Source organism: Pipra filicauda, unplaced genomic scaffold, assembly GCF_003945595.2.
Source record: "Pipra filicauda isolate LSUMZ 115617 unplaced genomic scaffold, ASM394559v2 scaffold242_size1167801_pilon, whole genome shotgun sequence".
Classification (NCBI taxonomy): domain Eukaryota; kingdom Metazoa; phylum Chordata; class Aves; order Passeriformes; family Pipridae; genus Pipra; species Pipra filicauda.
This window is the reverse complement of record NW_024104357.1, coordinates 74158-218336: the sequence shown is the minus strand read 5'-3', so window position 1 is coordinate 218336 and position 144179 is coordinate 74158. Positions and strand designations below refer to the sequence as shown.

General features: G+C 41.4%; 1 protein-coding gene across 3 annotated transcripts; it reads left to right on the top strand.

Moving 5' to 3' along the window:
* The first annotated feature begins 29017 nt into the window (after positions 1 to 29017).
* TBL1XR1 (TBL1X receptor 1) lies at positions 29018 to 139381 on the top strand. Of its 3 annotated transcripts, none has more exons than XM_027724606.2 (17): positions 29018 to 29209; positions 77203 to 77267; positions 100564 to 100631; positions 117432 to 117534; positions 119723 to 119868; positions 121339 to 121558; positions 123544 to 123676; positions 123883 to 124024; positions 124318 to 124381; positions 124483 to 124580; positions 126303 to 126363; positions 127556 to 127677; positions 128138 to 128212; positions 130627 to 130754; positions 130932 to 131097; positions 131926 to 132027; positions 134036 to 139381. In XM_027724606.2, the coding sequence occupies exons 4-17, from the start codon at positions 117477 to 117479 to the stop codon at positions 134060 to 134062; spliced, it is 1542 nt and encodes a 513-aa protein (XP_027580407.1). In that variant the 5' UTR covers positions 29018 to 29209; positions 77203 to 77267; positions 100564 to 100631; positions 117432 to 117476; the 3' UTR covers positions 134063 to 139381. The 3 variants fall into 3 exon arrangements, with proteins under 3 accessions (XP_027580407.1, XP_027580402.1, XP_027580406.1); XM_027724601.2 differs by having other exon boundaries at positions 123529 to 123676; XM_027724605.2 differs by lacking the exon at positions 100564 to 100631 and having other exon boundaries at positions 123529 to 123676.
* The last annotated feature ends 4798 nt before the right edge of the window (positions 139382 to 144179 follow it).

Below are 144179 nucleotides of genomic sequence, written 5' to 3'. Positions count from 1 at the left end.
CTCATTGCCATCTGCTCTGAGCTCCACCACTGTGTGCCCAGAGTGTCCCTGTGCATTGCAGGGTCAGTGGGCAGGGTCAGGGGCCTTTCCATATGCCCATGGGAACCTGCAGTACCTTCAGTCCATGCCCTGTTTTAAGGCAGTTGGTATTTGAGGCATGTAGGGGTGCAGGAGCTGCACCTTTGTTGCTTGCAGCCCCCTCCCTAGGCAGGAGTGCTCGAATGGGCACCGTGCAGGGACTCTCTTTACAAGGGGAACTGAGCATGTTTTGCTGAACGTGTTTTGTTTTGCATTAGGCTTATAATTCTAGGGCTAATGTTTGGTTTGGAAGCTCAAAGCCCTGCTCGAGCCCAGCTCTAGAGCAGGCAGTGGTGTAATAGCCATTTAATTCCCCTGCACTGTAATCTGATGGTGGGATGTGCTCCCAGGCTGCTTTTAGGTCTGACTGGGGAAGGAAATCAATCACAGAGCGCAGGTTACAAGGAAAGCGCTGTTGGTGTCAATTACCTAAACTCTGTGAACGTAACTCTTCTAATTTCCTGTTAAATCAGTAATGTTACCAATCTCAGCCTATTATTTTAATTAGGACTGTGACTGCAGTTGCTAGGAGCCGAGGGAGCGCAGACAAATGCGAATGTGTAATTAGTCCCACAAACGAGTGGCAAGTTGAATGTGTCAACATCATGGATAGTTACAACGTGGGGTGCAGCGGGAGGCCAAGTGATTTGGGCCAGATTCTGATCTCACTGGCCTCAGTGCCAGCCCAGGAGGCTCCGCTGAGGTCAGTGCTACCCTGGACCTGAGCTGGGCTGAGGGAATCTGGATCTGGCCCCCTGGTCATCACAGCTTCTTGGATCTTCACCCTGGGTTATTTTTAAAATGTCTGATGTCCCATCTTGTTTGATTAATTTATTTTTTTCTTGCTATAACGCCTCCTCAGAGCCAGTTACCCTGTAGTGAACGCTGCAGTCAGGTTAGCTGAACGTGGGTGTTCCCAGCGCCAGTCAGCACCAGATTCCAGCCTTCCCCAGGGACCGGCGCTCCTAGGGTGGATATGGAAATGCTTGGCTCCCTCCTCTCCCTTCCTAACTGTGAAAGAAACCTCTCAGCTTCTGTCACATCTGACTGCCTCATGCATCCCAAAAACAGCCGCGCATTGACAAGGGAGACAGGCGTACCGACAGCAGAGCAGCGTTAGCTACCAACCTCGCCGAAAAATACAGAATCCCTGCCTAAATATAGAGCTGAACGGGGAGGGAAAACAGTGGGGCATTGCAGATCCATCAAAATTAAGAATGAAAACCTGAAGCTGCTGCTCATTGACGACCCCCGGCTGCTCACAGCAAGCGCCGTGTGCCCAGAGGTCCAGCCTGCCGCTGGTATCCAACGTGGAATGGCACAGGAGAGGGAACACTGCTTTTATTAGCACTTGGCCATCAGTCAGCGGTCCACGCTCCACAAATAAACGAACGGGCTGGGTGCATGTCATCCCAGTTCACGTGTTACAGAAATAACACTGGACTGGAACCAGAGTTAACACAGCTGAGGTTTGGGATGCGGCTGATTGGAGAGAGGGCAGATGGCAGAGCCTGGTTGGGCTATATCTGCTCTTGGAGGCAAACCTGATTTACAGCTCAATCCATCTTCTACACTCTAATTTCCCTGCTTTAGTAGGTCACTCTCCTGCTTCACATGGTACTTCTTTTGGAACAAATTGACTAGGAAAAAGTCAAGGGCTTAGTGTATATTGGATGGACTGATTCAGTCACCTTTCCAGGACAGAAACAGTATGGAAATAGTACGAAAAGAGCAAGTACCTTGAGGGTTTTGTGTGAAGGTTATTCCCAGGGGACCTGAGGACCATGCAGTGATACTGTGGCAACATGACCATTGCACTGCATGTCCTGGTACCTCATCTGGGGCTGGTTGTGGCTTCATGCTCTCACTCATGGGTTGCTTGGGCTGGGTCGGGTTTTTCCTCCTCTCTTGTGACATTTAAACAAAGGCCTGGCACTGTTATTGGATGCATCCTCAGTGATGGAGCCTCTGCCACTGCCCTGCAACAGCCGCTGTGATGTTGCAGGAGGTGCCTGACCCGAGCCGTTGTTTGCTTCCCGCTTAGTTTCCTTTAGTCCCGCAGGAAACCGCTTTAACCAAAACCACATTGCATGTGTGTTATATAACAATAACCCGTTGTTACTGTCACCAGTGGGTTTTCAGGCCCTATCCCAACACACATGTGCCCTTGTAGCAGAAAAGCCCACCTGGCTGAGCTAGGACCACGGGAAGGAGCCGAGGCTCACCAGTCCTGCTGGTCAGGTCCATCCCAGAGAGAGCCCTGGACTGGGTGGCTGTCACTTCAGGCCTCTGAGTTGCTGCAAGTCAATATACTCATCCAAAGAGCCCAGGGGCTGGTAGAGCTCTCTGTTGCCTCCACACACCTTGAGATGCCTGTTTTGTGCAGAAAATTTGTGGAGACTCACCATCCCCATACCCTTCTGGCCTGAAAGCAGAATGGGCACTGCAGGAGCCACAGCTGGTGGGATGCTGCAGCTCCCCACGTGCTCTGTTGATCCTTCACTCCAGCTTTCTGCAGGAAAGGAGGTGTAAACTACCTGTACTGTCCTTGCTCCAGGCTGGCCAGGCAGCCCTCTGAGGTGAACCCTCTGATTAAAGTCTGTGTGATGTCATGGATGTGCAAAGATACCCTTAGCTGCAAGATTGTGCAACTGGCTTGTAATGTGCATGTTAATAAGGCTATTAAGGTTTACAAATATTCTGCTCTTCCTTACAGTTTATAATTTAATTAATTGCCAATTAATTGTCTTATTTTCCCCCCGTGATTGATGTCAGTGAGTGGGATTAGGCAGCATCAGATGACAGAGGAAGGAGGAATGAATGCAGCATTCTATGATGGTATGAGAGGAGATGTTTTTATGGACAAATCCTTTCTGACATGGATGAATACCTCAATGAGATATCACAGAGTATCAGCTCAATGCATATTGTAATGGGATCATTAGCGAAGGTACCAGCTGTGTGAGGTTTGTATTCACAAGCCACAAGTAAGTAACGGGGAAATATTGGCTCCTTGGAAATGTTTGCCCAGCATAAATCTTTCCTTTTTTGAGAGAGCTGGTGCTCAGTTTATATAAACTGGGAAACAATTCTCTAAGACTTTTGGGACTGAAGTAGCTTCACCCCCTTCCTTTGGTGAAGGAACAGAATTTAAACGCAGCCCTATTCAGCAGTATTTTTCCAGGGAGCAAAAGTAACAAGGAGGGTCTTCCATCAGTGTATGTGAGCCAGGCAATGGCTCCATTCCTAAAACAAGAGGCATCGTTATTTCTAAGCAGGGAAGGTGGGATGGCTGAGCAGATGCTGTATCTTCTTTTCTCCCAGGATTCTGAGTCTCTCACCAGGCTTGTTCACACTCTGCCCACTCCCAAATGCCTGTTTGATGGACAGGTCTGTGCATCATGGGCATCCAGATGTGCTGGGAATATCATTCCCTCAAGATGCTGTTGTGGCTGTGGACAGGAGCAACTTGTAGCCACGTTGGCTGAGCGGGTCACTGAGCTCAGGTCAGCTCTCAAACCTGGGGTATGAACTCAGAGATGCTGCAGGAGGAACTTCAGAGCTTTTGCCTTCCCTGAGTCATTCTGGGTGACCAAAGGCAGCCAGCTCTGCGTGGGAATGGTTTGCTGTTAGCTCCCAGAGCCTGCAGTGGTGCCAAGCAAGGGGATCTGGGGTAAACAAAAACTCAGTCTTCTGCGACTTTTGACTGGACTTTGATCGCATTTCAGTGGAATAACCCTGGAGTGATTCCAGTGGCTTTGGTGTGAGCAGGATCAGACTGTGAAACTGGGCTGCACAGCAAACAGCCTGAGTGTTCCTGCTGGTGTGGTTGAACCCCTGCTTAAATTGTCACGAACTAATGGGCCATTTCTGAGGCTGTGATGGGAACGTGGAGCCAGCCAAACCCCATCTGTCTCTTTTAATTCATTCCTTCCATTTTGAGGACTTAGCCTTTAGAAACAGCTATCTGTGATTACATAAAAGAGATTAGCCAACATTTCTGCATAAATCAAGGCCAGTGCAAGATGTTTCCTAAGTGTGTTGCGAAACCCAGGGCTGGTGGAGGACAAGTTCCTCCTGCAGCGAGTCTCCCCACACCCAGCATGGCCGGTGGTGCAGGGGCTCGGTGGGATCAAGGGCAAAACCTTCCTGCTTCTCAAAATGGCCTTTCAGACAAAAAAAAACCTCTCGAAGAAAAGATGTGCGTGGTGGGGCATGGTCTGCCCCACGGCTGTCTGGTGTGGGTTTTTTCACAAAAGCAAATTTTCTATCCAAGATACATGATGGAAACAATGAAAGAAAGGAAAGGGCTGGAGAACCTCGTTGTAAACCAGATCTCCATGTGTGAATTCAAATCAATCTTGCTGCTGAAGGAAGAGCCAAACCAGAATGTGTTACATTCACTCTTTTAGCACAGTTGCTAAGAAAATATCTTGATGTGAACACTGTTGGATGACTCAACAACTCTTTTTTGTTGTTGTCGTTTCTTTTTTCATTTTGAGGCAATTTCATCATTTTTCCTCTCTTTGTTGCTCTGTTAACACGCAGGGTGAGGTTGTCCCAAGGTCAGGGAGTTGGAATTTCCCTTCCAGTGTTGTCTTACTTCTCTCCTTTTTTTCTTGCTTTTTCTGCTGCAGGTCAGAGCAGATCTATAAGGAGGTTGTTGGGGGGAAGGCTCAGCCCTTCTCACCCATTCGATCTGCTCTGGGTAGTGCCAGTCTCCTGATGGAAGAGCACCTGACTCGGCACTGTCCTTCCACCCCATCATCAATATGTCTGCATCCCAGCTTCCCTCATGAGCTTTTAAGCCAGAAATACCAAAAGCAGCCTCAAGTTTTTAATTTCTTCATTTTTGAGGAACTGAACTTGAGGCAGTGCAGCTGAGTTTCAATAGGGCCAAACACCAGTAGCTCCCATTAGCGGCTGAGCACTGATTGCTGCTTAAAATCAGGGTGGGGTGTCTTTAATGGTATTTATTGTTTAGAGAATTGTGCTTTGAACCTGAGCAAGACCTAGGAGAAATCAAAGAAAGGGGGATTCGCACTTTTATTTTCAGGTGGGAAACTGAAAAAACGTGAAATTTAAGTTCTGCCATTTAAATGTATGTTGGCTCCTCATGATGAAACCAACTCCTCAAAGGCATTTAGTAATATTTTTTTAAAAAGCATAAAGGTGCTTATTTCCTATTGAAATGTGCAGGAAACATATGCCCAGGAATAAATCTGAAAACGAAGGTGGTTATCTTTCTTCATCCTTTGATCTCTAACATCTTTCAAAATCTGGCCTCCAAGTGATGTGCCCAAGGATGCACGAAATCAAGCACTGAATCTTTATCTCCTGCACTTGTGCGTCTCTGCACTACAATTCACAATGCAAATACATTCCTCCTCGGGTCTAGTCCTGGCTAAGGAAGTCAAAAAGACTAATCCCAGAAATAAGGGTTGTGGACAGGCATTCACAATTGCCGTGCACAGGCACTCTCCTCATTTCCTCCCATCCAGGTTGCAGCTGCGTTTGGCCCGTGATTCTCCCCAGATGTGTGATGAACTGAAAGATCTATCCCAGTACTTGACCTACAGGGAGGACCATGGAGCCAGTCAATTCTAAACCAACAGCCACAGAGAATCCGAGACCTTTTCATGCTGGAAATACTGCAGTGAGGAAGGAGAGTGCCTGCAGACACCACCCGCCTCTGTAGTGAAGGGAAATCTGAAGTTTCCCCTCTGCTTTTTCGTGCACAACAGCATCTGTACGCCTCATTTCCATCTTCACAGCTCCTGTAATTTACATAATGAACATTTGCAAAGCCTGAGATCTGGGTTCACTTTGTACCACATTTACTGTAGATGACCTTCAACATGCCATCAGAAAAGTTTCCAAGGCAATTTTCCCTAAGGATATGAATGCGAAACCTAAGATCGTCAGGAAAGGAGAAAAAGGAAATAAAAGTAGATTTCTGAGATATCTGTCATTCAAAGATATATTTTCTCTTCCACAGCAGAACAAAAATATTTGACTTTAAAAAAGAAAGGAGTTTTGGCTTTAACAACTTGCTTCTTTAAAGCAAGTGTTTGTATCAGGTCCCTCAAGAAAGTGACTTTAATTAGGTTTGCCTTCCTAGATCTGCAGAAAGAATTTCCTTGATAAAAATGCATTTGAAAAAATGTTAAGTAGAGTGGAGGAAAAAAACCCAGAGAGGCAATTTTATTTGCATTCCTGCATAAGCAATGGCTGTAAAATGAGTTTATCCACCTTGGTCCCCTAATCAGGTAATTAATCTGAAAAAAAGTCTGGTGACAGATAACTGGCAATCTAGCAGAGATTCAGGATTGAGGAGGAATCCTGACCTCAAGGGATGGGAATAGGACATAAGAATGAGAACAAGCAGCTGAAGCCACTTATGGCTTCTCTGAAGGTGTCAGCTGCAGCTCTGATTGTGCCTCCTGATAGCGCTCCAGCAATCACAAGGTGATAAAGCAGGAACTGACCCATTTTTGCCTATCCTCAATGAACTGTCCTCTTCAGCCCTCTTTCAGGTGTCAGCAGAGCTCATCTGACAGAGTCCTCAGAAGCTGCATCTCCAATATTACATTGGAATTTATGTTATACTTACGTGGGCAGAAGGAGGCAAACTCCTCTAGGTGTTGCTTGGGTTCTGGATAACCACAACTCAGGGATCATCTCTCATCTGAGGGGGTGCCTGTGAGTTTGCTTTTTGTTTGCTGTTTGGGCTATCACACTGCTTACTGCTCACAGAAGCAGTGGAGGATGCTTTGAAAGAAGAGATGTTTTGTAATTGACTCAGGACTCCTGTCTGTACAGAAAATGCATGGAAAGCTGAAATACAGAGACTTATTCTGGAGATGAAGAAAGGTGCTCATGTCAGCTGTCAAAAGACACTTCAGACAGAATGAATCACAAACCCACCATGCTGGAAATGCTAAAGTAGATAAACGTGACACTGTTCCTGTTGCTGTAGGCCAGGCATGTATGAAGTGTTGCTTTACATAATAAGCTTGAGAAGGCAAGCAAGCTTTTCAGATTCCTTTGTGCTTTGAAAATAGTGCCCTGTGTGCCTCTTAGGGCAGGTAGGTGTGTTTGCACACTGTCAGGTAATTACAGTGTGACTGGTATTAGCTTGTATCTTCCTACCTCTCCTGTGTTGCCAGTGGTTTATCCATATATCCTGTGTGATTGGTGCTACTGTTATAAGGCCACCATATAGGTGAAAACTGGAATCTGGATGAATCTCCACCAGCTTGTTTCTTTTAGTGTGGTCTGGCTCTTGGACTCCAGTCATGATCTTGGCCTGCAGACAGATAATTCAGTATTTGGAAGACAGGCTGCATGTTGCAAACTTTCCACCTTGGGACCAAAAGGGAAAGGGGGGGCGGGTTGAAGGGAGAAGAGGAATGCTGCTGTCCAAGGGGCCCTGGGAAGGACCTCCTGTCCTCAGTGGCTGCTGTGTCTGGCACAGCAAACAGGACTGTAAGAGGAGCATGTGCGTGTTGGATGAGGTGTCCAGTATAACATTACCCTGAGCCAAACAGGGGATCTCTGCAGCTCCCCTAACCCATTGTCCTAAAATGACACGAATCTACTAAAGTCACAGCTCAAGGCTGCTGGACCTTCCTTTTGGACTAGGGGTGGGGCTTTTGCTTTTAGCTATAAAAAGAGGCCCTGCTTTTTTTAAGCACATGCTGGAGTTGCGAACAAATGGTTAATGTAGCTGCAAGGCAGCCAGAGAAGCTGTTCCCTGGGCTTAGGAATGTTTCCTCCTTTCAGCCTGCCTTTTTTCTTTCTTTCTTATTTTTTTTTTATGGTGCCATATAGTGTTTAATAATTCAATACATACATAATCCAAAATAAACACACTAATTAACCTTTGTTTTGAGAAATTTAATTAGTTAATGCTTAGTCTCTGTTCAGATTCCAAACAGTTTGGAGTGGGAAAGGTGCCATGGGGAAAGCATGGCAAAATATGTTTAATGCCGAGCACCTTCAATTATTTAAACAGTAACGTGGGCTGGACCAATTAAAAAAAAGAAGTTGTTATACAGGCATGTACACGCTGAAATATCTTCATGCAGTGTTCCCAAACTTCAGCCGTGCTGCAGAATATGTGGTAAAATACATCTACACATAAAGCAACTGTATGGAGGAGAGAGTCTGGTGGCTGTGTGGTGATTCAGCTGCTTCCTGAACCCCAGAACCTCCCTGGTTGCTGAGCCCCAGGCTCAGGGTGCAGGAGGGGGGAGGGAGGTACTAAAGCTGTTGTGGTGGTGACTGCCTGCCCTGCCTGGGGGAAGCTGGAGGGCAAATCCTGCCCTGTGTCCCAAATAGATGATGAATTTTTGGAAAGGTCAAATGCTGTGCTCTGACTCACCAGTACAAGTCATCTATGGCCCAAATGCCTTCAAAGTATGTTATTGTAGGATAATAATTTTAGCCAAATACTCAAGCTTTAATATTCTTCCCAGCTGAACTGTAAATAAAATTATTTCCTAAGAGCACTTATTTGAGCTTGATTATTAAATACATTGCCAAAATCTGGTCGGTTAATATACTGCCTGCTACTTGAGCTGAAGTATCTGAAAGACAAAGAACGAAGTAAACGAAAAGGAAATCAACATTTTGCTAAATTGCATGTTTTTAAAAATCCTATAATTGAGGCTGCTACTTCATTTCCATTTGTAAAACAGATTGAGTTTCCCTTCCATCTACTAATGGATCTGGTTTATCTCTGATACTAATTGCAGCATTTGCATGGTTTGCACAGGCTGCCGGTGACAGGACTTTGGATAGGGAAAGTCAAACTGCTCCTGCTGAGTTCTGGGCTGTCACCGAGGAGTGATACCTGGCACTGAGCTCTGCTGAACTTCAAGACCTTGTTCTTTCTCCTATGGCTCCAAAGTCTGGGTCAATCAACCAAGATAAACTTGTTAATTCGTTGTCAGGATTATGTGCCTCAGGTCTCACTTGAGAAGCAGTGGGAAGGCTCAAGTGATAATAAAGCAACACCAGACAGTCTGGATGTTTAATTAAACTTGCCCGTGCTCTCTCTGACCTAGTGACTGGGCTGGAAATGTCACCAGAACAAAGGTTGCTCATCAGGTTTGCACATGGGCTTTCCTGCTGCACAGGGAAGTGGGGAGATGTGGGGCTTTGCAGCTCATTTCTCATTCTTTCAGGTTATCCTTGGGAAGGAAATTGTGCTCCAAAGGTCTGGGCGAAAAGAAAACAAGTTTGAGTTTCTTTAGATGAACGAGCCTTTTCTTGGAACCTGCTCTATCTAATCTGTTTGCACACACCTGAATTAAGCAATTCTGGGCACTGGGTCTGGTGAAAACATGCTTGGCTCTTAGCAGCTGCTCAGGAGCTCAAGTATACACTTTTTATTGCTGGGGGTGAGGAGGAAAAGCAGATTTTCAGAGGATTATACCCAGAAATGTAAGGTGGAGACCTCTGTTTTCCCCTACCCCGTGGTTTCTGCAGCCTGGACACTTTTCCTGGTATCCCTGTACACAGATCCATGATAAAAGCCTCCATGATGTGTTCCAGCCTCTAACATCAACATCCACACCAGCAGAAGCGAGCCGAGGATTCACCCTTCGCTTTTCCCCATTTAATTTCCTATTTACAAACAGAGGTTTTTACTTTTTTTTTATTTTATTTTTTTAAGTCACCCTTGAAAGCCATCAGGTTCCCAGGGAGCTCAGCGTGGCAGAGGGAGCCCTGGCTACAGAGTGGCCTTTGTGGAGCAGGTCCGTGGGCTCTGTGCCACCGGCGCCGCGGGGGAGAGGTTGTAATAACGACACCAGCGCCGACCAGATGTCTTGGAGAGGATTTGGTTTCAAGACGCACGGCTGCTAGTCCAGGAGAACGTGTAGGGGGGTTCTGCTCTAATATACATAATTTGTTTAAAAAGTTTGCAGGTGTTAGAATTTTTATTGAAGGCAGGGAGCTGAGAAATCACATCCAGTTGGTGAGGTAATGCTTGCTCTACCCGGGGAGCGCGAGCAATCTGCATTAAATAAAGGGCAGCTGTGTTGCCAGCAGAATTTTATATATATGAAAACTAATCTGAGCCATACCAAGCCAGACCTCTGCTCCTGCAAATCCTGAGAGAGAATGAGAAAATCCCCTGATTGCTCCCAGGTTTCCTCCAAAAGCTGGTGGGGACTTGCACCTCCAGTGTGGGAGTCCCTGTCCTGGCTGGCACTGCTCCATGGTCTGCACCCCGACAGCTGTGGGGATGAGCTGGGTGGGATCAGGGGTGCTGCTGTGATGGAGCCATCCCTGCAGCTCATCACAGGCTTTAGAGGAGAGAGAACAGCTGCTTCCTCTGTCATCGCCCAACTAATGCCTGTGACGTGCAGCCCCACAGGGCCCAGGTAGAGCGGGGTCCTCGCTTCTGCTCCAGCTGCAGGGCTTTGCTCTCCTAAGCCAGAGAAAAAGAAGGACAGCACACACCAGCAGTGGTTCCCATAGAGCTATTCAAGGGTTTTGGTTTTCTGTTTCCTCTTCTTCTGGACTCAGTTCTGCTATATGTTGAAGCCCCAGCAGAGGTTTGAGATTTTTTTTTTTTTTTTTTTTATAGACAGGTTGTAATGTCAGGATATGAGGTTGAAAGGGCAGGTCTGAGTCAAATCTCAGATGAATTCTGAGCATTTCCTTTCTACGTGGATGAGATCCAAGAATTTATCTCAGTTCAATAAACCCCACTTATTTCTGATGCTCATTCAAACAGACTTTGAATCCCTTGCTCCCACAGACCAGGACTGGTGATTTGGGTTCTGCACAGCTCTTTCCAGAGAGCTCAGGACATGTGGAGCCAGCAGGGGAGATATTTGGGGTGACAGCTGAAGTGGGCTTCTTAATTTTTATGTATATTATAGATATTAGAGATTATATATATATATATAATGCCTGTCAGGATATAGCCTGTAAGACTCAGGTAGCATCCTTTCAAGTGCTGCCTGCACCCAGTGCCTGGGGAAGAGGGACCTGGCAGACAGGAGTCCTGCTCTAGGGGTGGGGGCACAGGCTTTGTCCTTAGCACAGCCCCTCCAGGAATATTGCACATTACCCCCACACAGATGTTACATAAACAGGACTAAAATTAGAGCAAATGATACTTCACAGGCGGAACATCATCCCCAGGGGCTCTCAAGGTTTCTACCAGCTGGGACTAAGGCACAGCCGTGGTGTGGGGCTCTGATGCTGGAGCCCCACACATCCCACCATGCTGCCCCCAATCTCCTCTGCATCCCTGGGCCTGGGCTGAGTGAGTCCCACAGGATCTTTTGGCTGCCTGAAGTAAATTTTCTCTTATTTCCCTCCAGGCTCTCTCTTTTCCCCTGCTGCTGAATTTCGCTCAGCATAATGATTTCGAGGGCACCATTTTCAATTTCCTCTACGGAGCCAAAATTAATGCTGAGTTTATGCCACAGTGTAGCAGCGCTTTAAGCATCCACCAACAGTGTGCATATTTCACTATAATGTAATGGCTCCTAAACCCAAATACTGCTTAAACCACCACTGTACTCCACTGTAAATATCAGTGATGCTTTCCTGAACCATGGTGCCAGCAATGATGAGTCTGTTGGTGCTGCTGATGTGCCCGTTAACATCCCCCCAGGATTTTATTACCACCAGGAGCATAAGCATGTGCAGGTGCTGAGGTTGTGGTCAGATGCTGCTGTGGGGTAGGGAGAGGTGCTGATCCTCACCTTTCTCCTCCTCTTTTCAGCCCTGTCTGCATAGGGAAGCCCCTCTCCTCTTCCTTCCATCACTTCTCTCTCATCACAGCTCTAGGCAAGGGTTAGATCCAAGCAAGAAAGTTCAGGTCTATTTTCCTTGGTCCCCAAGCCTTGTGGGCAAATTATTGAGATGAAAGTTTTTAGTTGAGTTATGACTTCATTTTATACCCTTCTGTTCACACCTCACCCCTTACAAGAGAGGTGGCCACAGGGGGTTTTTTTTAAGTAATACATATAGGTGGGAGGACAGAGGGAAATCTGTCAAAAAAACGGGTTATAAGTGATTGCCAGGCTATGGATTGACCACGTCCACTGCCTTGGGCCGGTGATTTTGACTCTGTTTAGAGAGGAGCAGGGGGGGGTTATAAGAACCCGCGTGTGCAAAAGTACACAAGCCATTAATTATGGCGACCGCCCCGCGATACGATCTCACAAGAGCTAATGGAGCATGAGAAACCTGTGGAAAATGTTAGTGAGGGCTGTCAGGATGTTTGTCTTACGAGCTGCTCTGGATGATCTCATCTCTCCCAACGTTTCGGAGGGCGAGGGGTGTGCCGGGTCAGCGGGAGCCGCGGGAAGGAGGGCGATGGGGTGGGGGCACGGGGTCTGCACAGGCAGAGAGAGGGACACTTGCTGCTTTCTGCTGCTGGAGATGAAAAATAGGGATGGATAGGGTATGGCTTGAGGGCGTTTGGAAAGCATCTTTTCTTTCTGCTCCTCTGAAACAGCTTAAATAAAATGTCACTGGGCGATGCAGGGCCTGGGGAGCAGCTCAGAGGGGGCAGCACTGGAGCCCCTGGTGAGGGGCCGCAGGGGCAGGAGGGATGCAGCCAGGCTGGGGAGTGATGTGTTGCTGAGTGCAGGGCAAGAACCCTTTCTCAGGGGAATTCCTTCTGCTCCCATGCCTTCTCCCCACTGTGGCTCGCAGAGACCATGCCCAGAGGACCAAGTGATGACAAACAGGCCAAAAATGGTGGCGTGGCAATGTCAGAGCCAGAGGTCAGCTCGCTGTCCTGATTTATAAGAGATCTTTCCCGCTGCATCCCAGGGCTGCCTTGGCTTTTCATTCATGCAGGCGATGACGAAGGGCCGTGCTTAAGCAGCATGACCGTGCTGGCACGGGCAGCTTTTAGGAGCAGGAAACCGCTCCCTTTATCCTCGCTTGATCTTTCGGAGTGAAATATGTGCAGTGCCCTTGTCAGCAGTAAGAGCCTCCTAAGGAAAGAAAGAAAGGTTAGCAAGCAGAAACAGATGTTTACCTTTAACTTCTCGCTTTGTGTGGACTGGGGAGGCGGGGGGAGGGAGATTTGCAGTGCAGGAGAAAATGCTCTCTGAAAGCCTGAGAAAGTCATGTCAGATCAAATCTGCCTTTCCCTTGATTTTGCTGTGGTTTTTATTTGGCCCAGCATTCTTTCTTTCTTATTATTATTATTTAAACACTCCATTCTCTTAAGGGAAACATAATTGCTTTTTCTTTCGTCTGCCTGAGCCTCTCAATATGATTAAGATATAGAAACCAAATGCCTGGACATGAGGATGATCTAATAGGCACCGACCAGCCCGAGTCACTGTGGCCCAGTTTAAAAACATGGCACTTTTCCAGGATCTATTTGTTTCTCTTAATACGGTGATTTGTTTTTCTATATTGCTCTCTATAATTATCACTGTGTTGTGTATTCACTGGCTCTAAGCTCAGTGTAATGTAAATCTGGAATTAGTCTATTGAAGTCAGTGTCAGATACATTTCCTTTAACATCTAAACTAGGTCTTAGAGTCATTTATCCTACTGTAGCTCCAAACTAACTCCACCGAAATAAATACAGCTTCTCTCTCAGCAGTGTTTCCCAAAAAGCCCTCACCACAGTCCCTGCCTACACTTTCCACCCTTGTGCTAAACCTTAGGCTGGGGGTTGGAAAAAAATTTCCACTAGAGGAGGTGGTTCAGATTAGGTATTAGAAACATTTTTTCACTATAATAGCGGTCAGATATTGGAATAAATTGTCCAGGGAGGTGGTGCAGTCACTGTCTCTGGAACTGTTCAAGAGACGTCTGGATGTGGCACTTGGGATATGGTTTAGGGGTGATTAGGGTGGTCTGGGTTAATGGTTGGACTAAACGATCTTAAAAGTCTATTCCAACCTTGATGATTCTGTGATTTTGTGAAGATTGTGCCTTCACATCAAACCTTTCTTTAACCCCCCACTGAAATCTGACTGTGTTTTCCTTGCTGGAGGACAAAGGACAGCTGGTTCAGAGCCAGAGCCTCCCCCTGCACTGCTGGCAATGCAGGTTGCTGTTCCTTCACCACTTTAGTTCAGCCTCCCTCCAAAGCATTTTTGGGTAATCATGGGCTCAGGCTGCTGTTAAATGTGGTGCTTGAACCTTTTGTCTTTCCCTGGGCTGCCAGGGCTGGAAACGGCTTTTACAGGTCTATGTAAAACTTTGGCTGCTTTGTCGCCACAGATAACATGTGCCCATTTGGGGCTGAATTGGGGTCCAATATTTATCCTTCCCAAGATTTTTTTCAGTAGTCCAGGGGGAGAGTGGTGAGGCCCTGGCACGGGCTGCCCAGAGAAGGTGTGGCTGCCCCATCCCTGGAGATGTCCAAGGCCACATTGGACGGAGCTTTGAGCAACCTGGTCTAGTGGAAGGTGTCCCTGCCCATGGCAAGGGGGGTTGGATCTAGATGATCTTAAAGGTGCTTTGATGATCTTAGAGGTCTTTTACAACCTAAATGATTCTATGATTCTATATACGTGGAAATTATCAGTGAAAACAGTCAGGGTTGCTGTGCTGCACACAGTGACCACGGGGCTGACCTCCTTGAGTAGGTGGACAGCTGGTCCCTGATGTCCCCTGGAAATAGTCATGTGTTCTTCTATGAATTCTGATAGACATTGCTTTAAAATAAAAAAATGTAGCTTTTCAATCTCTTCCAATTTTAGATTCAGGTAATCTGGAGAAATCCTGATATATCTGAGAGTTTGGGTTTTTTTCCTCTCACAGATGAAGGCTGGGGACATCAATAGGCGCCCAAAACACGCCTCATGCTTCCCAGTGTTTTCCCTAATTTTTTTCTCCAGTCACTGCACAATAAATGCACTTCACAGCCCTGTGCTGCTGCTTGATAACACAGCTGGAGAGAAGCTATTTTCTGATTTTCAGATATCGTGGTTTATCTCTAATGCTGGTTTTCACTGGCAGTTTAAGAAGTTCTTAGAAAACTCCTCAACTTCCCCCTTAGCGCTGAGATGGTAAGAGACAGATAAAACTTGTCGTTTAATAATAACCACCAAAAAATGTAGAGGTTTTTTAGATGTAAACTCAGGGGCTATTATTTGTTTTTTTGGAGATGGCACATGGCTCACCCCTACCCTGAGGAGAAACAGAAATTATTAAACATCCTTTCTACTGGACTTAAAAACAAACAAACAAGCAATCCCAAACAACAAAACCAACCAACCAAACAAATAAAAGCAGAACAAAACAAACCGACCCAAAAGCCAAAGAATGTAGTTTTTACTGAAAAGCTGAAACTTGAAGATTTGGGGTCAAAAAACTTTCAACTCAAGGCTTAAAGTTCTGATTGGGAGATTTTCTTGCTGGGTAGTTTTGTTGGCCAAGACAAAGGTCCTGTGTCACCTGGGGATGCTCTTTCAAATGGGAATTAAGATGTTCCCGGTCATGGTGATGAGGTTGGGTCTGGGAGCTCTCCCCATGAGGAAAAAGGAAGCATTTTTTTTAGGAAAAGAATTGCTATTTCCATTGATCAGCAGGCCTGTCTCTAAAGATTTCTGTTACAAACCTACCTTCTTTCCAGAAAACATTGTTCCTCCTGGCTACAGGCATCACTTCAGAGAACAGAGACCTCCTGGTCCTTCCCTAAACATCCCCCAAAACAGCAATATGTAACCAGCTCCTGCTCCCTGTTAAAATTCAAACCACAGCCTTCCTCACCACTCCTTTTCTCAGATGGTATTTAAACCTGTCAGCAGTCACAACTGGTGTCATGCAATCCTTGTAACCAGTGCAAAAGTTGCACCCTGGCTTCTAAAAACAGAAGAAGGAAGAGGATGGCTAAGAATGGGCATAAATACACCAAAATGCCCATGTACTGCTTTCCCTGCTGCTGGTCTGACAGCGTTTCCACTGCTCCTCCCCTTGGAAAGCAAAATAAACACGGGCAGCAGTGAGTAATAATGTGTAATAAGCAGGGATGAGAAATACATGTATCAGCGGTCAAATGACATGGGCAGCGTGTCACCCCTGTCCCCACAACATGTTTGATGGCAGCTAAGTGTTGTTATGGGTAAGGAGAGGGTGCTGGAAAGTGCTGAGAAGCTGGAGTGCATTCCTGTAGAGCAGCTGGAGGGGATCCCTAAAGGGATCGTCACGGGGCCCCTGGAGGGATTCATAGAATCATTAAGGTGGGAAAAGACTTCTAAGATCATCAAGTCCAACCATCAGCGCATCACCACCACCTTTTTCACCACTAAAACATGTCCTCAAGTGCTATATCCATGTTTTTACTTCCAGGGATGGTTACACCACAGCTTCCCCAGGCAGTCTGTTCCAATGCTTGTCAACTCTTTCTGTGAAGAAATTTTTCCTAATATCTAATCTAAATCACCCTGAATTTTGTCACCTATTGGCTCTGGCATTTCAATGCTGGGCTCATCACATCCCAATAGGCTTGGGATGAGCACTTGTGTGCTTGCCAACATTGCCTGCCAGGCAGTGTGCTCATGTGCCCCCCCAAGAATGGCCAAAGCTGGAAAATCTGGTAGCTCTCAGGCAGATACCTTGTATAAATGGAGATTTCTTCCATATGCAGTCCAGGTATAGGGTACCTGGGCATGTTCCTGGGTGAGCACAGCACAGCCAGCAGCAGCTGTGTGTCTGCACACACAGCCCACGCTGGCCAGCACACAGCCATGCACTGATACTGCCTTGAGTCCTGAGCACACATGTGAGCCATTCCAATTGCTTTCATCTGGTATGGCCCAAAACGTGGCCACGGGTAAGCAGAGACCTGTTGTTGTTTGTCTAAGGTACAAAGGGGGCTAAGACTCTTCTCTCGGGCTGCTTCCGTTTCCCTGTGATTAACATATTCAGGTCTGTAGTTGTTTGTTTTTATAAACTCCACAAACAAAAACTTGATGTTTTGGTACCAAGCTCAAATATGGGAACAATTTGGTTCCCAGCGCCAGCATTTCTGATGCAAGAACTGAAAGGCGTCCAGAAATGCCGTGTTTTCACTGAATAGTCTTTGGTCCCAAGATATAGCATTTTTAAAGCATTACAGAAGCAAAAACAATCCCAGTGCCTTGAAAGCTTTTTACACTGACTCTGCTTCATGGAAACACTGACTCAGGGCCAAATGGCTGATTGTGTCGTGTGATGTAAGAAGGAGTTAGAAAGCTTAGCAGGGCATTAGAATAATGCAGTGTGTGTGTGTGTCTGCGTGCAGTGAAGGGGGGACATGGCATTTATTAGAAAGCTTTAAATCTTTTGCAGCTCTGTGTTAGTCACTTGCAAAACAGTCACAGATCCAGTTGAAAGCGATGGGAATGCGATGTCTGACAGGCTCTAAGCTGCTGAGCTGAGTTCCCGGTCGAGATCTTTTCAGTTCATTTAGAGGCTGCAAAATCTTCCTTGCTGGGGTGGGGGAGAAGCAAACACTGCTGCTGTGCAGCCAAGGGAGAAAAGGACTTTGTTATACTTCTGGAAGGGGAATGAAGGATGTAGCAATGTTCAGGGGTGCCAAATTCTGTCTTGGTTTCTGCTGTCACACTGAACTAAGGGTGGAGATTTGGGGATGGTGCAAATCTCCCCAGATGCAGAGGCTGGCAAAGGGAGGGATGCGATGCAAGGGGAGTTCCAGCTCTGCTCCTTCCCTGCTCCATGCTGGTGGGAAAGATTTTATCATTTGCTTTATCTTGTTGTCCTGCCAGGGAGAGAAGCCATTCATTGCAAACATGAACTCTGAGATGAGTAAAAATCAGAGATGACCCAAGTGCCTGGAGGCATAAAACCAGCTACTGAATTGTTCAGCTTGTTTAATGAAGTGGAGCAGCACAAAGACACAGTTCACATATAGATTTATATATACAACACTGGCACTCAAACAATTTATGGAGCACACTGCAAATTTAAGATTGCGAAGCCTGGCTGCTGTCAGCTGTTAGAAGGAGATTTGGAATGGAAAGTCCTATCAGAAAAGCTGCCCTTGCTGTAGTGCTGTGATGGCAGAACATGAAGGATCTGGGGATATGCCAACTCACAGCTGCTGTGGGAGGTCAGTGGAGCTGCTGCTTAAACCTCAGGTCTGGCTACAGTGAAGTGCCACTTGCTGTTGTCACCTTGCCCTTGAGCAGTGACTCCCTGCAGAGCCACAGGTAAGTCTGCACCTGCAGCACCAACAGAGCTACAAGGCAGGTCTGCTGCAGTTCACTCCTATTTTCTAAATATTTGCATTCTACACACACACGCATATAGCCATGCCACAGCCATCCATGCCATCTCTTCCTTTGCAACCACCTCAGTTCCCAGCAGCACGGTTGTGAGTGGGCAGTCAGCTGCCCTCGCTGCCCTGGGTGTCTTCACTGTCCTCTCTGCCCTCACTGCCCTCTCTGCCCTCACCCTCCTCCCACTCTGCCCCTGGCACAGCCCCACGGTCTCCCCTGCCCCCTGGGCATCTGTACTCATCCCCACACCGTATGTGCTGCCAGCCTGTTCCCGGCGTGGAGGGTGAGTAAGGCTGTCTCATCGCACTGCTCCCACCTCCAGTGAGTCATCGGCCAGGAGGAGATGCAAGCGCTGAACTACATTCTATGCCTGTATCTGAAACACCGGGTTTGAATGATGGTGCAGGTCATTAGATCCCTAATTTCCTCTTTAATGGATTTTCTAATGCATTTGATGAATAAAGAGATGCTCAATAGTAAATAGAAATACCATTTGCAATCTTGGACGTGAAATAGGGCCGTAATGTTGCCATTATTTATGTTTACCCAAGCCCTGTGGACCTCAGTGAGGTGGAACAGTGTGAATGCTGAAAGGACGGGGGCTGGAAGCGCACGGCAGTGTCAGGCCGGGCCACTGCCAAAGGAACAACTTGAGTGTGCCGGCGATTTTCGGAACATGAATGATCCCATTGACTCCTGATAGCCTGCGGATACGACCTGGGCTGAATGGGCCTTGTGTTTGCAGGGAAAGATGGCCCAGAAGGACCTGAGAATGACTCCAAGCAAACGTTGCTAAATGTCACTTTGTATGCGCATTGTCTGTCCCAGACCCTGAGCTGGGACATCGGGAGGGGTCCTGGGTGCCAGCCTGGGGCTGTGCTGGGGAGGAGGTGGTGTGAGAAGGGTCCTGCCTGCAGCCTGACCAGCTCTGTGGGCTGGACTGAGCCCCTCGAGGGGCTCATGCTCACTGCACGGGGGCTGCCATCCCTCCACAGCCTCCTGCCCGGGTGGGAGCTCTCTGCCCTGCTGGGTACAGCAACTTGAGCCCCTTGTTTCAGAAGTACCACGTTGGTGCACAGTAATGTGATTATACATTCACATCCACTTGTGTAAAGCTGCCAGCATCCTCAGCGAATATTTTCATACCTCCAGTTTCTAAATGGCATCTCTGCTAACAGCCATGTATCATCATTACCAGCAAAGCTTTGGAGGATGCATGAGCAAAGTGTGATATTACTTAAACCTCTCCAAGTACTGTCTGATAATTAATCAGGCGTGGGTTGGTTATGTTTTCACCTTACTCGGTGGAGAATAATGCAATGTAACGAGGCAGGATTTTAGTTAAAATTCTCTGGTGAGCTGATCCCCCCAGGGCAAGACAGCTGTCTCCCTGTGTGTATATGAGGACACCATGGACCAGAAGGCTTGTCCAATCTTTTCCTTCCTGCTGAAGTGTCAGCATCAGATAGTGCTGGGTCAGTGCCAGAGGTGAGAACCCAGCCTAGAGGAAGCAAGAGTCTCATCCAAAACTGGAGACCACCAGCCCTTGCTGGCCCAGATATCATTTGATTTTTGGGGTCTCATAGTGCAGCTGTTTTTGCTACAGTGTTCTCTCCAGTAGTGCCATTATGTATTAATAAGGGACAGAGCTGGCAGCAGGAAAGGGCAGCAGAAGTACACATTTGTCTTGCTGTCCAGTAAGCCACATAACAAATAGTGATGCCAAGTGTAATCCTGCTTCAGTTAAAACTGTTGCTTTGATTTGTCATCATTCATTGTTTGCAGTAAAGCTGCTTAATGACAGGATGTGGGAAATGAAAAGTTTTTTATGTCCTCGTAGACTTTTTAAAACAAAAATTCCTGAACGATGAAGGGGAAGAAGGTACTTGCACAGGAACCCTGGCCAGGGTGAACCTTCCCCAGCCAGGCTCAGGAGATGGAGGTTTTGCTCTCAGCTTCAAAAATAACCTGCTGTGTAAATCCAGGCAGTATCCAAGCAGTCCCTCTGCTTGTTCTGCTTACATTACACATCTGGCGCAGATGCTCCTGCCCGGTGCCTTGCAGAACAGGATCTGCATTTTATGGGAAGAAATGAAAAGATAAATCCCATGGACCTGTGTGGGGCCACTTCTTTGCAAAATGCCTCATGGCCAATTAAGTTAACAAATGTTAGATTTTGAACCTAAATATAGGGGAACAGAGGCAATTATCCACATGGACCATGAGCAAGTGGATGAAATCTGAGGTGGACAAGTGCTTGAAGAGGAGACTTCATTAGGCAAGTGAGGAAAGGCACAACCCCAACTCTGCCAAAAAACTGAGGTGCATGGGGTGCCTTTTTCATTTTTAGGTGCATTTTAATAATGATCTTAATTTTCATACAGGCCACAGTGGGGCTCCACCCCTTCTCGTGCTATTCACATCTAGTTGATGGAGCAGAATTACCAGTGTGTGTGTGATTCTTTGCTCCCAGTGGGAACTCTTCTTCGTGGGTGCACTTACATCAGGTAAGCAAATAGGGAACCTGATGGGTTTGGTGGGAGATGCATTTCTTCGGGGCTTTAGACTTGTTTCTGGCAGGTACAGCCCTCAAAGAACCACCAAAGGCTGGGATGTGGCCAACGAGTCTGCCTAACTGCTAGCCCATCCCCTGCTTGACTCTGCCTCTAGAAATATTCTCTCTCCTCTTCTGTGTATATTTATTAAGCTATGTCCTGAACTATGTGAAATCAGTGTGGAATTTGCCTGAGGTTTCTCTCTGCTGGCCCAGGGCTTCTCAGCAGTGTATGCAAAATTAAAGGACGTGCTGGGATTGGGATGAAACCATTCCTGCTTACTGGAGAGGGAGAAAGAAAGGAGTCAGGGAGCTGTGCTTTCTGCCCTCGGTGCTGCAGGAGGGTTGGGTGGGCTTCCTGCATACTTGGGATTTTCCATGTTTTACAATCTCAGATAAGTGTCACCTTTGTTTTTTAGGATTATTTGAGATATTCTTACAATAATCTATTACCAGTAGATCACTAATATGCTCATCACCACTCTCTAGGTCCAAAAGTTGGTTTTTCTGTGGCTTTTTTTTTTTTTTTTCATCCCTTGAAAATTTCTATTTCCAACCATCCTACTGTTATCTCACTTTTGCTATTTTAAGTTCTGTGGCACAAAAAGGCTGACTCACAGAAAACCGTGTTGTAGGAAATATTGGCTCAGCTGAGGAAATAATTCTCAGTTCATTCTTCCACTGTGAGATTTGGGGATTTTTTCTGTCCCTTTTTTTTTTCTCTGTGTGTGTGTTTTTCGGTCTCATGTTATGGCACACATCTAGCACCGTGAAAGATGGAGAGCTGTTTCTAATACACTGCTCTACCCAGTCAAATCTCTCTTTCTCTATATACCCTGAAGTGTTTTATGTACCTGCTCGGAATGTTACAAAGGATGCTTGCACAGCTCACAAAATTTGGTCTCATTTTGGAAATGTTTTGTGGAAATATGCTGCTTAATCTGCTGCAGCCAGTCACAGTTACTGTCGTGGCGGTGCATGTCGGAGGGGGTGAAGATTACAGCCAGCTTGGGGAAGTTTGATACGTTATCAGAGGTCCTCAAGAATAAAACTGAAAGAAGTGGATGTTCAAAGAAATGTAGAAAATCGACAAAAAAAAAAAAAAAGGGGGAAATACGGGAGGCCCCGGGGAAGTCATCCTTCTGGCTGGACTTGTGCTGCTCCTTCTGAGTACCTGCAGTCACCCTCTCACTAAGGGATTGTGTGGAATAAATCCTGGGCGTGCTTTAATTGAGTGCTAAGCACATAAGCAATGTGCAGTGAAAGACAAGGCTGGAGATCCAGGATGAAATCCTTGCCCAGCGGGGTGGGGAAACAAAAACAACCCAACAACTGCAAAACCTCTATTGACTTCAAGGGCTTTAATCACCGGAGCAAGTTGTCTAATAACACACTGCAGGGTGTGCTTTGGCACTGCCATCTACTTCGTTCGTTTTATGCTTAATATGCCAGAAAACAACGTTTAACATCTTGTATAAATGGATATAGCATATCTGTCTGCAGGAAATCAGATGATGCAAATAATATAAGAAACAAAACCAGGGTCTTTCGAGTGTACCTACTTATGTTTTTTTCTACACCTTTTTGACACCATCATTAGCAAAACCTAATTAGAAGGTGGTTTTCAACAACTGCTGTCCTCAAGACATAAAGTATACCCCTCAAATAAATAATATTATCATCATCTTTTAAAATACTCCATAAACACTAATTTACCCTCCCAATTTACTTGTGAGATAGATAATTATGTGTTAACAATAATATAATCACCATTAGTAGCTGTGTTAGTCCTCTCTTTTTATAGATGGAAGCTCATGCCCTGATAATAAACAGCTTGCTGAAGGCCACATGAGGAGTCTTTCAGGACTCTGATTATGGAGCAAATCAGTCCTGGCTCTGTCCTCCCCTCACATAAAAAACGAAACAATGTCAGTATAATGAAAAAGAAAGCAGGATTTAACATGGGCAAGAAAGAGAAATCTTCTTCAGGTTGGCTGGATTCTTGAACTGACAGGAAATATTAAATTAGTATGTGACAGAAATCAAGGTAAATAATAAATATTATACCTTTTGTACTTGTGCCTTTATTTACTCTGCAGTAATTATACCGAGTAATGTAGATTATATTATGAATCACTATGACGCTTACAAGACTGAATTTTTTTGCAACCACATCCTGGCCCTGTGAGATAATCTGTTTGATCTCCTACGAGGGCCAGATATGTCTTGCTTGAAACTTCAGAGGTGTGTGAGAGCAGCTGGTACACACCCTTTTTCGTAACCATGTTAAAATAAAACAGGTTTGGATTTGCTCAGCCACTGTAGGATGTAACATCTGAGTTACAACCCTGCTGTGAAGGGAGCTTTGCCATAACCACAGAGTTAACAGGGACCCCTTCAGTATTTCTGTTTGAGAAGTAACGTTTTCTTTCCATCTTAATGTGGATATTTTCATATGCAATTAAAAAAAAAGAAAAAAAAAAGAAAAAAATTAAAACAATCATTAGTGATTAAAGCCAAAACATAAATGTGTTCCTATGCCTCCAACAACCCCAGTTCATGCTAAAGCTACAGTGCTGCACCTGTGATAACTAAACCTGCTGAGGTCAGTCAGTGCCACTTTCCGGAGTCAGGTCTGTGTCAGCATCTTTCTGTGTTGTTCGCTCATTTTTCTCCCCTTCTTGTGTGAAATATCCACCAATCCTCCTGGGGCCGGATTCTGGGTAGCAAGGGATGATATTCAGCTTTTATTTCGTTCTCCCTCTTGTGCCAGGACCCACTGTGGGAGGGACAGTGGCATCCTTTGCCCTCAGTATCAGCCCTCTGTGGGCAGAGAGGCCCTGGGACAGCAGCAACAAACCCACTGGTTTTCTTCTCCAAAAAAAAAAGAGGACAATGTGCCCAGGTGGGAGCAGCTGCTTCCCTGCAGGAAGCCAATGTGCAGGAGCCCTCGCTTGAAGGGGCTCAAGCAGCAGGCATCTCTTCTCTGTTTCTTCCACTTTTCCTTTAAAAATCCTTTCCTCTGGCACTGATCCAGAAGCTCTCCTTGGTACAACACACACATTTGTGTTCCTCTTAAAAAGCCTTCAGGGAATGCTGGGCCTCTGGGTGGGAGGTCAGCAGTAATAACACAGTAAGGCCAGTGGCTCGGTTTGGTAAGTATCCCCACCCCCTCTGTTTTTGGGGGCCTGCTGGTAGCTTTTAAAATTAGAAATGTGAAATTGGCCCTGTGTAGAAGGGCCAAGGCGAGCAGCCCGTGCCCTGTTGGAGCTCTGTACACCAGGGAGACGCTGACAGGTTCTCGTGCCTCAACACCAATGTAGGCAAAACGTGCTCTGAGCAGCATAACTTGTGTCCTGAAACTTCTGAAAGAGCCACTTCATGGCTTTGGATCACACAGTCCATCAACTGCCTATGAATGAGGGACTATTCACCTGGTCATGCTGTGCCTCTGCTCTTGCTGTTTATTCTGGGAAGCAGAAGCCTCTGAGATCGATCTGGTAAGTGTATCAATGAGATGATTGTTTTGAGATTGACTCCTCCCTGCCTTATGGAGTTCTACAACTTTATCTCTGTGTGTATACTTTAAAGCATCTGATAAAAACTAGTGCTACAGGTATGCTAATGACTAATGTTAGACATTTTTTACCATATATGTCCACTGTTCAGTTACTGATGAATTTGTACACTAAGTTATGGGCAGAAAATGCTCCATACTCAGAAAGAAGCCTTTTTCCAGCATGTCATCTTCTGTAGTCATTGTCAGCAGACTCAAAAAGAATAAAACCAGTGCTTTCAAATTGGTGAAACCTCCATTTCCTTTCTCAGCACAATACAAAGACAAATAGTTTATAGGTGTGGGTTGTTTTTGGTTTGGTGTTTGGTTGGTTTTTTTTTTAAGTTGATATCTGCCTCATATTAAGGGAAAAAATAAAGTCTTAGAGTATGAAGGCCACCAGCCCTAACTGTTCAGTGCTTCCTGCTTGCAGCCACAGGGAAGTCACGGTGGAATTGTTAGGGTGTGTGTGTACCTGTTCATTAGGATTAAAGTGCCCTTGTGGTATATGTTAATCCACTTTGGGATGCAAACTGAGGAAAGCATCTTTGCGGGGAACTGGACCGTCCATTTCGGGGAGCCCGATTCCAGCACCCAAGTCCCTCCTCCACCCTGCCAAGCCCGGGAGCTCCCCCGTGGGAGCCTGATGGTTCTTCTATTTAAGTCAACAGGGTTTAAGTCCCGCTGGTTTAAATATCAGGTTTAACTGGGGCTTGCCTGCATATCAAAGGCACTATGGTAATTTTTACAAGGGAAAGTGTTGAGGGAAAGTGTTTGCCTAGTGCTGTCCAGGCTCCTCCCCGCTGTCCCTGTTGCTCAACACGGTGCTGAGTCACTGCCCTTTCTCACCCAGTAAGCGCCTGCACTTTCTTGGTGCTGTGTTTGTGTAGGATGGGGTCATGCATGCCCAACCTGGGGGAGTCCTCTGCATAAACAAGAGCTAAAAATGAACAAAGAGCCTTCCTGCCTCGCTGGTATTTATTTACGCACTGCCGTGCGTGGCAAGTTCCATTCTGGCACCTGGATTACGTGTGGACTGGGCTTGAACTTTCCTGGAGTCAGTCATACACTTCCCGCTGATGTACTGGTGCCTCACTGGACCTTCAGTCTCGCCTCGATCTGCAGAAGATTTATGGAAGGATATTATATAGATTTAACACAATACCATGGGTTTTATTATTTGCTGGAAAATGTTAATAAACCCCAAGTATTACAGATGCATTTTAATCCCTGAAGTGATTTTTGAGTAGAATGCATGAATTATTAATTGTTGTTATTGTTATTATCGCAGTGCATACCTACCTCACAGGGCATTGTGAGGATTAATTAATTCTTGTAAAGATGTAAAAGGCCATATAGGTGTCAAGGGTTATGACTAAAGTGCTTTGAAAATGGAAACCATTCTGTGAGTGCCAAGTATTATTATTTATGGAGTCCAGGCAATGTGCTTGGTGCTGTGCAAACACTGGGCCAGTTATTGCAAATATTTGCTTATATGTGCTTGGTAGGCTGAGCACTCCCTGTTACAAGTAATTTCAGCTATTTTAAGGATGTGTCTTAAAAATATGGCTGTGAGAAGACTTGCCAGTCTCTGGGATGCCATGGGCCATGAACAGCTGGGCCACTGAAGTGCTTTGGAGGCATGCTTTTATTCAAACACAGGTATGAACCAAGACCTCAGAACCGCTCCAGTTACACATCCAAAAGTCAGAGCTTTGCCCCATCTTTCCCATTACTCTGGGAAAGGAAACATAACAACAGTCATTGTTTTAGAGTGCCTCTCCCAGCTAAAGGCAAAGCCGACTGCTCAAGCTCAGCTTGCTCACCAAACAATCTGCTGTAAACCACAACCTGCTCAACTGCCCTGTGTTACCCAACATCCGTTCTTGGAAACCTCTGAGAGCGAGAATCTCCCTCCCAGACGCTCTGGAAGTGGCCTCTGGTAGCTCTGAGCCCAGCTACGCATTTGGGCAACAAGAACTACAAAGTCTAAAGCTCATCGTGGAGAGCAAAAGGCCTTTGTGCAGTCCTGTGGGGTACTTGCCTTCGTGAAGAAAGGGAAACCAGAACAAAACCGATGGGGTACAATTACTAAAGCATCAATCTGCCAGAGCGCACTTTGTAGATCCTGCAGAGCAGAACGTCTCCTCGGGTAATTGCCCAGCCGAGCACGTCAGCAGGTTAAAAACGAGAGCCTGGCACCCCGGAGCCGTGACTGAACATTTGGAGAACGCCAGACCACGGAAACCTCCAGCCAGATGACTTCAGTTCAGCACGTTGCCTGTCGCTGCTCGGCAGATGGATGGGAAGTCGGCGTTTGTAGTTCCTGAGGGCCAAACAACGCACACTCCAGGGATTTTCCCTCCCCCGTTTCTCACACAAGCTTTCTGAACGTTACACCTCTCATTCCCGTTTCATGGACTTTTCTCACAGCTCCTCCCATATCCTTCTTTAGGCCCCTGGTGTCCCCCACTCCCCTAGAAGAGCTCCTTTTCCTTTTGCCTTAGGCTACGTGTGTATTCCCATTCCCCTTCCTCCACTCACTGTTTTTGCTTATCTTCTTTCAGTAAATCAGAGCATCAAGGAGGTTAAACTCCTTTAGAAGCATGGTCAGATCTGAGATAATAATGCAGAAACTAGAGTGCTAAGAGTTTCTCTGCACTTTTTTTTGCCCCATTTAAATTTCCCAACTTTCAGCAAAGTGGTCAAATTTTGGAATTGGACTGGTTGCTGTCTTCAAAAATTATCACCTCTTACATACCTAAAACAGATAACCTACACACCATTACTGAGAAGAGAAAGTTGCCCACTTGGGCCATCAAAACCATTGCAGAAATAAATATTGGACATCAAGGGATTTGCAATTAAAAATATGCTTCCTGACTTCCTAGAGAGATTTTGGTTTTCTCATGTAACTCTGGCCTCTTCAAACAAATGGTCTGAAGGCCCAGGGTTTTCTCAGAATTGTATGATTTTGCAATGCAAAAAAAAAAATCTGTTTTCTCAGAGTATTTTAATATTTTTCTTCATAAAAGAAGGAAAAATGCATGGGCTTGACCCTGAGGGAAATGAGCACTGTGAGGTGATCCTACACCCAGACACCTACCCATCCAAGGCTTTGTGGAGTGGTTGGGTCCCATCTGTTTTTGAGAGGATGCTCAGGTAGGTAAAATCTGCCTATGGTATGTCCCAGGTGTTAGGCTGAAAGAAAAATCCACTCTTAACTCCAGAACTGCTGCCTTACGACCATAATTCTCCAGCAATGCCGAGCAATATCCATTAAAAAAAAAAAAAAAGGAAAAGCAGCACTGAATTCGTGGCCCATCTCTTTATCCTCTTTTGCCAGCAGTGAAATCAAACTCTGCAGAACTGTGGTGATGTGGAGGCCCTGTTTGAGCAGCACCAGACCTGGGATAGGGCCCATGGCGAGCCTTTGGAATGAGCAGGGATAACACTGGATGTTTCTATCAGATCCGTGCATGGTTTGTGGTCATCGTGACTCTGCACGGTGCCAGTGATCGGACATGAGAGTGCTGGACCATCGCCCAAGAGTGTGAAATGCTGTTGCAAAACCATTTTAAGATGGAAAGGGCTGCCTGGTCACGAATGTGGTTTTGATTAACAAAGCTCGCTTTCAAAAACTAACAATGCAGATGGCAAACAGCATTTCAATTCTAAAAACGAGCAGAACCCAGGTAGGACACTACACTGCTGCAGTGGAGGATTATTTTCATTAAATGAAATTAGAGGGCAGAGGCGGTAGCGGGGCTGGATCCCGGTGCCAGGTGCCATCGCCAACCGCGACGGGCTGAGAGAGAAGGAAAAAACCACCATGTTACATCCTGCATTTACATAAGCGCTGTTGGCAGCGCAGTTTAATGGCTTTCCTAGAAAAGCTCCACGGCCCGGGGCCTGCCATGCCCGGGCGGCCTCCCCTTCCCCTCCCATCCCATTCCCCGCAGCCGCTTCCCCGGGAGCAGCAGCGGCGGCGAAGGGCGGGCGGGCGGGAGGCAGGGAAAGGGATCCGGGAGCGGGTCCCCCGCCCCGACCCCCGCGCTGCCAGGGCGGCGGGGTTGTGCGGCCGGGCCGGCCCGCTCCTCCTCGCCTTGGCCTCGCCTCCCGGCTCCGCTCCTTCCCTTCCTCCCTTCCTTCCTTCCCTCCCTTCCTCCCCTTTCCCTTCCCTTCCCGTCCCTTCCCCGGCGCCCATTTCGGCGCGGCCGGGCACCCGGAGTGTCTGCGGGCCGCCGGCTGCTCCGCGCCGCTTGGCTCCTTCCCCCAGTAACAGCTCCCACATTCCGCCCCGATCCCTCCTCAATCTCAATCACACACACACACATATTACTTTTTTTTTTTCTCCCCTCCTTCCTCGGGACTTAATCTCCAGCCCCCCCTCGCCCTCCCCACCCTCCCCTCCCCCGGCCCCTGGCTCGGATATAATTGAATATCACAGCGCTACGCGCTGGGTATTTTTTTTCCTTCCTCCTCCTGTGTGTGTGTGTGTGTGGTGGTTTTGTTGTTTTTGGGTTTGTTTTTTTTTTCCCCCTTTCCTGGTATTTTTTTTCTCCTCCTCCTCTCGGTGTGGACACCTTAAAAATACATATATATAGATATTTATATATATATATATTATCGACACTTATACGCGTGTACACACACACACACACACACGCAGGGATGTGCGCGTATAATATACACGCGGCGGTATAAAACACACGGGAGGAGGAGAGACAATCCAGGGTGAATTCCTCGTGCCTCCGTTCCCTGTGAAAGGGGGGAGCAGCCGCTCGCAAGGTAAGGACCGGGGGGCTCCGAGCCCCGGGGGCGGGAGGGGGCCGGGGATGGGGATGGGGGGGCGGCCGCCCTGTTTGTGCCGGTGGAGGCGGGAGGGGGATGGGACCAGAACGCCCCTGTGACCCCCCGTCTTTGATTAATATGTGCATATATACACGTATATGTGTGTATAATATCTATATATTTACCCCCCTCCCCTCCCCCACTCCGCGCCGCTGGCTTCCCCTCCCCCACCCGCCTTCATTTTTTTTTTTTTTTTTTTTAAGAAAAAAGGGTTTAACGGAGCGGGGGATGGGGTGGATGGGGGGGACACCGGACTCGGCAGCGAATGGCACACGGGAGCCATGGCGAGAGGCCTATTTTTAGCCTGATTTGTGTGGAAGAGCGGCTTCCCCTCCCCCCCTTCCCGCATATTTACTTATGGGGGGGGAGGGGAAAGGGGGGAGGGGAGGCCCTGCCCCTCCCCCACTGCTCGGAGTTCTCCCCCATCCCGACCCGGCCATTCCTTGGAAGGGGATACACACCCCTCCCCCAACTCCCCCCCGGGCCATTCCCGGTGTTTCTTCCCCCGCCGCGAGCCAAGTTATTGATCAGTTTTCCTGCGAAGTTCGGGGCGGAACATGCAATAACCCGCGGTCGCAGCGAGCGGGCCCAGTTTGGGGCATAAAATAAGCTTTTTTCCCCACTTCACAGCGTCTTTCTGTTCCCGGGTTTATCCCCGTCTGAAACCCTGGTATAAATTGTGTGTTGCATCAATTAGACGGGCTCACACGTTGATGCAATGTGTACATTTTCTTGGTGGAGGATATAAGCCCTGTAATATGTGTCTTATTATTGTTGTACCCTCGAAAGGGTTAAAATCTGTCGTGTTGTTCCAGGTGAATTTAATCTTTCATCACCGAATTTCCTTTTAAGGCAGCTTGACAGAATAAAAGTCTCCCCTCGCTTGTCTTTATCCCCAGAACAGCAAAACTTTGTGCTTTATGGCAGGGGCTGGTTGCTGCAGATGACACGTGAGTCTGGAGGAAAGTTTGGTTTGTAGGTCGCTGTGTAGGAAAGTGAAGTTTGCTGGTGAAGTTTTTACTACTCTCCAGTGTGCTCAACTTCCTCGTTTTCCTGTCTGTGTAAATCAAATTCCTAACTGATTTATGGGGGGAGGGGATCACAAAACATACTCCTTATTGTTAAGGCATGGGAGGCATGATCAGGAGAACCAAGTCTTTGTTGCGTAAAAAAAAAAAAGGAGTATTCTATTCTGGGCTTGTCTGACTTGCTTTGCTGTCCTGTGGTACAAAAATAAATGTCTGAGCATGTTGAATGTATTAACTGAGGTTCTTTGGTGTTGGTGGTCTCTACCCTTTGGGTGTTGGGAGTTGTGCCCCTTTGGCAGAGCGGGCACAGTTTTGCAAAACTGAACTTTAGGGTTTGAGTTGTACCTGAGCTTTTGGGCAGTTTGGGGCCCTCTTCTTGCTCTGAGCAGCCTGAAGGCTGACGTGTGTGAGGCTCATTCTGGGTTTTGGGCCTTCCTTTGGACACGTGTTAGCAGGGTTTTTGGAATATATTTCAAATGAGGACTGAACCTCCAAACTCTTGTGTGTGCCCCCGTATTTAAGCAAGTGGACATGTGGTTGGGCATGTGAAAGGCTTTTTTTCCCCATATTCATAGAAGAAAGGGGTCCACGCTGGTGATGGTGCTTAGGGCACAGGTGGTGCCCAGTACATGATCATGACAAGCTTTCTGTGGTTTCTTGTAGTGATTTTTTCTTTTTTTCCTCTTTGCTTTTGGCTGAGGTCTAATGGAACAGCAGCATACTGTAGTATTTGCCTAAGATCAACTCAGCTTGTACACTGTTGTTGCCTTAAGTTTTCTTAAGGGAAGGTGAATTTGTCTTCTGGTGCTGTGTCTTGGGAACTTGGTGGCCTGCCTCCTAAACTGTTATTGGGAACACCTGGAAAACACTTGGTTCTCACTCTGTGAGGAAAGGGGTAGGAAATGTAATGTATATGTATGAAAAGAGTTGGGGTTTGGCTTTTGGGCTTTATGTTTATTTTTAAGATTGTTCAAGAGTTTATTTATTTATTTTTGTTTGTTTGAATATGTGCAGCCATACGCGTGAAGAACGCAATAATTACAGGAGATTGTGTTGCTCAAGCTTTTTTCCCCCTCTTCAAACAGGTAGTTAAGATTTTTTTTTTCCTGTGAATTTTTTTTTAATATGAATACTTCTTTCAGTTTTACTCTATATATGGTAATTATTGATGTTTGTGTAATGCTTTGAAGTTGTAAGGCAGGGTATAAGCGCTAAGTACCCAACAGCAATACTTCATAGTCATTTTCCCATCATGAAAGAGTTTGATGCTAAAAAGTGCTACAGCCTTAAGCATAAAGAGGCTCTGGATAGATTAGGGGAAATGGTCAAAATTGCTGATTAATGTTGTTTTCAGATAATAGTTTTTAGTTAGGAAGAACAGATCTGAATGATGTAAAGCAAACTGAGTTATTTTACCTAACTTGATTTTGGTCTGGAATTTAATTGAACGTGGACTTCACGTTTGAGTTGGAATGTGTTTGCTGTTATAAGTTTTGTAGTGGCAGTAAAGACCCACATCCTACAAGGATGTAATCGTGCAGAAGTCAGGAAGTCCTGTAAAAAACACAACTTTGTGAACATCAGTGGTCTCGTTCGGCTGAATAAGCTCTGCAGCTGTCTGTGAAGTTGCTCCCAGAAGTTGGGTGTGTTTTGTATTAGTGGTGGGCAGTAGGATGTGAATCTTTCATTATACTGATGCTGTTTTGGTATCACAGGGCTGTTAAGGGTTTTCGAGAAGGCTGAAGTAGTGATATGTGTGATACCTTTCCATTACTAATCCTGTTCCACTGCACATTGGGAGTCCCAAGAAGTAGCCAACCCCCTCCAGTTTTGGCTTGCTTTGCCTGTCTCTTCCATCCCCCCAGTCCCACAGCCACTGGGGATTGTGGTGCCTGTGTGAATTCTGACACCTTACTGGCAAGGACACTGTGCCGGCAAATGGAGAAGAGGCAGACACAAACCGCCCGCCAGCCGTTCCCCTTCTGAACGGGGATAGGGAGGTCATGAAGTGGTCTGGTCCCTGCTTTGGAGAGGAGGGCAAGGGCAGGGTGTGCTGCTGTGTCCATACTGCAATATTGTGATACTGAAATGTATCGTGCCAAAGTGTGACTCATTCACAGTCTAATTCGTGTTGTTTATATGGAGTGGTGTGATACCGTTCTGTGTGCTGACCATCCTCCCTGTGCGTGCACACAGAGTTTAGGGTGTAATAATGGCTGTATTTAATGCCCTAAACATCAGCTCATGCAAGTAGCTGCAGGTTGGGAGAGAAGTGAAAGTGTGTGTGCGTGCACACTGTAATTATGCATGTTTGGCTCCTACAAAAAGTAACTGCTGTGAGAATATACTCATTGCGTGCTCATTTTTAAATACAAATTTAAGTGTTTGTGTTAGGTGGAGAGGTGTCAGTAGTTTCCCATTAGGAACTATGATTGACAGCTCTTTTCAGTGTTTGAATTTCACTGCAGCATTAATGTAGTAGCTTCAAATTAACAGGTGATGAAGAAACCATTTCTATGTTCCTGCTATTGCTTTGGCTAACCCATTCCCAAATATGTGCAGTTTTCTAAGTGCTGCAGTATGAAATTAGATGGTCTTAATTTCTATAAAGTAACTTAGTAACAAGAGTGACTTTACTAGAAAAAGGTTCATCCAGTGATCCTGAGCAGAGTAGATGGAGACTGCTTTATTCGTCTCATAATTGGTTTCCTCCGAGATAAAGTATGACAATGAAATGAGGAATAAGAAATATCTTTTGATATGAAATTGTAGGGGAATACATTGGCTTTCTTTTAATTTTGCAAAATTGAATTAACTAACTGGAGGTAAGAAGCAGTGAAGATGAGGCAGCATAGCTGTCACTTTGGGAGGGTTGATTGCTTGAGTGAAAAGGTTCGGAAGTCTGGTCTGGAAATCACACTGCCAGTTTGTATGAAAACTGTGAACAACTTCTCCTCCTTAGGGTTTCATCTTGTGATGTCAAATCCAGAAAGGGAAGGCCCTTTTCTTCTTTCTTGTAATGAAAACAAGGCTGAACTTGTTGATACAAAATGCCCTGGAGTCTCAATGGCCTTGTTTGAGCTCACATTGAATTTTCCTTTGGTTCTGAAGGATCTATAGAGTCATAACTCAGCTTACACTCTGAAACCCTGATCTTTAATACTTTACCACGTAGCTTTCTGTGACATCCTTTGGACTTTCCTTTTTACATGGTTAAGGAGCCTTAAAAAAAAAAAAATCATTCCTTGATAAGAAATAGGCGGTCATTCCAAGCTGGAGGTTATTTAACTGCAGGGATAAGTGCACACACTGGTCAGGTGTGAAGGATTTTGTTGTCTTGGCTAGCCAAGGAGTGAAATGCTGGTGCTGCACCTCACCCTTGCTCGCTTTCTTTCTTGGATGGGCTGATTGCAGGGAAGACTTCTGAGTGTATTTCCTTACCTGTAGAAATAGTTATCCAAAGGTTTGGGGAATTGGTGTAGCTCTCTGAAAAACCTACTGAAAGAAGCTCCAAAGCGATGGGGAGGAATGTTACGGAATTGTCTTGGCCAATGTATGTGACCTCATTCAAAGAGTCCCTTTTTGGTCTTTGTATGTACGTGTATGTGGCCTTACTCAGTGCTACGAGGAGATACTGAGGTCCTTCTCAATATGTCAGTTTGAACACCAGAAGCAACATCCCTGGGTGTGCTATTAGACTAACACATCATTTTTTCAGGATGAGTAATGCAAGCAGGTTGGGTGTCAACCTGGTTACGTGGTTCAGTGCCTGCCCGTGGCCCTTCGTGGTGCTCTGTGTGCCGTGCTGGGCTCCAGGAGCTGAGCGTTCCAGAGTGCAGTGGGAGTGGGGATCAGTCCCCTGGATTTGTGCTGCAGTTCTGTTTGGTGCAAACATGACTCCTCTGAAGAGTATAAACTGGCATCTGCATCTGTAAAGTAAGATATTAATAGTCTTATTTTCTAAGATGCTGAGTCCCCGCAGTTGCATGTGAAGTTGACAGTCTCTGTGTGTGCTTAGCATTTCTAAAAATCAACTCTTGTGTGTGGTTTGCTGGCTTTTGCAAACTCCCGTGAGGGTGTAGTTTCTGTTCCTGGGAGCAGTATTAGTAAAAGACTATGTTGTGTACTCTGACTTGTGTTTATTGTTGTAATTCTGAAGTCTCCATGTTGCAAAGGAGCAATCTTGTTTACTAGTAATGTCTAGCAGTAAAAAATCAGAATCATCCAGAGAAAAAACAGTTGTGTGGTTTTTCTGTTTTTCTTTTATGATCCGAGGCTCAGTTCAATCTCTGTTCAATGTCAGTGTACTACAGACACACTCTCTACAACCGTGTGCCATATGCAGACACTCTGAGTGTCATTTCAGATTGCTGGAGGTGCATTACTGCAAGTTTTAGGTGGTGTGGTGTTAGTAGTAGGCCTTCCCTTCCCCCAGTTTTGCCAGCCTGGCAAGGCAGACAAACAGCAGGAGCACCCTGCAGCTAATGCTGGTGCTCCTTTTAACCCGTTGTGGGTTTGGGGAATGATTCAGTCACTTCCCCAGCTGCACGCAGAGCTCCCTCCGAACCCCACTGACGTCAGGCCGATGGTAGATTTTTATGAATTGGGACTGTGAAAGTGCCTGTGGAAACTTTCCTGCTCTGTACACAGCTACGTGCCTGCTGGTGGAGACCAGAGAACGCACAGAAAAGATCTCTCTGCAGCCTATTCCTGGAGCATTTTTCCAAGGTTATGAGTTAAGGGTCAAATATTTACTGTTTGTGAAAATGTAGTGCTAAATATTGTGCCCAGTGCCAAAACCACAGAAATTGTCAAGGTCTAGAGCCCTAAATAGAACCAGTCCTAAAAGTTGCATCCATTTGACATTAACAATGTTAAAAGTTCAGGCTCTTCACAGGGGTGGCCTATCGCCGGCAAACTGAGCAGGGAATTCGCTGCATGGTGAGCACACACGAGGTGGATTTCAGTCCCCTGACGGTTCCCTAAAAGTACCAGGCAAAGAAGAAGCAGTTTGATTTCCTGGAAGAAGTTGCCCAGGCTGGCCGAGGAGAGGAATAATAAGTTTCATAGCTCTTTTGTGGTTTTTGGACAGACTGATTCACGCTCGATTGTCAGCAAGACTTCTGAAAATACGTTTTTGCTTTGTAAAAATAGTAATAAAAAGATTCAGTTATTTTTCATTTATTATTGATGTTGGCGTAACTTAGAGTCCTCTTGGACAAATGAGCATTTTTGCCATTAATTTGAGCACTTGGGAGAGTGTTAAATGTGGCTGAAAATCTTGCCTTAAAATACCAATTGCTCTTAACAGACATGAGTGAGTTGTTGCCCCTCCCCCCTGCTTCCTGGTCTCTCCAGCTCAAAGAAATCATGAGGACTTTTCCCCTTTTAGGTTATATTTAAATTTGTGGGGAAAGAAATAGTTTTGATATTGCATAGACCTATGGGGGAAACAACAAGAGATCTGGGTCAAAAAAGTAGGACGTGCAAGATTTAGAAGCTGTTGAAGTGTATTTATTTGTCCTATATTAGGTTAAAGGAAATATTGGTGCTCTCAGTTTGGCAACGTGTCCTTCAGTCTGCGGTGTGCTGTAAAGGGAAGACAACTGTTAAACAGTGAATCACCACTAATTTTTGTATGGATGTCCACATTCTTCTCTAGTGCAGAAATTTTTGCCTGGATATTAACACAAACACGCATTCCTAAATAAATACTCTTGGAGATAAATTTTAATTAGGAAGTGCTTTGTAAAAATACAGATTTTTGCCATGATGATATTTGTGAATCTGTAACGTATTTACTTAGGGGTTAGGTTTGTTCAGATATAATACTTTTTAGTGTACTTTGAAAGCAACGTTAGCACAGATGTGGATGGAAGAAAATGAGGGACCAGTGTTGCCAAAACCATCTATTAATGCTGACGTCAAATAAATGGTGCTAGAAATGGCTAATGCAGAGGATCTGGGGTTTAGAGAAGTAGGGTCCATACTCGCTGAACAACATGAATATTTTGCTGGTTCAGACCCGGGACCTGATTTTTCACTTTATTTCAAATGCACAACTAAATTTCACGATCTGGTGTCTTGTTTAGGTTGTAAGTATCTAGCACTGGGATGGATGAAAAAAAGTCAGGAATAAGAAACTTCAGTATGTTGAATTGCAATAAAACTTGAACAAAAATACAATGAAACAGCCTAGTAGGCAGTTTTGGTGAGCTTGATCTGATAGCAGGAATGGATATCTAAATGTAGCTGATTAATAGAAACCAACTTTTTTTTTTTTTTAACAGCTTTTGCCATTTTAGTAAATGTTTGTCACAATTATTTGAATTGTGAGAAAATTGCTTTGTATTACTGTGACTGTCTTCCAGGGCAGATTGTGGAGGGCCTTGGATTACATTAGAAATATCAATGTGTTTATGTTACAGTTGGCAAAGTCCATGTTAGTTGGGTCTTCTGCTGTCTACACGTGCAAGGTTATTTTGATATGGATTAGTTATTCCTAGTTCATCAAGGCCCTTTGTAAGATTCTTCCTTACAGTGCATTTCGTGCACAGTAAATACATTAGTAATTAAGTTCTAAGAGTCTGTTCCATTCAAACAAAACACCCCCTTGGTCGTTGGGTCATCCCGTTAAGGTGCCTGGGCACCACAGCACTCCCAGGGGTATTATTATTCCAATAGAATTTTTGGGCATTGCTTTTGCCTTAGAAATTAACTTAGAAATTGCTCTCTGTGTGGTTCTGGGGGCTGGCTGTGAAAGCACCAAACTCAATATTCCTGTCAGTCTCCTCTTGTTGTCCCAGTGCTTGGGACATAGCTTGGGTCCCATGTTGGAGAGATGGTGGCTGCTTGTATGTACTGGGGCACTTTGGACTTTTAGAGACCCTGTGTGTATTGACAGAACTGGTAAGAAGAATTTAAAAAAAAAAAATATGAAGGATAAAGGGGTGGAAACTTTCAGAGGTAGCCAGGGAAAACACTTTTGTTGTGTTTTGACTCGCTTTTTGATGCTATGGATGATTTCACACATGAGGCTCGGAGGTTATGTGAAATGCAGTGACAGACTCCAGCTAAGAGTACATCCCCTACGTAGGCTGAGGTTCTCTGTTGTGCCAGCAGCAAGGCTTGTGTACGTTGGACATTGCTGCAGAGCTCCAGAAAGCTCCACTGATGGTGTTAGAATATGTAAAATCTAATTTGCCTGCTCGATGTGCCTCCTGCTTTCCCAGCCGTGGTTTGTAACTACCTGCTTGCGGAACGGAGTTTTTTCAAGGTGAAAGGAAAGAAATGTGCTGGTTTTAAAAACACACGTTCAGAGATCAGGTTAGTCAGATTTCATTTACATTAATGTTCCCGTAAATGCTGTAAATTTGGAACTGCAGTGTACTTCCATGTGCCTCTTGCTACCTAGTTTTATTTGTTAATCTGGTGCTATTGGGCCTACTGCTGTTCTGTGTGATTAAAATAACCCCCCAAACTTCCCCCTTCATAATAAAAGACAAGTGGTGCAAGATTGTACTGCTTTTTTTTCTTTTTGACACTTACCCTTTCAAGGGTCAGAGTGGCTGTGCCTGCTCCTCTTCTTGGCTCTGCTTCCTTGTCCATGATGTAGAGTGAATATGGCAAATTAATGTTGTGTACCAGGGTGTTTTGTGTCCATCCTGACAGTTTCCATCACTTTATTCTTACCCCATGCTGAGGCTTTATTTGAGTTTTCTAATCTTTCCCCAGTTGTTTTTTTTTCCTGGACTTTCTCTCTCCTCTTTGTCATTTTGGACTTTTCTTTTGTGTTCTCCCCATCTGTTCTTGTCAGTCCTTTAAATTGGTGCCTTTTTGTTTCTGTTCTCTGGGTTTTCTCTGCTTTCTTCCCATTTCTCCTAGCGTTAGTTAAGTTTATGTGTAGGGCTTGATCCCAGGTAGGTAGCCCTCTTGAACCAGAGGGGTTGGAAGGGTTTGGATGGTGCTGCTGAGGAAGTCTCATTTTGCGGGTTGGCAGCGAGCGGAGGTGAGCGAGGGCTCTGCCTGTGGGCAGATGGGTGGCTGGGACAGGCACACAGGAAACAGAGAGGACAAATTTTGGCAGTGCTTTATTTGATAAAAATAATCTTGGCTTTAGGCATAAAGCATTGATCCAACTCTTGATGAAGTCAGAGGGAGGCTTTGGAGGGAGTTGGTGTGCATTTAGTGCAAACGCGAAAAGCTGAGGAAGCCTGAGCGAAAACCTCAGCGCAAGGTGAGGTTGGCTTAAGGCTTTTCAAAATAAGGGGTTTTGTGCTTTCCACTGACGTTGTGACTTAAAATTAGCAAAAACAAAGTCAGTCATCCCGAAATCAGTGGCAGCCTTATCTTATTGTTTTTGTTGTGGGTAGTGTTGACAAGTCACATGCCCCATTGTTCTGGGTGAACAAACACCGCTTTGAGGCTGCGAGCTGCGACGTGCGCACAGGCGCCTCCGTCCTGCCCGGCACGGATGAGTGTGTGCAAGTGTGACTTTGGAGTGGAAAGGCTGTCTTAAAGACTTCACGTCTAGAGACTGCTGTAATATACGAAATTACCTCTTGCTTGGTATCTAAGCAGCATTTTTATTTGGTGTCTTGTCGCCCCGAACCTAAGAAAATAAGCGCAAGTGTTAAAGAGTTATAAACTCTCTCTTGCCTTGTTGTCCAGAGAAACCTATGGATAGCAGGCTTGTGTTCTGGCTCGGAAGCGCGGATGTGCTTGGGACAGAGAGAGCGCAAGATGTTCTTTCTCAAAAGTCAGGAAAAGATTTTTGCTTGGAAGTGTTTCAGGTGTAGGTCCTTTACCTCAAAGCTGTTGACACTCAAGACGATAATAGTGAACCTCATCTCTTCTGAGGTCACAGTTTTGTGGATCACCTCTAAATTACTCTTGCCATGTATAAATCCCTGTAATCAGGATATGTGTAATGTAACTAAGATGGATGCAATAGAGGCTGGCTGCAGGAACAGACTTGGCACTTGGAGGCTGTGGATGTAGTCATCCAGCCGTATCTGGGGGAGAATTCCGTTGAAATTGCTGTGAGTTTCGCTTAAGGAAGAGCAGAAAGATTACTCTTCCCTGCCTACAGTGATTTCTATTATGTTGTTTTGTTTAGTACATCTTAATAATGCCAGTGTAGTAGCTCATTGTCTGGTCCAGTATTTTTGATTTGTAGAATAAGTTGGGTTGTTTTTTTTCTCTTTTTTTCAGCTCGTAGTCTTGCTTTTTCCTCTTTGGAAACCCGTGCTTGCGGTGTGTTTTATACCTAAACAAGAGCATTCAAATGGTCCTGAATTGTTAGAGTTCCATAGCAGGTATTATCAAGATACTTTCATATGTAATGTCACGAAAGGTGGTAGAAACTTTCAGGCTGGTAGAAACTGTCGTAGCTTGATAGAGGCAATTATGGAATTACTTTCTGGTTATAAAGTATTTCTCTGCATTTTCAGAGGCCTCTCTAGCTTTGTGGTGGATTCCCAAGGACACACCTCCAGTCCCCACACCCAAAATTTTGCTTTTCTGAGTTGACCTAATATACGTGTATGTAACAGATAACTATGTTTACTTTAGTTTGCATCACTGAAGATTTTCTGTCCTCATAATGATTAGGACAGAAAGCTGGTGTCAGGATTATCTGCTATTTCTGCCACTGTGTGACCTTAGCAAATGGATTAACAAATTTACCCATGCACCAGTGATTTAATTCTTAACAGGAGCATTTTCAGACCTGTTCAGTGCCCTGAGACCTTCTGGTGAAAGGCTGCATGGCAGTGTAAAGTGGCTCTTGTTTCATTTTTCGTCCTCTGCTTCCTTGGAGTTTTCAATTTAGGCAAGTGCTCCGTTCCTTGTTTTTGTGTGTGTCTTTTAGTTTTGTCTTATGTTAGACAAAACATGGTTCTTTGCATTGGAAATATTTTCCGATAGTGCCAGTACATGTTGAAATCAAGCTACTTGGTTCATAAAGTGGAGCGTATTTGTGTCCTTAATAACGTGGGAATGCCGCTTTATATGAAGTTTTAAGACGCCTGGTGGCTCTTTGGGGATGAGGAAAGGCTGAATTTTCATGGTGGAACTACTTGAGGAATGGGTTTTGGAGCATAGCTACCCAAGCAGCCACTAAACTCAGCAGTGGGGCTGGGAAGGGAGGTGGTGGGACCCTTAAGCTGACCCTGTTGTTGATGGAGCAGAGATGCAAAAAAGTTTGTCGTCTCCTCTGCTGTGCTGATAAAGAGGCTTATTGCTCCTAAAAACATCATCTCTGTAAGGATGTGTTAAAGCCAACAGCTATTTTGGGAGCGGGATGTGTGTATTAAAATCCAGATAGTTTTGCTGAACCAGTTTGCAGCATGACCTCACAAACTGCTGCGTTTTTACTGTAAAGGTGTTGGTAAACTTTAGCTTAACCAGAGGTGTGAACGGTGAGGGTGGGCCGTGAACTTCTTATCTCAGCTTTGTTATCAGGCAGAATCTTCCCAGGCTGCAGTGGGGTGGCTGATAGCTCAGCCCAGTCTGACACCAGCCAGCAGGACCGCATGACTCAAACCGTCTGGGCTGCTTGGGTTTGCCCGTGTATAAAATAAAAATAAATGGTGACACGGTCTTTTTCACGTGCTCACAATTTCATTTGGGCAAGTCTTTCTTTATAACTTCCTAAATGATTCTTGTTTATAAGTTTATAGTTATATTGCTTAAATGCACAAGCTAGTATAAAAATCTTTTTTTATGCCCTTTACTGGGAGCCAGTGGTGTTTTCCTTGTCTGAGGGCATTGATTTCAGGTGAGTGTCAGTATTGGTGTCTCCTAAAACACACTTGAGTCTTGGCTGTCACAGCTGTGCTTGTGACACTGATGAGCACATATTCCCTGCTGTTGTTTGGCTGTTTTTCACCTGCTGCAAAATGAAATTTTTGGGAGTGTTTTAATTTTTGAGAATCTCTTCAGTTTGTGAATAGTACTTTGGGTTTTCCTATTGTAAATTGTAATTTTGTATGGTGATTTTTCTTTTTTTCACCATATTCTACTCTGAGAAGTATCCTCTGGTTAATTTGAAAAGAAAGTCCTGCCAGCACTTTAATAAATCCCTTAAACTTTACAAAAATGTATTTACGCTTGCTGGCAGCATGGCTTGAAGTTAAAAGTGGGAATTTACAGTATGTTCACATTTTTGTTTGGAATGACTCCAGAAGGAAAGTGTTTAATTCCTCTTTAGTGTAATATATATCTATATATCAGCAGATATAGCTGTTGGTTTAGTCAAGCCCTAATTGTTTAAAAATTATCACTTTTAAGTGTGATCCTTATGTATATTTAGAAGAGCTGATTGAAGCCCTTTCTTAGTTGAACCATTTTCTTGTGTTCTGAGGCAGTTTATGTGTTCTTTGTAAGAAATGTATTATCACACCATGGAAGTCAATTCAGGTTCTCTGGAAATGATCCAACCTTCAGGAAAGAAAAATATTAGTGCGCATGTTGAGGGAAAGGGTTTCCCTTTATTTCAGAATTTGCTTGTCATGTGTAGCAAATAAGCCATTTTCAGATGCATTAAGGCTCTGTGAAACTAATTTTCAGGGCTGACAGTTTTCTAGTCCCGGGTTAAACAAAAAGATTTAAATTTAATGTTTCCAATTTTTTTGTTTTGTTTTAAATAGCAAGGGATATGTACAATTGCTCAGTTATAATTTGAGTGCCGTGCATGTTTCAGGAGAACAGAAAAATGAACTGCTTGAAATTATGATGACGATGGGATAGCATTTTTTAGCCAGTCATTTGTCTCAGTGTCTAAAATTTTTTGTTGCCAGTTTAAATGTTGGAATTTACGGAAGTAGCCTTTGCTTGGAAGCCTTAAATATTTGCAATGTGTTGTTTATTTGGTTTATGAAGTCTTGTGCTGTTTGAACGCTGGTTTTTGTTTTAACTATGAGTTTTGGCAAAGCACATTCTAGCCTATGTCAGTCATAAACAAACCAGAGGCCACTAATGTTTTAGTCCTGCGGCTGTATCAAAGTGTATGAGGTTAAAATTAAAGCTGGGTGGGCACATGCATCTTAGACCTGTGCTCCACTGAGACCTTCAAGATGCTCATGTAAAAATTCCGTGCCTTCTGTCATTAAAGCAGTGACTATCTCAAGTTTTTATGACTTCAATCTTCTAATTGAGGAGGGGTTTGCAGGTTTGTAGGCCTGGTTTGTGATGAAGACCAGCACTGCACATACAAACCTGTCTCGAGTTGGGTGCCCGCTCTCCAGAGCGAGTGGAGGTTCAGTGATTTTTGCAGGATTTAGTGTGCTTCCCTGGGGAGGGCAGGGATTTGGCAGCAGGCTGCCCTTCGGTAGCTGTGTGCTCTTCAAAGTTACGCAAGCTGGGCCATTTAGCAATCGGTTTCTGAAGGCTGCAGACAGTCTACAGAAGGGTGGAGATGTGGTGCAGCCAAGAGGAGCCCCACAATCAAGGACTCTTCCCTCAAGGCTGCTCAAAGGCTTGTGCTGAGGCGCCCAGGGAAGTGGGCGCTGGGTCAGGGTGTCACCCCAAAGGACAGTCCAGATGGCCTCTGTCTGGAGCCTTTCCCTAAACAGAAGGGGTAACTACGCTGTGCTTGAGCACAGCCCTTCTCCAGGAAAGTGCCACCCTCCTGTGCCCGGTTGGGACCTGCCCTTTGTTCCCTCCTCTCCTCTGATTTAGCTACCAAACCGATGGCATTTTTCCTGCACCTGTCCAGGGCACTTCTCTCAGTGTTGCTTCTGAAACAAATGCCGTCTTTGCCCCCTCGTCATTGCAGTCATAGAGCTGCAGTTTAGAAATTTATTTTTTTTTTAATATTTGCACATATTTCAGTTTATTTTTCTCAGGCTTTTAACATCTTAGTGACTCAAAACCTGAACTGGCTTTGTTTGGAACTGTTTCTTCCTCAGGCAGAAATCAGACCCGAAGTGTATTTTTCTGAAGTTTCTGAAGCAAAAGCTCTGTGGTAGCATTTCTGAGTTGTTGAGATTAGCTCTGAATTTCCAGATAATGTAATTTTCTTTTTTAAAAGAGCTCCCCTCCCCCCTCCCCGGCAAGCCCTAAAGTATTCTTTGTGTGAATATACTATACGATCTCTAATTATATGATCACATACCATTCCACAAATAGTGCAATACAATAGCATAGAATTATTCCTAGGATCTTGTAGAGGTCTATTCACCAGACTACCTTAAACCCTGAGCTTGCAATTTGTTTTGTGTAAATCGACTCCTTCGCCTCCCAGAAGCCGTGTTTACTGTAGCTCTGCCTTAAAGCCCAGGTTCAGAGCTTGTTATGGAATCAGGGTTTGGGATGTCAGCCTTGAAAGTTGCCATTTAGCTGCTCTTACACAGCATATGCATATTAAGTAGGGTAGCAGAATAACAGTGAAATTGCTCACCTAGGTCTGCAGATGAATTACCATAATTAACTGCTTCTTCCCATGAATTGCACCTAACGAGGGCTGTGCTGTTGGCTGAAAATAAATTGCATAATGCATTGCTGTTGACTAAATTATTTACATACCTCAGAGAGGAGATGGTATAAAAAGGCTGCAGAATAAGTGCTGGACCATTATGAAAAAGAAATGGGGGGGAGGGAATCACAGCTAGAACATGGTGTAGCCTGCCTTCTCCCGGGTCACTGAGGAGCTCTGTGTCCTGTTTGCAATACAGTGTGTGCCTCCATGGTTACATATTTATCACATTGCATTGCATAATGTATGTGTGGAGAAAGCAGAGTTAGGTCTGTGCACACAGCCTTGGGTCTGCTCTTAAGAAGAATGTGTCTATGTGCTTATAAATTGCTAAAAATGACTTTTCTTCCCCCCTCCCCCATGTAACTGGTCCCAAAATATACGAAGTCAAAAGCAGAATGTGGCTTAATAAAATCAATTATAAACCAAGCTGAACAATTTTTGAAATGCTTGCTGTTCTATGTTTATTTGTGAAGCGTCTTTTGTGTGCCTGTTGTGAGGTGGTTCAGCATTTGTGGGCTATATTCACGGCCTGTTTTTTCTTAGCTTCCTGTTTAGCCAAGAAGTGTTTTAAAAGAGCTGTATTTTCATCTACTGTCCTATTTTTGTGTTGTGGAATCCTCTGCAGCCCTATTTGTTGATACTTATTAGAAAAGATGGTTTTGCTGTATAGAGATTACTTACACTAGTTTACCAGAGGAGTCAGACAATAAATATATGTGTGAGCTGCTCCACACACGAGCAGTGGCAACACCAAATAACTGCAATAATAAATGTGAGCTCAAACAGAGGTGGCGATTTGTGTTAAGAATTTCCCAAAGTGAGGCTTGTCAAAGCTTGTGTTTTCCACAGGCTAAAACTGGTCTGGAATCGTAGATCTTGACTGCTGCATTTTTGGGGGTTTTCTTTTTTCTGGGGACTTTGTTTTGGGCCTAATCTTGTCAGTCGTTGACAAAACTTGAAGATACTTTTTGTTCCTGTGTGTAGGGGTGTCCATCCCTGTGCCCCCGTCACAGAGGTGGTGGTGGTGGTGGTGGTTTGGGATGGACAAGGAAGCTGCAAGTGAGGTCATGGCCCTCACAGAAACTCACTTGTTTACGTGATCACTTCTGGTTATGATCCCAGTGGAAATGTGGTTGCAGAGGGGAAAAGCTTTGTGAAAACAACTAAGCTTGGGAAATTGGATCACATTTGTTTTTTTATAAGTAGGCCAAAACATTTCGTGATAAGGCTGGTATTGAGTAGGCTCCCTTCTCTTGCCAGACTAGCTGGAATAGCTCAGCTGTTGCGATAACAGCAACAAGAAAAATGAGTCAGTTGTTTTCTTTACCTGTTAAAAATTTTTCTTGAAAAGCTTTATTTCCTGTTTGACAACATGTGCTTGAAGTTTGGCAAAGTCGTGACCTTTGTGTCAGCAAGGGATATTTTTGGGTTTGTTTTGGGTTTCTTTTGTTGCCTTTTTTTTTTATGTTGGTGGGGATATTCTGTAGAACATAAATCTGACATTTTGCATTTCTAATATAATAGGCTGTTCAGGCGAGTGAACCACTTACTGTGGAGAGGTTGTATGTAATATTATTAATAAGCCTTAAGTGAATAAATAGTATTATTTGGTATGCAAGCAAAAGGGTAAAGATAGCAGAATAATCTTTGAAACAAAATGCATTAATGTTCATCCAACACTTGTGACATACCTAACAAATTATGACAAAACATTTTTAACGAATGTTTTTCTCCAGAATTTCAGAATATTTTCACTTCGTTGCACAATGTACTTTGTAGTGATGGGTGACTAACAGTGGTGTAAATACATCCTCTGCAAAAAAGTACCACAGAGGGAAAAATTTGGGTCTGTATGTGTTGTTTGGTTTTTTTTCTTTTTACATATTATTTTGTCTGCCTTATTTATGTTTTTAGAGAGGGACCTAAATTTAATTTACAGTAACAAATTGGAGTTTTCCATGTAAAAGTTGTGAGATTGCAGTGTTTCTGGCTGGTACAGTCCTTCACGTACGTGGCAAACCCTGAAGGCGCTGCTGAAGGACAGAGCCTTTCCTGCTGTCCTTCTCCTGTTGGTGTTTGTCACTGAACTTCCGAGCTGTTATTTTGGAGAGAGGGATGATCAGAAAGGACAGCAGAAACCTTGGAAATGCTCTGCCAGAATCTGAAATCTGAACTGGGGTGTTGTGAATGCATATTTCCTTTTTGAGGACTGGAAGAAGAGTCCAGGGCCTTAAGAGCATAGAGGAGGGAGAGCAGTGGCAGTAATTGTGTTTCTTGCTCTTCTCTTTTGAGCACCGATTACCCGAAGGCATAAGTTCAGTGCGCTGCTTTAGCTTGGTAGGAACCTCACCAGCTTCCTGGTCCTGTCTGTTAGCAATGAACTGTGTGAGGATCACGAGTGTTACAGGATACTGCCACCTGACGTGGCACTGCGTGTTGCCTGTGGGACAGGGATCCATCATTCTGGGCACACCACGGGGCTTAGTTGTGTTTGTGTGTGGTTAGAACTGCAGTGACAAAATGCTGCAGTAGGGAATGGATGCTCAGAGATGAAAGTGTGCATGGTGGTGTAACGTCCAGGAAGAGGAAATGGTCACTTTAGTACCTGTGGCACCACTGTCTTCAAATTCGTTTGGCTTTTTGGTTTGTTGGGTGAAGTTTTTTGTGTGTTACAGAAAGGTTGCAGAGGGAATAAATGAAAAAAATTAGTGCAAAGCCTTGGGGCAGTGAGAACCTGTTATGAAGTATGAGTAGAAAGGGCAGGACTTTACCCTTAGGGTATAACTATGGATATGGAACAGTTGTAAATTTGCAGGTGAGAAAATATTCTACTTTGCATCAGGCTTTCCAAGTCCCAATTGAGCACGGATAGAATTTGTCTTGGCTAACATCTGTTCCTTTCTGGAGTAATTGGCTTTAGAGGAAGGCATGAAACTTTAATATGATTTCTATTTAGCTCAATCTATCTCTTTCTTTGTATTTTCAAAACATATTTTATTTTATTAGATTCAAAAATACAGGTTACCTATGCAAACTGCTGGCTCCTTACATAAGTAATCATATGATAAATACAATTAGATTGAACTTCAGCAATATTGAAGCCACTTCCATAGGAAGTTGGCTGACTGCCCAGGCATCTGACGTCATTCTAGGAACCACACACTCGGTCTTGGACAAATGTCTTTGGCACAGTCCTGTGAAAGTCACTGGGGTTGGGATCTGGGTGGAAATAAGCTCTGAAGTCTCAGTGTTTTATGCCTGATGCCATCTCCCTCCCATCAGATACTCAGAGGCTGGCAGGAAGGTATCTGTACTGTCCGCAGGCGCGGGGAGGAGGAGCTCCAATCCTCCTCGGCCATTAAACGTTCCTTCATATACAGCGACGAGTTTCCACTCAGCCTTCCAGACTCCTGCGATGTGGTGTAATAATGTGGGATGAGGACTCAGTTGTGACCAACGTAATTCTTGATAAACAGAGACGAGGAATGATGTCTCATTAAAAAATGTAGTGTGGCAATAGGAAAATCATGTTTATTACCAGTTCTAGAGTTGTATAAATAGAGATGGGAGACATCTGCTGAGCGTTGCTGCAGAAGAAATACTGAAATCACATTTACTCAAGTTAATACATCCCAGAGCTAGGAAGGAAAGTGGTAGAGCAAGGGGTAGAAGCAGGGCAAATGAAATGAGCAGTGGCAATGGAATGATGGGAGAGTTTTTGAATATATTTTCGTGAGAAGGTAGCTGTATATAGTTGAATATAACAATATTCAGTGTTGTAGGATTTTATCTCCTCATACTTGTTGAAAGGGCAAGACAGACTAAATATGACTATGGAACTCCTTGCATCAGGCCATTAATTACACTTTTATTTAGGTAATGAGTGTGTATTGGACTGGTGGAAGTGAGAACTGCATCTGTAGAGCAAGTGTTGTTCCAGCAGTGGGGAGCTACCTGTACTCTAGGGACAGTTATAAGGGGATTCCCAAATCATGGAAGGTTTTTGTCTTCTTTTACACACCTGCAGGATTTGGTCTTGAAAGACTGTTAATGCTTATTGTAGAGTGAGAGTTGGGTTTTTTGGTGGCCTTTTATTTTGACTTTTTTTTTTTTAGCAGTGAATGCATCTCAATAAAATTCTGAAAAAGAGAAAAAAACCACTGTTTTTGTGTAATGCAGTTCTAAGCTACTAAGGAACAGAGTTGTAGTCTAGATTTAATTTCAAAAGTAAAAGTAATTTATTGCCTGTTACACATGAGCAAAGAAAATCCCAATATGTTGAAGAATGTTTTGAAACTACTTTCACTGGAAAATGTACACAGAAATCTCTCAGAATTGGTCACTGGCTACCTAAACAAGGTAATTGTGTCCCCTGTGTGACCAAGTTCTTGCAGGATCACTGGTTTTACCTACTGGAGCAAGAATAAAATAGAAGATGAGAGTGCCACATAGTGTAGTTCCACAAACAGATGCTGGTATTTCTCTTTTTAATAACAAAGGGGGTCGAAATAAGGAGAAATGTAGAAATTACATCAGGCATTTTTCAGGGTGGTTTGATAGAGCCCTGGTGGTTTGATCACTGTTTTATTTTGTTTTGGGGTTTTTTTGTTGCTTGTTTTTTGGTTAGGTGGACCTAGCATTTTCTTTGGCAGTTTCACATGTCTTGTTCTCAGTCTATACTGCTCAATGTTTATCTGCCACATTTGTCTCTGGAAATTTGCAAGTTATTCTGTTGACTAGCACTTCTCTTTCATCTCCTGAATTTATATTCAGGATTTTTTGTTTGTTTAGCAAAAACCCATAAAATAATGCTGTGCTGTTTTCCACTCCTCTTTATTGCCTGAGCAAAATTGGTTCTGATGGCAGCAATGTTACCTCAACAGCTGTCCCTTCCCCCTCTTGTGTTGGCTTTCCTCAATAAAAACACATTGTTCATCCATTTCCAGTTAACAAACACCTCCCTGAACCCATTCAGCTTTATCCAAGTGTGACACCAACCCACATTCTCTGTGGAGCATCCACCAATTTATACATTCCGACCCTATTGTTAGTATGATGATTTTCTTTAAGGTTATTTTTAGAAATTTTTATAATAAAAATCAATTGGGAACAGCTCAGGAGGAGCAGGGCAATACTTTTTTTGATCACTGAATCATTCTAGTTTGAACCTTTTTTTTTTTTTTCAGAGATGCATTTTTTTGCAATGTGTATTTTGAGGTAGAAAAATTGTAACATTTTGAATGTTGTCCAAACAGACCCAAAAACTCAGTGACTTTCTGACTGCAGGCTGGATGGATATGCTTTCATGTTCTGTGGACACCCATGTGTGTAAATGAAACAGTTGCATTTTGTTTAATTTGAATGGTGGAAATTATTGTAGTATTTAGTGAACCAGTAGGATTACTGTAGTAGGGTGGCATGGGAAGACTGAGGGACTTCATTATTTATGGGGCAGTTTTTATTTTGTGGTTCATTATATTGACTCAAAAATTAACTCATTGTGAGATTCCTATAAAATTGCTCTCTATGAAACGGTATTTTTTTTGCCTTTTAATAGGCAAACCCCAACTCCTATGATAGGCATGAAAATAATTGAAATAAATTATATGCAAATAATTATTTAAATGCAATTGAAATGCCTGGACCCCCATCAGTCTCCCTAAGTGAAGTCCTTGTAATGGTGTTTTTCAGCTGCATTTGCCTGTGTCCTCCTCTCAGGTTGTTCCATGTGAAGTTTAACAGGAACTTGGGTCAACTGGAGCAACTCTTTGCATTAGAAACGTGACCTGGATTGTCTTTCTGGTAATGCCATGGTGAGGATTTTAGGAACACCTAGACAATACTGTTCTCGTTGCTGCCTGGATTTAAGGCCTCAGAGGGTTTAAGTCTGTAATTCTGCTGGGGTCAGAAAGGTGATGGACTCCTTGTCCGTGTCAGGCCTCTCCACTCCCTGTGCTCAGTGAGGAGGACGCCAAAATCAGTGTTGAGGTGGGGTTTGAGTTACACACTGAACTCTCACTGGGGTTTTGATACACAGAGAAGTAAGGAAAGCTCTTTAGGATCCTTGTTGAGGTGAGATATTAAGCTATAACAGGATCTGTGCCTTTCTCGGGTGTCTCCAGGTCCAGTTTCCTCGCAACGCTATGTTTTCAGAAGCTCAAAATAATGCCTTGTTCTCTACTGATATTAATCATCTTGCATGCATTGAAATGTGGATCTGACTGTGACCCAGAACAATTCAAAATCAGACTTCACGTCTTACGAAAATAAGTGGCTCCCAGAGGAGAAAGGACTTCTGTTTTCACTTATCGCTTGTGATGCTGAGCTGTACTTCATAGCTTGAGACGTCCCATCTTGCACTGACTTCCTCCGTGTCCCAGTTCATGCTGACAATGAGATTGGCTTTGATCCCAGCCTTTACTGGGAGAAAATCTTGTAATGGTTTAGGTGGCCTGGGGACAGATCTGATAAGAGACGATTTCTGATGTTTCATCAGTGGGTCAGGCAGGAATTGACAGAAATACAACTGGTGTACATTTGAAGCATGGAGAGGGAAGGTATCATTGAAGGGAAGACAGCTCATGGGAAGAATTGAATTGGCTTTGGGAACAGCCCTGGAGCGGGAAACTATTGAAGTAAAGGCTGTGAAGATTGATCTTTTGGGGGTTATAGCTGGAGGGTATGTGAAACATTTTGCTTTTATTAAAATAAATTGTATTTGAGTGTTTTCTTACTGATACCTTATCTCTGCACCACAATTGAAGGAAGTTACTTTTTGTCCTCTTGGATTGCAGTGGGTGTGTCTGTTTTTAGCCAGTTTCGGGGGTTTTTAGTTGGAAGGAATGGTCTAGGATGGTTACTTAAGTAACAGGTTTCAAATTGGGAATGGAAAGTTAGATTTTTAGCGCTGTGTGTGTTCACAGTGGACTCATCTGAGAACAACATTTAATGATTTCATTGAAAACTGTCAAGAACTGCAGGAATATTTGCTTAAATTAATTCACCTCATTAATTTCTAGATGACACTGGGTAGCATGGGTGTGCTGGCTACCCTGTAGTTCCACCTTGAGGCATGGACAAGTGGATTTTTGAAGCGTGATCTTCTCTGTCAGAGGCTGTGTGTAAGACTGGTTGCCCATTTGTCAGAATTTTAGACAGTTTGTGAGACAAAGTTGCTCTTGTAGAGGGGCCTGTTTCTGAAATATGTTCTGGAGACAGTAAGTTGTGGTGGCAATTTTTGTTTGTATTTTGAGGGCTTTCTCATTGTCCTCATCCTTGTTGAGATGGACAAAATGGTTACACTTTAAGGCAAAAAATGTAATCCTTTTTGATAGCTAATGCATTGCATTATTCAACAGCAGCCTCCAACAGTTAAATGTAGTATTGACAGTCGCAGTACCACCCTTCAATATACTGAAGATTAAAATACGCGTGTGTGTTTGTGGGAGAGCATTTCTGGTGCTTTGTATTTGATATATCGTTGCCTATTTGTCATTATCTGTCTAGTTTCAGACCTACCCACATCACACCCGTGATTCTGCAGAGAACATGTGGTCAGAGTTATACTTCTGTGCAAAGGCAAGCGGTTTTTGGTGCTCTTCCCCTAAAAAGTGTGAAACAAGCTGCATGGAAGTTGGAGCAGATTCAGAGCCTGCAGTTTGATCTTGTGTTATCCTGGTTACCTGCTATGGCAGTTTGGCCTCCCCTTCATTAGAGCCTTCCTCTATTTTATTCTTTCATTTAGGAAATTTGGGGTTTGATGACACTACTGAAAGCAAAATCTCAGGAGACCATGCTGACTGGCTGCAGTTATTTGAGGAAAACTCAGAATGAAATTTACCTTCTTTTCTCAGCAAGCAAGAACACAAGAATTAATACAGATTAAGACCAGATTCCTCCTCCTTTATTGTCATCTTGTTAATTGTAACTTTCAGTTATGGCTTGGGGGGGAGAGGGTGTGTCAGTTTACCCAATGAATTAAGAGGAGTAGCGGGTAGAGAATGTGGTAATGAGGAGAGACAATGAATCTTTGAGTAGTTCAGTCCAGCACATTAAGTGATGTGTTTGTATGGAGGGGATTGAATTAGTTTTCCTTGCTTGTGACTTTTTTTTTTTTTTTTGGAGTGTCTTGTGCTGCACTTTGTGGTTGGATTTGGGGCAGGATGTGTTCTTGATCAGTGATGACTTTCCGTTGCACTTTACTGGGCTGTGTGTTCCTGGAAATTATGAGCTTTGAGTGGCACTGGGGGATTCTGGCATTTTTTTGTTGTCCCAAGTGACATCTGTAGACAGCTGTATGGTTTCAGAGGGCAAAGCAGGTATCTAAGAACCCCAAATCTCTACATGACACTTGAGGCTTCCAACAACAGTTGCCCTTAGTACATGTCATGTCATGGCCAGTCTTCGCGAACGAAGATTTGGGAAAGGTCTCTACCCACGTTTGTTACAAGCGCGCTGGTGATACAGGGCTTTGCAAATGTGGGTAAGGCCTCCAGGTTTATCTATTCACACTTCCTTGAAAAGTTTCCTTATTAACTCTAATGGCAAGTTAAACCCAAGCTCATCCCTTAGTACATGGCCAAATGGAAAATGGCAATCCCATCTGCATTCTCTGTCCTGTTTTCAGTCTGATATGGAGACATAGAAAAGTTACCTAAACTACCTTAGGTCAGAGCTCCCATGTTCACGCTAATAGGTGTGTTATTTTGTATTTGTGCTTTTTGACTGTCTTGTTTCCAGGAAATCAGCGAGGGCATGATGTGACGGACACAATGCCTTTGGAGGAGCCGTAGTGTCTGATCAAACCTGGCGTGTGCCAGATCACAGCTACTCCTTCTGGCCTTTTTTTGTGCAAATTCAACCTGGTAACATAGTTTTGTACCAGTTTCTCTCTTGTGTGGCGATTTGTTTTGGTGTTCCATGTTCTGCTGAAAGAGCCCTTGACCTGTTTCAGCTGGAGTCCTTGGTGTGGTTGCAGAGAGAGGGGGGGAAAGGTTCACATTTGTGGCAAAAAAAGCCCCAAACCCTTGCAGTACAAGGAACAGTATTTGCCATTGTAAAAATTTCAGGTTACTGCAGTGCAAAATGTGAGGAGAAACGATCTCTGGTAACCAGTTCTGCAATAAGCCTTATTTCTCCAGTATCTTTCTCTAGCCTTTCAGTCTTCAGGCATGGAAGGAAAAAGCATGTTGAAGTTTGTCCTTGCAGTACCACCACGGTAGTCCAATCTACTGCTGTGGGTTTGTGTGGTTCATGAGGGTGCTGGGTGAGGTGTGTTTTATGGCCACAACCATGGGTGTTGTACACTAGGTACAGTTCCTCTATGTTCTTACCATGCTGGTACTCCATGGTCCCGGGCTCTAAAACTCCAGGCTCCTGAGAATTTATCTGGTGTCCTCTGAAACTTCCAACAGCTGAAACAACTTCCATCAAACTTGAGGATAAGTGAGAGGGAGTTTGCTTAATAAAGAAATAAATTCCGCAATGTCTTCTGGATGTGAACTTCTCACATAGGAGTGTGCAGTTCAGGTAATTTTAAAGAAATGAAAGTTATTTTATTTGAGTGGCAGACTCTTACATCTCCATATGATTTCCTCATTGGATCCCCTGTTGGCAATTCACAATCTGTCCTTCAGGCTTGCACGTACTGGGCAAGTGTTCACTGCATTTTCTCCTCCTAACTACCACAGGTGCTTATTTGCTCCTCTCTGGCCTGTGGCACTTACAGGTTTGCCTCTGGAGTGAGGAAATGAGGAGTCATTAAACTAGAGGAAACTCGAAAATAGCTTGCTTCAGGCACCTTATTGCGAGGTTGTTTAGTGTTATACTTTTTTTTGAATAGCAGAACAAAGCCACAACAGTTCAAATGTTTTAAAAGCCTTTTCTTCACTGCTGTGACTTGTTTATTTCTTTTTGCAATTTCTTTTTGCTCCCCTCATGTTATATTATGCAATTTTTGGGCTGCTACCTTACCACAGCTACTGCTTTAGTGAAGATGAAAATAGTAACCTGAGTAATACCTTATGCCAGGGATGGCACTGACACGTTCACAGGGAGCAGTTTGTTACCAGTGGTGTCTGCAGGGCTGTTCTTGCCTGCTGATGGCATGGCTGGGAAGCAAACTCTGTCCGGTTAAGGAGCAGGGAGAGCCAAACACCCTGTGCCTGGTGAGCAGCTCTTGGCATCGTGGGAGCTTGAGGTGATTCCCACATGGTGATGTTTGGTGATGTTGGAGGTGAGGAGCAATTGATTGTGAGGGGGAATCTGACTGCTTGGGGCTTGAAGGCTTGGCCTGGGAGGGAGAAAAAACGTGTCACCACCTTAGGGGGAAAAAAAAGCCAGGAGGTATCGGGCATTTGGGGTGGCAAAATCTGAGAACAAAGGAAATGGCAGCAAAGGCTTGGGAGAAAAAATGGCTGGAAAGTGTCAAGGCAGTAGACAGAGGTGGCAGAGGGTGAGTAGCTGGCAGAGGAGAAACTTGTTTCAAAATGACTGGGACCATTTGGTTTGTGTTAACACGTTCGACTTCACAGTTTGGGAGGAGTGCAAATAAACTAGGTCATCTCATGCAAGCCTTGTTAAAAGAAACGTGAAAAAATGTCTAAGTGTAGTAAGAGAAACTATGGGAGACATCAAAGATAAAATTGTTTGAATGGTTTTATAATTTTTAAAATGATTATTTTTATTGGATGTGTAATGTTAACTTAGTGAGGCAGCATAGATTTTATTTTCCCTACTGTTATAGTTAATGATTATCTTGCTTCTTTTGGAGGCTGAAAAATAACAGTGGTCGAGTGTGGCTGGGGCTTTGGAAATATCTGTAACTCAATAGGCAGTGGTTCTGTAAACAGATGCGAGACATCTTGGAGAAGGACATAAAATTATTTAACCATCAAGCAGTGAAACTATAGAACCTTTCAGTGTGTTCACCCAAGTTCTTACAGGTTCTCCCTCAAAGGAAATAAAACCACTGCTAGAGAATCTCATTAACTTATGTCTCAGTCAGCTTCAAATATGTACCAAAAATGCATTTCCTGACTTAAAAATATGAATTTATTAGGACACTACTGCTGTGCTGTGGGTATCATGGGGAAGTTAACTCATCTAGTGAATTAATGGAGGCATGTGTGTTGAACTTCCTTACGCAGCCATTCCCTTTTGCTGCCTATGGCAGGAACTGATCACTTTTTTCCTGCTGTTGCAGAATAAGGAATTGGACCAGAGGCAGATTAGGCTCTAACAACAGTTCTGTTAGAGCTGCTACCCGAGTGCAGGGGAACCAGATCTGTGGCTTCCCTGCAGGTTTGTGGTTCGTCACAGCCACCTCGTCATCCTCAGTAAAGTTCAGCCCTTGAGAGGAAATCTAATTCATTTTTCACAGTAGTGATATCAGGTGTGGAGGCTGAATAACCAGAGCAGCCGGGAAAGGATTTGGTAATCCTCAGTATCCCTTGCTGTCCTTTCCCTTCTGGTGCCATGGGTGATAGGGAACATCTCTCTTTTCCTGGCAGCAGAGATTAGTAGTGCTGACAACTTTCTTTGTACACTGGACTCAGCATCGAATGTCCTTGAGGTAGAACAATTCCAGAAGCCTGTCCTGCTAATGAGAAAACAAACTGATTTCTTTTTAAGTCTTTGCTGGAAACTTAGTGAAGTGTCTGCTCAGGTTCACAAGTCAGAATCAGCAGTGGAAAAGTTTCATTAAAGTTTCATTAAACAGTCGAGTAGTCTCCAGTTTGTGTGTCAGGAACTCATTAACAGCTGAGGGAGGTGTTGGGAGAGGTTTGTAAATTGGGGAGCACTGTGGTGAAGGTAATCAGGGAGCGATTGTTGTCACTCTAACGCAAAGGCTAAAGGCATCAAATGAAACTAAAAAGTGATATCCAAAATAAACAACAGTTAGGTAGTTTTTTCCTAGAATATTCCTACAGAATTCTTTGCCTCAGAACACGGTAATGCTAAAAGTTTGTGTGACTTCAGAAAGCCATTGTATATTCATGGAATAAAAAATCACCTGGAGCTATTGAGCACAGTTTTTGAGCTAACATGGGAAAGGAGACTTCTGAAAAGGGTTTGAAAGGAGACTTGTGAATTTGGGAGCAGCTCTCATAATGAGCACTGTGTGAGAAAGCATGCTGATGCTCATCAGAAAATACATCAAGTGCATCATTAGCCATTTGGAGGGAGCTGAAGTTGGCTCTTTGGTACCAAATCAGTGATAAGCAAAGTGCAAAGGCCCTTCTTGGCTATTTAGAGAAGCCTGGTAAGTGTGATGTGTTCGAAGGTGAAGCTGGGTAGGGAGTACAAAGAGATGTGGCAAGACAAAAGCCAGTCATCTCTTCAGAAGGATTTTAAGTGGTTATGAGTGGGGCAAACTTGCTTTTTCCAGGACCAGCACAAGGTCAGGTGGGAGGTAATGAAAAACTTCAGTTGGATGGATGGATGGAATAGGCCATGTTTTACAAGTGCTAGGCAGAAAAAATTGCAAAATTTAGATATAACCTAATTAAATCTATAGTCTATAGAAAGATGGAGGCATATAGACCTGTAAAAAAGTATGGTTTTTATTGAGCAGCACTTTGCATCTTGTATATGTATGTACTTGAGTGTTTTGAAGATGTATAGTCACAGTCTCTAAGCCTACAGAAACACTTTAAAAATAAGAATACCTTTGTTTTTTATTGCTGTTTACTCAAAGTATAAGGAGCCCTGGAATGTACACTGAGACTTGCAGAGTAAAATGATCTTGCTTTTCTTTGTGATTATTTATGGAGTAGATGCACTGATTGCAGAGGCTTAGTTAAAGGATTCTTTGAAGAGCAGTGGAAATAGAATGATGGTGTATGTCAGCCTTCCAGCTAATATTCAGACTGTATGCTTTAATTAATCCTTTTTTCTTCCAAAGTGATCATTACATGAGACTGTGGTTACTCTAATGCAAAGACTAAAGGCACCACATGAAAATAGAAAGTGATGTCCAAAATAAACAGGTATTTTTTTCCTAGAATATTCCTGGAATCTGCCAAGTATTGCTCAGATATGTCATATGGCCTTTTTTTTTAACCTTAATTTGTGAATGTTATGACATTTTTTTCGTTTTCTTACTGTGGGAAGAAGTTTTTACTAAGAAGATATTTAGCTAAAGAGAGGAACTTTGCAGGTATTTCAAAATTCTATGAGCACTATAAACATCATCCTGCCAAATTAAATCTGCTTTAACCCTCAGAATGTGGTTAAAGAAATTCCTTTTAACAACTGTGAACTTGATTCTTTTTATCTACATAAATGTTCAATTAGAAGCCTTGTGCTCATAAAATTAAAATACGCCACTTAGTTCAGCCTCCTTGAGTGGTTGAATGTTACATCTCTGAATATTAGCGAAGTGGGATGGGTTGGAGACGGTGCTGCTGTACAAGCTTGGGGAGACAGTCATGTTAAAGTTTCTTGCCTCTTTTTCTTCTCCCCCATATGCTCACAGTTTAACCTCCAGCTTTCCTCTCTGTGCAGCTGCTGTTCTTTTTCCTGGAAAAAGATAACTTCGAGGGAACATTAGTTACAGTGTGGGTGCACGTGCTTAGCAACCCCGGTGTCTAGGGGAAATGAAGCTGGGCTCTGTATGCCCCCAGCATGCTTTGTTTCAAAAATGTGCTTCTGTATAAAATATTTAAAAGTGTTTGTGCGAATATACATACATATCAAATATAGTGTTTATATGAACATGCCTCTTGGATAGATTTGCTTTGGTTTAGGTTAGAAATAGCAATTATGTGCTCACAAATTGCCTATTACATATGCCCAGTATACAGTTTTTTCCAGTAAATTTGTAACAGTTTGCTCAGTTCCAAGCCCCTGTGAGCATGCGCTGCCTCTCTAACTCGTCTTGGCTTTTGCGTGCGGAAACAAATTAATTTGGCTTTGCGTGTTAAGTGCTGTATTAATGAAAACTCAAATAGTCACATATATTTATGGGACTTTGCAGTTGCCTGACTTTTAAGATGCTTGATAACGAATTAGAATTAAATACAAACTCAAGGAGCTCCTTTGGCAAATAAGCAAAGATGCTCATTGCACTCATCATGCGGTGCTTTTTCATGCACATAGTATTTACTTTAGCAGCATGCACTGTAGAATGTGCCCCTTAAAGTGCCAATTGTGGCTTAATTATAGACACAGGAATCACAATTTTAAGTTGTTTTGCTGAAGGCTCTGCACTGGCTCTCTCTGAAGACAAAGTGCACATTTTGGGAACAAAAAAATCCACAACCAGCAGTACCTGCTGGATATGGAGGTGGGCTACTTTGTTTTGTAAAAGAACAGCCAAAATCGTGTTATTAAGGTTTCAAAGTCGTCAAATATTCCAAAGGCAGTGAATAGACAGAATTAACCATTATAGGACCAAGACATTTAGCAAATACACACCACCACTGACTGGTGCTCAACCCGCAGGCTCTTCTCAACAGAACGGTTCTCTGGCCATGGGTCCCAGCCTGGGGTTATGCAAGGGCTCTTCCCTCCCTGGAGCAACACTCTGTGCTTGTCCTTGTGGAATTGCAGTGGGTTCCTGGTCCCTCTGGATGGCAGCCCTGCCTCCAAGGAGCTGCCTGCAAGGGGGTGCTGGTTGCCCCCAAGCTGGGTGTTACCTACACGCTTGATGAGAGTGTTCTCTAAGTCACTGATAGAGACGCTGGATAGGTCAGGTCCCAGGAGAGATGGTTGCAGTATCCCATATGTTACTGGCCTCAAGTTCACAGAATCAGAGTGAACAAAATCACGGAGTCATAGAATGGATTGAGTCGGAAGGGACCTCAAAGATCACTTCATTCCAGGGACACCTTTCACTAGACCAGGTTACTCAGAGCCCTGTCCAACCTGGCCTTGAACATTTCCAGGGATGAGGCAGCCACAGCTTCTCTGAACAACCTGCTCTGATGTCTGACCACCCTCACAGTAAAGAATTTCTTCCTCATATCTAATCTAAACTGGCTTTCTGTCAGTTTAAAGCCGTTCCCATTGTCCTGTACAAAATTCCTCTCTGGCTTTCTTGTAGGCTCCCTTTAGGTACTGGAAGGTACTTTAAGGTCTCCCTGAAGCCTTTTCTTCTTCAGGCTGAAAAACCCCAACTCTCTCAGCCTGTCTTCATAGCTGAGGTGTCCAGCCCTCTGAGCATCTTTGTGGCCTCCTCTCAGTAGCTGAAGAACCCATTAACCGCTGCCTGTGGAGCCCAAGCATCCAACCATGTTTCCACCCATCTGGTGGTGTTTCATCCAGTTGGCAACGTCCCAGGTTGGATATGTGGATATGGCATCAGGCAGTGTCAAGCCTTGCTAAGGTTGGGGTAATAGCCTCTACTGCTCTCCCTTTTTGTTTAAAGGTAGCAGAAAATCTGCCTTTCTGCAGCCATTGAGGACCCCTCAGTCTCCACGTGCTTTCTGACGTGACAGTGGCCTTGCCGTGACCTTGGCTCTCTGCACCCTTGGACACGGCCCATCTGGTCCCGTGGGTCAGGTTGTATCAAATAATCCCTGATATGAGCCTCAGCCTTATCTCCCATCTGCTGTCACTAAATCATCCACCTCCTTCAGCAACGGGCCTGCTTTTCCCCTGTTTAGCCTTTTACTATTATTTGCAGCGTTAAACGTCAGACTGTTTTCTAAGCGTTTTGACAAAATGTTGATTTGGAAAGTTATGATTTATCAGTGAAATGCAATGCAGTGTGTGTGCTACACCCCAATTATGTGTGCATTAAGTGTTCCCATAAGAAGTCTAAACTGAATTTTGCAAATTTTTATTTAATTATAGACTTACATTTCGGGATGTATTAGGCCACCCACTGCGTGTGAGGGCGTTCTAGATTGCTCCCAAAGAGCTACTGGTTGCTTCGGGAAAACTTAGTTCTTGTCATCAACCTGATGAAGTTTACAGGAAATTTTCCTACAAAAATGACAGCAACAGCTCTACTCTGACTTCTCTATCTTACCTGATAATTTAATTTTAAAAACATGAAGTCTAGTATTTGAAATAACTTCTTGTTAGTGACAATATAAATATTTTTCATTTTTATTCAATATTTAAAGCAGGTGCTGTGACTGTTTGTTTGTGTATGAATGTGTGCACTTGTACACTGCGTAGAAAAATACTCAGCATTTATGTCTGCTGCATTCATTTAGTGTTCTCAAAAAACTCATCGTATGTCTAGCCAAAACAGCATTTTACTGTAAACCTAATGCAGTGTGCTCATTTGTATGGGTTGCTGCAACTGGAATTTTTCAAATGCATAATGTGGTGGTCATGATAATGTGTTTACAGAGTGTAAAATTTGAGCTTGAATTATGATGGCTAAAATAATTGATCATCAGGATTTGTGCTTTGCGTAAGAAGAGTTCAAGAAAGCTGAATATTAAATAAACAGCATGTTGGATGAACAGCATTTGTCTTTACTCACAACTCATCAAAGAAACAAAAACTAAGAGAAGAGCATGTATTCTTATTGCCAATTACTGTCCAAGGAGGATAATGATACAATCTTTATGACCTGCTAGAACTGTATGCTTAAAATAAATTTCCCATTATATTCCTCTCAGTGTTAAAATACAGTCTTTCTACCAGCAGATAAGTTGTGCTAAAAATAAAACCAGAAAGGTCTCTCATACGTGGTTTCTGGTTATTAAATAATGTGCAGTCTCTACATTCCCTTCCCAGCAGGCTCTTCTGGTTTCTCCAAAGGCTTTGGGAGCTCCTGCAGGAACTCAAGGAGCTGGTAGATGCAGGGGGTAAATGAACAAAATTGAAGCCCTCTCCTTAGAACTTCTCACCTGTTTTGGATCATATTGCAAATGAGTAGAAATGTATAGAATTTCTGTTTGTTTTAAAGCAATATTTACACTGTATCTCTGACATCTACAGTAGAGCACTCAGACATCCAATGTGATCTTCCCTTTGTGGGAATTTTATGTTCTGTGAGTAAAATTGTTAGAGAAATGGTTAGGATTTAGAGGTACAGATTTAATTTATAGGAGTCAATAGTGCATTCAGTATGTTTGATCAACCTGTAATCTGGGAATGTAATCTTTTAGAGAAGCAGCCGAAGGGCTCTGTAGCGTGGGTGGGCCAGGGAGAAGGACGGAATAAACAGCTCTGGTCGGAGTGGAAAAGCACAGAGAGCCTCATGTCTTGTTTTGATGTGGTGCGTTTTCTGCTCCGAATAAAGAAATAATGCTGTCTCGGGGCCGGAGCCATCGACAGTGCAGTCGGTGGAAATCTTTTAGAAATGATGCATTAGTCTCACAGAGATGTTTACACCCCCGTGCCTTTGTTTTCCTGGAACACTGTGGTCTGGAAGTGTGGGAGCGATGCAGCTGCTGCAGAGCCAACAGGTTGCAGGGCTTTGGATGTGGCAGCAAAGACAGGGAATGTGTCTATCATGGCATAGGCAGGAGGAATACAGGACATACACACCCTCCACCTCCCCTCTTTTTTTTTTTTATTCCCTTTGGCAGTTCTACCATCTCTAGTACATCTCTGTTTGTATGCTAAAATGATCAAATCAGTAGTGATCACTTTCTTGGGGTTTTTATAGTTTTTCTTGTTTCTTTTCCGTAAGGAGTCCTTCAGGGCTTCTAAAGATCTCATTTCTATTCTTGTGATAGCAGGTGCCTTTGATAATCTGTTTTTCTCTAGTCTTGATTATTCTTTTTCTGTGTTGTTTGTTTCTTCCTTTTGGCAATTACATCCTCAATTTTGGATTATTTTAGATTTCTATTGCTAAAATCAAAACATAATCAAAACAGTAACCATCTTTCTGCATTTGCTGATTTATTTTTTTGGGCTGTGAGCCCCCTGCCCCTTTGGCATCCTAGTTGTCTGCATATGGTAATTTATATTGTCTCTTAGCTGCAAGATATTTTTTGTTCAGCAGATTATTCGTGTTTGTTTGCAGTCGATCATTTTTGTTTAATAGCATCTTCTATTCCATGGCACAGCAGTGTCCTAAGAGAAAAGGATTTTCTCCCAGTGCTCTAATGAGTTGTTTTCTTAGCTCTCCCAAATGGTGTCCCATTCTTAGAAACAGTCCAGTAAGTGTCCTTGTGGTGTGGATGTACATCAGGGTTTGGCAGATTCATTCTGCCTTGTTTGGAAATTTCTCAGGCACTGAACTGAATAAAACTGAATCCGACAGCAAGTTGATGGAGCCAGAGTGGCAATTAGATGCCAGTCCCGGCCTGCTGGATCCTTCTGTGCACACTCTGCTCAGGGACTCCAGTGACTGAGCTCAGATGCTTCACAGAAGGAATGACTCGGCAGAACACGAATCCCCAGTGTCTCCAGGAATGATCTGAAATGAGATTTCTGGTGCTATGATCTAAAGTTTTTTTTTTTTTTTTACAATTTCTCTAAGTGAAATCCATCCAAAACTAGCAAAAAGGGTTGTATTTGCTGACCAAAGGGTGCTCCCCTCCTCCTTTGGCGTCTCCAACCAGTGATACTCAATGTAAAGGGAATTTTCAGAAAGCTCTTTAAAAATTAATAAGATTGGGGGGTGAAAAAGTCCAGAGATAAAGCTTTAGAAATCACATTCCTTTAATAAAAGTTTTTCTTGAAATGAGAATAACCTGAATACCAGCTAGAAACCAATTTTTGTCATATATTCTTTTTACCACATTCTCTCTTTGAAGATATGGGAGGTTTAGAAATTCTTGATTTATAACCTGTTTTGCTTGTTATATGAAGATCTGTTTGATTTATGTCAGTGTTTGCTACTATACAATTTAACATATTTTTAAAAAAAATAAAATTATTGATTTCTGCACCTTAGATTCTTATTTGTTGTATTGATCTTTCAGGGCCTTTAATGCTTTTGAAGTGTGTAAGACAGTGAAATATAAATTCAGAAGGGGTTTTCTGAGGTTTCTTTTTTTATAATGTGTATATTTTATATTATTATTGATTCCTCATTTGCCACTGTACAAATGGGAACAACTTTATTATTCTCCTGACATTGCTTGTAGTTAAAATCAGCCCTCTTGTTCCAGTCACTGGTGTTTCTTACTGATGTTCCAGAAGGGATAGAGAGGAGGAACTGCAAAAAAGACTTAGTTGTCCATGAGCTGAGATTTTCTGATCTCCAAAGTGAACTTCTGGGGAACCCTTGCCTGCAGAAGAAAGAGCAAGTGTGGCACTGCTGCGTGTGAATTACAGAAGTGAAGTGCAAAAAGCTTAGTTTTGATTACATAGTGAATACAAAAATAATTGCAGGCACAGTAAGATATGTGACTTTCTGTGGCAACTGCCCTCTTATTCTCTCCCTGTTTCTCAGGGTAGTTACTTGAAGATTACTATATTCTGGATACACTTTTGTAGTTTATTTAAGTGTTTGCTGGTTTACAATTAAGTGATAAAGCTAAACTTAAAAACCCCTCACAAACAAACAAACAAAAAACCACCAAAGCAATCCAGAACAGAGTAGTTAAATTTTCTTATTTGTTTGTTTGGTGCTTGCTGTTTTACCTCTGAAGGAGCACCAGCAACCTCAGGATGTATGTCCTGCTAGGGTTTTCCTTGGATCTGTTGCCTACCTTTGCTACCCTATTCAAAATCTTTTTCTTTTGAAAGTATTGAACTGCTCTTTGAATATCAAGGCTGATTTTAGATGTTTCTTTAAGGAGGTCTTTCAAGCTTTAATTTACACCTTTGACTACTTAATACCAGAAGAAATGTCTGCAAGGCCCAGGGTGGATCAAAGTGAAGACGATTTAATCAACAGGCAGAAGCCCTTGTTTGAAGTAATTGATTGTAATTTTGTTTTGGATTTAGAGAAATCAAACTTTGTCGAGAAAATAACTGTGCTGCAATCTATTAAAATGTTTGATTTGCTACTAGGATTGAGTTGTTGTAGTAAAAATGGTATTTATTTTGCTAATTAGTCTGATTTACTGCTTTGCTCCGCTTTTGTTAAAGTGCATAACCTTCATTTATACAGATTATTTAAATTTTTATGACTTTTTATGAAGTTGCAAGTTGATGAATAGCATGTTCCTTATTTATTGTGTCAAGCTGCATTTAGATGAATGCATGTATCTATTGCACAACATCTTCACTTGCTTTTCCTCTTGCAGTGTACTGGATAAAGAGGGGCTATTTACGTAGACTGTGCATTTAAAACTAGGAAAAACTACTACTATTTTAAAAGTAGTGAAACAAACTGATTTTGTTCTTCAGCATTTTGGAATTAGTAGGGGTTTGTCATCTTACAGATGGCAGATAAATTTCTTATCCTTGAATATCCAGACTACATACAAGGCAGTGAAGTTAGTTGAATGCAAACTAGTTGAGGTATTAAAATTAATTTATATGCCACTGTGAAAGCTGACCACTTAACGGTTTTAAAACATGCTCTTTGTGAACACTGTCTGTGATTTCCAGCAGTTCCATCGGTGGTTTAGCTTTCTTCAAAATTTAATGTACTGCTTGAATATTTCATTTATCTGAAACTATTCTAGTGGTTTAAGTCAGATTTTGGTATAGTTTGCCAAGGTTTTAAATTTAATTACAAATTAAAATTTAAGCTCAGTCTCGACACAAGGTATAGCCATAGAAAACACCCTGGCCCTGAGGTGCTGTTCCTGCTGCTGGGGCTCCGCTGTGCCCAGCTTGGGGGTCAAGGCAGTGCCATCCCAGGCAGTGCAGAGCACATGGAGCAGTGTTTCCCTGAGTGCACTGGCTCTGTGTGTGGATTTGGTTGGTTTGAAACACCAGGTTCAACTTCTTACTTGTCAGAGATGCAAGAGAGATGCTTGTGAATTAGTTTTGCTGCTTGGCTCTGGCCACCCGCTACTCTGTGGAAAGTGGAAGTAGCTGGGTGTGATTTCCTGTAACTTGGTGTTGTATCCCTGAGTTTTGAAGGCTTTCCTATGCTTCAAGGATCTCCTGTGTGGCTCAGTGCAGCCTTTCCTTTACAGAAACGTGTACCAGAGCACCCACACCTTCTCCATCTGACTCAGCTGTTGTGGGGCATCAGTGAGACCCCTGGATTTCTCTTTTTCATATCTCGCTGATATCAACCAATGTCTTTTTATCTCAACCTTAAAATTATATTATCCAAGACAAACTGTGTAATTGTAAAAGCTTTGGTTTTATTGAGGAAATAATAATGCACATGCCAAAGATGTTGCAGTGGGTTCTGTTGCCAGAACACTGACAAATTTCAGTTAAAGAGTAACAAAAGACTTTTTTTTTTATTATTTTTTTTATAGAAATTTTTTGCAAAGGTTAAAAAACCCCAAAATAAACGCTTTTAAAAAGAACAAACAAATGCTTCTGTGGTATTCCCTCTTCTTTTCTGCTGCCCTCATGCCATGATTGCCTGGTGAGGCAGTGGCACTGGGCTGGAGATGCAGCCTGTGCTGGAACTGGAGATCCTGCTGCCAGTTCTCTTCAGGCACCGTCATTTAGTTTTGTTTTATTCTAGTTGGTTAAAAGAATAAGCAGTGTGGTTTCAAATTTACTATGTGGTATCTGTAGGGGTTTGTATTTCAATCTTTGATAATTCTAATCGTATTTAATATTGATATCATGGAAGTGTCTTTGTTCCTTACCAGAATTTTTAAGTTTGCCATGCCTCAGGTCTGGCTTTTTGGGTCCTTCTGGCCATGAGTAACTCAGCTACTCATCTTGGGCAGTGCCCATAGCTTTTCTTTGCAAGAGGGTGTTGGAGATGCTCCTGTACGTGTCCAGGCTGTGAGCAACCGCAAGTCCATCTGAATCCTGATAATTTCACTCAGATTATAGGGCAGTAGCAAGGCCAGCGGTCTATTGGGAGGCTGAGGAAATGTCTGTCCTTTAAACTAGATTTTATATCATCGTTAATTCATAGTTACCAGTGAGAAATGATTAATCTAAAAGAGAAAAATAACCCCCCAGGAGGGTTTGGGTGGAGTGCCTCAGATAGGACTGCTGAAATGACCTCACCAGGTCAAGTCTTCTCGTGACTAAGGATGAGCAGACTATTTGGATCCTCAGTAGTATCTTTTTGGTTTGTTAATCAAAAGAAATGCAAATGTTGGCTTTAATGTTTTTGCAAGTACACCTCTCTCTCTAAAATGTGCCACGTGAGAGGTTTTTACGTGGAGAGTTCCACGTGAAGTCACATTGCCCCCTTGGCAGTGTCCTTACGTACAAGCAAAAGTGAAAAGCTGTTTCATTGCACCACATTGCTGGAATCCAGGGCTGTTTCCTTACCTTACCCTTTATGGCTCTCCCAGCATGTGCTGGGACAGTGGAATTTCACGCAGTGATGGGAGGCTTCATAGATCCCTGTCACTCGCGTTACTAACACTTCACACTATTGTTACTTCTCTGGCATGAAACATTTGCACTTCCCCGTGGCTGAATACCTTCACCCACACTCATCTTTGCCCTGTGAGCCCATGGGTGGTCTCTGGCTGGTCCATGGAGCCAGTATCTTCAAAATTTGGTAAGAGTGCTTGGCAAGTGTCGTTTTGAGGACTGGCAATTGTCCAAGTCACTTAAGAATTTTGTAGTAAAGTCGTTACATGCTGAAGTAATAAAAATTAACTTCATGTGTAGACTAAAATAAATGAACGTAGTTTCAAATCCATTTTTACGGCTTTATAGGAGGATATTATTAGGAACAACAAGATAAAACTAGTAAAGTTTTCTGAATCATTGCATTAACAAATTATTTAGGTAAAAATGCCCCAAGGAAATTATCTTAACTTGATAAAAGAACAAATAGTGCTAATTGCTCTTAAACTTAGAGTGTTTAGTCTGCAAATGTTGCTAGCAAAACTGCATCCTTTTTGTTTTTGTGGGAGAGGGCCAGTCAGTGTGTCTGTGGTGAGCACACCCAACCTGCTACAACAGTCCAGAAGGGTCAAATGGGACTTCTCTAGAAGGATGTCTAAAGCAGTGAAGTAGCAATATTCCTAGGAAAATATGGCAAGTGGATTTATTTCGGGGTAAAGCTGGCATGAAAAAAAAAAAAGTTAAATGGGTTAGAAGTGCTGGTGTTTGAGACATTTTTGTAATTCCAAGATTTTACTTGTTCCTTAGGCAGTGATAAGAATGATAAGGCACAAGAAAAAGTCTGATAAATGATTGCAGCTGTAGAGTGTCATACAACAAAATATATATATATATATAGAACCTTGTTTTTATCTGATCTGGTACACAGTCTCTTCTGAAGCACAGCAGCTTGTAAACTTGGGTTGTTATTACTTGTGGCTGATGGAAGATGCATCATTATCGGGCTGCCAAGTTCTGTGCATTTATTACACTGTGCTGTATAGGTTCTGTGTATCTGTTAGTTCTAAATACATCATATTGTTCCATTTTAACATTTTTAAACATTCTGCCGCTGACTTGGAAAAGTGTGGTAAAAAAGCATTGTCAAAAAAACAGGGAAGAAAAGTCCTTGACTAGGCGTGACTAAGATAATACCTACAGTGTTCTGTTTGGAGATGAACCAGACCCTGATATTTGACGTCTCTGACACTGAGGGGAAATACTTTTGCCAGATGGAGTATTTTTGACAAATGTGTTTGATACTCCTCACCCCAGCATTCGCCAGTTGTTTCCTTGGTTAACCAGTGTGTGTTAGCATGACCACAAAAGAAAACAGCAAAATCTACAGGCCTTCATTTTGTTCTCCATCGGTGAAAATAACTAAATATCTGTAGGTTCAAACTGAAAACAGAGGTGTAGCCTTTTTTAATTTTATTTTTAAAATTCATAAACATTCATCACTTTTATTTGTAGAAGTGAAAGCTGGGCTAGTTTGTGGATGCTTATTGAAGCTGTATCAGAGCAGCAGAAACCACTCATGGAGCAAGTAATTTCAGTGATGGTAGCTATCTGGCATATCTTAAAATTAAGCTGTGGCTAAATTTTCTATCTTTCACAAGCTGAAAAATTAAGGAAGTTTTCCTTCTCAAAGACCAAGACCAGAGGACTTGAGTTTGTTACTTTCTCCAATCAGTCTAGTAGATCACATTGATAAATGTGAGTTGACTTAAAAAAAAAAAGAAAAGCCCCAAACCCACCGGTTTCATGAACCCTGACAGCAGTTACAAAGAATTCTGCAGGCGGCTGCAGAGGCAGAATTCTGTAAATGAAATTCCCAAATGGTGAAATCCTATCCCCAGCCTATTCTAGTTTGAACGAGATTTGCAGGATGCACAGCTCAGCCAGTTTCGCATTCCTGGTGTGAAACAATCAAGATAAGAATCAAAAAGTAAAGAAAGGGAAAAGCCCTGTTAGATCAAACGCTATACACTAATCTTTCTCCTTAGGCAGAATTACTCCTTCCAGAGTCCTTACTACTCTTGCTTAAAATAACAGAGGCCCCATGGCACAGGCTGTTTCTCATGATCAGTCTTCAGCTGCATAATTTTGTTTTGGGCAAGTTTTTCCTGCTTATTTAAAATGTGTTTCCAGCTACCCAGTCTTCACTGGATAAACCTAAATCTTTTCTTGCCCTTGACATTTGCTCCTGTGAAATCGCCAGGTCTCTTCTGCTGCTCAGGGATGTTACATACCTGTACCTGAGACTGATCCCTTAACTAACATCAGCAGTATTTTTGCCACCTTTTTAACTGTTTGCAAAGGGGTGTAATAGGTTATCTAATCACACTTCCACTTGTTTGTAGGGTAAACACCTTCTGTGTGTTGCTCTGTACGTGTAATACATTAATGCAAAGGGGGTATAAGTTGAGCTATACAGCTGCAATGACCACAGGAAATTCAATAGAAAAATATTTCCAGTGAAACAAAAACACTGACTTTACTCTTTTGGCAACAAAATTACATTTGCTTAGAGTTTTTTGCTCTCTTTTTTAATAGGGAGAAACCTCTTCCTCCGGTAGGAAGACCCAACACAACTGAAGTGTTAATTAATGTAGTGAACAGTATTTTTTAGAAAAAGCTTTTTTTTTTTTTGGTTTCAGAATGGACCAGCTGGGTCTGATTGTTAGCTCCACTCTGTACATGTAGCTAAGCCCTCTTTAATGCTTAGGACAGACTTGAATAAGGGCACTGTTAGGTTTTTACCAATTGATCATAGCCTAGTGATGATCTTTGTGAGACCTCTCTACTGTGGTTTCATTTCCTGATGCTCATCAGATCTTTTGAATATGCTGTCACTGATGAAATAAATATATGTTTTCCTTGGTTATGCTTAAGTCCTGCTGTTAACTCTCCCCCCCGACCCCCCCAAAACAAAAAAAAACCCACAAAAAACCAAAAGCAAAGAACAAGCAGGATTATTATATTCGTTTAATGCTGCTGTTGATTAATGACTTTAGTCCATTTATTTAATAAATGTTTTTCTCCTTGACCATAGTGCTAAAGTAAATATTTTGCTATGTTTCTCTGTACTGTAAGCTCCTTATTCTTTGGAACAGGTTTCAGTGTGTCCTACTCCATGTACAAGTCTAATATTGATGCAACTATTTTGCTATTCAGTCAGTGTGACAGATAAACAGCTCTAGTATGTAAATGGTTTGAAAAGACAACAGAATAATAGATACATATTTTATACAGTTAATGTCTCTGTTGTTTCTGGTGTGACTCATACCTTGTACCTCATTCCATGTTTGCTGTGAGCTTTTTGTGCTGGGATGCCCACTGCCACCCAAGGCACCAGGCATCCCTTGGAAAGAGATGTATTTTGATGATGGAGCTGTAAGGCAGTGCTGTTCCCGCATTTCTTCCCTTTCAGGACTGCGTTCCCTCTTCCTCTCTTGAGCCAGTTCTGTCCTCTTCTGACTCTGCAGTGGGATGCTTCAGGAGCTGGGTGGTAGAGAGCTACTAATTTCTTTTAGAGGAAAGGAAATGTTGAGAGCACCCAACTGGCAGAGGGTAGATGGGGGGTACCGAGGTCTCCCCTTGCAATAGCAATTAGGTCTTGTCTAGGAGTGACTTGAGCATAAAACTAAACCAAAGCCTTCAGGTGAGCCACACCTCTGAGCTGTTATGGACACTAGCCAGCTGATTTGAGAACAAGTGTGCTGTCCCTCTGCTTTCCATGTTTTCAGCCCCTGCTGCAGGGATGTCCTACCTGCTTGTGAGTCAGGAAAGCTTTTCATGGTAATGAGAGGCACAGGCTTTTTTCCTACACCCTCATCTGCAATTTGTTACAGCTCAGTAGCTGCTGTGTAAGAGTAAGTTGTCCTTTTAGCGGGGATGGCTGGATGTGCATGAACAAGGGCAGCCCTCACGGGTAGGTTTTAACTCCTTGTGAGTCAGAGCCCTCACATAAGGATGCAAATTACCCTGTTGGAGAAATGAGAAGGGCAGAGGCAAGAGGTTTGTAGGAATGATGATGTTGTCCTACTGATGGGAGGTGGTGGAGATTTGGAAAAAGGGAAAATATCTTTGTGTTGCTTGGTCTTGGACAACTTGTCTGCTGCTTAGTTATGGGGTTTACCTGTACGGAAGTAAGTTAATCTGATGGTTATTTGTGTGAAACGATCACCAAGGCACAGTATTTCTATGGAAAGGTGTTGCTACTGCATAAGTATATTATGCTTCAGATGTCATTAAGTTTTCAAAACTTTCTGGCAAAATGAGAGGGGACTGTAAGCAGAAGTGCAGCAGCTTTTGATTGCCAGTATTTTGGAAAAAAAAATTATTTCTTGATATGTTCTATGTATCATTTCAGGGCAATCAGTGTTACCTTTCTTGGCAGAGTGAGGGGCTTATGTTTTTCTCTGGCTTTGCACAAAGTAATAATAGTAATAATAATTTTAGGAAGAATCTGGAACACATTATAAACACCTTATTTTAGTGGAGCTGCATCTCAGGAACATCTGGAGTACATGAGCCCAAGCTCCACCACAGGCTTTACTTCTGACCTCTGGTATGACTAAAAGTTTTCAGAAAAATGTTTTCATACCTGTGGATTTTTAAGTGCTTTTGAGTATTAAAAGTAACTCATAATTTTGAGGGCGATTTTAAAAGAATTCTTGGATCCTAACTCTTCAGCCTGTGCTATTGCTTTCACGTGCCCAATATCACAAGTAAGGTGGATTTTTTTTTTTTTTAGAACATTTTGGAATACGTTTTGTTTTTTAAACCCGATACTTTGCTGCGAGGACAAATATCCTGCGAGGCACTCCTGCAGCGGGCAGACGGAAGGCAACCAGCCTTCCTGCCGTGTTCCCAGAGAGGGAGAGAGCCACAACTTCGACACCACTGGGTGTACTCGATGTTCAGGGTCAGTGGCCACAGCGGGACGACTTGAGCTTGTTGACGTCGAACCCGTCTGCAAACACCCGAGTCTTGCAGCAGAACCCAAGTCCTGCTGCATTGTTTCAATGTCCTCAGCAGTCCTTAGCTTGGCTTGACAAAAATGTAGATGGAGCTTTTACACTGAAAGAATTGACTTCTGGGTGCCCAAAAAAGTAAGGGTGGTAGCTCTACTGATACTGAGGGAAACAGCCAGGGCTTGAATGGTGGTTACATTAATTGGGGTTGAAAATAACATGATATGGTCACATCCTCTTCTTATTTTGGGAGATTTCTTTATTTAAACATTTTGAGCCCAGTTCCAAATGTGATGTCTCCGTAAAACATGTATCCCACCTCCCCTAATAATTTAAGCTCTTGTGCTTTTGTCCCACTGTAATGATTCCTGATGCTTGCCATAATCTACCTATGTTCCTCTGCAAGGCTACCATGAATCCCAAAGCAGAGGAATATGTTGCTCTGAAAACACAGTATCTGTTTAAAGGCACAGACGGGGCAGGCACTGTTAGAAGCAGCAGGGAAAGGGAAGAAGGTGATTTTCCCAGGGAAGTGGTTTGAGCTTTGTTCTATATCCCCGCATTGGAGACCAATCTAAAAGTCCCGGCAACCTTGGAACTATCAGTTCCCTACAAACATATTTTGATGTTGACAAAAGGAGGTGCTGCCTCTGTTCAGCTGTGAAGGCTCATCTGAGTTAACAGGCTCTACGTGGGGAAGGGAAGGGTTGTCACCCAGCAGCACGGCTGAGTTGATTTAGCAACCTGTAGCAGGCTGGATTAGCGTTGTGGGAAACATGGCTCTTCTGACCTCGAGGGAAGGGAATGGGGAAAAAAAATCTGATTTTTTTCTTTTTGTCTCTGTCAAAATATTTTTGTCTCTGTCTTGGTTCAGTTTTTAGGTGTGTATTTGAAATCTGTAATAAACATAGAGAGAGAAAGAGTGGCCCCTAAATGCTGTACATTAGATTTTTTTTTTCTTTTAAGAGAGAGAAAATTTTTTTTCTCTTTCCAATTTGAGGTGAGTCTGCTGAGAGCACTCAGGTTGACAGGCTGTTTTCTCTGATTAATCTTGCAGTGATGAATTTAAATTTAAAACTCAGTTCTAGAACAAAATCACAAAAAAATTATTTGTCAGTATGCTGCTGTTATTATCAATATGTCACTAGTCAATCATCATGTCCACTATTTTCAGAAAGAAAACCCCACAAATTGGAAACTGCCTGGAATTTTCACAGGTGGGCTGCCATCCTGCAGGTAGCAGTCTGTGAAGGTGGGGTTTTGTAACTGCTCCAGAGGCCAGAATCCCTTCATGTAACACTCAGTGCTTTGAGTAATAACTGTTTATACCCTTTCCCGGTCTAGACTGGGTTTAACTTCATTCTCTAGGATCCTTTAACTTACAGTTTATGTGAATTGGATTACTTACTAATGAATTTCATTTAAATGCCTTGCAAGTGAAATGGTGCTGCAGCACAGCTCGCCCTCCTCCATCCCGGTGGTACCAGCTGATTGGTATTGACAAGATTACTGGGCTGCGTTATGGGTTTTTAATGGAGCTGGCTAAGTTGGTTTCCTCTCCAGCAGTTCAGCTTCTTTCCCTTTCAGTGGGCTGTGAGCTGTTTTCTGTGATTGCCTCAATTTTTTGACTGTTACAGAAACTGGTGTTTGAACTTGTGTATAGCTGCTACAGTATTCCTTTGCTCTGCTCTGATTTGTCCTGTGTTTCTCACTGCACAGTGAATCCTGTTTCTATGCACTTCTGAAGAGTGATTCCTATACATGGATGATCTTTTCTCCAGAACAGTGCTGTCTGCTTACCCAGTTCTTATTCTTTATCCCCTCAGATACCTTGCTTTGTTTTGATTGTTGGCTGACGTACGTCCTCAGACAGACAGGTGGTTGTTCTTTGAAAGAATACTTCTGACGTGTGGAAAGCTGGGCAACTTTAATGTGATATGAATGTACAAGTTAAACATTTCACCTTTGAAGCATCCAGAAAGTCAGCTTACGTCGGGTTTTTCTATATTTCTGATGTAATACAGGTAAAAGACGGAAAAAAGATCTGGAAATAAAAGTTTCTCAATTGACAGAGAAAAGCTGTTTCAGACAGAGTTTAGGAATATGGGTGGATATGTCTCTGGGCAGGTCTTGGATACTTTCAGTGCTCACTGATGACGCTTCTTGTAAAATACCCTCTGTGATGCCCCTCTCCATCGGAGCACACTCCCGGTGCTGTGCCACTCCCTGCTCCCAGAATGAACTATTGGAGCAGTCTGTGGGTGTTATTTTGTCATTAGGATCCCTATTGCTACCTCCTACTTGCAAGTAATGACAGTTTTTCACAATGTCTCGTGTGTGGTGCTGATTCCTCCCCCCACAATTATATGTATTTGTTTCTCTTGAATTTTCCAACTTGGTATTTGTCTCGGTTCAGCTTCACTGTTAGATCTGAAAAGCAGATGTTATTGTAGACATGCTAAATTGCTTAAAAAAATTGCCATACCTTGCTGTGGAACTGTGATTAAAAGAAGTAGCTTTGTTTTTCTCTTGTTTATGTTCCAAGCATGGCAGTGGTATAATCACTGCTAGTTTTGTGTGTGCCTGTTAACCAAATGAAAGGAAGGATTCAATGGAGTGATTAGTTTTCAATTTAGGCTTTTAAAATTATTGTCTGATGCTTTTTACAGCCTAGTTACTGAGGGGAATATCCAGGATTTAGTTATTTTTAATTCTGTTTTGATTGGGATGCTTTTTCCAGATACTGAATCCAGATAAAAGCTGGATACTTGAGGATAATTTAGAAGAAAAGATACCGTGTCCTTAGAAGGCTTTTGTAATTCACAAAGCACAACATCTAGTGACTAAATTTGTTGTTAGGGCTCAAATAGCACCAAAATCTCAGAAAGTAGTATAAACAGTGTGATCCTAAGAGGATTAGAAGAGAAACACAAGTGCACAAGTTCACAGGGGGAACAGGAACAATTCAAAGCTCGCGCAAAAATCGCGGGTTTAGCCGTGGCACAAACCCCATGTAATGGCTGGAGAGGAGAAAGTAGCTTGAATGGTGGCCTTTCTGGAAGAAAATGGATAAACATTTTTGCAATAGCTTGTAGAGAAATCCTTGCTTTGAACTGATTATGTTTGGAAGCAGGTAAGGAATAACATCAGTGTACATCTGAGCTACGTGTTTATAACCGTATTTGTCACTGTGTGGTTCCAGGGTTGTTTTTATCTGTGGTTTCCTTTGTACCACACGATTATTACTTGGTTGATAGCAGCAGACCAGCCTGTGCTATCAGCATGGATTGTTATTTGCCTCTTTGGTGTGTTAGTTTTTGGCCCTGCAGGTGGGAACTGCCTGTCTCATGCAACCTGTTTGCCTCAACCTCTGTGTGCAAGCTCTGGCCTCGAGTTTATGGCCTCAGGATGCTCTTTAGGAGGAGATGATGTGTGGTGGTGTACTGAGTGTTTGGGCACAGTGTCACAGAGGGACATGGGCATTAAGTGTGCCATTCTGTGCAGAAAGAGCTGGTGTGGGCAAGGCTGGTGAGTGCTGGCTGTGAACAGGTCACTGCACACATGGCAAAATCTTCTTTCTTGTTGAGGGGAGCAGTCTTCAGGCCACGTGTAGTGTGTTAGTCATCAGGCAGCGGTGAACTGTTCCCAGCCTCTCCAAGATGAAGGATCCGAACTCACAAGCTACTGTGCATTCCCCAGGTGTGCTTTTTCAACTTCAAGGGCATCTGGTGGATTATTTTTAAGTGTCACATAGTGTAGCAGTTACTGCGCCTGGGCACCCGTTTAAATCACCATAACAGGTCAGAATATAAAGGCAAGAGATAGTCTAAAATCAATAAATTATAACTGTCACCTGCACTGTTTCAAGGTGCATGCCAAAATCCAATAGGATAAATTTGGAAAGAAAAAAAGCTGCTGCTGAGGCATTTGTACTCAGCACTCAATTCTGAAGAAGGACATCGCAGAGTTTTCTAAATGTTTACGTGTCATTTCAAGCGCCCTTATTTAAAACTGGAGCTTACAACCAATTAACATTGAGTGAGGAATGAAGTCAGTGAGCCCTTTCTTTTCTCATTCTCTGCTCTCTTGAGTCTTTGCTTCCAGCTTCTTTCCGTGTCACTGCCCTGTTAGATATAAAGCGAAGGACAAGAAGCCTCTTCCACAGATCAGGCGGAAAGGTTTCCCTCTCTGGCTCTGATGATAAGTACTGCACTCAAGATTGCACAAGGGCAAAGAGGTGTTGGAAGGAGACAGTTTGGGCAGCATGTACCAAAGAAGGGCTTTTTTCATTGACGAAAATGGTTTATGTTTGTGCAATCATCCTTTTATTTACGTTTGCCGTGTCCCTTCCCAAATGAAATAACCCAAACCAAGCGTCTCACTCGGAACAGGGCAGCAGGGCCCTCCTCTGCCTTTCTCTGCACACAGCTTTTATAATGATTGAGACTGTTTTTCAAAATAATATTGGTTGATTAGTTGGCATTTTGTTCAGTTTTTAAGGAAAATTCTTTTTATAAGCAAGTAATGTTTTAATGGGGTCTGCGGAGCGAGGTGTTAAAGCTTTCTCTTCTCTGCTGGTCTGCAGCTCTGGCTGTGGAAAAAGCAGACTTTCTGAGTGGCCTTGCATAGGATACTGTGCCACTCGAGGAACAGAGTTTTCCTCAGCCTATTTACATAATTTCTGTTGCCCCAGTACAACTAAGCAAGGAAATAAGAGCATGTTTGCAAATTCTTTCAGTTCCCAGCATTCCTCAGCATCCTCTGCAGTGCCTCTTGCTTGCACTGTTAAGGTGACGTTTCTGCCTGCTGTGTGGGATCTTCTAAGAATAAAGTAAGCCCAAATGCTGCAGGTTGGTTTTTTTTTTTGGCTGGGTCCAAGAACGGCTTTATAATAATTTATTTCCTACTTGTTGAGCTTGAAAATTGTACCTGAGAACCTTGTGTTGATCATGAGCCCCAAATCCCATAGTTATTCTTTAGTCACAGTAAAAGTTTTTTAGCACAGGTTACAGATGCTTTGTAAAGAGTTTAATCTAAAAATAGTCTGATAATACTTTATTAGTCACCCATGTCCATCTGTCACCCTTCCTGCTCTTTGAGTGGGCGATTAGATTATGTCCTAAAGAAAAGTTGTCTGGCAAGTATTTGTGTGAAGGGCAGTCGCTCAGGAATATTAGTGTGAATAGAAATCATTTGTCATTGCTGAATATAAAAATGGATGTTGCAGTGGATGGACATCAGAATCTGTTTGCTTATACTGAACTATTTCATTCTTAGGTGCATAAAATTATTATTGACATGCAGTAAGAATTACTGAAATGTAGGAAAACTTGGATTTGTTTGGATTATATTTTTGTCGGGGTTATGAACGTGGGCAAGATTTCTCTTGAGTATTGCACTAGGAAGATTTCTATTATGTACATGTTGTCAAATTTTGGCAGCAATTATTATGAGCTGTTTTTTTTAATTACTGAGGTCACTGCTGGAGTTGGTAACTGTCTGGGCACATGGGTATACCTCTGTACATAAACAGAGTTATTTAGCACAAGATGTGTTTGAAAAGCAGATTTATTTTTCTTTTACTGCTTCACAGTGGATGTAACCATTTTGGAAGTCAAACCACTGGAATGTTGATTTTTGTTTGGGGCTTTTTGGAGTGTTTAGATGTTGGTAGCTGAGGTTTATTTCCAGAAGAAATTTGGCATGGGCAGAAGATACTGTCAGTTGCCTAGTTGCCTTCCCGAAGCTTTTTCCGGAGAGTTAAGGCAAAATTCAGACATCAGGATTTTTTCTACCCGGGTTGTTTTGTTTGTGTGTGCTCCTGCTGAATGGGTGCGACCGTCTAGAGGTCTAATGGTGCAAGTGTTCATTCACCAGGCTTGTTTGTTCAAAGGTCTGTGTTTCAGGCTCCCCGCAGGAGCCGATGTGTGATGTGGGGAGCGACAGGATATGCAAAACCCCAGCTCTGTGTGCTGTGCTCTGCTCTGCTCCAGGCTGTGCAAACTCAGTGGTAACCACTCAGCAACCTGAACAGAGCAGGCTGCAAGGCCTATATTTGATAACATTTTATTGTGTGTTAACACCACCGTTTTCAAAATAATAAATATTAATGTGTCCTCTTTCGTCTCCTTATTTCCTTGTCAGCATCACCCTTCTGTGGCAAGAGGCGCCTGAAAGGAAAACTTCTGCATATCAATGCACTGCCAATGGTAAGTACCTTTTTAACTGACTAAACATGATGTGGTTCCTTCCTGCTCACGTGCCATTAGCAGACTTGTATTGCAAATAGTATTTTTTAGAATAATTACTTTTTAGCACACAAGTGCTAATTGTAATTTTTCTGAAGACCTTCTAGACCTTTATGCTGTTTGACAGAAACGTTACAGTTGCACCTGGTTCTTATCCTGTGGAAAGTAGGGCAGCGTGTTAATTCTGAAGCGAGAAGTGTGACTTGACAATAACATGGCTCATCCTGTTGGTGGCTGGTGTTGCTTCCTCTTTTGGCCAAAAGCCTGTTTGGGGCGAGCTGTAGCTGAGCTAAGTGTTCTGTTGCCCCCACTTGGGTGCTCTCTGCAGTTTGTTTCAATGTTAAACAGCTTCTCCTATTAAAAAAAAAAAACAACTTTACAATGTAAGGTGTAATTTGCTTCAGGCCATTTGTCAGTTCAAGACCAGTGAAGTTAAAATCTTAGCTTCTGTAGGAAGGGGATTGGTTGGTGCAATCTTCTTTTTCCATCTCTGGGATGTTAGTCAGTGTTACAGACTATTGGAAGTTCATATTTTCAGATTGTCTTCGTGGTTTGCTGGTGCTTCCTGGTAGTTGTGCATATGGAAAGCAGAGGTGAGGTCTGAAGGGAAGGACTGGAACTTACTGCTTCAGCTTTGATCAAATAATCTTTTTTCAGCAGTCTTGGGTTCTTGTGTTGTCACAGTTGAGGTGTACAAGAATGGTAACTGCAGCCTAAAGAAATAAATGGATAAAATGCCAACCTGAGTTTTATATTTGAAGCATCTCTAGATCATTATGCTCAGTACAGAAGTCAAAGGGATGATATTTCGAACCACTTGCTTTGAAACCTGAATTTTGGATCTGAGAGCTGTTTCCTTTGGTTTGTGTGTGGGCATAGGTCTAAGGAATATGTAAATAGCCACTGTCTTTGCCCTGTGAGGAAAATGACACTCCAGGAGAGTTTGCTTGGCTGTAACTTCTTTACTTTGAAATGCAGTAAGCAATTCTTTTCACTCCCAGAGATGACATGGAGTGAAATGTAATATATTTGGCACTAAGTAAAGCAAATACCCGCCTGAAATCAGCAGATTTGCACCAAATGTGTATGTCATTTAATAGTCTGATTTTTAGGCTCAGAGTTGATAATGTATAGAGTTTGTATTGATTTGGGATGAATTTCAGCTGGTGGAAACATTTGTTGAGTGAGAAAGCATCGTGTTTACATGGTCACTTAACCTGGTATTTCAGCTTCTCAAACCTGAAATGAGCAGTGTTCTCAGCCTTTTCTAGTATTGCTAAACCTTCACTGTTGTTGTTGACCTTTTTCCAGCAAAAAGCTACTCTGATTTCTTTTTATTTTGTAGTAGCTGAGTGTTATTTTAGTTATGATTTAAGATACCGATCTGTATTACTGCTTCTCTTAAAAACATGACTCATTTCATATTAACCTAGTCCTTATACTTCATAAAATTTTAAAATACTGAGAGACTGTACTTGAAATGTTGCTGCATTTTGTCCTAATTTTCCCCCTACAAATTATATTAGAAATTCAGAATTGCTCAGTCCCCAGGGCATGGTAGTTGTTACAGTGATCATAAAATATGCCCAACTGTTACTTGTAGTGAAGTGCTCTTTTCTTTAAGGGTTGTTTTTGTGCTATAAGTTATTGTATTTTATTATTCGAGAGATTTCTAAACAGTTACTCACCTCTAATTAACTTTGAAATAGTTTGAATTTACATCCAAGAGACAAGCTAGACACATTCTTCATCACTCCAAAAGTAATCATAACTTCATCAGTATAGTAAAAAAGGCTTTTATAGGTTCTTATTATGATTTTTTTTTCTCTGATGTGTGTAAACAAAGTGTGGGCCAGAAGTTGCTGAAAAAAGCAGTTTGTGTACATCTCCCAAACAGGACTTGGTTTAGCTTGGCTGCCCATGTTCAACACATGTATTTGAATAAGAAATTAATTTCTGATTCCCTTGAGAAATGATAGTAGCATTTTGGATCATTTTTTAATCCTGAGTGTCAGTTCCATTTCTCAATAGTAAAAAAAAAATAGTAAAACAATCTACACATCCTCTTTTTTTTTTCTTAGATTTTCTATTTTAGAGGTAATTAAAAGAAGCTTATTTTTTGCATGATATATGATACGTAACTGATAACTAAATAGGGTAAAATTCCAGTTACTCCTTAAAAATACATTGTAGTTGTTGGCAATTTTTTAAAAAATAAAATATTTATATTGTGATATAGCCTCCTAAAAGAGGATATGGCTGTGTCCAGTGGGTGTAAGTTCTCTTTCCCATTCTTCCAGTCAGCTTTAATGTTCCTCACGCTCTCAAAATAAAGATGCAAAGGCTTAACGAAAAAGACCTGTTAACTGCAGGAAAATAAGTGTATAATGCTACTTTTTCGAAGATTTCGAAGGTTCATTTAGAGACTGATAACTGGGTACTTAATCCACAGTCACAAGGATTAATGGATGTGTTGGAAATGAATATTTAAAGCCTTGGTCTAAGCAAAAGATGATGTCAGGATTTCAGCAAAGGCTTTAGCAAATAAATTTTCTTATGTGATGGATCAGGTAGCTTGCCTGAGAGAGGTTTTCCATCATACCTTGCAAGGCTTCTCTTGTGAGTTTTGGAAGCAAAATAGTTTGTCTTTCTGTCTTCTACAAGTTACTGAAGCAGGTCTCTGTGTGTGCATAAATTTGTGTGGCAATAGGAGTTTGCTTATCTGTGCACGTATCTATGCAGGCACGTATATGTATATCTCCATATATATAAAGGACTGTGCAAAACCCAGAAACTTAGAGAAAGGTGGGAGGTACGGTTTGAGGCTCTTACATGACAGGTTGCTATGATGAGTTTAATTTTGCATCCAAAAATGGCTGTGAAGGAATCCAACAAACAAGGCAACATGGTGGCCTTCTGAGAGGCATCCTGCAAAACACTGTGCCTGGGTTCTTAGCTCCATCTTTTACTACACGGGTGGTTTGTCAAACATCAGCACCCTCACTGGTTGAAAAGTCTCATGCAGAAAAGAATAGGGGATGTTATTGTTTATTACAAGCTGCCACAGGCCAAGTCTGAGGATAAGCAGTGAGCCTGTGTTACTTATTCTCCAGGAAACCGGTGTCATCAAAAGCTAATGCATGTCCATGTAATCTTGGGGGCAATACAGACTAGGTGATTTGAATCCATTCTTTTTAATGCTGTCTGCTTTTAGGTGAAGCCATCACAGTGTGTTTTGAAGGTGTGACACACCTGTTGTTTGTTACATCAACTGTTCCTGTCTGTAAGAGATGTTATAGAACAACTCTGCGGGCGCTGAATCTCTTGGGCCGGGAAATTCCATGGGTGCAACATTTCAATGTAGTTATCTACCCAGTGTGTTTAGCCCAGAAACAGCAGGAGTGCTTGGAGGAGATGGGGAGGATAAGTCACTCCAAAGAAAAAAGGCGTTCAGTGAAGGGATTGGAAGATGTCTCCAAAAATTCCCCCAAGACTGCAGCAAGATTTTTTGCTTTGAACCCCTCTATGGTGCCTTTAGGTTGTCCTGTGACCCTACCACTCCTCAGAAGAGAGCTGAAGGAATAAATGAATATTAGCCTGTGGTTCTCCAGCAGCTAAACCCATCTAAATGCTGATCTATCTGCCATTAACCTTCTGCCAGTCCATTATGTTAAAATGGTTTCATGTAGAGGAAGACAAATGAGGGAGAGGGCAGGAGCCTGCACCCAGAACTGGAGGGGTTTGGTGTGGAAGTTTTGCCTCTGCTGACAGCTGCCAAGGACAACTTGAGGTCTGTGCCACCAGCTCCAAGGTTTTTGCACTGGAATTGCAAAATTGGCTTTGTTTCAAGAGGAGCTGAGTGGCATCTCTCCAGTATAAGTATATACGACGGAGTATCTGGAGATGGGCAGAACTTTGTAAGGTGGTAGAGCTGAAGGTCAGTTGTGATTATACTGAGCACAGGGACCCCTGCTTTCAAGAGTTTATGAAACTTGACAGTGCTGAAGATGTTGGCCTCAAGAGCCTTGAATAATGGCTTAAAAATAAATAACCCTGCAAGACTAAGGCCCTTATTCTATGAAATACAAATGCATGTGCATACATGTAACTTTGAATGTAGGAGTAGTTGTTTTGAGATATAAATAAGGAGCGCTCGCATGCATAAAGCTAATCAGGCTTGAAAGCACTTTGAACAGTAGGGCCTGAAAGTGCCCATGAAATTTATTGTTGAGGCTGTTGGTTGTACAGTTTATGGAGTGCAGCTTTAAAAGAGGAAAAAAAAATATTTCTAGCAGTTTCTAAAATAGTCTAAGATAAGTGACAACATGAAATTTTAGACTGTTCTGCTCCTTCTGAAATCAATGGATGCTATTACCAATGAAGGAATGTGAAGTGCAATGTATTTTGTCTGATAATTTGTTATGGTTGAGAAATTATATTTCAAAATGTTTATACATCAGTTCTATTTATTTGACCAGCATGAATTAGTTCATCTAGTGGTTTATGTGTGGAAGAGGAAATGCTAATAATGTGATACAAAAGAAAAATTGTGTCATGTGGTAGGGTGCATACTGTGATAAGCATTAAAAATTGTATGTATATTGTATTCTGAACCATTTTTGAAAGAGTTTTTGAAATGTCTGTTTCTTTACAGAAAGCAAGTTAAACACATTAGCAAGATCCCTTTCTGATTCAGAAGGAAAACACCCCTTTTCCCCTTTTTCTACCATTAAAGTTCATCATGAAATGAGTCAACTAAACTCAAAATGAACGTCCTTAAAAAATTAAGAAGTGGTGGCTCCATTTTGAAGTAACGTTTGTCAGAGAACTTTCTCTTCTGGTTCTCTAAGCATTTTACAGTTCAGAAGTAAGCTTTGACTAAGAATTCTCGGCAGAATCATAAATATATAATTATCTAAGCAGCCGGGATTATTTAGCCCCTGGCAGGTGCCCAGTGCCATGCAAGAGCAGAGGGAACTGGGCCAGTATCTCAAACTCTATGGGAACATCCTCTAAAATAGGATAAGGGCCATTGGCTGTTCCTTGTCTACTGCCATTCATACATTTTAAATCTTAAATGTACCTGAAAAGAGGCCTCTTCTGCTGCAGTGGCTTGTCTTCTCTTACAGCTGGTTTACTCTGTTTTTTTCCTTGTTGTGTTCCTCCTGCTTCACCTCTCCTGCCTTGGGTTTTTTCTGTCTTTACTGCTTTATACTGGTTTTGTTCAATAGATAATGGCAGCAATAGTAGTGCAGTTAGCATTAGATTATATCTTACTTGATCAGTGTGCCATCTGCTTTAGAGGAGAGGGAGATTTTATGTTTCTGCTCTGGGTTCACTGCCATATGCCCGTGGTGAAGTCGTGTAACCTGAAATCACCCTTTTCCTGCTCTATTATATTGAAAGAATTAGAAATACAGCGTAAAATCTTCTCGACATTGACTAAGTTTGTTGTGTAGTTAAAAAATTGGACTGCATATCATAGGTGTGCATGAAGTAGGATGTTGTAGAGAAAACCCAAGGACAGGCTCTTTTGTGTCCCAGCACATTAATGTTGCCATCTGGAGAAGAGCAAGGCTTGTTTCACAGAAGACTGTGTTAATGTGTCACTTGTACCATCAGGCCTTGATCCTGGTTTCCTTCTTGTCAACAGAAAGTTGTTGTAAGTTCAAGTTAACAAAGGTAAAAGCTACCTTTAGTCTCAGCAGTGCTGATGCTGGGAGATAATGGATATTGCTGCAGAACAACAGGAAGTCTGCAGACTGTGGGGAATGACAGTAGTGACACTGATTTTTATTTACTTAGGAGAAGCTGAGACCTTTGGTGACCTGGTCAGTAAAGACCAGGGACCTTGTGTTTTCAGGGCCATCAACAGGGATGGCAGGTCCGGAAGCTGTACTTGGATGCCAAGTCTCCAGTTCACCAAATTAACAGAAACAGAAATTGTAATCAGTGGGTTATTGCACCCATATTTGTAAATAAAGGTCATGTGTGGTGTTCTTATTGTAATTTAGTGAACAAATATAAGAAACTGTTCAAGAGAAGGGATCTGAATAATCGGAGGGGGTGATACTGAGCATATGTATGTAGGATCAGCATCCATGAGTTTAATACTCACACAAATGGAGGGTATTGGTGTCAAATGTGAGCCACGCTTGGAATCTTTGTCCTCATTAATGGTATTCATGAAATCTTCCCCTTTCGCTTAATTTCTTTTGGCTGTAGATGGACCATGTTTTATTAAGGTCTACATGTGTTTTGATGATGTTTTATGATCTGTTCAGGCGTTTGACAGCTGTTTTTAGAAAAAGATAAGCCTAGTAGCGTAGGTCAAGTTAAAGTCCATCATAACAATATGAAAGGGAGAGGATTTCAATAAAGTAATAAGCTGGCAAATGAGCTCTTACAAAATCAGCCATTTCACTCTTGTGACTTGTTTTCTCTATTAGCTTAGTTGACATGTTTTGTGAAAACAACTATGCACTTCTGGTAAAGAGCATACAGCAAGTCAGATAATATATATATATATATATATGATGGACTGTGAAGAAATGATTTTAAGTGTATGCTTATTAATGAACTCAGTGGTTAAAATGAACAGGGGGCAGATCAACAATCAGAGCAGATTCTTTTTTCATGAATAAAAGAAACAAATTTAAAAGTATCAGGTACATAACACACAAATTAAGGGAAAAAATAGATGGTCAAAGGTTAAAGAGGGAATGAAAACACAAGTTTTATGGTCACAAGATCAAATGAGGCATTAGTTAATTTTCCTTTTTTTGGTGCAGTTCAGTGGGAGTTCAAGTAATTCAACCGAGTGATTGAACTGGAACAGAAAAGAGTGCCAGAAAAACTGGTTGCTAATAACATAAACAGAAAAAATAATCAAATGAACTTAAGACTTCATGTCAGCATTTCACATTAAAATGCATTTGAAAAGGCTAGAATTCCATCCTAGTTCATGGAACCTGATTTACATAGAAAACAAATTTGTAACAGCTATTCTTGCAACAGCTGATAAATTATTCTACTAATGAACCGTCAGAATGGATTTAACCAACAAGTGGCTGAGGCTCAGAAGGTGTTTTCTGAAGACTGACCATCTGGGAAATGGGAAGTAAGTTGAGGAGTAGGTGAGGATATTTGAGCCCTTACCTTTGAACTGTGAGGAGGTCACTTAATTACGTAAATTGCAAATGGAAACCACATTAGGGATGCTGGGGTGTTGCTCTACATAAAAGATAAAATACATTGTATTATTTCCTACCACTGGCACCCCTGAGGTGATGTTCTGCTCTTTAGCCAAGATCATTGCTGCCTTTTCTCATACACATTTCATTCTTTTTATGATAAGCAAGTAACTAGTGTGTTTTTGAGTTCATGACTGTGAATGCAGCTTAGAAGAGATTGTTGGCGTACCTTTCTACTGGCCTAATTCCTAGCTTCTTTTATATTTAACTTCTTCTAAAAACAAAATCCTTTTGTGCTGAACTGTTCAATTTTGGTTATCACGAAGATATTCCCTGTGCTGTTGCAGTTCATGAGATTCCTGGTTGAAAGTCCACCCCAGTGGATGGGCAGACTCTGGCCCATCCTCATTCTTGGCTGGAGCTGGGAGCTGTGGTGAATGGGCTGTCGTGGAGCAAAGTTGCTTTCGCTGACCCATCCAGTTTTGTTTTACCATTCTCTTTGCTGAAGCTGACTGAAGTTTCTCAGCGTATCGGTAGGATATATACAGGAACAAGCATTCCCTCTTTTTTTGGTGTTTTTTTTGGTGTTTTTTTTTAAGGTTGGGGGTTTTTAATTTTTTTTTTTTTACTCACACTAGCTGTGATTGTCTCCATGGTGGTCCGTGTGTTTCAATTGAATTTCCTTTTCATCATAACACAAAGTAAATAAAATCTCATTTTTTGTCTTGCAGTATGCCCATGTAGAGGCAGTTGGAGGGATTGCCCCAGTGATGTTGGCTTGGACTCGGACTGCCCCTGTTAAAGCTTCTCATTTTTATCAGGCTGCTTTTCAGTCATCTGCAGTCAGATGTGGGTTGTAGCATAATTGGAAGAAGATCAAGTGTTACATGGCATAGCATAACTGTCATCCTCTGAAATGTCTTAGTCCTGGGGTCCCTGTGTCTGTAGTTCTTGGGAGCTCTGGTGTTGGGTCGTGAGGGAACTGGGAACATGGGACAAAAACTGTCACCTGGGAGAAAACAGTATAATTAATGTGAACGTTTTACTTCAGCAAATTCAGAAGCACATAAGTCTTGGACTCATTTTTTGTCTGATTTGGAAAGCAGTTTAATCTGTTATGTAAATCTTTAAATTTATGCTTTGAAAAGGAGTGTTACATGCGTAAATTCTAAAGCATTCCAAAGAGAACTTGTGGCATCTATACATAGCAAACCTATGGAAAAAAATACTCATTTTTGGGGTTCCTAAGGTTCTGTTGTTACCCCAAGATAGATGTGGGACTTTTTGCATAATGGATGAGTGGAGAAACATAGGGAAAGGCAAAGCTTGAGCAGAGTTTTACTAGAAGCGCCAAGTTACAGCTGTGGTGGGTGACATCAACTTAAAAAGATGTCAGCTATGCAGGACTCATAAGTTAGGAACCTCTCTGCTTGCTTTTGAAGAAAAGGCATTGCAGCTTAAGCCAAGTCAATTGTTCCACATATTTTTGTGACTTGTAACTCATCCGGTGGAAAATCCACAGTGGTTTGTAGGCACAGTGCTCTGAGTAGGGAAAGGAGCTCGGGGATTCCAGGAGGAGATCTAGGTCACAGAGTAACACACTTGCTTCCTTATTTTCTTGCCCTGGCAGCATGTCATTTGTGTTCTAGACAGTGCTATATCCACAGGAATCTTCCACCAGAAAATTAATGTGTGTCAGAGAAGTCATATATTTAAAAACAAAATAAATCTAGCCTTGCCTCGCACATCTCTTCTGGCTACAGTCATGAAAATTGCCTAGGGGTCAACTGAAAGGGCCTGTTTGGGAAGTGAGTGAAGTCACAGCCCTTCCTTGGGTGGTTTGTGGGAGCTGAGCGTAAGTTAGGACCATTTGGAGGATAATGCTGTGGCTCGTTTACACAGTGTCAGAGTTGAGGCAGCACAGTGTGATCTTACCATGGGCATGGTTTTAGAGGGCTTGAAGAGCAGTTTCGTGGCCATCTCAACTTTGAATTCAGTGTGCTGTAGAGCCCCTCTGCCAGCATACGTTGAAATCCTGCGATAAGAGTGCTATAATTAGGAAGCTCAGTTGGAGAACTGGGTGAAGGAAACACTTGCATTCCTTAAGTACAGTGGATTTGTCAAAAGGAAAAGTGTACTGTGATTCATTGTGTATTCCAGAGAAGAATTTCATGATATGTGTCTCGAGTTAAATGAAAAGAGCAGGAATATACTGAAAGGGGGGGGAGGACAATTCTGTTTTAAGAGGTGAATGCCAAAAATTCCTCCAAAATCGAAGCATTTTGAGGAAGGATTTTTGCTTCTTTTTGTCTTTCTGTCATTGCATCTTAGTACAGGAGACTGTAGGGTCTGTAAAGTGCAGACTTCACTGTAGGAGATGCATCTGTTTATCACTTCTAACCAACTCTAAGTGAGGTGTATGGATTCTTTTAGTAACACCTAGAAAAAATATTTTGGTTTGGGAATCTTAAATCTACTAAATATTTGCTGAGTGAGGAAAGAATCCTAGCCAGGCAGAAGTGCATGTGTAACGCTTTACCTCACACCAGGATAATGGCTGCAAATTTCTGGAGCTTCAGCTGTTTAATAAGGCATTCCTTAACTCAGCCCAGCAGCCAGAGCCAAGAGCAGAAAAAGTGACTGTTCTGTGATGCTTTTTCCTTTCCTCTCTCAGCCTGTTCCCACAAGACACTTCCCTGCCTGCTCGGCTCTAATCTTGCTTGGTGCCTGTATTTATGCTGGCTGTTGTTCTGTTTTAATATATATTTCCTTAGACCAGGGAATATATATATATATATATATTTTTTTTTTACTGTTTGCTATATGGTTAGAAAATGAAAGAAATCAGATTGTCTCACTGTATAGATTGTTTTTTCTAAACACAGAATGGACTTGTTACCTAGCTCTTTATCTAGTTTTTTTCCACATAAACTGGGGGCTAGCATTTAATCCTCATTCAGTACTACAAATATTTCATTCCACTGGCCAGAGAAGGAAGTTACTGAATTTAGATAAAGATGGCAATATTCAACATTGTATTTATTTATCCTAAGTCAGAAACAACTGGCACTCTCACAAATGTCTAGGAAAGCTATGTTACATCTCAACACTTTCATTATCTTTGAAGACTCTTCAGTGTATTTGGTCTCCCACAGAAGAGGAATCTCTTATCTATTTTTTTTTTTATAGTTGTTCTAGGAGGACAGACAGCAGTGATACTGACTCTCTGGAGAACCTTGGTCCGTAAGAGAGAGCAGCAGATGGTCTAAGGGAATATATACTAAAATAAAATAAAAGTCCTGGAAAGGAAACTTCGTTGTTGACTTTTGATGTTGTTTATTGACCTTGTCTAGTTAAATTACGATCTCTTCAGCACAGGAATTAAGTCCTGTGTGTTTATGCAACATTAACACAATGGGGCCCCCACCTTAAAAAAGGGTCTTTTGGATGCTGCTGTTATTCAAACAAATGATAATAATTATGTTCATTATGTCTGGTTTTAGTTGTAGTGAAGGTTCCTTGAGCAAAAAGAGATGTGCCTGAAATAGAGCAGCAACATTTTTAAGTGAAATGAGTAAAGGCCCCATGATCCATTGCATATGTTGGTTTTTAATTGTCTGTTTTGTAGATGTTTTTGTACCGCTCCATTTTATCTAAGTGTGTATAAAACCACATCAGAGTTTTTACAAGGGTTTGTATCAGTGCATGTTGTGATTTATACTCAATAGTAAAGATGATGACTACCAGAGGTTTCTTGGTTTTATATAATCCTGGCTTTGCAGCCTTGTAATTCACTTGCTGTCTGTTTTGCAGTGCAAAGCAGTGATATAAATTCTGCCCATAGGCTTATTTGACTTTTCCTTCTCTACAAGTCACAGAAGCAGAGCTGTGGGGGTGGCAATCCCCCCACCTGCTCCTGTACCTGCTTGCTTTCCTCCCAGGCACTGATTTCTGGTAGCCTTGGGGTTTTTTCCCTCAGGTTTCAGTGTTACAGATGGAATTGAGGGGCAGGGTAAACAGAGATAAATTTGGTTACATACGGCTGTGCTGTGAAAATTGCAGGTCGTTTGTGTCTAGAAATTGGGTCAGGTTTTAATTGCATTGTCAAGGGTAGTTAATGCTTAAATAGTTTGCTTCTCAATATAAAAGGGAACAAAAATGGATCTGCTATTAACTTTTTCTAACATTTCTTAAATTACAGTATTTATGTGTAAATCTAAAGTGCAACAGGTCTAGAAAGCCCTACAATTCTTTTAACTACTTGCAAGTGCTCTCAGTTTTCTTTGTGACAAAATGAGCTATTTTTGTTTTTCAATAATACATCTTGTGGCATATCTACAATGAGCCTCTTCTCATCCGAATGTTGCTATTCTGAACAGACAGACCTGTTTGCTTCACCTGAGGCAGAAAACAACATTTTTGGTGTATTTTGAGTAACACTTCTAGCAGATTTGGGAGCCAAAGTTAAAGTCCATGCTCGCTTGACAGTGCTGCCTCATCCCTCTGCCTCTGCCTGCCTTCCAAGGCCTGGATCACACCTTTGCCCTCGGTGTATCCACAGAGGTTGTGTAAGTGAATAACTCAGTCTGCCTTTCTTGCTGTGCTGCACGGGGTCATCCGGTTTTGCTCTTTTTCTAAACTGCAATTCAGGTGAAGAATATGATGGCAAAGGATTTATTGTTTCTATGGTTATATAACAGGATATTCAGTTACAATAATTTCAGTTAATTAGGTTAAATTCAGCGGAAAGGCAGCTTCCCTGGCATCTTTGAGGGGGAATTCTCTTACCAGGAGATCCACATAGACTGCCCACGAAGTCTCTAAAGCCAGCTGTGCCTGGGGCAAGGGTAACTAAAAAAAAATTAAAATTAAAATTAAAATAATATTTTCCTTCTGCTGGTAGTGTTTGCATATTTTAAGGTAAGTGTTGGAGCAATCAGATTTGGAATAGGAGAAAAATCAGAAAATATGAACTAGGTCTTGACTTGGTGCTGGTTTTATATAAAGCAACTGGTTTGAGGTTGATTATGGTGGTACAGCTACAGAGGGAAAATCACTTATTGATAGCTGGGCTCCAGTTTTTATTTCCAGCTGTAAGACATGTGGATTCCTGAAACCATTGCTTCAATGAAATTTGCTGATAGTGAAGACTTCCACTTAGCTGGTCAAGGCCACCCTAATCCTGAAAATTTTGATATGATCTTCTTAAGTGCTTTCAGTATACATAAAGGAAAAGCCCATCACGGGATGGATGGAACCAGGTTCATCTTTTCTTTATTACCTCCTTTTCAAGTACCTTGCAGCTTTTCTGCTTACAAGTGTGACAGTTATTAGAAAAAATAAATTGTACAATGGATATAAAAATATCCCATGTGATGAAAGTGGCTTTGGATCCCAGATAGCTTTGTGTTTTGTTTCTTCTCGCAGGTCTTATTTCCTTTTCTCAATTTTGACTCCTTTAGTTTTTAGTGTTTATAGTGTTCTAGTGAATTTTAAGATAAAAGGAAAATTTAGAAAATGGAAAAACATAGACAATCCTGTTCCAAGAAAGCAAATTATGTTCTTAATAATTTAGGATTCTCTTCACTCCCCTTGGATTTAAAGGTGAATTGGCAACATGCAAAATTAGTTACAGCTACAATTGATTTCTTTGTGCAAGTACTTTGGTATGCATAAATACATGAGAAATTAAACAGCTGGCATAGGGCCCCTGGTTTTGTGTAAATCTTTAGGCTAGGAGGATGATTTTTTTTATTTTTTACAAGATTGAAAGAGCTAGCTGTAGAAGTAAGTAAAAGGCATTATTAGGAGGAATGTGCTCCTGCAAGCTGATGGAAAGTGATGTGCTTTTATGCCGAGGGGAAAGCTGAGCAGCAGTGATTACTGTGTTTCTCTTCAAGTCTATCTTTCAAACATTTCTGGACATTCCAGATTAATCTGCTATAAAACTGTAAAAATAGGTTATTATCCACTGAAACATGAGCACAGGTCACCTTGTTGAGGAGATGGTGTTCCTTAGGCTTAGATGGTGTTCCTTAGGCTTACGTTTGTTTGGAGAACTGTTTCTATGTAATTCTGTCTCCATTTCTGTTTCCTCTCCATGGCAGACATACCTGAAACAATTGAGTCCTGCTTTTCTCTCAGCAGAAGGCTTGAGGCAATTTAGTGTGCATTGGCAGAGTTTCTCCTGCCAGCTCTCCATCTTCAGTGAACCTCTGCAGGATGCTCTTTTTTATCTCTTTTCTGCAGATAGTGTCAGGCATCTGGAGCGAGAAGGGGAGGAGAACTGTTTTCAGGGCAAATAACAAAACAGAAGAAAACGGTGGTCATAATCTTAAAAAATGTAATTCACCTTTTCTGAAGCCTATGCTCTAGTTTTACCAGAGAAATCCTCAGTTGCATCACTCACAAAAGCTTCAGAGAAGGGATGTTCCTTGTTGATTTTCCATGATATAAGAGAAGCAACAGGAGAGGCCTCAGCAGGACCTCAGCGTGTCAGCAGGTAGCCACATATGGAATGTGTCTTTCTCTTGGTCAGCTGGGAGTCACTGCTGGGCTTGGTCTGGACCCAGTGTGGTTTTGTGCAGTGTCTTATGCAGGTGCAGACACTTCCCCCCACTGATGGATAAGATATATTGTTAGAGAGATGGTTTCTGCTTTGTTGGCAACTATTCCATTTAAATACAGTCTAAAGATGGAGTAGTACATTATATTGCATCTCACAGTGCACTGCTTCTAGCACCAGCAATCCAAGCTAGTCTGTGGATGGGAAGTAATAAAATCAGGTCCAAAAATCACTACCATTTCCTGGACACTCGCTTCTCCCAGCGTCACCGTGTCCAGCGTCCGATCCTTTTTCTTTTTCTTTGCGTAGACTTCTAGATGGAAAAATGTTTGCACCAGCTTGTGTGATGTAATAAAGACTATTAAAATGTAACATGGCTTTTGGTATAGTTGATGATGATGGTTAGGTGTTAATTTGGGAAGGCACACAATGGGGGTATTGTAATTGAGCAGTGGCTGACATGTCGCTCAAAACTCAAAGTAGGTTGTACTATAAATATAGTCTCTTGTTTTGCAATTGACATTTTGCTAGTGGGTGGCTAATTTGAAGGGAAATAGACCAGTGATCTAATATTAATAACTAATTAATAGTTATGTGGGTATTTTAAGTCTATTTTTCTGCTTATTTATAGGTATATATTATTCATCTATGCTGTGTATCCTTCTTTGTATGTTTAATTCTGAAACTTTTACTTCAATAATATTCAGGCTTATGTGCCTTTGCAATCAAAAGCTTGAAAGGAAAGTTGGTGTATTCTTCAAAACCACTTTTTGAGGATGACAATTTCAAAGTAATGATGCCTCTTGAAGCAAGGCCTAACAGGAAAGCCAGCGATGCATTGCCTACATCTCACCTTCATCTGAGTCCTAAATCAGCATCAGTACTGTATGTTTTCCTGTGTATAAAGTAGAACATAGGGGCAGTTTTTAGGCCTCCATTGAAAGTGTGTAGTTCATGGGCAAACTGAAGAAGAATAAAATAAGAAGGGGCATCTCACAAGAAGAAGCCTTATCCTGTGGGATCAGAGTAAAACATGCATTCAAGTGCACATCGCTTCTCAAAGCACATGTGTTACTATACCAAAGAGATGTCATGTTTTTCTTTGCTCTGATGGGGCAAACTTCTCTGCAGGTTTGTATCTCTTCTGCCTATTTCCTTTGCCTCCTGTCTTTTCTCTCACACTTGCAATCGTCTGTAAATTAATAAGTGTGCTATACTTGTCCTTTTAATGAATTCTTAATTGAATTGATAATAAAGCAGGAAGACTATGTGAGAGATGCGTTATACTTTGTATATGCTTGATATTTTTAGATCCGTTTTGTCACATATCCAAACATTTTTAAATGCATTCCATCAAACTCTGTAGAACAGTGCCGTGATACCCCAGGCTGTAACTGCTGCAGAATTCGTGTGTGTTGCCTTTGTATCTTGTCCCTCTTGTGTAACTTTGCTGTGAGCACTCAACTCACAGGGAACAAAAAATGTTTCCCCACTATCTGTAGAGTTTACATTACTCATTTAGCTGCTGTCCTAGGAGGTTTAAGTTCTGTCCTAGAAAGCATTTGCTATTGTTAGATTAAAACCCGGCTTCCTTTACTTGTGGAATGCACTTGTTAGTGGAAGTACCATGGTCCCTTTGACCACGTGCTGCATCTTCTGCATAAAGGTCTTCTCAGCATTTGTTACAAGTGTGAGGAAAAGCCCATATTAGTACCAAATGTCTGACAACAAGCAGATGTAGTGTTTTGCCTTTTAATACCCTGCACTTCGGGGGGTGGGGGTTTGCATGCAGCTGTTTGCGTGTTGGAAGGCACAGTTATTGATGATAGAGGAAGCACAGTGTGGGACTTGGAGCTTTCAAGCCAAATTGACAACTGCCAGCACCCTTCCAAAGGTGTTGAGCTTTTGTGTTTGGTCTCCACAAAGCTGTGTCTCTGCATGTTTTTCAGTGTAGCTCATGGAGTCATCGTCGTGAAACAAACAATTCCAGATAGACAGACTCCTTGAAGGAAAGCTTCTTGCTCCCCATTTTCTTGCAGATATCCAAAGATTTCAATTTCAAAGCAAGTTGGTTTATTTGTGATGCTTTTTTTGGGTTCTTTTTCCTGGCTCTTACGTACTGTGTTGTACCCAGGACATCTCTGGGCAGAGAACCAACTCAAGACAACTTGTGTCACTGGTGCAGTGAGCTTCAGCTGGAGAAGCTGGTGTTTTGGGCATCACTTGGGACCCACACCATTTCAAGAAGTGCTTGAGGTTCAGTTGTCCATTGATAAAGTGCAGCTGGTAGTGTTTGTCCAGTTCACGGTGGTCTGAAGAAGAGCTGACACCACTGACACACTCGCCAGCACTGGTGGTGAGAGTTGTGTATGAAGGCAGATAACAAGACCCGTGTTTAAACTCTGCAGGGCACATGAAGTGTGATTTCTGTAATTTCTCTTGTTTCATGGTTAGTTTGAACCATGTTGGAAGTGACTATCAGAGGGCTGTTTTGAAGTTTTTGTCCCTGTGTATTTTTCTGTCTCTTTTTGCATGACAGTTCATGTTTTTGTTTTCAGTTCCCTGTGACTCAGGGAATCTTTTGTCTATGCATGTGCTTATGGTAAGTAGCCTCGTGTGTAACATAGTCCAGTTGCTTCTCTTGTAATAATGAGAACCCACTGCAAGATTCATTCTTAATCTGCCAAGGTGTTTAGGCAAATTTTAAGATTCTCTAGTAATAAAAAAAATCCCTTAATACATTGAAAATTTACAGAAATTTGCTTGTATTTCAAGCGTTGACATTGTGGTGTTGGGTCTGATTGGACTCTGATCTCAGGTCTTTTCCAACCTAAGCGATTCTGTGATTCTGCAGCAACTTCAGTGCTTTCTCCTCTGCTAAGAAGTGTGTCTGCATCTGGGCAATCCTGTTTGTCCTTCTAATATTTACTTGCTAATCTTTCGTATCAAAAATAATAAACCATATTTGTCAAAGTTCTAATACAGCAGGTCACAACACTTTAAACATCTTAAAAATTACCTGTATGCCAATACACAGGAAGTATCTGTCAAACAGTGGAAATATGAAGCAATGATTCCTGTACTTGTGTCTTGAGCTGCTGCTGGTCTACCAGTAAATTCAAGGAACTTCAGCTGCCCTGTGAAGGATTGAGAGCAAGGGCAATAGACAGTTCATGTGTTGGAAGTTCATGAGTTACTTTCACACCTACCTGAGTTTTGAAATACAGAATGTTTTTAGTGGCTGGGATCCCTGTTTGTTTCGGATGTCTAGACATGGAATATATTCTTCCAGTTGAATGGATTTTTGACCTTCTGTATTCAAGTTTGTCGTATGTTCCATAAGTATCTCTGTATGTGCTGCTCTGGTATTTGTGGGTCTTGAGACAGTGTTTTCCTACTCAAACACGTAACTTTCTGAGTAGCACCACAAATTAGTGTCCTTTTGCAAACATATTTTATTTTCTCATATTATTAAAGGCCCATTGAGTCTGAAAATTAAGTAATGTAACTTTCCACATATTATGCTTTTTCAGCATAATTGGAAGATGTTTTGGATTACTGTCTTTAGGCCTGTGCAGCCAAGAACCCAATTATAGGCATGGTTAGAACGCGCTAGCGTGCGTTAGTCTGATTATAACAAGATTCCAATAATGTAAAATTGCTGCACGACAAATTAGTTTGTATAGATTTTGACAGTTGTTGCCTTTAACAAACTAAATTATTAAGCAATACACAGCTGCAAGGCTTCTAAAATTGAAGAAAAATAGACTCTTATTTCCTTGTCAAAGTCTTTTCCGTGGAGCAGGACCGCAGGCGTGAATAAGTCTGGTTTGAGTTGTTCAGTTGACTTTGTGAATCCATCTGTCCCAAGATGATTTTGTCTCTGTAAGCAAATGATAGACAGATTACAAGAGCTATGTTAAAGACTTTTTCAGGCACCTTCTTTTTGCTGTGAGTCCTGACTAGTGCACTCACAGTCTTTTGGGCTGCCACTTAGTAACCTAAGTTTTGGGAGGTTTTATTGTAATTTATGAATAAATGCTGACTAGATTAATGCTGCCTGTTTATTTTCACTACAGACCTGAGCCAAGAATTTACCTTGACTCTCCTGGGAGAGTGCAAGAGCTGTTGGTGTGGTAACTCCATATACGGATTGAATTGCATCTCTGAAATCCAAGAACCTGTCGTTCCCTCTAGTAAGGTGTTATTACAACGCTATAAAATAAAGCAAAATCTACTACATTCCAGCAATCAGGTTATTCAGTCAGTAGCTTTATTACACTTTCCTGTCCTGAGCTATGTTCCAACTGCGGGTTTTGAGAACCACCGTGGCTGCCCAGTGACGTTTGTATCTACGTTGGCGAATCTCTCTTTTAGTGATGTGGACTTTAATTAGATATGACATAATTATGATACAAACCTGCTTTCTGTCCGGTTTAGGACCAAGCCCTACTATTTTTACATACATTTCCAAGCAAATTAAAGCCCAGTTTTGGGGGTGTGCTCCATCCCAAAGTGTGCTGCTTGATATCTGTTCAAAGGAACTGGGACTCCAGCAAAACACAGTCACTGCCCAGCAGTTTGGCTCTTTCCTCCTCATAGTTCAAGAGCAGCAAGGGCAGACCTGATTTCTGAGTGCCCTTGGCTGCTGTCGCTTGTGGTGTTTTAGCTCTTGCACTTTTCTCCTGGGAGAACACGATGGCACTGACTTAATGGGGGTAAATGGAAAGATGAAGGCTGCTCGTTTTCTGCACGTGGAGAAGGGTGAACCTCTGGTCATGAATTCAGAGGCAGGCATGAACTATGCAGCAGCCTTCTGCTCTGGGAATGGTGACAGTGATGCTGGCTGATGGCATAAAATAAGCTGCTAGAGGTTGTATGGAATGGTGGTGGGGGGGGGTGGGATAAGAAAAATATATTAATTTTCCAAAATCTAAAACGGCAAAATAGAGGGTTTTCAGGAATGAGAAAATGACAAGCCAGCTTTACAATGCTTTTGAGTGGCTTACACTTTGAAGGCTGCTTTTTAAGGAAAAGAGATGCAAGCTCCAGAGATCATTTTTAATGAGTCTGTGAAGTAGTGCCTGTAGCATTTGCATCACCAGTCATGAAACAGCACTAGAGGAGGCAACCTTTAGCAAATAAAATGCTTCTGCCTTCCAGTTTGGTAAAAATAATTCCTGTGTTTGATTTTTTTTTTTTTTTCCCACTAAGTGTATACTTACAAAACTGAAATACTTCAAACCAAGTAGTGTGAATTATGATCAGGACAAAGAATTGGAATATCTGTCTCTAAAATAGAAAGAATGAGAACTTCAGCATCTTGTTTCCAAAATAGTCGCACATACTTCTTGCTTCCTTGAAGTGCCCTTGGCAGTCAGTCAACCATAAGACTTTTTGAGCTCCATTGATGTACTTTGAAAATATCCTCTGCACTTAAATCGTTAAGAGGATGAATTATGGAAATGACAGGGGATAAGGAAGAGAAGAATAGATGCACATTTACTTGGGGCATTGCCTTAAGGCTGGTGTCATTTGTTGGTTGGATGGTCTTTGAAATAGAGGCATTAGAGGGAATGAGTTGTAGCGAGCAGATCAGATATCTCATCTATAGTCATCATACAGAAAGGAAACAACATCAAATACTGTTAACAGGTGGTCTGGTGGGGAAGACAGCAGTAAACAATACTTCCTAAAAGTAGATAATTTCTCTCTCTGTGATGGGCCATATTCAATTTATAAAATGCCCATCAGTACTGTTTATGACATAATTTACTTTTTTTCTTGTTTTCCCTAACTAAACATGGTTTAAAATCAAAACAAGCAAAAACGCCAGTCATTAAAACAAAGCTATTTGTTTGTTTGTTGAAAACCAATTTTGGGAGTATTTTTGTGGATTTTTTGGGTGTTTAATTTAAAAATTGGGACCTAAGGAGTCCCCATCTAATAGCAATAAGGATTTCAGTGACAAGAGGTGGAGGAGGAGAACATCTAATAGAAGTTGCTGCCCAAAGCTTGGGAGGGTTGCAAACAAAGCTATCATTGGAAGAAATTAAGTCAGTCTAGTGTGGATAGCTATATCCTTTAATTTAGAGACGTACTGGACACATTTTCTCTGTGTTTCTTTCTGTCAGCAAAATGAAGAAGGTTGTGGAAAAAACCCCACCCGTGAAATGAGTGAATGGGCTCCGTGCTGATCGAGGAGCACGCTCTAGCAGCAGGTTAATCCAGCATGGCCTTCTCAGGTTCCCATCCTCCACCTTCACTCATATTAATCAGCCACTTCAGGAAAGAGAGTGACATTTTCACAGGATCCTTTAAATTTTACCATTCGTGTTGCTGTCCTTTGCCAAAACAAGTGCAGTGTGTTTACATGCGGCATCATCACGTGTATTGATGGTAGTAAGATGAAACTCCTGCTCTGTAATTAATTTTGCAGTGGGGAAGTAATGTCTATTTTTGCATATGGTTTTTAAATGCATAGATATTTTAAGCTGCAGTGGGAAAGATTTCATGCTCACAATGCACAAATTCTTATGGAGTGTGAGCAGTTTAGTAACAGATACAGTTGTTAAGCCTGCCTGTTAGCATCAGAGAAAATGTTTGGTTCTCAAAATCATGCACATTTTTGCAGTGTTTTCTGTTCTTGTCCTCCCCCTGAGGCTGGTAAATCTCTTAGGCCTTTCCTTCCTGCTCATCTTTTTTTTTTTTTTTTAAACTATGATGAGACTGTAGTTTTGCAGTCTGATTCTCATCAGATTCCCTAAAACACATGTAGATAGTCATCTTGGAAGAAAAATAAAAGACTGAGCATGTAACTATGAAGCAATTCATATCTGAAGAGTGAGGATATAGTAAGAGAAATTATGCCCTGTGATTATAGGTGAGCACTGTGGAATGTGCTTCATTTCATCACATCACTTGGTAGGAATATAATTAAATTCAAAGTTTTTATCCTACATCCTTCACTGTATGTGAAGCTTTTTTTGCTACAAATTCTGCTCATGTCACTAACATAGATTAAAAAAAAAAAGAACATATTCTCTTTATGTAGTGTGCTTCTGCCACACATACCATGGCTTTTACTCATATATTGACTTGAAACAGGTTAAAAAGGTTTTCAGGATAAATATAATTTAGGGGATTCTCTGATAGTCACATTATGTTCTGCAAGTGCCTGCAGAAGTAGCTGACTGTTGGAACCATCTGAAAAATTACTTTTGCCCCTTAGTTGTTCTTAAAAGCCCTGATAAGTTGGACCATGCATTTAATTCTTGCTGTGCACCTCAGCCCTCTCCATCCCATGGCAAATGAGTTAACTGTGAGCAGCTTTGCTGCTGGAGGTTAATGCAATGGTGAATTTCTGGTCTTCTGTGTTGTGTTTTTTGTGTGCTCTCTGGGGAATTGTGGAGAGGAAAGGAATTTCTCTTAAAGCAGCTTCTGTTGAGGGTGTGGTGGTACCCTGCCCTCCTTTAGGGCCTCTGGATTCTTTCTCCTGTTTGGCATCATTTTGGGGGGAATTTTGGTTATTTACTTGAAACAGAGTTTCTTCCAAATGAATGAAAAGTACTTAATGTAAACATAAAGTGTACAAAGTTCAAACCATGGAAGTGTTGAAACTTACTGCTTCGTCTTGTTTGTTCAGCCAGGAGGATCAACATCCCCTTTTAATGACCTTTTGCACTTAGAGTTAAAATTTTATAAGTGTTTTAAACTTTGCTTCTGATTATTTTTTCCGAATTAAATTTTAGCAGTACAGTTGGTATATACGGTTAGGTTCATGGAAATGATCAAAACAGTACATGATAGCCTAGCAGAGGATTAAAATTACATTAATATGGGGTCAGGACCTTTTCAGTTATCTTGTGAACTACTGTCAGTAAGTGTTACAGAGAGGACCAGGATACTTTTCCAGTCCAGGGTGGTGGTACTGGAATGTTTTTCTCGGAAATGTAGTGATGAATAAACTGACTTTATTCTGAGTGCACTGGTGATCTCACAGTGATGCTTTGTAGCATTTATTTCTGACTCCTCTGCAACGGTGTATTTATGTCTTCTTGTTCTGAAAAGTAGAACTGTTGATATGTAGATGTGAATTAAATATTAATTAAATGCTACCATCTCTATACATGGAATAGTGTAGTGCCATCAGTGCATGTGGCATTCTCCCATCTCTCACCCAGAGCTCTTCCTGTGGTTTTGGTGACAAATGTCCATTTGGCTGTTGGAGGTTTTGCTGGAGGGAGGGAGAGAGAAGTTTACTTGAATCTCTTGGGAATTTAAACATGGAAAATGATTGCAGACCTAAATACCCTGTGATTCCTCAATCAAAAAAGGAAAACAACATTTTTAAGTCTTATTCAGCTTAGCAACAGACTAAATAGCTGAGGGTTTCTTAGAGGTCAGTGGTTACTTTTAGGATGATGGAACGTCTGAAATGCTACATCCTGTTTAAGGCATGTGTTGCCTTCCTTGGTTTTAATCCTTGTTTTGAGGAGGTGTTTGGGAAGTTTCAGTATTATTTGTAACGTATTTCATGAACCTTTGTAGCTCAAGTTTAGTATATGGAAAATTGCTTGTTGCTTTTCAGATCCTCTTCCATTTGAGGCAGGGTTTTATCTTTTTTACTATTGAGTATGTCCTGCTTCAAACAGCATTATTTTTGATATATGGATTCTTTTCTTGTGGTGCCCAGACAGTGTTCCTGTGCTTCTGCCTTCAAACCTTTTCTTGTTAATCCCCTAGTTTACATAAGATCACTCTAATGATTTAATCTGTAATGAGTATTGGTGGTGGGAATACACTGTGTTACACAAATATAGGATCAGTAATTATTCTGATCACAGGTGCATAATGTACTTGTAGGAAGTGTTTTAAGTTTTGAAGTTGCCTGTAGAAATTAACTTCATGAGGGTATTTTAAGGATTATTTCATATATTGTGCTCTTTTTACTTTTTTGGTGTTAAATTCAGCTCAAAAATGATGACTTTTGAAAACAAATTTTGTTTGTTTGTTTGTTTGATCGTGGCCTTATGTTTCCTAATTTTTATCTTGCTATTGAATTATTTTAGTTGTATGTATTGGCTAACACTGCAATAAGCTTCTGCATCAATACTTACCCATTTGTAAACTTTAATCTGGATTCTTATAAAGTTCCCCTTTGTCAGTGTGGGCAGACAAAAAGAACAGAAGTTCCTTTGAAGCTAATGCTCTGTTCTGAGGTGGGGTTTTGCTTTCAACTAACACAGTGACAAGAGGATAGAGTTGAAACTGTGCCTGTAATTTGTTTTTTAAATAAATTCCATGTAAATAATCAAAAGATGGTCTTTAATTTTTGTTTGTTTATTTTCTTAACTAAGCATATATTGTTATCAGTAGGAAACTGAATGTTGTTTTAATTCTTTCAGTAAAAAGACTGGTAGAAAAATAGCTTTTATCCTTTTTTCATCCTTTAAAATAAACATTGATAGAAACTATCATAATATGGTTTGTGTTACAGGTGGTGTAATACCAAGGGCTGTACTGCTGCCTCATCACAATTTTGTGGGGTTTCAGAGAGTAGTTCTGGTAAGGACACTCAATGATTTATCTATTTATTTGTCATACAAGTGGACTGATAGTTTGGTACAATTTAGTATTACGTTCATTTACAGTATTTGTTAGGTATTGGTTTCTGCAGTTCACTAAATCCTTACATTTAAGTGTTCTTTTATTCAATGGTCTTTATTAACAGCTCCTTTTGGAGCTGTTAGTGTCTCATGTGTAAATCCATATTCATTTTGTTGAGAATTATTATGATATAACACATCAATTCACAGCATGGAAATATTAATAAATAGAGCTTTTGTCAAAACACACCATAAAAACTGTTTTGTCTCCTGGAAATGGGGAGTCACTATTGCTTTGGTGTGTATCAGTTTTTAAAAAACAGTGGAAAGTTACTGTATTTTGGTTATAGTATGCTTTTTTCAAGTGCTGAAGTCTTGTCACCCTAAAGGAAGATACAAGTATGTGGTTCAGAGGGCAAATATTCAGACCATGTGGTATTACTTGTTTCTTCTTAAGTGTACTGCACAGTCACAATTTTGCAATCATTTTCTTTAAATGCATGTAACTATACTCCCTCTATAATTTTTTTATTTTGGATGCTTTCTTTAAACATATTTTCTTCTCTCTTCTCCATGGCTGGGGTTACAAGGGAGCTGAGATTACCTTTGCTTCTTAGAAAGGGAAAATTCATTCTGCACCAGTCCACCAGCAGCCATGCTCAAGTATTGTGCAAGAGCACAACTGAGCATTTGTTCTTTCAGCAGGAGATAACTTATACCACATTTGTATCTGTAGAATTTTTAATATCTACTGTAATTTAACAAATGTCTTGTGGGTGTAGCAGATGTCTTTTCTTCCCCCCTCTTCTCTCGCCTCCCCCCCCCATTTTTTTGGTTTTAATTCACGTTCCCTTAAAGTTTTTGGCAAGCTCTCTTTGTGTACTGTCTTAGGTCTATAGAGGGCATTCAAAGACAGAGGGAATTTGTTTTTAAAAAACCTTATCTTGCAAGTAGACCCCACAAGGTAGAGAAAAGGATATTGCTGATGTTCTCTGTGGCCTTGCAGGGTAATGTTGTATTGGCTCTGCTCCAGCACATCACTTAAGCAATTGCAGTCAATGGGACCAGAATACATTTAAATATTCTTCTGGATTGATCTGTATCTATGTATACTTTCTAAAAATGAGGTGGGATACCATGAGAACTTCTCAATGGGATTCCGTGGTCAAGCTAAGAAACAAGCTCCAGGTCTTTCTGTGTTGGAGATATTGGGGAGGGGGTGGGCCTTGCTTGAGAAATCTCTAGAGGCTGGTGAATTAAGGAAGCAAAAGGGTACTGGAAGTTGTGAGTGAGTAGGTGTGAAGACTGAAGGCATTTCCCCTTCTGTTGTTGCATTAGATTGGTTTATCTAAAATAGTTGGGCATGGTACTGTTCACACTGTATGATTTCCAGCCCTGTAAGTGCATAATGCCTTGAGCATGCACTATTCATGCATGTAGGCTTACATTAGAGTTTGTTAGTCTTAGAGTGAAAGAAAATGGGCTTTCAGATTTATATGGGAGAAATGGCATTAGGAAGTTTTGAGTAGCATCACTCAAGAATGTTAAATGGCAATTCTGCAAAGTAAAAACATCACAGCTTTATAAATATTTTAAGAAAAGAAAGATGATGGGAGCTCCTTGGAGTCTGAGAAATACTGAAAATTTTTCAAAATGTTGTGAGCAATTTGTGCAGTACTTATTAAAGTATAATGTCATCTGGAGAAGTCATGGACTTCTTCTTCTCTATCATCTCTTTATTTTCAAATAATGTTCCCGTTACTGGAAATGGGTGAGCAGAATTTTTCATGCATAGAATCTGTTATTCCAGTGTTTGAGGTAAGGTAAAGACAACCAAAGACAGTGGGTTTCTTTTTCTGAAAGGCTGTCCTATCTAATTTGTTTAACTCTGAACTAGCAGAAGTAGTTACTGTGATTGCTTAATTCTGCAAAAGACAGAGTAGAGGTCACTTGTGGGACAAGCTGAAGATCATTTCAGTGCAGCTGCCTGTGTAATAGTGGCCTGCAGTTACAAGACGTGGTGTATTTCCATTTCTGCTGATGTTTTAGCTTGACTAAGCAAAACTGTTCTCTCTACACAAAGCTATGATTGTGTTTTCCACCCGCATCAGTAGAGGACTCAGTTTAATTCAAAATAGCACCTTCTAATGGAGAGAGGTCCTTATTGGACACGTGATCTATCGTCACGTTTTGAATAGTTTACTGCAGAGGGGAGTAATTAAAAAATTAGCGAGAACAGATGTCTAATGTTGGCCTAAGGAGTCAGAAAGAAGAGGAAATGTCCTGGGTTTGAACTTTTTATCTTAATTGGATCCCTTGTGACTTTCAACCCATTTGATAAGAGTTTCTTCAGTAGACTCTCCTGCTTCTACTGTTCAAAGCCAACAGCTTTAAATTTTAATGTTTTTATGTGTGGGTATAGGCACTCACACAAGTCTTTGCATACAGTTTGGAAGGACGATTCCTTCACTAAACAGAAACTTTATATACCACAGGCTGCTTTGGTATAGCTTTTTTATCTCCCATGTGCTGTACAGAAAAGCAAAACACTGTTCTTTTAAGCTGCTTTTTAGTATATTTTTTGAATCCTTTTACATGTTCTTCTACAGGTGTGTTCAGGCTCCTTTTATTAGTCAGACCCTCTGTAAAGTGCCAAATTAGCAAGAGGAACATTTGGTACACTGCTTTAATCTTGAAGATCAACAGTGCAATTGCTTCTAGAGATACATGTGACTTTGCAATGTGTAGGAGCCGTCTGGGGCTGTGTTATGGCAGGCATGTTCATGGAATCTCTGGGAATTTTTCCTTTGCAGCAGTATAAATATGCCTCTAGACTTAAGCACTGATGAAGTACCAGAACTTGGCATTCATTCAAAGTTGTCCTTGGTCTAGGATAATTTGAGTTAGGTAAAATATTCCATTTTCTACAGGCAAGGAAAGAAGCTTGTTTTTATTTTTCAGGGCATACTGTAAAAGAAAAAACTGCTCTTGATGATTCAGATATTGGAATAGTTCCCAGGAAAAAAAAAAAAAAGAAAGGGTATACTTCAGGGTATGGAAAATCTAGTCGAGGATGATGACAGTATTGCATGTCTTTTCCATGTATTCTAGGCATATCACCTCAGCATATATGCTATTCTTAACATTCTGCCAAAAGACCCTTGATACAGCTTCATTTAGAGAAAAAAATAAGCAGATGTTGAAGGCAGAAGGGGGACCAGCTTAATGTCTAGACAACCTTTGGAGGCATGAGTGAGTTATTCATCAAATACATATGCTTGAAGGGAAAAACCAAAACTGTTTCTCATTGAACTTTGGGCATAGCTGATATAGATGGAGACATTCTCTGCCAAAATACATAGCACTAATGCCTAGACAGTATAGTTTTTGCTCATGACAACTACCACAGTCAGATTTGGGGTGTGGTACGGAGTAGGATGTAGAGATGCAGAGATTGAATGCCTGCACCGAAGGTGGTTACTGTAGGAGAAACTTAAAATTGTATAAATTAAGGAAAGAGATGCTTGCAGGCTTGGAAAACAATCTGTCCCTTTTTGCAGAGTTACTGGGGGCAGGGTGTTTTTCTTGGAGCTACCCATGTCCTGGTGAGGGTCTCGTGGCTGCAGCTCAACGTGTTGTGCAGTTGAGTGTCCGGTCTCACAGGGGGTTCTGGGCTGAGCAAGTCACTGCACTGCCTCTCTCTTGTTCTTTCTTTGTCACCTCGCTGTCTCTTGTCACTGCACAGCCTCTCTCATTTTTTGTTTGTCACCTCACTGTCTCCTGTCACGGCACTGCCTCTCCCTCGATCTTTGGTTATCACCTCGCTGCCTCCCAGACCACATGTGACAGCCCTGAGAGACCAACGGTGATGGAATGGTGGCCCAGGAATGCCCAGTGTTTTATTTCATAACAGTAAAGCAGTACTCTCCCCTCCTGACCTGCCCCAGGAGCCCTTATAACCCACCTCTGGGCTGCCTCAGGCACACACTCCTCCTTCCCGGCTGCCTCGGCCAGTGCAGCAGCTCTTGGGTTGCTTGGGTTGCTGTTGCTTTATTTCTCTGTTACTTCATGGTAGGTCACACCTGTACTGCAGGTTAGTACGTAGTGCAGTGCAAGAGAAATGGGAATTTTACATTGGTCTCACATTTCTGTTACTTTTGGTTGTAAATAGAAAACAGGATAAGTAGGATGATGGTGCTGTGTCACACCAAGTGAATCGCTGCGTGCTGTCTGCAGCTGCACTCGGTCCTGCTCAGGAGTGACCTGCCCAGTGTCCAGAGCAGGGCTCAGATCATGGGTATTAAACTCCTACTGTAATATTTGATTTAAGTTTCACAGATAAGAGCAGCTTTGCCTCTTTGAATACCAAAAGTAGTGTTTGTCAGACAGTGTGTGTTTCTTAATTTATTTCATGTTTTTTTTAAGAGATGTGTCTTGGTGTTTGGAAGCCAGAAGAGGCAAGTACTTCACATCCCGTTCTTCATTAGAAATAATTCTGATAAGACTTCTAAGTGATCTAAGTGCTTCTGGAAAATTTAGCTACCTAATTTCAAGGTTCACCTGGAATTAAATCTGAGGTGCCAAAGTAAATACAGTTAGTTTCTGATCCACTTCAGTGGTCCTTTTTCTAAAATAAATCTGTAAGCATTAAATTAATTTTCATTAGTACTCTTTTTTTTTTTTTGAGGAATCTCTGATTTATTATTTTTTTTTCCTGCTAATTGGTCTTTAATTAAAAAAATAAAGCCTAGGTGAAGATGGTTTCATATTGCCATTTTGCACTTGTTTACACTGGTAACTGATTTCTGTCACTTGTCCTCAGACACTGCAATGCTGTAGTTCTAAAATGGCTTTTTAAAGACCCAGAGCTGTGGTTTGCACTTTTTAATACCGATGTTGCATTTGGTTTCATTTAGGAGTAAGATAAAGTGGTGTTGTAGGTGGCATTGATGGAGTGGTATGAGGAAAGGAGGCTTTTTTTTTTTTTTTTTTTTTTTTGCAGATTTGCAGCCGAGGAGGGCCGGGATAGTGGAGGAGAGTGAGAGTAGACATACCTAAAGTAGATTCACATGTTGTTCTGTTTTTACATGCATATGACCAATTGCAGAAGCATGTTATCTATAACTTTTGGGGTTTTTTGAAAAGTGGGAATTTTTTTCTTTTTTTTCCTTTTTTGAGATCCTCAACTCATAATGGTTATTTACCTGCAGAGTCCCACTGGCTCGTTTCAGGCTGCTTTAGTGAACAGGGCTGGATGTGAAAATGCTTGGGTAAAGAAAAGAGTTGGGTTTTTAGTCTGAGGGTAAACTTTCTTAAGCTTTCTTTAAAACTCTCCATTCATGCATAATGCTGCAGTCAGTCATGAATTACATGTCTTTAAATCTTTCAAGGTGAACATCTTGGGGCTAGAAAGAACCTGTCAGTTTACATTTAATTTATTCCATGCTTTAGGATGTGTTTCATGGCTTTAGAGAACTTTGAACACTAAATATGATGAATGTTAGCACATATTTTCAATACCAAATTCTGCAGTCCAACTCTAGTTAGATTCTCAACATATTTAATATCTGGATTAATGGAGAAAAACTTGTCTAAAGCACTTGTCTAAAACTTGTCTAAAACATTTTTACTGTTAATGCTCATAAATACCAGTCTGCCTGTTTGCCATCAATCCATAGCTCATGAATAGTACTGGCCTTTTTCCAAGTAGCCAGAAGTATTCAAGGTTTTTTATTTAAAAAAACCACAACAAACCCCTGCATTGTTAATATAATCAATTAATTGTTTTCCCTGTCCAAAGGGCACTCTTTGCTTTTTCTTCATCCCAAATTTAAAAATAAATAAATAAATAAACCTGACCTCCTCTTCGGTAAGTAGCAGGTTCTGACATAGTTGCTCTTGATTAATGGCCACTAAAGCTGGAAATTTTACCTTCTCTTGTTAACAGTTTATATTTTCCTGACTTGAAATTTTAATAAATTGTAACTGAAGGATCTTCTCTGTGTCCTGTGATGTTGTTAGGTTGGGGGTTTTTTTTCCACTTTTTTTCACCCCATTGTGGTGTTGTCTCGGAGGGGTTTTGCATTTCATCCTTCATCTTTCAGAAACACAGGGCTCAGAACTGTTACTATTCAACAAGACATCTGCCTCAGGAAAAGAATTGGCAGCTTTCATGCACTCACAAAGGAATTTCAGAAAAATTATTTGTTGTTCCCAAACTAGATGCTGCCAGAGTACATAATTCCAAAACTTCTTTTCTCATGGGAAAGGCATAAAAGACCACGCTTAACAATGGGGAAATAAGCCGAGTTTATTTGCGTTTAGAATAGATCAAAGCCTCTTCACCTGTTCTGTTACTGTTTCTTTTTTTTCATATTTTTATATCCCCAGCACTGCAGAAGTTATGTGCTGTGCCTGATGATCCCTGGTCGTTTCTAAAATACTGTAGGAGTTGGGGAAGATGCTCACACACACACACAACATCTTTCTCTGGGTCTTCCACTGCAGGAGATGCTTCTCTTGCTCCATTTATGTGGTCAGTATTATTTATAGAGTAGTTCTGTCAAATTCTATGCTGAAAATAACACCTGCACTTGAAAATAGCTTTGTAGGTGCTGAAAAAGCTGTGGCGAGAGTGTTCATACATGAAGGGCAGGGAAAATGAATGAGTGAATCCTTTGTTGGAAAAGGTCATGTTTGTGAAGGTGTCTGTGCCCAGAACAATGTAAATGTGTTTAGTTTTTAGTTTTCCTTTGATTGTTCACTAGGAAACACGAACCAGTCCCCAAAGACCTGCAGAAATTTAGGATAATTACCTGAGTAATGATACCAACCTTAATAAAACTTTAAAATCTAGTGTTTCACAAAAAAGCCTATTGCAAATCCATGAGGCAATGGTGGCCACTATTTCCAAACTTGGACTCTAACAAAATTCATCGGTGTACATCTGGATGCTCTCGGAACACCTAGACAAGGCTGCTTGGGTCCCTGCAGGCTCAGCCTCGCAAGTACCCAGTGACACCACAGAGCAAGATTTGAGAGTCTTTTTGTTTTACTTTTGGTTATGCAACAATTCTAGATGTGCAGTATGCAAGGAGGTGCCCGATGCTGTGCTAAATTATAGATGTTGACCTGGTGCAGAAGGGTCCCAGGAGAAGATGCTGGTTGCCTCTGGCAGGCGTGCTCTGGTCCCAGTTTCTGCACCGATCCAGGTGCTGCTGATTCTGACAGGTTCTGTGCTTAGTTACTGTGGGCAGGTGTAACTCCAACTAAATTAGTTGTTGTTATGGCAGCATTAAAAACACTTCCTTATCAAGAATGAGGGAACCCACTGTGGTAAATACACTGACCTGAGTCAGACAAAGGCCTTTCTCCTGCAGGCACTTCAGGACATGACTCAGGGCACAAGGACAAATAAAATGAGCAGGGTTTAGTTGGACTAGAAAACACTGTTGTTGAAGATGAATTGAATTTTTTTTTCAACTAGCAGAATTTATTTGTGGGAAATGTTAGCAGCTCATAGTTTGTAATGGAAGAACAGTGAAAGAAGAACGTAGAAAAAGAAATGACTGAAGGAGGTACAGATACAGCCATCGCTCTCTTGATGGAGGGATGGATTCAGGAGTGTAGAGTATGTGTAGGCAGTGCACGGTGAGGAGGTGAAAACCAGGGCAAATGCGTGACCACAGGCTCGAGATCGTATGTCAGATCAGGAGATGAAAGCTGGAAGATGGATCACCAGCTTGGGAGAGATAGCAAGTGCAGTGGATGGAAACTGCACAAGGGTCACAGTACAGGAAAAGGGAATAGGAGTCCATGCAGCTGTATGAAAACACCCCTAGTGAAGAAAGGGCTGCTGTTGTAGGAGTGCCTTTCCACAGATGCCTCTGAGAACTACGTCTGCTCTTTTAGTGCCATCAGGTAGCAATGTAAGTATTTTAATATTTAATATATTAATATTTTTGTAACAAATAGAATCCATTCCGGGCTACATGGTCACTAATCACTACTTCACCCTAAGATTTACAGAACACACAAAAAAACCAAAACCACAGACAGTTGAAAACTGACTAATTACAAAAGTCTGCTCAAATTTCAGTAGTTTTCCATGGACAAATAGATAGCATTAGTTTGAGCTCAGAATGAATCTTATTTTGTAAGCCATCAGCATCCAGGGCAGCAGTGTAGTGAAAAACTGTGTCACTGTTAGTGCACCAATATCCATCAGCTCAAGCAATTGATGTAGATGTAATCACTGTCTCTAATAGAAATAAAGTCGGGGTAATGGAACACTGTCACAGGATCAATGTCTCCTGTTTTGAAAATAAACCCCCTCAGCTTTGCTTTTGCATTTATGTACCAGCAGGCGACCACATCATTCAATTCAATTGACACAGTCCCTTAGAGCCCTGAATGATCTATTGTGGGAACATCAGGAACAGCGTATTGGAAAAAATGGAATGTTCCTGATCAGACTTATCAGGCCGCATTATTCGGTGGGTTTTCCAGCAGTGAAAATGAGAATAAATCAGCTGAGAGCAGAAACTTAGCACGGTATGGAGATCTTTAACCGCGTTTAACTGTTTAATTTCTACAGGTTCTTGGTCAAAAAGCTTGAACCGCAGTACTTGAGTTTATTTTCAGTGGTGCATGTTCACAGATAGAAGAACATTTTTGAATGTTGCCCCTCCCCACCTTAGTCTCAGCAGAAGCTCTTGACAGGGGTTGTTTTAACTCACTTAAGGGCTCTTCTCAATCCGTTATTTTCTCAGAACGTTTTACACAGGTTGATCCAAGCGAGGATTAATGGGTGTGCTCCCACATTCATCCATAATTAAATTTTTTGCAAAGGCTTTAATGAAGCGCAGGAGATTAGCAGTTGTATAGTTGCATGCTTAAAACTGGGTACGTGCCGAAGAGGCATATATGGGATTTTAAACAATGTTGCAGATAAGGCTTCTTCCAGTTTCCACCTTTCTTGCGCTTGATTCCAGCAGCTGTTCTGTGTCTAGATCCAGAGAGTATTAGCAGGCTGCTATTTTAGTGCTTAGTGCTTTAAGCCATTGAGCAATTTCACAAAGCCTTCTTGAGACAGGGTCTAAAAGTTTGATTGCAAAAGTCTTTATTTATTGAAATTCGGTATTGCTGAAGGACTGTAACTCTGTCTAAAGGGACATCCTTTTAATGGCCTAAGAATGGAAGCTCCTCAGCTTCCTTGACGTTACCTCTGCTCCCAAGATGGCCCCTCCAATAAGAAAATTTTCCCTTTTGAGGGACAGATGGACAGGTGTCTCTTCTGGAGTATTGCCAGGCATTTGTCTGGTGGTTCCCTCTCCGTTACAGGGTTAGATATATTTAGCATACAGAGCCTGGAACTTGGACTTTGCAGGTCAGCCTGAAGGAATCCATACTGGACAAACCTACACTGCTGCTTCTCCTGGTGACTTTGCTAATTCTGGTCATCAACCAGGAGCTATCACTTTCTGATCAGTTTTAGAAATGCCACATTTCCAGTTTTGCTGCCATAAGCATCTATTGAGCCTGTGTACAGATAGGACACTCTAACCCTGAAGGTCATCCCATCAAAATGCCTTTGGTCTGGTTTAGATGTTTGATCAAGGAGAATTGCATAATGTTATATTTCCTGGGGTGTTCTGAAAAATTATTTAAGTATTGAAAGAGGATGGTGGTTTTATTTTTGAACTACTACGTCTGTTGAGTTTTCATTTAAGCCTGGTTTGTCTGCATCAGTGGGCTTGAGCTCTGTGATTAAAAGCCTTCTCCAAACATGATGTGTGGGCTTGGGATCTTGTGGAGAGTCAGGGAGGGATGGCTTTCATGAAGTAATCAGACTTGAGGCAGGACTCACTGCTGGTGGTTTTACTGCATATTTGGTACATATTCTGAGCAGCTGAGTTTGGCTTTTAAGTTTTAAAGCAGTAACATATTTGCATCTGCAGAAGGGTGTATCAGAACTATCCATTTCAACAGGGTTGTAATTGTCATAGAGGAGAGTTGTGCCTGGAAAGAGAGGTCATAGAATCACAGAATGGTTGGGGTTGGAAGGGGACCTTTGGAGCTCATTTAGTCCATCTACATCTATTTTCATTGTTACCCAGAAAGTTGAAAAGTCTTTAAAATACTGATATACAATACCTCTTTGCTATTCTGTTACAGGAAATGAGGAGAGTCTTCTTCAAACACCTAATTTCTTCTGGTGTTGCACTGTAATAATGTAAAAAAAATAAAAAGGTTTAAGAAGAGTGTCGAATAAAGTGTCAGTACCAGAAGTATCCCTGTTTCCTTAGTCAGCCTAGGGATTTACAAAATATGGCTGCCAAGAATCACTGCAAGATGCCCTAAAGCTGTCCAGGAAGATGTATTTTTAACTCGAGAAAGTATAGAAATGTGCAGCCTTGTAGCCATAGCCCTGGAAATATGATACTGAATATATTGTCGCTCATGTCTCTGCTGTAACATCCGGAATCCCGGCCTCCTGGGTCACACAACATGACTTTGGAGAGGAGATTTGGAGTTCAGTAATTAAATACTACTTTGCTCTAGGCAAAACCAACAAATGGGCTTTATCTGCAGCATATTTTGTAACAGTACTCAGGGCCGGGATCGGTGTTTCTGGGGACTGAATACTCAGATAAGTAGACGGTAACTTATTTTAGCCAAGGTTTTGGGTGGGTGTTTTTTTTTGTTTTGTTTTGTTGTGGGTTTTGGGTTTTTTGCTCCTCTTCCCCTTCAGGGTTGTAATTCTTTCTCTTCAGAAAATTTCAGACTGGCTTTGTCATCTTGTATGCTTCGTACTCTCAAATTGGCATGAAAAGAGAGAGACTGTTGCCATAAATTAGGTCACTAAAGCTGAAGTACAGAATACAAATATTTATCGCCTGAGCTAAGGAAGACAATTCAGATGAGAAAAGGAAAAGTTATTTTTTTAGTATTTGGAAATTAAGCTGTATTCTTGGTTAAAAGCAAAGCAGTAGAGTTAAAAGCTGAACATGAGAAGCATCACTTGGTTTAAATTGCTAGAAGGAAAACCAACAAAGTCTGATCATATGAGAAATCAGTAAGAAGGTTCATGAGATAGAATTACAGATTTATTTTTTTAATGCAGTTTCACATTTGACATAAAATATTGAATCTTAAAAAAAAAGGGCACATTTAAATAGTGGCAATTTTGGGACACGGGTAAAAATGCTGAAAATGAGAACTTTATTTCGAAATACTGCAAAAAACCCGTTATACGTCTAACTTAAAAAAAGTTTATCTTTAAATTCAGAAGGTTAGAAAGAATTCCCACCTGCAGATTATCAGGTAGGAGAACCTGAGAGATCATTTATATTGTGCCCAATACAGTTTTGACCCCCCATCTCTCAAGTGACAACATGAAAGAACAAATAGGAGTGTTTAAAGCAAGTAGTTGATACACTTAAAGAAAACTCAGCTTTTTATCTTTTTAAAGTGTGAGAAAACATTCATTTTTATCAAAATTGGTGTCTAATTCTAACACATGGGTCATACACTAAATACTTGAACCACTAATTTATTTTTTGAGTTCTCCTTTATAAAGTGTTTCTAAAGGGCTCTACAGGACTCTTCTCTGGATGTAGTCTTAGGAAGACTTGGGGCATTGGTGCCTCACTGCCCTAATCAGCCCAGATGCAGTTGGAGAAGTGGTGGAGTTCAGTGTATCAGCACTTTCCTGGGCTACAGGGATTGTCTGTCACCTGAGTCACCATGGCAGTGATCACAGAGCTGTCAAGGGCAGCAGGTTTGCCTGGCTGAGGGACTCACAGTAGTTGTGGCAAAGCATAACAAGGAGGAATTGTGTCTCACGTGCAGTACTGAAGTATTATTTTTATGATAACTGATAAAAATGTAAAGTGGAGTGGTAATAAAACCTTCCAAAGGCCTTGTAGGCATATTCAGGCTTTTTGGGTGGAATTAAAAAAACTTCACATTCCCAGGTGGAGTCACGTAATTTGCCTTTTTTTTTAATGGTCATGGTCATTAAAACAAGGAAGATTCTTAAGCAACAGTTAATAAAATGATGTCACTGTCTATGTGCACACATGCTAGCAAAATATTTGTCTGGATTTCTTGCAAAACAGGAAAAAATAAAAGCTCTAGTGGCGATATTTCTGTTCTAGGGGATTTATTGTTTCTGTAGCCAGACTTCTGTTTTCCATGGATAAATGTAGCAGTCTGCCTATATCTGAACATTAAGCATTTTTCAGAGCTACCCAGAGCATGAGCTGCTCCCTTTAACTTATCATATCTGGTATCAAACTAATGATTGGTATGTTTTGGGGAATTATTATTCACAGCAACCTACCAGGTTTTCCTGTTATCCTACCTAATGAGGATGTGTTAGAGCCCACCTACAACTGCAGAAATATCACTTTCTTAGGCTGTTATTTGATGATACAATAACTCTAATTGTAGTGTAAATCTAGTGTACGTTATCAAATGGCGATTAAGAGATACACAGCACTAATCTCATTTATAAACTTTCTCTGCCAGTTCAGGTTTGTCTGAAAAGAAACCCCAGAACAACAAAAAAACCCTATTAGGCCAGGAGCCATATCGGGCAGCATCTGTTCTCCAGCATTTGGCATGAACCTGGAAGAGGAGTACAAAGCTATAATAAACATGCAGAGTGGAATAATGATTTGTCAGAAATACAATCAGATTTTCACTGTTGGGCACCCATTAGCCTGCAGATCTGGTGTTGGTGAGAGTAGAATTTGATCTCCTTATTAGCAGATTTTACTTGTAAATTTTACCCGAAGTGTGAAGTGTGTGAATTGTTCTCAAGGGACGGAGGTGCTGGGCTGAGACCTGCCCTGTCTGATGTGGGGTAGGCAGGTACTGAAACACAGGCACAGTTTTACTGTTAGGGAGCAAAGTCAGAGCTGATGTGCTGTCTCTGGGAAAAGAAACCTCATTTCCTTTTTAAAAAAGTAGCTTCCAAAAGAGTTTTGAAGTGATTCCTGACTTGGAATGAGCGGGTCAGTTTGTGTAAAGTGCAGGCATGTGTCTGATCTGTTCCTGACGTGTGGTTTTAAGTAAATCTTAAGGCCAGCATCTGTATAGACTGATACATGTAATGCCTGATAAATTTGAGAGTTTAGGGGCTTTGTGTAGCAACATTAAAAGTTACCTGGGATATCTGGATACTATGCAGATTCTAGTTAAACAGCAGTGTTATCAACCACAGGCAGCACATCCTTCGGGAAGGGGATCCTACAGAAAACCTGTGTCTTTGGCTTGGTGTTTTCAGATGATCGAAGGAGAACAGGGTGACGAGTCACTTACACTGTAATCCAGTCTCCTTGGCACTGTGTCACTGCTGAGCATTGCAGGGATGTGTGGGTTGTGAGCCTGAGAAGGCATGTGCTGAAGAGGACTTGATTTTGAGTAGTGAATATCAACCTTGGTGTGGTCTCAGGGACTGGAAGCCCATGAGAAATTTGGGTATGGTTTATAAGCCCCCTTTTTTGACATGTTATGGGGTATTTTATTTATTTAATCCTAATTTTACCAGTAAGGAATCTCATTCCCATGCGCTGCGCCTGCTCCAAGGTGCAAAACAAAAGTAGAGGCAAGTGGGAGAGATTCCCTTTAAAAGCAGACTTGGATCTAAAACAGCAGTGTGGGTGCATCATGCTTTGCCGTGTAATTCCACAGAATGTTTTGAGGAAGACTTGGAATTTTTTTAAGGGCTGGAAAAAAAGGGCCTCAAGGATCTTGTTACATTTTCGGAGTGGGTTTGGGACATACAGCTGCAAATATTTTAAGATATTTTTTAATCGTCCCTTTGCAAATTAGGCAAAAAATATGACTGGTTGGAGTTATGTGTAACTTCTACTTATTTTTGTATCATTTTTCTGTGTCTTTTTGGTGACTTAATTCCTGTATCTAAAATAAAGAGCAATATTAATATTTATTAAGTGCCCAAAATAAGTAGTTGATTGCACGTGGAAATAGTGGATTTGTAGGAAATAAGCCAGCATTAATGAGTTGGATTTATTAGTATCTGTGGTACATGTGTACAGGCGTGGGTGGATACATAGAGATAAATTTATTTTTTTCTCCTGTAATTTTCTTGTTTTCAGCCTTTCTTCCTCTATTTGTGTTTCCATTTACATGACGCCGCTTCTAAGAAATCTCCTCTGTCACCTCCCAAACAAGCCCTGTGGCCCTGTTGGGGCACCAGGGAAAACAGAGTTCATGTGGTTCGTAGGTTAGCGGGTTTATTTTCTTTGCCATTACTGTTTTTCTTCGGCAGACACCCTTAGCAAGTTGTAACTTCTTGAAGTGAGGGGGTGGCCGTGTGTGATGAGCACTGAGAGCAGCATGACCGGTGTGTCCCCTCTCCATCCCACCTCTGCTCCTTCTCGCCATCATCCCCTCACTGCTGCTGTCTCGGGTCATTCCCACTGGGTGCTTCCCAGGAAGCTGTGAGTGAGAAGGAGGGGAGGAAGCACAATTCCTTGGGGTGGAAACAACAGCAGTTTGAGGGTTGGCAGCATAAGCCTGTCAACCAGAATCCATCCCTGTATCAATTCAGAACTTGTCAAAGGGAAATAATTATTCTATCATCTCATATCTGTACTTCTGCTGTATTTCTTCTCTAATGGGACATTTTGCCTTGGGAGGGGAAGGAAGATGGATTTGGTGTTCCTCGTTCTTCTCACAATTCTTTGCATCCCTTGTCTGTGGACACTTGTCCCTGGGCACTGCCGGAGCCCCTGGGCCTGGGCTGGGGGAGACACAGCAGCGAGCTTTCAGAAAGTGTAAATAGGCACAGAAAAAATGGATAAAAAGCTGTATCTTGGTAAAACACTGGAACCTTCTGCACCCTTTTCAGTTTCACGTCCTCATCAGGCAGGCGGTGTATTTATTGAAGGCATTCCTGTGTTTTTTCTGGTTGTCAGGGTCCCGCAGCCAGTGCTGCACTGCCACCTCCTGATAGCCGGGTGCCAGCTCCTGCCTTGCCAGAGAATCTTGTGGAAAACTCTTGGAACCAGCCCTGAAAAAATGAGGCTCGTTTGATTTGGGCAGGGTGAAGAACACTTTTGACAGACAAGAAAAACGTTAGGTTTTTTTTTTGTCTTCAGGTGAATTTATGTGGGATTTCCACGGTTCTGCTTTGAGTGGGGAGCCCTCTATTTATTAATAATTCAGGACTTCTCTGTGTGGCAAACAGTGCTTTCATCTGATTCCTGCCTTTTGATCTATCTTTTTTGGTGATGCAGCAAGGTCTTAAAAATCAGTGACAGATCCATGAAACAAATACTGCCATTTGTGCATGTGTGTGTGTAATGTAAAAAGGTTTCTTTATGAGTCTCTTAAAAGTTAATTACCTTTTTTCTCTGAAGGAAAATATTGTTCCTCTTCCTACATAATTTCTCTGTAACAAACAATCTTAAAAAAAAATAATTTGTGCTACGTATGGCAACAAAACATAACTGAATAAATTGGTGTTTGGTCCTGCACATGGTGAAATTGGTTGCTAATACATGAAATGGCTAAAAATGCCATTCATTTCACATACTGCTCAGTAAATAAGCCCTCAAATTATATTGGAATTTGGCAGGTGTGTCTTGTACCCCAGTCATGGCTGGTGGCTGTGCAGAGGTGGGGTAGGGTTGGTATCAATGTTCCTTCCTTTACCAGTCCTGTTGCACCCGCTAGAAGTTATTGTACTGGAGCAATTATGGTGGTGAGTGGCTGGGTAAAAAACCTAAGTAGGTTTGCTGATGAAAAGTGCTGGATGGATAGTAGGAGCAGGAGATGGACATTATTTCATAATGTGTTCTGGAAGCTGATGTTTTTACTTGTTTACTTGGAAAGGTCAGGGTTTTCAAACATTCAGAAGTCATGAGAATGTTCTTAAAACTGAGACTAGAAGTTAGAAAAAAAATACTGTATTCTGTCTCTTCTTGTTTTAAAGACTCTTCGTTGCTTCAGGTTTTCAGAGGTTTTCATCAAAAGTATATATAGTCAGATACATTATTTGTCTTGCTAAATGTTTACCATTTATAAAATCGGGGGGAAATAGTATATATGTATATCCATCAATATTTTTAAAGTATTGAATGAAAGCCTAGAGAAATGTTGCTACAAAAGATCTGTTTAAAGCTTGTCTCTAATGTCAAGAATTGCTTTTGCAAAGCTGAGGTTTATGGCTGAGATGTTTTCTAATTTTTAGTGGAAATAACTGGGCTTCCTTTGAACAGACACCATGTTGTAGCCCATATTGCACCTTTTTACTAGAGAAGGAATACCTGAAAATAAGAGTGGATTAGAAAGTAAAAGTGGGAACTTGCTTGGATACCAATGTGAAACCAAGTTCTTGGTCTTTGTTAGCCAGGGAGAGAAAAATCCACGTTTTAAAAGTGTTCCATAGCAATAATGTTGAATAGATGAAACTCACTTGATTATTTTTTAAAACCTTTGAAATGAGGCCTTTTTAATACTGGTATTAAACAGCATAGTTCCCCAGTCCGTACCAATTTGTATTGTTTGAAAATCTGGCCCCTCCATATTTAATTTACTGACCTTTATGTTGTGGTGAGACAAATACCTTTTTAATGACTCCAGTAGACTTATTTGCATCATAAAATAAAACTATTGTCTATGCTGCCAGGGAAGTACTTAGTTTATAAATATAGCTTTTGTTGGGAAATACCTATTAGGTACTAAAAATATTTAATTGACCTACTTTTCTTTTTATTTGCAGGGTTGTGTCCTTTGTTGTGACCTCATGGTTTAACTGGGAATAAAGATGAGTATAAGCAGTGATGAGGTTAACTTCCTGGTATATAGATACTTGCAAGAGTCAGGTGAGTTTTTACAATTCTGTTTATTAAACAATGCATAATTTATTTGGTCTTCATCGGCAACCGGCTTTAGCAAACACAGGCTCATTTAATTATTTTGCCAGTAGGCATGTGCTTCTGTCTGAACTGTTTCTTGGTATTTCTTCTCAACAAGAGAACGAATCCCTGCCAAGTTACCTTCTGTAACTTAATCAGATTTAGTCATTTGGAGTCTTCAGATGGCAGTCAACCAGCCAAGGACTCACTCGATTGCTAGAAATGCATTTTCCTGGAGATCACTTCTCTGCAGGGTGACCGTGGCACTTTACACCATTTTCTTCGGAGCTACTTGAAGAAGAAAATAGGATGATCAGCAAAATACTGTTTTTTCCCATGTTCTTGGAGCAATGGTGCTCCTGCAGGCTGGTCTTGTGTCGCTGAATTCCTTGCCTGAAAGTGACTGTTGGAGGGCAGATGTTGCTGTGCTTCGAAGGAAGAAGTGGCAGCTGTGACTGTATGGCTTGTATCACTTGAATCTAAATGGAGATGAACAGATTTTTTTACAGTCTCGCGTTCCCAAAAGCCTCCCTCCCTGCAGGACACTTTCTTGGAGGATCTTGTCCTTTGGCATCAGGCTGGCCAAAACCTCCTGCTTCTTGGGAGTAAAAGGCAGTTGAATATTGTCAGACTTAAAAAGAAACCTTTTTGCTATCATATTCATCCAAGCTGACTGGGTCTGTAAATCACAAGCAAGAACACAGCAGTGTTCCCTTATTTTTAAAGCCTCCCAAACCCAGTCGGATCAGCAGTTTGTGTTGCGTGTTTGGGTTTCTAGATGCGGCCATATGGCTGCAGGGAGTTTTGTGGTGGTGGTTATTCTTGAAGCTGTGTAAGAGACAACATCATCTTTACTCACAGCTGTGACATTGACTGCTTAATGCAGCCTACATTTAGAACGGGTAGATTTGACTGGAAGTCAGGGCATGCCCTAGTAAATGAACAAGGGATGATTGTCAGCTGCCAGGAGGGAATATGATCTCAGCAATTCATAAAAGAAGTCTGCATATTAAAGCAAGAATAAACTCCAGTCTTAAGATAAGGGTGTAAGAGATCAACTTTAATGTGTGTGTATATATATATATTTAAAACTACATAATATATATTTTACCTCGCTGTTTCAACATTTACTGATTCTTAGTTTTGTTTAGTGATTGCTGATGGGTGGCTTCAGGCTTCTTGAAAATGCATTTGGCTCATGCAACATAGGTTCACTTCTCATGGACTTCCCAATTTGAGACAGAGAAGCACCAGAAGCAATGGTGGATGGCAGAGTTTTTCAGTATCTGCCTGTCAAAAGAAAGCAGAAACTCACCGTTCCGTCTGAATTTACTGAAAACTATTACACGTTCTCATTCCAGTTGCAGATTGCTTTTGTCACAGAAGCCAAACTTACAAAATTGCTTCATCTTCATTTGAAAGTTTTCAGGCAGCTTCTTACTTACCTGACAGGGTAAAAGGAAAAAAAAAAATAAAGTGGTTTAAGAAAAAAATCCATGACAGAAAAGTTAATTTGCTGAAACAACTATTTTTCTCTAGGTTAAATTCAGTTTTTCAGGGTGATCAAATAAGTAGCAAGCAGCTGCCAGTGCTGCACCATAACATGTTTGCTACTTCTTAATCAGTGCACAGTGCTGATGTAGCTCTAGGTGCCAAAGCATACACAATTATGACAGCACTGTACCGTGAGCTGAATTCTGTTCTATGTACAGATCCATTTCGCTTTCATGGGTATCAAATCACTGAGTAAAAATAGCAAGTGAGCCTTAGTATGTTGGGGAGATAGATATATATATATATTTTATTAAATACTGTATATTATGCAATACACACGTGCAGTTTATGAATATATAAATATGTTTAAATGCTGTTGTGAACTGTATATTTTATGGTTTTTTATTGACTCATGCACAGATATTCTGCCAATGGTACCGTAGTTGTGTTCATATTTAAACGTCGCTTTTATCTTTTTGTGTGTTTAAATTAGAGACATATGAGGGAAATGAGGTGTTTTGCTGAGGGTTTTTTGTAGCTCATAAACGTGCTGTAACTTTGTATAAGTTGCTCAGGTTTGTAAACAGAAGATCCTGCCATGGTGCAGCAAATAGCGTTGTCTGTCTGTAAATCAATTCTGATGTTTTTGCCTTGTCTTTAGGGTTTTCCCATTCAGCATTTACCTTTGGTATAGAGAGCCATATCAGCCAGTCTAATATAAATGGTGCTCTGGTGCCACCAGCTGCTTTGATTTCCATCATCCAGAAAGGTCTACAATATGTAGAGGCAGAAGTCAGTATTAATGAGGTAAGGAGGCTTTGCCTGCTGGAGCGTTGTGTCCTTGCTTGCAGTAAGTTTGAATGTTAGTATTTTTTCTTAACTTTCTTGTATCCTATTTATTTACTTTTACTTCAGATTCCTTACTGCTGGTGTTCACCATGACTCCAGTGGTGGAACCAGAATGGAGTGACATAACTGGGTAGGGGTTCTGCCCAGTGCAGCCACACAACACCAGGCATGGTGTTCTGGCTCATTGCTTAAAGGTCCGTTGTCTGTAGAGTTTTTACCCTAATATAATGTTGTAGTACATCCAGACAAGTGAGATAAGATAATAATTGAGACAAGTAATCTCTTAATTTTTTATTTTCCTAGGCTGGCAGTAGGGAGGTGGGAGAGCACTGTACAGCTCTCATTTGGGTGATGTGTTGTTATAATGAAGTAATGAGAGCCCAAAGGCAAGGTTTCCAAGTAGAGAGAGGGTTTGAATTTGTGGCAGGAAGGATGAAGGTAAATGCCACTTTGCCTTTTGCCTCTGCTGGCTAATTCATCTTGAGCAGGATCTATTAAATTTGATGTTTAAATGGTTATTCCAGCAGTACAGAAAGCTATATATCTTCCTGCCTGATGCTGCAGACACTCACCCTCAATTTCCATTCTCATTTATGCCTGGAAGGTTAGCAGCCTTTCTATGTGTCAGTTAGTTCACAGAAGGAAACTATTTTTTTCCTCTACTAATTCTGCTCTCTTTCCAGTCTCCCTTATGCCTGCTGTTTATATGTAGTTTTCATAGTTCCAAGCAAATCCTTTCCCTTAGGAAGCTTCAGAAAAATAAAGCAAGTGATAGGAATAGAAGAAAGAGACCCTGTATTTATTGCAAGGAATCCTTCTAGCTCCTAAAAATAGATCCTTACAAAGGCCTAGCATATGTATAAGTGTATTTTTAACTGGGTCTTGTCCATTTCAGGATAAAATTCTTCCTTGCTGTTTGAAAGCATGCCAGCACTGTTTAAAAAAAGGAAGAAAACTAGTCAACTCTCCAGATAATATGTTTATGGAAAGTATTAGTCTAATAAGATAGAATAACTTCACAAGTCAGTGACCCGAGTTGCAATGTTTGCAGCTCGCTCTTCAAACAAACCATTAGATTTTGCTGCAGCCACTCATGTTTGAAATCATATTCATAGATAGCTTACAGAATTTTTTGCTTTAGCAGACGAATTAGCAAACTCAAAGCAAATAACTTTTGATTCCACAGGCTCTCCCAGAGGGCTGCAGTGGCTTTTTTTGCATATTTATAGTGGCCACTTACCTTTAGATCAAAATTCCAATCCTGACCACGACAATGATGAGATACCACTTCCAGCACCATTTGTTATATGTATTGTATTAAATCAGAACTTTAGCTTTAGTTTTTCTTGGAATTTTTGCCCATAATGTTAATTTATACTTGGTGTTGTCTTTTTTTTTTGTTTGTTTTCTCCCTCTGCTATAATTTAGGATGGTACCTTGTTTGATGGTAGGCCGATAGAGTCTCTCTCACTGATAGATGCGGTGATGCCTGATGTGGTACAGACAAGACAACAGGCCTACAGAGATAAACTTGCACAACAACAGGCAGCAGCTGCTGCAGCTGCAGCTGCCACCAACCAACAGGGATCAGCAAAAAATGGAGAGAATACTGCAAATGGGGAAGAGAACGGAGCACATACTATAGCAAGTAAGTTGAGACAGAAATGACCTTAAGCTGTGATAGCATTTTCTTGTCGTTTCTCAAAATATGAGCCAGTAGACAGTGAGGTAAAAGTGAAGAGGTAACCTCTCAGCTTGCAGAGAATACCTTCAGATGGTGTCTCACCTTTGACTGTCCCCAGTTTGATATTTGGAATTGCAGGAGATGCAAACTTCTGAATTCGTTAATTCACCATGTTCCCTAGACCCAGTCTCACTTCTATTGCTGCTCCTTTCCCATCATCTGAAGGTTTTTCACAGAACCCTCTGAAAGCTCTTGCAGAAAATAATCAGAGACAACTCTTAAAACGTTGCACCTCCTCAGGTTTGGCCCCTGTACAGGGAAAGAGGACTCTGCCAATCCACAGCCAGTTAAAACTGAGCATTGAAGCTCCACAAACTCCTTCCAATAGGTTCTGTTAATCCATGGATTGGGAGCTCTACCTGGCTCCCCCTAGGACAGGTCTACCTGAGGTCATGGTTGCTGGGACAAGTCGTGTGTCACTTGTCTCTTTTGCCAGTATCAGTTTTCATGATTTGCTATTCAGAATTATTCAATGCAACTGCTTTCAAGGTTGGTTTATTCATCAGTTCCATTCTAGCTGTGATTGGTGAAATAAATGAGTTCTCTTTTTCGTCCCTGATCAAAGGAACATACATACCTTACAGTCAGGCTCAGTATGGAAAAGTTTGGGTCAGGCGTTAAAAAATCATTCTGAAAATATTGTTCTGGAAGTCTGAATTTCACATTTAAGAGTGGGAGTTACAGCTCTTGCTGTAAAAACACCTGAAGAAATGACATTTTTGAGAGAATATTATTATCAGGCCACATACAAGTTCTGGATTTTACTAAGAGTTTTTTTTTTAGTATATATGATAAAAAGCTGGAAATATAATCTTTGGCTGAAACAAATAAGCTCTCTACTTTGATGCTCTCATTTAGAAATCTCAAAAGGACATCTATCTACTCGTTAACTGTGAACTGGATAGAGAAAGGATAACCCTCGGATCACAGCACTGTTAACTGTGATCTACCAGCAGCCCCTGCTGGCTGGTACAGCACTTCATACTGGCATCGATTCTCTGACTGAAGCAATGCTTTATATGGTGTCTTTCTGAAAACTATGCATGTTCTAACAGCCTTTTCTGTTTTCTCACACGTACGAACAGTGACAGAAACCCTTAATGCTAAATTAAGCAATAGATGTGGAATGATTTGTTTAACTGCGGTGAATAAGTACGGAACAGGTGAACTGTGCAGCATTTCTCATATTCTGCATTTACACCCAGCGTGAATTTATTTTTAATAATAGAAAATGATTGATGGTAGATGCCAAGAGAACTATTGAATTACCCCCAGTGTGTTTTACAAAACAATATGGATACAACCTCAGTTCCACGTAGGAAGTTCTGTGTTGCCACAATTCCATGGTAATTGCTGAGAGCTTCTGTTATCAGTTTACTGTATCACCAAATGTGATTATATTAATTAAAGCCATTTTGTAAATGAAGTGTCTGAGATGTAGATTTAAAACCTGTTTGATTGCAGTTGTTGAAAAGAGAGATTTTTGAAAATGAATGTGTAAGAAGCATATTTGAAAGCACAAGTTAGACTAGTAACATATTTTAACTGCAGCACTGGGCCTGAGAAACTGAGTACTTGTAACAGCATTTGTTTTTTAACATAGCAAAAAAATAACTTTCAGCCTCAGTTTTGAAGCCTCAAAATTAAATCCATGTGGATGTGAAGGTTTAGAAGGGCAAAGAGCTTTCCCACATTTTTGAAACTCCCTATCTGTTTATAGCGCTTCATAAATTGGAACTGGAAAAATAAGGGAACTTGACAGCTTTGTCAGATTTTTGTATCACATAAATTGTGGATTGTTGTCCTTATCCCATAAGAATCTGACCCGTACAGTAGTATTGTCCCAAAATATTAAAATCCACCTCTCTCTACTGTTTCCCACAATGCAGATAATCACACAGACATGATGGAAGTAGACGGAGATGTTGAAATCCCTCCCAACAAGGCAGTGGTGCTTCGTGGCCATGAATCTGAAGTATTCATCTGTGCCTGGAATCCCGTTAGTGACCTTTTGGCCTCAGGGTATGTGCACTTAGCAGGAATGTGTGGAATATCCGGCTCACTGCTGAGTGCTGATGGCAACCGCGTTAAAATAACACCTACCCCAACGCCCTCTGCGCCAAGTTTGCTGTCTAGAAAAGAGTACTTCCAACTGTATTTTTTTTTTAAATAATAACAATAATAATGTGATATAATTATATATGATACTATACAATAATGTTTTGTAGATCTGGAGATTCGACAGCACGGATATGGAACCTCAGTGAGAACAGCACGAGCGGCTCGACGCAGCTGGTACTTCGGCACTGCATCCGGGAAGGAGGGCAGGATGTACCCAGCAACAAAGATGTGACATCGCTGGACTGGAACGTAAGTACAAAAGGCAGTGCTCAAAACACCCAGGGAAAATTGTACTTACAGTTTTGTGTAGTCAAATTTTAACTGACAGCAACGGTGCATCCTCTGGTGGCGCCTGAAATATTGCTGTTTTGAGTGGCGTTGTCATTTCTTCTATTGCATTTATGGAACTTCTTTTTAATAAGTTGTAGTCAGTGGAATAAATACCACAAATCTTATGCAGATGTATTCTACCTGAAATTTGTGCTCTTTAGCTTTGAGTTATACGGTAAAAAAAAATAAATAAATGACCTTTCTGCTGACAGAGTGAAGGTACACTTCTAGCAACTGGGTCTTACGATGGCTTTGCCAGGATATGGACTAAAGATGGTAAGTAAAATACTTTTAATTTCCAATATATTTTCCTGTATTGTGGCTCACAGCATAGTTTTTTATTTTTTTAATGTATTCATATCAATATAAATTTTCAGGTAATCTTGCCAGCACCTTAGGGCAACATAAAGGTCCTATATTTGCGTTAAAATGGAACAAGAAAGGAAACTTCATTTTAAGTGCAGGAGTGGACAAGGTGAGATAATCTTTGGTAAAATTAAAATTCTTTCCTTCACCATTATAATCTAATTGTAAGCAAAATAACAAAGCTATGAAAAGTAAGTAAATTGAACTGAAGGCATGGATGTAAATATGTACTTAGAAAGAACTTGTTATTCTAGCTGTGTTTCTTTGGGTTTCATGGTAGTTTGTTGAGATATTTTAATTTCTTAGATTTCAGTGTCCATGGATCTCTTTGCAATTAGTTTAGCCTAAGTTGGAAAGTAAGTGCGTTGAAGGCAGAAACATTAAACCTTTTAAAACCAAATCATCTAAAATTTAGTGAAGCACTTTATGCAAAGCCTCGGGGGAAAAAAAATCACTGAGTTGGATATCAGTCAAGCCTGAGAATGGTTGAAAAGTTTAGAGCTGGAATATAAGGAAAGTCAATATATGTAACTGGGGAAGTGCCAGTAGTGTAATGCCATGGAGCTCATTGTTTAACTGTGTTTTATTTCACATCTCTAAACAAACTTAGACTCACAAGGTCTTTAAATTCAGAGCTGTTGTTAGTGTGAGAGATTCTATGAATATTAGGAAGGACACATAGTGATGAAGAATAGTCTTAAGATGAATTCAAAGAATCAAATAGAGTGTTCAAAAGTGTAAGAAGAGTTGAGTAGCTGATTCAAGGTGCAGAAGTCAGCACAGGCTTTCTCTTAGCGAGAGTAGCAAACTGCAAGCTCAGTACAACCACTTAAAACTGGCAGTGTCACTGTAAAGCTGTAAATTCTCTCCTTTATTTGTTATTTTTTTCCTGCACACATTTAACCTGCTTTGCTTTAGTGCCCAGCTTTATAAATGCTTGTGCTGGCACCAAGGAAGGAAAATGGAATGTTTCAAAGCATGGAAAGGTTGTGTTTCCTCTTTTGGCAGCTGTGATGGTTATGCCAGTTTTTAAATCTTTGTAGAGGTACAGCTTTAATTTGCAGAAAAATATTCTGGAGGAAAATAGAAGCCTCATTTCAGTCAATAAAACTTCCTAGACAAAGTAACTGAGTTTATGCTTCGAAAAATATTCTGCATTAGCAGAAAGATTGTTCAAACCTTAATGCTTCTTTTTCATAAATTATTTATGTGGTCAGTTCATGCTTCCATTGAATGTGTGTCAAAATTTTCACTGATCGTTGAGGTAGATCAGGGATATTGGCAAATAATATAGTGATCATAAGGCACAAATTTTGTCCTGTAAGATTTCTTTAACCAAAATATTGGCAGAGAATAGCTCAGAACAAAATTGCACCCTTAAATCTTTCAGAATGTGACCAGTTGTTGATAAGATCTCCTTAGGGACAAGTGAGTAGTTGATATTACAATCTGAATATTCACGTATTTGAAATAAAAGTAGATGTATGGAATGTATTACAAGAATATAAATAGGACTAAGGAGGTAAATCTATTTAATTTTTGTTTATTAAAAATAAAAAAAAGCCCACAACTCCCTTCTGCCCTCCAGACCTCAAAATGTTGTGATTAAACACCTTTCTAATATTACAACATATTAAGGTTTTCTACAGCTGTCTGTACGTCTACTACCATTTCCTTTATAGTGGTTAAAACACTGGAAATGTATAATCAGGATCAGGTTTGGGTGGTGGGGAGCAGCGTAGGTACTCAGGTACTTGTGAATGGTGGTAATTGTTGGGAAATTACCAATTTGTACAAGTTTGTTTATTGTTTATTTATCTGTTTAATACAGACCACAATTATTTGGGATGCCCACACTGGCGAAGCCAAGCAGCAGTTTCCTTTTCATTCTGGTAAGTCTTGATTTTGGTCATTCAGGATTGTCATCTGAAAAGATGAAAAAAGTGTTATTTATTAAAGTAAGTTAAAAGATCCAGTGCTTGTGGTGCTTGTTCACACCATTTTAAAATCTAACAGGCAGTCTTTGGTTACTGACTCCCATATTCGTAATGAAAATGTGAACAAAGGTAGATTTGTTCTGATTTTACAGTTTTACTGCATTTCTGTGAAAGTCATAAGAGATAAATAATCCAAATATTCCCGACTTTCTGTAGTACAGTGGCAGACAAATCAAGTGGGTGGGCCACGAGGGACTTGTGTTTATTACCTAAGGACTGCATTTGTCATCTTCCTGCTACAGTAATCCCAGCCCCGCATCCCATTGTTCCCTGCTTCCTGCTGTGCTGTCCCCAATTTGTTTGGCCACAAACCAGCTGAAAGGCTGTTCAGTGGCCAGCTGGGATGAGAGTGCAGCCTCACAGGAGGTCAGACAAATTGCTCTGTGGGCTGCATGCTGAGCAAGCCTGCCAGAATCAGCTGGGAAATAGAAGGGAGAGGATGACGGACATGTCATTGAAGGGCCTTTAAGAAATGTGTCTTGTTTCCACTCTTCATTCTGCTCACACTACATTTCCAGTGGCATGACAACAATAAAAAAACTTCATTATTTACTCCAAGCAGTTCTGAGTGCTATCTGTCATAAATATCTGGCTTGATCAAATGGAATATGTTGCCCATGATTAAGCTTCAAGTTACCACACCTTATAATACTGGAATTAAGAAAGGAAGTAAATCAATACCTTTCCCTGGCTGTCATCTATCAGCACGGGCAGGGGCTGTTAATGGAGATGAGCTCATGTGTGACAACGTGTGAAGTTGTGGGAACCTGTTCTTTGTGCTGACTCCTGAGATTTATTTACACATGGCTTAACTGCAGCCTGGTGTCCTGCTGCCCTGTCTTCTGTATAACTTCCATTTCAGATATGTTCTTTATTTTAATGACTTATATTAAATTTTGTTTCATTTTGTGTAACTCATTTTGACTGCATTTCTTACTGTTCATAGTGTTTGATTATCTTCAGAGCTGCTGTAAAATTAATCATTGCTTCCTGTTGGCATTTGTTCTAAGGTGGTGTGTGCTGAATTTGCACATGAAATTCCTGCAGAATACAGGAATAGCTTTAAATGTCTTTCTTTTTCTTTTAGCACCAGCATTAGATGTTGATTGGCAGAGTAACAACACATTTGCCTCTTGCAGTACAGACATGTGTATTCACGTTTGTAAACTAGGACAAGATAGGCCCATCAAAACCTTCCAGGGTCACACAGTAAGTACTGGAAGATTGGGGATTGCTCTGATGTTTTTATTAATGAGAGACTGGGGGCCCAGTAAACTTGCCAGTACACAGCACTTGTACAGGCAATAGGTGCACATACAGGTAGTTGTGGTTTAAGGGCGTATGGTAACTGTAGTCTTTGTGATTATTAGAGCAATTCTCACTCCCACGTGCAGCTTCTTTTGCCAGTGCCAGAATGCAAAAGTGAGCTTTAGAAAAAGAAACATGGTAACTTTAAAACTTTGTGGTGTACAAGCATGCATGGGAAAATGTGGTGAACAGGTAGCAAAAAGCTGTTGTTATTGTTGAAGGCAAAGCTGTGAATGAAAATTAAATGTTAAAATCTGACAGTTATGCAGATACTCATAACTGCTGTCCAACTTTGTCTTTTGTAAGCTGTCATGTGTAATGGAAGTGAAGACTCCAACTTACTCTCATTGTTCAATTTTAGAATGAAGTAAATGCAATCAAATGGGATCCAACTGGTAATCTCCTGGCATCCTGCTCTGATGACATGACTCTAAAGGTAATGGGAGTTCTGGTTCTGGCCCTTGTCTTTGTAGGACTCTGGAATGCACAGCATTCATGTGGACGATCCAGAAGTATCACTGTGCTTCCCAATGTATTGTCCAATATTTGCTCTTTTTTAATGTAACAAGGTCAGGCAATCCTAGAAATCCATGTTAATCAAAGCCAAGCTTTGGTCCAGAGAACTTGTTACAGGCTTGCCACCCTGAGACTCTGAGCATGATTTATTAGGTGCTTTTAGCTGTTTACAGAATCAGGTCATTAATCATTAAGCTGTCACGCTTGATGGTTGCTTTTGGTTAAAAGAAAAAGCTGGAATGCATGTCATGTAGCACATACAAGAATGGGTGACTTGCTCCTTTCCTGGTTTTGCCCTGTTTTCTCCTTCTTTCTAGTCAAAATCTTTGGCATATTGTTTCTTCAGAGGCTGTGTGCACTCCTTGGTTTTTCCAATTCATCAGGAGTCATTCTATAATTCATAGCAACCTGCTTTCCTGTAGAACTGGGGCAAACCTTTGAGTGCAGAGGACACTGTAACTTACACATATGAGTTCAGGGCACCCTAGAGATCCCTTCAAAAATGCCTCCAGGTTACACGCACTTGAATAAATGAGGTCTGACAGGCCTGTGCTGCTTCCATGGCACAGATGCTTTCCATTACTCCCATACTGCTTTACATTCAGTGGGTGCTTTAGCCCTGTGTTTAGTAGGGTTTCAGGACACACTTTTTGCACTGACAGTGCTGTCCTGCTACAGCCCTTGGGACAGTTAATTCTGTCCAGCTCATGTTGTTTAATCAGGAACAGGGAATAGCTGAATGAGTAGCCACATATCCCTCCTGCTGGCACACCGTCAGCCTCTGGCAATGGAAATCACCTTATCTAAATATAAACATTTAAGCATTAAGCCTCCTGTCTAAAGCTAGATGTCTAGACATCTTCAGTCAGCAGCATCCAGCACTGCTGAAGAGCAATTCATCCTTTCCTAAGTTGTGTCTTAAGTCAAGTGTGATGAGTTAAACCCCCGAGAGCATCAGTTGTTCTCCATTGGCAGTGGATGGAGTCAAAGTAGCCAGTTTAAGCTGGGTATTTAATACTTAAACAGCTGAAACTCCAGTGTGATGAATTCCAATCTAGAGCTCAAGCTGTTGCTGCTGCCTCTCAGTGAGTAGAGGTGACAACTGGGAACATGTCAGCGTTTGTGGGCTCAGGCAACGCAGGCAATTAACTTCTTGGTTGCTGTTTTGAATTCAGCCCAGGCTGGAATGAGTGTTATTGTTTTGTTCAGGATTAGTTCAAAGACCAAGTGCTTGAGGATAAGTCTACACATCACTAATCACTTATGGATCACTTACTTTTGAATGGCAGAAGGAATAAATGTCAGGTTTTGAAGCACATGTAAGGTGCCTAGTGATTTATCTACTTAGTTTTGTCTCTTGTGATGACAACTCGATGTTCCGTAGGGCAGCTGATATGGACTCTTTTCATCTATACTAGTTTTGGGAAGAGAAGCTAGATTTTGATCTCATCAATTTAAAGTGGAAATACAATTTCAATTCTGTCTGCACATTGAAAATCAATTTCCTCTTCAGTGAAGCAGCAGTTCTGAAAAGCATCATTTATTTAAGCATGCACCTCAATTGCATCTTAAATACAGTTGGGCCTGAGCATGCTTCTTTAACTTTTTCTAACAAATGATGAGCTAAAAGCACTACTGAAACAGATATCATTAAAAAAAGCATTCAGATGGCTAACTGCCATATCAAGTTTCAGATTTAGGAAAAGGTATAAAAGCCCTGCAAAATCCCTTCTGTAGTGGCAGTGTAAACTCTTTATAGAATAAAGTTATTTTGTTTGTTGAATGTGATCATAAAGGAGTTGGAGTCCTAATGACCTGTGTGGAATACTGAACACACACCTGGCAATGCAAATCCTAATAAACCAGGAAAATGCCATAATAGTTTTTGCAGTATGTGTCTATGGATTTGTAAGAAAGCAGAAAATTTCTCTACTATCCCTTTATTTCGCTGAGTCTGTGTAGCAAGAAGTTCATTTAAAAATAGGACTGTGATGTTTTGTCAGCTCAGACATGAACATATACATATTGCTCTTCTCATTTCAGCATCTGTTCTCATCCCTGCACTTTTCAAGGGTTTGCAGTTAACTCAGGCAGACTGGTTTCTATAGACAGCACCTTTATTACTCATTAAACTCACTGGGGGACTTAAAACCCAAAGACTGGAATGTCCTGGAATAATACTTGGCATAATCACTCTAGGAACCCAGCAGTCATAGCAAATGTTTTGAGTGGCTTAAAAGGTAGCAATCAGCCTGCAAGTGATAAAGATGTAAAATGTGTTTTAGTATAATATTGTGCTAAATATCTTTGTGTTTTCTTCCCTTTATATCATAGATCTGGAGTATGAAACAAGACAGTTGTGTCCATGATTTACAAGCACACAACAAAGAAATTTATACTATCAAATGGAGTCCTACAGGACCAGGAACAAATAATCCAAATGCCAATCTTATGTTAGCAAGGTACTATTTAATCCTGGTTTAAAATGCTAGTTAAACGTTATTTTTACTTGACTCTATAAATGTAGGTTCACTGAATGTTTTGAAACATGTAGGATACTTTGTCATATTCTGTTTGTATTAGTAACAAAAATATGTTGAATTGAGATACAATTCATCTCTTGTCTTTTTCCTTGACAGTGCATCCTTTGACTCTACTGTTAGGTTATGGGATGTAGACAGAGGAATTTGTATTCATACTCTGACAAAACATCAAGAACCTGTGTACAGTGTAGCTTTCAGTCCTGATGGCAGGTATCTGGCCAGTGGCTCCTTTGATAAATGTGTACACATCTGGAATACACAGGTATTTTAATACTCTTCTGTCTGTTGGGAACTTTGTTTTGGTCTTTTCCATCAGCACCTTTCCAACCTTTGTTGCTCTATCATGTTTGTTCTAACATTACTTCTGTTCATGGATGTACATTTAACCTCTCACCTGAGTGCTTGCCTATGGTGAAGTAATAATTATATTGTCTTTACTTAGCAGAAAAACCCCTACAAACAAACCAAAAAGACCCAACCAAAAAATGACCAACAAAAAAACACTCAGCGAAATGTCTCCAATAACACGTTGCATCCAAATACTGTCTTTAACTCTGAACTTTCAACTCCTGATAAAACAGGTTTCTTGTGAAAAATGACTGGCTGTACACTAACACTAATCTGATTAGCTGTTTCACTGAATTTCACTGAGAAACAAGAGAATGTAAAGCAAGAGAAGATGACGACAAAACGTTTCTACATACCTTTGTAAAATAGGACACTATTATTTGTTTGGTATTTCTGGCAAAAATAAACAGGTTTATTATGATTGAAAGTTTAAGGACCTTGTTGTCAGACATGATGCAATCTCTGGCTACTTGGAATTAGGTATTAATTTTCAAAAGGCTCATTTTAGTAATTGGAAGTAGTTGTGACTATCCCCAGTTTTCCCTGTCTAACACAAGAGCTCAGGATGCAATAATTTCATCACATTCTTTAACACAGTGCTGAGACTGACCAGAAGTCTCACCTGGACCATTTTCTTCTGAGAATTTCAGCTTTTAAAAGCAGTGGGGAATTTTTACATGTACAAATTGTACTTGTTCACTTCAATTTTGTTGTATTAATTACCTGTTTTGTCCCTTTTTAGACAGGTGCCCTAGTTCACAGTTATCGGGGAACAGGAGGGATTTTCGAGGTTTGCTGGAATGCAGCAGGAGACAAAGTTGGAGCAAGTGCTTCAGATGGTTCAGTAAGTGCTGCTTGACTTGGCCTCACATTCTAATAACAAGCATCTTCTGAAAATCTTTTGACACAGAAACAGAATTTCCTTCTCTAGCTGAAGGTTGAATACAGCCAGCTCACCTGTAGGTTTTCACCTGTAACGGTGCTGTAAGGAAAATGTCTTTATTCCAGTTCAATGCATCACTGTTCTAAGCCCTCCAAAAACTTCAGAAGGTGGAGATGTCACCAATTTATATTTTCTATTCCTACTGGGCTTACTATGGAAGTACGTCCAGTCTGGAAACAAGTTCACTTTCACCTCTTTGCCCTTTTCAAGTGAAAATGTTCAGTGTAGGTGATATTATAATGCATGATGGAAAAGACATACCCTCTGCCTTGCATTCAGCAGCAAAACAAAGTATAAATTTCTGAATTCTTGTAATTAAAATGTTCCTAAAAATGTCAGGAGCTGTATGTAAATAATGTTCTGCTTACTGTGCTTAGAAAAAAGGAGGGAATAAAATCATACATTTAACTAATCATGAATGCCCCCACCATCATCTCCCAGTGGGGTATTGGAGCATCACCTCCTGGCTGCTCTGACACTGCCCTGCAGAGCACTGCAGTGAAATTGTGAACGTGGAGGTCTTCATAATGAGCACAATACAGGGGTTTTTTGCTTGCCTCTCTCTCACCATGGTTTTCAAAGCATGGAGAAGAGAGCCTCAGGAAAAGCAAAATTAAAAGAAAATAAGGGTGATAAAAGAATTGTGTTTTGAAGTGCTGTAGCTTCCTTTACCAAAGTCAGCAAAAGCAATCCTGGCAGTTTAGTAGTCCAGAGTCTCAGGTAGTATCTTAACAGAGGTAGCAAAGCATTCTCCCTCCTGCATGCTCTGTGCTGTTAAGTAAGGTTATCTTGTTAAGAGTTCAGAACAGAAAATAGAAGTTTTGGCTTTTAAGAAACCAAAATTCTAGAGAATTATTTTTGATTGGTCTTTCATATCATTTTAGTCTTGTAAGTGTAGGCAATATCATAAAAGCACAAAAGCTCAAGGCATATCCTGAGTAGAAATTAATTATCATTCCCCCTAGATGACCCTTTTTTATACATACTGTGTAACCTTTCCAGTCCTCCAGTTAATTTGGCCCAAGAGGCTGATTGTATTGACAATAGATTTGTTTTCACTTAGTTTCTGTTTTTTTAAAAATTTTGGGTTTACTTTGTTTTATTGTTTGCTATTGAAAGCCCTTCTCATCCACTCTGTACTTACAGCTGGTAGTACCTTGTAGATGTTTATATTTTACTAATAGGTTTCTATATCTGACACACATAGAAGCACTACTTAGGGAAGATTTTTAGAAGACTAAAACTGGAATTTGTATACTGTCACTGTTTTTTTCAGAATTATTCTGATCAATTCTACTATTTGCCCAGCCCACAGATTTTTGAGTTCATTTTACTGTATTTTTATAATCTAGATTACAAGAGAATTTAGTGACAGGATGAGGGGGAATGGCTTCAAACTGAAAGAGGACAGGTTTAGGTTAGATATTAGGAAAAAAGTCTTTACTGTGATGGTGGTGAGGCCCTGGCACAGGTTGCCCAGAGAAGTTGTGGCTGCCCCATTCCTGAAAGTGTTCAAGGCCAGGTTGGATGGGGCTTTCAGCAGTCTGGTCTAGTGGAAGGTGTCCCTGCCCATGGCAGGGGGGGTTGGAACGAGATGATCTTTGAGGTCTTTTCCAACCCAGGCATTTTATGAGTTTATGATTCAAGTAAGTTCTCAGCCTCATAGTATTAAATAACAGGCAAACAGCTTACATAAGCCATTGTTACTGTTCTGATAGTAATTCCCTAGGCAGCAGTGCCCTCAGCACCTGGGGCTGGCTGGTCGTTTTTCTCCCTAATCTATTTTTAACAGATACAAGGTTAAGCTCACACAGCCTGTGTCCTAAGTTTTGCTCGAATACTTTATGCAGAATTGTAAATACATGTAATATTGTGCAGTTTCTGTACCTTTTATCTCTTTCTCTTGCAGGTTTGTGTATTAGACCTACGGAAATAGCGCTACTAGTTGGAAGCCATGGACCGACTATGAATGTGTACATAGCCAAAATGACTGTCCCTGACCCATGTACTGCTATAGTCCCAATCGAACCATGGCCAGTCCACTACAGCCAAATGTAAAAGAAATATATACATATACTGTATATATAAAAAAAAAAAAAAAAAAAAAAAGAAAAAAAAAAAAAAAAAATTACACCCTGAAGAGGATGACAGAGTTTTGTCACAGCTTGTGAATCCTGTTCACCAAGTGCTGGAATCTGCTGTGCCCCAAAATAACATTTAAAGGTTTTGGATATGAAAAACAGAAGAGAGAGCGAGAGAGAGAGAGAAATATACCATATACAAGAGCAGACCCATATACATACCAAATTCAGAAGATACTAATGGCAGCCTTCATTACCCCTTCCCCCATTAAATCCATTCTCACACGGATTGTGGGGTATTTTTGTTTTCCTTCTCAGTAGTTGAACAGTTTTGTGTGTACAGAGAAAATGGACTTACAGAAATCTGCAGCAGTAGGTTTTTTTCTTTGCTTTTAAACATTGGGTTTTCTGTTTTGTTTTGGTTAAGTTTACGGATGCATGAAGTAAGGGAGTGAATTAGTTTCTTGTTTATGTTTTTTTCACCTTGGAAAAAAAAAGTGCGTTTCTTTGAAACGTGTTTTGATGCGTTCTTCGAAGAGGTAGTTTGAACCTGATAATGTTTGGTACATTTTGTGGCTCCCAGAGCGCAATTTTGTGAACAGAGGGAGGGTGGAAAAGGGATTATGAAGAGAGAAGAAAAAAAAACCATCCTTCTTCAAGACGTGGTATTTCACGTCCTGCTCATCTACGAAGTATGACAGTAATGGGTATAAGGTTATGTTTGATTTTTCTGGTGACATGGCTGAAATGCAGTAGTTTCTTATTTGGGACATAATTCTGCCAATCTTAAGACCAGAAGGGCATAAAAACGCAGGAAAAAAATACAGGGATGCAAAAAAAAAGAAAAAAAAAAGTAAAAAAAGAAGACAAAAAAAGAGGAAAAAAAGTGCATCTTCTGTTGCTTTAAGACCATAGCTAAAATATGGTTAAATTGTGCACTATTGTGAAAAGGAGCAAAGTATAGCTGGGGGATTTTGTTTAAGAGGTTAAGATCTTTCTGGACAAGGGTTCATGCCACAGCTTCTTTAAGAGTTGCCCATCATTATTTGTAGGAGCTTAGATGTATAACTGTAACCAAACTCCAGTATTAAAAGTATTTCATGTAATTTTTCTTTATTAAAAATAAAATCTTTGGCATATATTTGATAACACTGCCATTAAGAGGCAAAATGTTTACTACCTTAGATTGAAAAAAAATCTGAAACAGAGGACTTGCTTCAAGTTTATTTTAATAGCAGTGATTCAGCTTATTTAAAAGATGAATACTTGCACTAATTGCCCTGCTGCTCCAGTCCTGCAGTTCATTGTATCTTGTGACTACATTTTTTTCCAAATATAGGGTAGATGTAAGCTGCTATTTTTTTAATAATCACTACTATATAGTGTCTTTTACTCTGTTTACAATATCAAGTATTTTTCTTACAATGACAGATGTATATGGCAAACCTTTTTCTGCTCATGTGATTAAAAGTATATTGATAGTGATTTTATTTGTAAATGATAGCATGAGGTTGTGTTTACGCGTATGTGTAGTCAAAAAGGTTGCATCATGTCTTGCATAAGATTCCAAGAGTGTAAATTTATAAAAAGAGAGGTTGTCAAATTTATGTCACAGACATTTTACTTAAGGAATGGTTTATATTACAGAGCTTTGCAAAGTTATCAGTTTTATAACACTATTTCAATCACAATGAATTTTGTGGCTTATGATTGTTAGTCTCTAACCTATTTTTTTATTAATTTCGGGGGTTTTCCCCCTCTCCGAGTTAGGTATAAATTCATTTAATTGAGATAATGCAGCTTTGACATTTTAACCATTGTTCTTTAGGCATCGATTTCTGCTATTTCCATGAAATAAACACGACTTGAAGCAAGTCTGAGTTTGGCTAAGGTAGGGTAGCAATTTGCCAGTGGTAAAGACAAGTCAACAGTACATTCTTTATATATACCCCAGGATTATGCTACTGTCATACACAGCGTTTAAAACCAACACAAAGTCATATCCATAAAGACAGTTATCTGCGGTGGTTCGGTGCCAGCTATTTTTAGGGTTTTGGAGCATATTGCAAATGTTTAGAGCAATTACCCTGTGAGTTACAATATGTAGGAAACCTAATATATTGAGTGTCTGGCACTTGAAATATTGCTTTTATTGCTGGAGGTCCATGACTGTGGCTGACCTCTGTCATTTAATGAAAAAAAAATAAAAATAAAAAAAAATTCTGTGCAATAATTTTAAACTGTGCTCCCAGGAATAGACACAAATGTTTTGAGTATGTTTAAGCTGCATTTTTCGTTTAGCAATGCATTTGTCAATTGCACTGAATTTAAATCTGAAAGTCAGAAGTGATTCTTGATAGTACTTTTGTATTTTAATATGGACAGTTTATTCATTTTCATAAAAGTTACTGGGACGATTCTTTCAGCCAATCTAAACAATTGTGGTGGAATTCTGTGACATAGCTGCAAAATCACACAGCCATGTTTTAGGGTATTGCCATTTTCCTCTTTCTCAATCATCAGCTGTTTTGGTTGTAATTCTAGTTGCTTAAGCATAGCGTCACACACTCAGAAATAGATAAAAACCAGAGCTCCAGTGTCACCAGGCCAGGGTTGCCAGGGGCTCAAGGCACAGCCCAGCAGGAACGTCAGATCCGTTGGCTGGAGCGCTCTGGATGTGCGGGCTGAGCCCCCAGCCTGGTGTGGGTCAGCAGTGTCCCACTGCCTGGAATGAGGCCAGTTTCCAGTAGGGAAGGATCCGTAGCTGTTTGTTGTTGTTGTCCTGCCATGCCACAGTGCTGCTCCTGCTCCTGCCGCCTCTCGCCTCGCGCTCCATACGCCGGTCACCGCACGTGTGCAAGGTGTGCTGGGTTCTGTGATCACATGAACCAAAAAAGGCAACAAAAAAAGAGAGAACTACGACATGAATTACTATCTTTTATAGCACAAAGGCCTCATATTCAGTAGTGAGGTGGACCATCCAAATTGTTCCTTTAAATTGAGGATGCCAAGTGGCAGCAAGACCCTGACTTTGTGCGGCATGTACGCACATGCTTAGTCTTACAGATGGAGTCATTCCTATTTTTTCCAGTTCAACACAATAATGGGAAAGTATCCAAATAGAGGATAAAAGGAAGGGGAAAAACTGGGCTCAGAATTAATGATGGGATAAGAAATGAACTGCTGTCGAGTTCACTGTCTTTCTACGCGTCAATCTGAGAATCCCGTTTCTCATTTCTGCATGATCAGATCCAGGTTTCTGTAGAGTTCCTCTTTTCCTATTTTTACTTTAACTTTTTCTGCATTTTTAAATTGATGTAAAGATTCCCAACCAGTGGACTTCTTAGTGTAGTTAAGAGAATATCTAGGTCCTCATAAAAGCTTTTTTAGACTCTTTGTAATGTTGATAAACTGAGTTTATTCTGGGACTACCATTGTGCAGGGTTATTTACCGTGTCTACTAGATGATTGGAAATCTTATATGAAACACTAAAAGTGCCTCTTTTTCTGGGTTGGGTGGAGGGGAGGTAGTAGTTACCAGAGTCAGAATGACATGGCATTTCGAAGCATGTTTCTTGATTTCGTGACACTTTAATGCATCTTGAGAGAAAGGCCAAAGATTTCTACCAATTTTAATTGATTTTCATTTTTAAAAAGCACTCCTTTTTCCTTACACTGCTTACCTCATGCTAGGGTGTTTGATGGGACTTTGTACCTTTGAAATGTTTTTTGTGTTTAGGAAGAATAGTGGTTGGCATAGGGCGGTCGTGCCAGTTTGCCTTCGGAGCAGCCTCAGCAGCTGATGTGTTTGGTTCCACTGAAGGGAAGGGGTTTCATTGCGATTGCAAACTGGGGGTTCCAGCCTGTAAATAAAAGGTTGTCTGTTTTTGTCCGTTTAGCAAAGAGGAGCCTTGGGACCCGGTTTTTCCAATCTTTGCCTAACCAGAAATCCCATTGTCTTTCACTTCATGAGAAAAACCTTGGCCAGAGCGAGCGTTGGAGGCGTTGGGGTCGTGTTGAACCGCCCAGCGTTGCGTGTAGGTAAAACGAGCCACATCCCCCTCGAACCGAGGGTCCCCTCGGCCTCCGTGGGGTTTTGCCAGAGCTGGATTTAAGCCCAGTGTTCCTTTTTGGCTGAAAAGCCTGATAGCTTCTCCCTTCAAAAAGCCCTCTAGAGCTGTTCCCCGGGGGGATCTCTCCAGACGTCTTGAAGAAAGCAGAAGCAACATTGTGGCATGTTAGAAGTAAATATGGCTTCGGGAGACAGCAGTAAATCTCCATCAAGATCCCTGACATTTTCCCTAGGGAGAAAGCCATGGAGCAGTCCTCACTTCTCCCTCTAGAGAAAGCTCTGAAATACCACGATCTGTGAAAGTGTGACTGTCTTCACTGTCAGTCTGGTGGGAGGCAGATGAACCAGGAAAATCTGCCGTTACGAGCGGATCGCAGATTTAGTGTTAATAGTGCTTCAGATCAGTAGTTTTGAGTACATAATTCGCTTTCTCTGCCTTTAAGTTTGAAGCTTGACAATAACTTGAGGCATGTTTTTGTTTTTGTTTTGTTTTTTTTTAAATAATCATTCATTTTTACTTCATAATGTTTTTTGACATTTGTGGATAAATACAAGAAAACAGTCTGCATGTTGTTGCTAGTCCAGTGTACTTTGCAATCTTGTCCTCAACAGACTGCAGTGTGCAGAACAGTAATTCTAGAATACAGAAGTAATTTTCTCTCTCTCCTGACATTGACATTGTAGTTGTAATGGTTTCATTTGGAGTTACAAATCCTTTGGGTCTAATTCTGTGAGCCTACCTATAGCACTGGATTAAAATGTCTGCATCATTTCTTCAGTTATCCAGTTAAATTACAACTGTTGTAAAAGTGTAAACCAGCCCATGACAGTTTTTTGTACTTGTTTAAAGGACTTTTATTGTTCAGTTTTCATGATTATTGTCTAAAGAAGACTGATATAGATGTTCTATACTGTCCTGGACCATGTTAATTACACTTTATGATGTATTTTGGTTCTACATCACAATGATTTGTCCCCAAGGCCCTTATATCCCTTCTAGGCACATTTTCTGTTGCAGTTTCCCTTTGCATTGTATTGCTTTGACAACTGTAATTTGAATCAGAATTGAAAGAGGTCCAGAATAAAATATATTTTGATATTACCTTGGCTGAATGTTATATACCAGTAATTTTAAATACTTGGGATGGAAGATGATTAGGCTGGGGAAGTGAAAGACTGAAACACTGGTTTTAATATTTAGTTTGGCACATTTTTACGTAAGACAAGATGTAAACAGCAGCAAGAGGCAGTGCATTGTGTGGCTGCATGATCTTTGGGAACACACAGTAGATCCTCTGATGGTGACCCATCCTCTGCTACCACTTCCACCTGTTTGATTTAGAGGAACTGGTTTCTCTCATGTGTGTTTTATGTGCTTCATCTTCTCTTTGTCCCTGCACTTGTGGAAGAGAAACTGAGTCCAGGGGTGCTTGCATCTGCACCCCAGCTGTGTGGAAGACTTCGGAGGAGCAGCTCCTGTATGGTAAAGGAATCTCATGTTGGAGAGATCTGTTGGTATGGAGCAATTCAGTTTGGTTGTGCAGAGGGACATTGTTTGTGTTACCGTATTTCAGATACATGAAGCCATTTAGATTTGCACATTTAGAAATAACACAGATCCATCTATACATAATGATGGTTTAATTCCTTTAGAATTGTGGGTCCAGTCATGGTCCAAGTGAGGGAATTCAGTTTATTTTCAATGTCTCTAGAACTTTGTGGTGAAGTTTCTGCTTTTTCGTGTACATTACTGATTTGCTCTATGTTCAAGAAGTAATAGTTTTCTCAGTAACGTTATCAAAATCAATTGATTTTAATCTTTTTAAACTTGCTGTCGTAAAGTGTCTGTAACGGATTGAAAACAGAGGAGGTGCACTGTTTTACAAGAGTAAAACCAGTCTTGGATTCCCTTCACCTGGAGTCTGAGAGCGCTGCAGGATTCCTCTGTCATCTCATGGATTTTGAGAGAGAAATACTGAAGCAATTTCATGTTTCCAAGACAGTCTGTACTGACTAATGTCACGAGACAGAGGGTTTGTGTGTGTTGAGATTTCATTAGTGCAAATCCTCCCTGTGAGAGCAGCCACCCCGAGATGCAGGAACCAGGGGGTGGTGGTGTGTTACATATATGTTGTGTTTGGGTCGTAGTGGTGCCCAGATCCATCCTGTGAGGAGGAGACAGTATTTCAGGTAGATGCCTTATGCCATTGCTTCCCTTTGGAGTTTATTTACCCTCATGCTGTAACAGTCTGGTTCTTCTGTAGGAACTTGTGATCTTGGGTATTCATAAAGTCCACGTTCCCTGCCTTGTAGGGAAATGATTTAATGGAAGTCTAAGCAATATCTTTGGTTTGCTGATGTCAGCACAGGGCAGCTGTAATGGAATAATAATTTAGGAGGAATTTATCGATGATTCTATAGAGAATGATGATGCCCCAGTTAGTACAGTTTGTCCTTAAGGAAAGCTGACCCAGGAGTTCTGCAGTGCAGAGGCTTTTCTGTTTCTCTGACTAGGTGAAAATTGGTGCCATAAAGGATTGTTTGAAGGATTAATGAAGACACAGGTTTTCTTAATAGATGTAATATGAAAATGTTCAGCTTCTAGATTAATTCTTCAGATATCAAGGCAAGATCTTGGGCTCAAAAAGATGTCAAGAAATCTCAAGAGAAGTTGATTACTTTCAGCAGACTATTTTCTTGTTTCCACAGAGATTTTCTGACTTTTTCTAGATGCTAAGAACCCTGTTTTTAACCTTGAGAATGCTGTATTTTGAGCTTTCTGAGTTATATGTTCTTGGACATTTCAAGACTTCACTGGACTGGTGACAGCTTAGACTGAGTGTCCTGCCTTCCCAATTAGAGAATCAAAGGCCCCTGCTCACAGTAACACTGAGGGGGAATTCCCAATTACTGCTTCAGTGGAAGCAGACCTAGGGCAGCACTTCTGAAGGGAAATGTTGGTGGATGAAGGATTTTTTTTTTTTTTCTGACATATCAAAAAATCCATCTGTTAAATATCATGTTTCCCATTCCACTATGTTGAAGTACTCATACAACAAACTTAAGGCATCATTTGCTCTTTGCGTGTTGTCTCAGCCTTGATGGAAACCATGAAACCTGCAGGCTCCATTTAATTTCCACCTTTGTTCTTGCTTCAGACATCTGCTGACAAGAACATCTGAAGGTGTAGGGTCTGCCTTTGAGGAATGCCAGGCAGAGGGACATAGGTGGGATGTCAGTCATCTGAACACAGCTGTTGGCTCTCCAAAGCTGTATTGGGTCTCTACAATCCCTTTCTTGCTCACACAGTTGTGCTGCTGCATTGTTTGCAGGTACAGAAGCCATTGGAGCACAATGCTGGCTGTTATGTTTGAGCTGCACTGGGGCTCTATGCTTTGTAAATTTGGAATAAGACCATTTTTTATGATACAATGACCTTGCATTCCTAATACTTGGGAGCCAGAGTAAATTTTGATATATATCTCGTAATTTCTTTTAAGTGAATAATTTTTAAGGTAGCAAATTCCCACCTCAGGAAAACAGTGAAGAATTGCAATTACTGATCTATGGTTTACTTCTTGAATAGTTATTTGAAAGTTTTGCAGTTCTTTCCCTTTCTATTGCCTCATCCCATTTATCTTCAGTTTGCTTGAGCACTGCAGCAAAGTCAGGTGCTGATTAGGTGGATGGGGACAAACTATTTTCTAGCAGTGAGTAATTTGAAGCCAGGAGCCAATTCCCAAGACAGAGAAGTAGGAGTTTGTGTGGTTTGTTGCAATTGTGTTGTTTACCCTCTCATGCTCAAATCAGTAAAACTTGCTGCGTGTGCTGAATTAAATATTCTATTATTCTATTTATTTCCATTCAGTTCCTGCAGCTAATTCCATAAGAATTCATTCAATGTAGTTTTCATAGAGAACAAATTATAACTTTGCCCTGTGTGTTGTTCAAGCAGGGAAATCTCCAGTACCCCTTGGAAATGTCAGCTGTATAGAGGTGTAATTTGTTGCTGTTGCCTGGACAGGGGGTAACTTCCAAGCTTGGGCTTTAGGTATATGATTTCTTATCTTGAGCATTCAAGTGTGAAATACTTATTGAGCCATTTATTTATTTATCTCCTGGCTTATTACTGTTTGCTTGGCTGGGTGGATAAATCAACTCAGTGTTTCCATCAGATGCTCTTCTCATTGCGGGTAAGTTGTGCCTCTGAATTGGACAAGAAATGACATAATAAGAAATCTGTGCCCATAGTGCTCTGTTAGTTTGAAATTTGCGCATTGTGTGACTTTGTGTTGTTTGTAGCTTGATCACTTTTTACACACGTGGATATAGGAATTCCAAGAGTTTTGTCTCTCCAGCTCTCCAGCCATTTTATTCCAGAGGACTTGTAAATAAGCAGGATCACATGGAATACTTTTGCCTTTGGAGGTTCTGTTTGAAATTAATGGGGGTCATCAAGTATTCAGGAAGGTGAGGGGACGTGTTTGCAGCTGTAGGTGTGGAAGAGCCCTCGGCAGTCAGGCAGCTGCTCGTGCCTGTTGCTGACAAACAGCTGCCAATACTGCAATGCCCTTAATGGTAAAGCACTTTCGTCTCTCATCTGAGTCTTCTTTGCTGCAATTAAAAACTTGGGGTTTTGAGCACCCGGAATTTGGGGGAAAGAAAAAGCTGTTTATTGTTCACAGCAGCTTTTTATATATTTGAAATCTTCTGTTGTGTCTTTTCTTCTTTAAGCTGAACCGTCCTCAGTGAGTCTTTAATCAATTCATCAACACCAGCTGCTCTCTCTGACAAACAGTCTAATGAATACTGAAATAAGAATCTTGTTTATAAGAAATACGGTCTCTGAAACGAGGCAGGAAGGAACTGAAAGCAAAATAAGGCTTTTGGTTTTGAAGTTCTGCTGTAATAAGTACGAACAGTGGCTCAAAAATTTGTAGGTTTGCATTGCTGATGTCCCAGCAAGGGTGGGACCCCCTTGTTCCTGGAAGTTTTACATAAACAGCTTTTTTATCATCTGCAACCTTTGTTTGTGTTGTTCCACCTTCCTGGTTTTCAGGTACTGACAGGGTTTTGTCCAAAGCTGCCAGACAGGCCTGTGGCAAAACTAGGAATTAAAATGAAAATTTCCCCCAAAATAGGACGGAGGACCAGGCTGAGGGTTGTATCTCCCCATGGCTTCCACCTGGGACTGTGCTCCCAGACGAGCACTGTTACAGAAATGTTCCAGAAACAGTGAGAATGGAGAAGGGCCCCTGGGAAGTGGGGCCTGCAGATAACAGAAAAGTGAATTCATAAATGCTTCAGTGATATGTTAATATACTTGGTAAGAGTACCAAGGAAGAGAGAAAAAAATCTTTGCTGCTTTATATTAAACATGCTTTCAGGCAGTAAATGTTTTTTAATATGATAAAAATATATTTCAGTCAAGGCTGCTTCTGTCTCATGGAGACCTACATATTCCTGGTTTCTGACCACACAGCTGTTTTGTCTTATGAAGAGCTTCTTTTAAACAGACCAAAGTCACAAGGATTCAGTAATAACCAAATGTATTGTGAATACAAAGCTTTAAACACATACCACATTTTAGAACTGGAAAACCCCAAACATCTGCAAACTAACTAGAGGTCGCTTCTCAACTGGGGCTGCTGCTTCTGTGGGGAGTAAGAAGAAAATGCATCTTCTTTTTCAGCCTTATTTGAGAGAGTTTTAAGGATCCAACAGTCCCAGTGGTGGTAGAGAGGGTAGGTGTGTGCTGTATTCTCAGCTGCTTCTGTATCCCCAAGGAGAAATGGATGCTAGAAGAAGAAGTTTTATTAGCATGGGATCATATATCATGCTATATGTTCATTAATATTAAGAAATTATCACTGCTGCTGAGCAGGAAGGATGTGTTATTT

What these genes read in the sequence shown, in the direction of transcription:
- TBL1XR1 (XM_027724605.2), top strand. Translation starts at nt 117,477, where the DNA reads ATGAGTATAAGCAGTGATGAGGTTAACTTCCTGGTATATAGATACTTG. An exon ending in GCAGTTTCCTTTTCATTCTG is followed by an intron (nt 126,364 to 127,555) that starts GTAAGTCTTGAT and finishes TTTTTCTTTTAG; the next exon opens with CACCAGCATTAGATGTTGAT. An exon ending in AAACCTTCCAGGGTCACACA is followed by an intron (nt 127,678 to 128,137) that starts GTAAGTACTGGA and finishes GTTCAATTTTAG; the next exon opens with AATGAAGTAAATGCAATCAA.